The sequence below is a fragment of the Archocentrus centrarchus genome, chromosome 11, assembly GCF_007364275.1.
Source record: "Archocentrus centrarchus isolate MPI-CPG fArcCen1 chromosome 11, fArcCen1, whole genome shotgun sequence".
Lineage (NCBI taxonomy): Eukaryota > Metazoa > Chordata > Actinopteri > Cichliformes > Cichlidae > Archocentrus > Archocentrus centrarchus.
In genome coordinates, this window is record NC_044356.1 from 1,740,260 (window position 1) to 1,882,798 (window position 142,539).

The following is a 142,539-nucleotide window of genomic DNA, read 5'->3' on the forward strand; positions in this document are numbered from 1 at the left end:
TGAAAAACACAAACTCGGGTTTCATTTTCAGCACCTGAAACTTGAGGTCGGGCAAACTCTTTTCTTTTGTGGTGTAACGAGGAAATTATTGGGTTTTTTATTTGCTTGTTTGTTTTTCTCTCTGGCTGCAGCTCTGATGAAAAGTTTCTAGCTAACTACACTTTGCTTCCTCATCATGTGTCATCATTTTTTAATCTTTGCTGTATGTCTGTGCAGACAGCTATGAAGAAATCTTTGTGTTGAAACTACTGACATCTTTATTTAGTCTGAAACTCAGTGGCAGCTCTATTTTCTCTTATTTCTTCTTCTGTAACACTGGTCAGCTCACTTTCCGTTTGTACTGGTTGAGTTTATCTGTTACATGCTGTCAAGTAATTTATTGTGTTGTGCTACATTTCCCCCTTTTCCTTTATGCTTGTGTTTATTATCTAGCCTGACTTCCTTTAATTCATCTCCAATGCATGCAAACGCATCTGGTAGTTTTGAACTTTCATTTTCAGACAGGTCACAGTTAGCCTAAAGTATTAAGTTTCATTTTTTATTTTTATATTATTATAAAGACAACTTTGATTACCATTTGTTGTTGGGGTGGTGCAGTGGTTAGTACTGCTGCCTCACAGCAAGAAGGTCCTGAGGTCAAATCCAGTCTGGGGCCTTTCTGTGTGGAGTTATTCATGTTAGTTTAACTGACTGCAGGTCAGTTCTGTGTTGGCCCTGTGAAAGATCGACCTGTCTAGGGTTTTGCTGTTGTGTTTCTTTGTTGTTCCTGTCAGTGTGTGTGTAGCTGTGTGTGGTTTTACTCTGTTTCAGAGGCAGGATTCTCCTCTACTTGCTGGACTCTGTTGGTAATTAATTCACCCGTGTGTAACTGATTGTTTCCTGCCCTAAAGCTAAAGAAATCCCTCAGTTAGCCCTAGATTGTTGCACTGACTGTGGTAGTGTTGTTTGGTTCCTGTAGTCTGTGTGTTACTCAGTTTGTGTGGATTTGCTTACCTTGGCCTAACCGGGCTTTCCTCTGAGCAGTCTTTTCCTGTCTTGTGGAACTACAAGAGAGGTAATCTGAAGGTGAGAGAATTCAGTGGATGACCTACCCACCCCTCTGAAAATACTGCCTTCCCATATTACCTGTTTTTCCTCTGTGACTGTAATAAAACTGTTAAACTTTTTCTCCAGTGTCCTGCGTTTGAGTCCAGGTCTGAGTCTGAGCCTTGATTGTAACTTGCCTGCTGCCCTTTAACAGCTGGGATAGGTAGTTATCTGTGTTCACATGTCTTTTGTCCTGTCTTTGGAGTTTTAGAGCACTTCCACATGAGCTTCACTTTTCAGGCATCCATGGATCTGTGTCCATCTTTGATATACAGTCTCTGATTTGGGTCAAAAAAATGTTTGTTTTTTTGTTTTTTAAGGCCCTGGTTCATCGCTGTTTCCTCAAATATCTCATGGACAGAATACGAGGGCAGCAAAAAAATCATATTTCCCACCCATTTTTTTCTTTTTTGAAGGGGTTTGAAGGGGTTTTCTGAATTTAACTGACTGGTTTATAAACCATGTTGAGATGCCATAATGAGTGATAGACATTGGTCTCTCATTAAAACAATAATGTAACACTTTTATCCCCTCAATGAACTCTGAGCCACTGGAAGAAACGCAAACACTGACTAATTTGTGACCAAATATTTTCCACTTAATCAGCACCTCATTTGCTCATTTCCAGCTCTGTATTTTCATTCTTGAGCTCTACTGGAATAGCTTTGGGTGATTCACAGTTTAAAAGAATCCTAAATGAATCTATGTGTAAGCTCAGTAAGATGAACTCATGCTTCTGTATTCTTGATGCTGCACTACCCTTTTCATCACTTCTGCTTTCCCACGCTGGCACAGCCAGCTCTGTCTTCTTCATTCAGCAAACAGTCTCTGCTCCTGCCACCCTTAACCTTTAATTCTACTCTTCAGTCAATTTCTCCTTTTAAACCAACTTTCTTCTGATTGGCTGTCCTTTGCAAACAGTCATTTTGAGCTGTGGATAAGTGGGCAGCTCCACATCTCTGATTTTTAGTTTCTGATGCCCTTCCTGACACAACACTCTCGCCCACAAAGCGCATACAAAAAAAACCTTTGCATGCATACACAACGCCCATTCAATATTTAGAATGCTCCCCACCACAACTCCTGCACTTAGAGTGAGCTCACTTTCACCTGCTGTTGTCTTCCTCTGAGAAATGCACAGTACTATCTGATAATGTGAGAGCAAATATCTGACTGGGCCGTTTGGTTCTTGGTTTCCTTTGTAAGACCATCATTTTTAAAAGAACCTGGAAACAGAAACTGTCTTGTCCTCCTCCGTCTTTCACCTCCGATTAAATAATCTTATTGTATATGTGTGCATATGATTTCTAACAGCTGATAATATCATAACCATTTCAGAAGTTACAAATGCAATAATTGTTGAAACTGAAACATGTTCATACCCCAGACTGTAATACAAAAGAAAACAAAACCACAAAAAAGTTACTAATAGGAGGAAGAGCAGGCGTGTTCACAGAGACAGCTGAGTTCCTGTTCTCAGATCACACAGGAACCTTTCGCACACTCCCGCTGCTCAGGATGAAGGTGAACATCATCTGCTGCCTGTTAGCCTGTGTTCTGGGATGTAATGTCACTGCAGGTGAGAAACTTTAAGTTTAATCTCTGATTAACAATTTTTCTGTGGTGGCCACATACGCTTTCAAAAGACCATAAAATTTTAGTGCAAAGTCAAGTATGAGATCAAATCATGTGTCTGGCTGTTGGTGTGACTGCAGTGCAAATGTTTCATGATTTTTCTCAGTGACAGGAAATTTATATCATAAAATCTTCAGCCAGTTATTTTCCAGATTAAGTCATTTTTGATCATAAGAAAAGAAAAGAGTGGTTGCTTTGTGTGACCAACAGTCCAACCTTTGAGTTTCCAGCTGCGTGTAGATGTGACAAAGAAACCAGCATTTCCTGATTGAACCTCTGAGAAGCAGAGGTGGTAAAAGTACACACATTCTTTGGATACTCTGGAAAAAGCCGAAGTACTGGTTAAACGCAAGTAAAAGTGAAAAGTACAGGTTCAGAAATGTACACAGTAAGAAAGTAAAAGGTACCTCTTTGGATGAGCTATTTTTGTGCAAAGGACCTCATGCTATATTGATATAAGAAAATAATATTATTACATAGGAATAAAAACTATTTCAATCTAAATTCTAATGAATGTGCTCCACTTGAACACTCAATGTATGTAAAACAAAGAAAGAGATTTTTTTTAAAAAAGCTCTGTTTTCTGTGGGATTTGGCAGGTGTGTGAACCCTGAGATCAGTTGCAGGGGTGAAGTGTGGATACTGTGTGCCATAATAATTTCTGTTGTGAGCTCCAGTAGATTTTCTTTGTGTACAGGCTGGGATCAGCTGCTGCTGCTGCTCTGAGGTTTACTGCTCTCAGTGAAATGTTAGCAGATGTTTCATGAACGGTCTTGGCTGATTTCAGTTCCCTCACACTGACAGTACGCTGTTCTTACTGTCTTTATGCTGGACTGCATAGAGTTTGTAAAAAGGTGGAATTCAGTGGCTGAAGTTGAGCATCATCAGCTTAGATTCAAATTTATCCCTGCTGCCCTTTATGTCACCTAACTCTGACCAAGAACACCACAACACTTTAACCAGTGATGCATGAATTATATGGTTTTGGTTCTCTTTGTACGCTGTAAGCCCCGGTGATGGATACACCAACAGGATTGCCTTTTGTGTGTTACGTTTCCTTTCATTCAGGCATAAATTGGCTTGGTGTTTGAAGGCTCACAGTGACCTGAATTAATATCTTCCCTAACATGAAGCAGTGCTTCTCAAACTTTTTCCATCATGCTCCACTTCACAGGAAGAAATATTTTCACCTCACAACTCAAATCTGATCACTAAAACAGACATGTCTGTCAGATATCGGCTTGTTTTGTGATTTTTATTTCTATACAAAATCTTGGATGATTGTAAACATGGAAATTCTTTGAGACTTCACTGAGAATGATCATGTAGCAGCCAAAGTCTATGAAACACTGAGAAATAAAGTCATGTAATGTTAATGTGTGCTCGCTGCATCTGAATGTTTGTGGGATTCTGACTGAGATTTAATTTTGTTTTGCAGGTTTAACCCGTGAAGTATTTAAGGAGAAGGAAAATGCCATCCTGCCCTGTCCTCACTCTGTGAAGGGTAAAGTGCTGTGGAGCAGGGAGAGTGAAGGAAGGAAAGTTGACATACTTACAGCTGATGGTGACAGAAACGAAAAACACATTAATGATTCAGGCAAACGATACAATTCACAGGCGGACGGGTCACTGATCATCCTCAAAGCTTCTGTCTCAGACTCAGGAAGATACCTCTGTAACAATGAAGCAGCCGTGGAGCTGACAGTGATCCCATCAGGTAACATCAAACTTTATCAAAGTTAACCTGCTTTTCTCTCGCTTTAAAAATCGTGTCTTTCTGCTAAAATAAATAATACTGTTAAAAAATAATGTTTTTGACATTAATTACAATTGCTTTTGTCACATGAGCTTCCTGTTACTGTAGATTAGCTACTGTTTATCTACATACCACAGCAAATACTATAGTAGTAGCATACAACAGTATAAACAGCTCAATTACATTATTCATCAGTAGAACACTAAAAAAGCATCATCTGGATACAGTATTTATAAACTGTCCCAAGCTGTCTCAAAAATGATTCAGACTAAAGCCTTTTAGTGCTTTCCATGCAGCACATGTAATTTGGTTATTGCACAGTAATCGACTTTGTGTTTGTACGGTATGATTCTTATGTATAATAGCTGGTATCACAACCATGGTTAACAGATTTCTCTGTTAAGTCATGTAGCAGCTGTGTACTGTAACCAGGAGTGTCAAAAATATGTGGAACAAATGATAATGTTGGTACTCTTGACTGTGTTTGTGCTGTTGTTGATACCTTAGCTCTGCTATGCTTGAAACAGACGAATAGCAATAGATAGTGAAGTGAAATAGAGTGTCAGAAACAATCAAAACTGCCCGCTGCAGCACCCATCTGTTCTTCTCATTTTTTGATATTTCATGTTTTGTTTTGTTTTTATGTACTTCTTTTTTTGTGGTGAAACTCTGTCGCTTCCTTTCCTGTTGAAGCCCACTTTTAAACCAATAAGCATTTGAACTGCAAACAGCCACTGGGACACATGCTGTGAGGTTTTGAAGGATTTGATGCAAATGTGTTTCTGAAGCCTCTACATAGGATCAATACCCATAATCCATCTCTCCACATCGGCAAATAGCTTTGACACAAATCTGCTGACATAAAAAGTTTGACGCATCACCGACTTTTCCACACAAAATGATCAAGTGCAGCGTACTTCAGCCAGAGACAATATCAGACTGAAAGATTCTAAATATTCCAACAGCAACAGTGGCCTGAGCAAACAGCAGCACCAAAAATCATTCTTAACATGCCTGCCAGACATGAGTGATCCATCCATGCACCCATCTTTTTAACCACTTTGTTGCATTCAGAGAGCATTAGTTCAACAAACTGATCTAATCTTCTCTCTGTATTAGCTCCAGTACCTGCTGTGTAAAATGGACTTCCAGCAAATTAGGATCAAGAATAAAACTGTACTTGAGCATTCTCTGTATCACCAACGATGTTCAACATTATGCTTCAACATGAAATGTGACACATTTTTCCCTCAGCAGAGAATCTGTTTCTTACGTTTCATGTCAGGAAGCATCACTTTATATAATAAGTGTAATTTTTTTTATTCACAGGAACAATGATACACAGTGTTGAAGAGAGGAGCAACATCACTCTGAAATGTTCTCATGATGTTGGAGAATCAGGTGTTCGGAAATGGAGCAAAGACAATGCTGAAATACAACAAGAAAGTATTCGTGTTTCCACTGAGAACCAAACATTGATCATAAAAGCAGCTGAGCTTGCTGACACTGGCCTGTACTACTGTGATGGAAAACCAGCCGCTTATCTGAATGTGACCAAAGGAGGGAGATCTGACCAAGGTGAGAGATGCAAACCCAAAAAGCAATTCATAGGAAAACATTTCAGTGATGAAATGTTTTCCTATGAATTGTGTCCATTAAACATGAAGCATTAGTCAGCAGAGTGTAGCTTAGCATAGCTTAAAGACTGGAAACTGAGGGAACTGTTAGCCTGACTGTGACCACCAGCACGTCTTATGTCTCCAGTGTGGTTCACATAGAAAGACTGCCGCAGAAGAGGAATTGTGATTTTTCATCTATTTATTTTTGGGGGGCCTGCAAATTTTTTTTTTATCTTCAGCCTTTAATTAAAAACTGACTGGAACAGTGCTTTATGAAACAGCTTCATAAAAGAAAGGATTCAAAAACTAGTAGTTTGAAGTTTCTTCCTAGTTTAGCATTTAGTCACAAACCAGACTGCACCACTGGCTGTTTGATGGTCAAGTGCACACATTTGTGCACAAAAAAAGTATTTGGCTCACTGCATTTACTTCCATGTGACATGTTTTCTAGGGCATCCAACAAACAGAGTTGCAGAGGCCCCATTTTAATCTTTATTCAAAGAAACACTGCTTGCTGCCTTATACCTACCATGAGAGTGTTATCAGTGCTTCATTTAAAGGTGTACTCACATAAGCAACAGAGAGTATATTCCAAAATGTCAAAGTCCTCCTTAACAGATAAAAATATGATTAACTAACCAGAAGGTTTTGATACAAATTCTTTGTTTTTCTCTTTTTGTGTTAGTCTTCTCAAATGCAAAAGACTAAGTATCATCTCTTCCTTGTCTCAGCATTAGTGTGGAGGAGTCAGGCGTTTGTGTTCTCACACAGTTCAGTTCTATATGTGTAAAAAATATGTTAAAAAAAAGCTTATGAGGGGCGCTTGGGTGGCTTAGTGGTGAAGCCCGCGACCACATACACACGCCATGTTGCGGTGCGGGCAGTGCGGGTTTGCGTCCCGGCCCATTGCCAATTTGCCCGCATGCCTTCCCCAGTATCTTTCCCCCATTTCCTGTCTCTCTCCACTGTCGCAAAAAGCCGCTGTGGCCAAAAATGCAAAAAAAAAACAAAAACAATTTTTAGTTTAACCTTATATGATAAAATTTTACTTCTGTGCCATACTGATCCAATAGCAAGAAATACAACACGTCCCTCAAAGAAACAAAAGATAGGCCAAATAAGTCACCAACAAACTCCATTAAAAACAAATGCCCTCAAATTGTATTTACTGTACAAGAAAACTGCTGAAATTAAATTGTTTTATTGACAAAAATTCAAAACATAATCAGAAAATGCTTCAACCACAGGAAATGCTGTCCTTTTGTTTCAGTCAAAAAGGTGCAGCAGAGGAAACCAGGCCAGGTTTAACTCTGGGGTCATATGGCATCTGTTACTATAATAGAAGTTGTAGGCATGCAAGTGGTTTGAGGTTGTGAGTAAGCTACTGATGATTAATGGGGACAGATTCTGAATTTGGGTTATTGGTCATTTTTAGACATCCACAAAAAGTACACACAGTTATGGACATCTACAAAAAGAGAGATCATTCACTGCTCTGTAGAGAAACAGTTTGTGTGCAAGCAAATTTAACCTTCTGTCAGAATTTATGTCCATCAACATAACAAAGAGCTAAACAGGCTGAACACATGACAGCTGTGGTGTCTGTACTGCTCTGCTAAACTATATATGCATATATGGTCTCTTTGTCTTAGGCTTTATTAATTTGTGTAAAATAAGTAACATGAGCTTGAGCATGAAGGCTTGGCCTCAGCTCAAAGAAAGAAGAATGCAGAGGGCCTCTTGCAGATCTCTGGCCCTCCATAAAAGGGAATGACCTTACATACATGCAGGAAACAAGCTATACCTGGTTCTCCATAAAATGCTATATGTGGTACAAGGTCAAGGGTCAAGAATGTGGGTGCTGACTATATAACTCTTGCAAGTCCCTTTGTCTCATGAGCTAGGGCGATTAGAGACTTACCCTCTCCCAGGTCGCAAAGGAAAGCGCCTGTTTTGACACTGTCTGTTTCTTTGCAATAAACTTTTGTATATATGCATTAAGACATTTGTCAGCTAGGATTTTTTCCCAAGAACACATTACTGAATACACCTTACAGCAAAGGACAAAAGAGAGTCTGATTACAGTGGCACAGGAGGGTAACAAGACACAGCTGAACCTAATCTAAACAATGAGACAGGAGGAAGTAAAACTCAGAAGACAACACAAGAGAACCAAAATTAGAAAACCCAGTCGAACAGTCGAAACAACCCCCTATGAGCAAGCACTGTGGGACAGTGGGAAGGAAAATCCCCTTTTAACAGGAAGAAACCTCCAGCAGAACCAGGCTCAGGGAGGGGCAGTCATCTGCCGTAGAGGGCAGACTGGATGTTTTTAATTTTAGAAATATTGCACAAATGCAAAAAACACATTTCAAAACATTTCCTTAATATGTGCATTAAAGGACATATCCTGGTCAAAAATGACTCAGAGATTCCTCACAGTGTCACTGGAGGCCAAAGTAATGCCATCCAGAGAAAGTGTCTGGCTAGACACCATGTTTCTAAGATTTGTAGGGTAAAATAAAATAACTTCAGTTTTATCTGAATTTAGAACCAGGAAATTAGAGGTCATCCAGGCCTTTATGTCTTTAAGCTTAACATAAAAATATGTCTGTAAGATGGTTATAAATCATTTTTTCTCTCCATCCATCCATTTTTTCCCACTTATCCGGGGCCGGGTCACGCGGGCAGCAGCCTAAACAAAGAAGCCCAAACCTCCCTCTCCCCAGCCACCTCCACCAGCTCATTTAGGGGGACCCAAAGGCATTCCCGGGCCAGCCAAGAGATATAATCTCTCCAGCATGTCCTGGGTCTGCCCCAGCCTCCCAGTATAACATGCCTGGAACATCTCACCCAAGAGGCCCCCAGTATGCATCCTAGTTAGATGCCTGAACCACCTCAACTGGCTCCTTTTGATGTAGAGGAGCAGCAGCCAAATGACTTTGCTACTCACCCTATCTTTAAGAGAGAGGTCAGCCACCCTTTGCAGGAAACTCATTTCTACTAATTTCTTCTTCGCAATCTCATTCTTTTGGTTACTATCCAAAGTTAATGACCATAGGTGAGGGCAGGGACATAGATTGACCAGTAAATAAACAGCTTTGCTTTCACACTCAGCTCCCTCTTTAACATGGCAGGCTGATCCAGCGTCCACATCACTGCAGACGTAGCCCCAGCTCCAATCCGTCTGCTTAAACATCAATGCAATTTTAAACTAAAATCACGTTGTTCCTCTTGAATCTGGGGTTTGACTAAGGGACAGACCCTCTGTTCCAGCACCCTGGCATAGACCTTACAGGGGAGGCTGAGGAGTGTGTTCCCCTGGTAGTTGGAGCACATCCTCTGGTCTCCCTTCTTAAAGATGGGGAACACCACCCCGGTCTGCCAATCCAGTGGCACAGCCCCAGGTCTCCACGTGATATTGCAGAGGTGTGTCAACCAATACAACCCTACAACATCCAGAGCCTTCAAGAACTCAGGGTGAATCTCATTCACCCCAGGGGCCCTGCTACCACGGAGTTGTTTAACCACCTCACTGACCTCACCCCCAGTGAAGGGCGAGTCATCCCTCTCATCCCCAGACTCTGCTTCCACTACAGAAGGCGTGTCAGTGGGATTAAGGAGGTCCTTGAAGTATTCCTTCTGCTGCCTGACAATGGCCTCAGTTGAAGTCAGCAGCATCCCATCCGCACTATTGACTGTGTGAGTAGAGGACCACTTTCCTCTCCTGAGTCGGCTGAAGGTTTGCCAGAATCGCTTCGAGGCCATCTGAAAGTCTTTTTCCATGGCCCCATCGAACTCCTCCCACAGGCACCAACCACCTTGCAGCCACAGCCCTGAGCAGCATCCTCAACAATGGAGGTGCGGAACATGGTCCATTCGGACTCAGTATCCTCAGCCTCCCTTGGAATGCTGTTGAAGTTCTGCCGGAGATAGGAGTTGAAGATCTTTTGGGCTGGGGCCTCTGCCAGGCATTTCCAGTGCACCCTCACAATACATTTAGGTGCACCAGGTCTGTCCAGCATCCTCCCCCACCACTTGATCCAACTCACCACCAGGTGGTGATCAGTTATCAGCTGACAGCTCAGCTCCTCTCTTTACCAGAGTGTCCAGAACATACAGCCACAGATCTGATGATACGATTACAAAATCTATCATCAACCTGCAACCTAGGGTGTCCTGGTGCCACGTGCACTTATGGACATCCTTATGTTTGAACATTGTGTTATAGACAAACTGTGGTTTGCACAGAAGTCCAATAACAAAATACCATTTGGGTTCAGATCAGGCAGGCCGTTCCTCCCAATCATGCCCCTCCAGGTCTCACTGTCATTGGCCACGTGAGTGTTGTAGTCTCCCAGCAGGACGATGGAGTCACCGGATGGAGCACACCACCCAGTGACTCCAAGAAGGGTGGATACTCATTTGGCGCAAAAGCACAAGCAACAGTCAGGACCCATTCAAGGCCTGAAGGCGCAGGGAAACGACCATCTCATCTACTACAGTCACCTACTGTTGAAAACTCCAATGTACAGGCAGCAAGCTAGGAGGATTAAAGAATACCCACCTCAGCTCTCCAAGGGCAACTTCAGACTGGAACAGAGTCCAGCCCCTCTCCAAGAGACTGGTTCCAGAGCCCAGGCCATGCGTTGAGGTGAGCCCGACTACACTACGACACCTCCTGTGGGTGGTGCGCTTACAGGGAGACGGGCCCATGTCTTCTCTTTGGGTTGTGTCCAGCGGGACACCATGGGTTGGTGTCTAGGCATCAGATGCACTCACTTGAGCTCCCTCCCCAGGCATGGCTCCAGGGTGGGGCCCCGGTAACCCTATCCCGGGCAGGGTAAACAGTTCCCTTAGTGACACTTCCATAGGGGTGTTTGGAATAGTCCCTCACCCAGGAACAATTTTCCTTGGAAGATCCTACCAGGGGGACAAGCTCCCAGACAACATAGCTCCTGGGATCCCTGGGACACACAAACTCCTCCACCACAATAAAGTGGCAATTCACAGAGGAAACCAGGGCTCTATGTCTTTAAGCTCAACATGAACATATGTCTGTGAGATGGTTATAAATAAATTTTCTCTAATGGTTATAATTTTATTTATGAAGTAAATCACAAAGTCGTAAAAGAATACTTTGAGTTATACCAAGGAGATAGGTATTCCTGATTTGAGACGTTTTTTTTCAGAGTAGCAAAAGTATCCAGAGTTGTATGCAGTGAGAATGTAAAACTACTGATGAGATAATCAACCTCAATGGGTTCAGAGTTTAGGTAGCTGTGTTGGCACATGGCACTGAAAAGCATAATAATGAAGAAATTATATCCTTGAACTTAGTTACAACACTTTCAGAAAGGCTTCTACTGTAATAAAATTTATTCCCCACTGCTGTGTAATCTATTAAAGTAAATGTAAATGTTACTAAGAAATGATCAGACAGGAGGGGCCTTTCAGGGAATACTGTTAAGTCTTCAGTTTCTATGCCATAGGTCAGGACAAGATCCAGAGTATGATTAAAGTGGTGGGTGGGCTACATTACATTTTGAGAGATGCCAATTGAATCAAATAATAGATTAAATGCAGTGTTGAGGCTGTCATTTTAAATATCTACATGGATGTTAAAATCACCCACTATAATTATTTTATCTGAACTGAGCACTAAATCAGATAAAAAATCTGAGAAAGACAGAAATGCTGAGTAAAGACCAGGTGGGTGATAGATAACAACAAATAAAAGAGGTTTTTGAATTTTCCAATTAGGGTGGACAAGGCTAAGAGTCAGAGTCTTAAATTAATTAAAACTCTGTCTGGGTCTTTGATTAATTAATAAGCTGGAAGTGAAGATTGCTGCTACTCCTCCTCCTCGACCTGTGCTTCGAGCATTCTGACACTTACTGTGACTCAGGGGTGTTCCTTCATTTAAACTAACATATTCATCCTGCTGTAACCAGGTTTCTGTAAGGCAGAAAAAAATCAATATGTTGATCAATTATTAAATCATTTACTAACAGGGACTTGGAAGAGAGAGACCTAATGTTTAATAATCCAGATTTAATTGTTTTATTGTTTGGTGCTGTTGAGTTGTGTTTTCCTTTTGAATGTAATGCTTAAGTGTCATGGTCCTGGGCCGTCTGTCCAGCGTTTTATGTTTAGGTCTGTCTTCCCTGAGTTTTGTTATTTTTCAGTTGTTTTGATACGTCCCTGTCTCCCCTGCTCCATGGTCTTGTCATGATGTCTTAACCCTGACCTCCTGTGTTTTCATGTTGAGTTTATTCCTAGTGTTGTGACTAGTCTGTGTCTCTGCCCCGTGTCTGTGTGCCAGTCGCCTGTATGTAGTCTGCGTGCACCTTGGTTAGTGACTTCCTGTATTATTTTGACAGTCGTGTGTTCCCTGTGCTTTGTGTTTAGTTTTGCTTCCCGTTGTTAGTTTAATTTGCTTCACCTGTTGCTCCCTGCTGTTTCCTCTTGCCCTGATCAGCCCTTCTGTGTATTTAAGTCCTGCGTTTTCTCTGCCTGTTGTCGAGTCGTTGATGTTTCTGTTTCGGTGTTCCCTTGCGGTGTGTCTCTCTGCTCCTCCTCGGGTTTTGGTTTAGCTTTTCCCAATACAGGTTTGTTTTTGTCTTCTGTTACATCCCAATAAATCACTTTAAGTCCACCCTCTCCCGAGTCCTGCGTTTTGGGGGCTACCCGCTCCAGCCACACAGCTAACCATGACACTTAAGTAATTTTTTGATGGTTTTGGGTTTGTTTTTTGGTGGTCTGGGATCAGGCAGTGTTTTCATGAATATGGAGTTTTGGGGGGATGGCAGGAGGAGAGAAGCTGCAGAGAGGCATGTGAGACTGCACCTCTGTTGGCTGAAGCAGGGTGGCCTAGGTGCAGCTGTGCTGACTTCTTTTTATCATTGTGTGGAGGAGAGCGTCCTGACATCTTCTGTAATTGTCTGGTATGGCAGCTTCTCTGAGGCCACCAAGAAGGCACCGCAAAGAGTGGTTAATATGCCTAAAAATTCCAATTAGTCTGTCTATATAACACAGTGGACAGTTCTCATACCTGGCTATAAATGCAATATGTTTATGGATCAGTGAACTCATAAAGAGCCAGCCCTAAAGACAGTCTTTTACAGGAAAGCACTGGTGAGTTTATTCATCTGTGGCCATAATTTGTAATTTGACCAAATACAGTATCCAATCATGGTTTACAAATCCAAAAATATCATGCAAAATTCTTTATTTCTTTAGTCTTAAGTTTTAGATATTCTATTTTTTATGTGGAATTTATGGATATATTCATATATATAAACATTTAGTTCTGTCAGTCTTTTAAATGTTAATTTTTATGTAGCTATATTCTCTATTGTATACTCAAGGTGTGATGACAACCAGAACAACAACAACAACTACAACAACAACAACAACAACAAGACCATCAACTACTTCTACTCAACAATCAGCAGTAACCTCTACTTCAACAACTGATCCCTCATTAGGTATAAGTCCCACCAAGAATCTCAGGCACGAGTGCAGTTTAACTGATATACAGTGATCCCTCATCGCAGGGGTTACATTCCAGAGACCCCCAGTGATAGGTGAAAATCTGCGAATTAGCAGCATTATATTTATTATATACTTATTTGATTATTTATCTAGTTTTTAATGCTTTATAAGCCTTTCCCACACTCTTATAAACCTATCTCTTACTACACTTGAATGATGAAGATGATGAATTATGTAGCTGTGCAGTACTGATGGCGATGAAGGTGGTGCAATATCTTCAGCCTCGGCCGGTACTTCTATTTCCACTAAAGATGTAGGCATAACTTATCTCGTCATCCGAGCGATGAACATAGTTATGGGGTGTTACAGAAATACCTATATAAATACCTATCCTGAAATATAGTGAAAACTGCGTGAAACAGAACTAGTAATGCTTTTTTTTTTTTTTTTTAAATATGTGATACAGTGAAACCGCAATAAGTGAACCACAGTATATTGTGGGACGACTGTAAATAATTCTCATTCACATGTACACAAGATTAAAATATTATCCAACTCTAGATGACAGTTATGATTGAGGTATGTGTGATACCTCAAAACAAACTCAGCTGTCCTGAATTACATTTTAAAATATTTGTTAATTTAATAAATATTACACCCTGTTAATCATTCTTACTTTGTCCTGTGTTTTCAGAAAACAAACGTGATCTTCTGTTAGGAATTGGTGTCCTTGTTCTCATCCTCATCATCCTCATCATCATCATCTACATTACTTGGAGATGCAGGTCTAACAGGCGAGGTGAGTGAAGTAAAAGGTGAATCTGAACGAGACCGTGCTGTGGTTTAGGTTATTTGTTCATTTGTTTCGACACTTTGTTTCAGCTTCAGCGATGGTCCTGTTTAGTTTCAGTCAGAGGTTCTCTAAATTTGCCATCAAAGCAGGAATTATGTGAGTCTTACTAACAGTGATCTGTTCACAGGAAATGACAAACAGGGCCACGTCTATGAGGAGATAGCAGCTGCAGAACTTAAAGTTATAAATGGTGAGAAATGAGGAACAAAGCTCCTTCTTCCTGCTGTGGATGAGACTGATCTGCATACATTCATATGCCGTGTTACAGAGTTACACCACTGAACAGGTTCACTATAGCTGCTTGTAGTGTCCAGTGGGTAGATATTAGTGATCAATCCAATAACAGAGCAAGAGCAAAATCTGATGAGATTATTTCCTGCTAATAGTTTGAATTCATTCAGCGTTCTTTCTCAGGATCTGGACTCAGATCTGCAGACTGCGTGACAGACCTTCCAGGTAAATGAGAGTATCTGGGTGTTTTTTATGCTGACACACTGAATGAATGAGCCACCCTTGGTTGTTTAAGTACTTTAAATGAGGATAAGTCTTCAAACAGTGACCACAGTGAAATTCCATACAGTGAAGAAATTAAAACCTGGAGAAAATTAGCAGATCGTGAATGCTTTCAGAGATAATTTTACTAGATCGTCTTTTGTTTGTTTGGTAATTTAGCCTGGTGTATGGGTTGTTTATGACTACTCAGAGAGATAACCATCTTTGAGTTTTATATTAATCAAACTAAACTCACAATTCACAATACCCGACAACATCATTATTCACTTCTCAGTCTATAAGTGCTGGCATTGCAGTGGAGCATATCAGCCAAAGTTTAGCTTTCAAAATCCACTTTTCTTTGGTTGTGGGGAAGCAACCAGACAAACTACTGTCACCACAGCCGTGAGATGCTATCGTAGCATCTCACGGCTGTGGTGACAGAGTTTTAAAATATGAAAGAAACTCTGAAAAACAAAGTTGGCAGGTGTGATGTAAGCAGCTGAGCTCCAGGTGTGCCCACACTGATGTCTCTAGCTTTCTGAAGCAAGTTCAAAAAAATCTAACTGGGTGCTAAAATGTGCCATATCAAAATGATATAAAAAGCTTACTGAGACTTTTTTGTTGAATGTTTTGACAGGCACATCAGACCAAAATGATGTCACATACGCGACCATCCCTGATGTGCCTCAGACTGGAAATAAGAGCGGTAAAACCTGAGCTGCAGCAGACCTTCACAGTCACAGAATTTAACCCAAAGTTCTGCTGATATTGCCTCTGCATTAATACTCTATTGAATCAAAATATTTCTTTTACAGGTTCTCCCTATTCCTTGATTGTTTCCCCTTTTCATGCTGGAAATAATAAAGGTAACTTGAATTATTAACATTGTACTAAAAGTGCAACACAAGTTGTTTCTGGATAATATAAAACATGGTGTAAATATCTGTACCCTGTATGATGGAAAGAAAAAAGCAAAAATGTTGACTTGGTGTGTTCAGTAGCTTAAAAAAAACTGAAAGTTGGATCTGATGAAGACTGTATATTGAATGTTTTGACAGGTGTATCAAACCAAAATGATCCCACGTATGCGACCATCCCCGATCTGCCACTGACTGGAAACAAGAGCGGTAATGCTTCAGCTACCAGCTTCTCCTTTATTAAAATTAGTTGAAATACTGAAAATGGTCAGCTTCAGTGTGTCTGCAGAGGCAGTGCGGCCCCACCTTTGGTTTATGGAGGTTGGTTTTGAGTTATATTCACACTCCCCTCCAAAAGTATTGGAACCGTGAGGCCGGTCTCTTTATTTTTGCTGTAGACTTAAAACATGAATATGAGGAAAAAAGGTCAACATCTCAGCATTCATTTCCAGGTATTTACATCTGGATCTGAATCACAGTTCAGAAGAAGCCATCTGAAGCTTCCCATTTTTCTTGTACCAAGAAAATGTATACACAGTTTAAAGGAACATTTCAAAGAAAATGTAAATGAATATTTTATTTAATAGTTTGTTAAACTTTTCAAAATTGCAAATTAATGAGCTTAATTTTTTTTTTTATTTCTGTAGGCGTGAATCTGAGAGTATTTGGATAGTTTTAAGTTCATCTGAAGTGAATAATCAGACTCAGAATATTTAATGTTTTTGAAGTACTTGTTTAATGAACTTTTCTTGGTTTAAATAATGCAGGGCTCTTACCTGACACAGTGAGCACAGGTGGGCTGCAGTAATGTTAATGATGATGATCTGTTGCTCTCTTTCTAATGCATTATTTAATTGTTTATTATTTGGTTGATCCACTGTTTATTAATTGATTTACTGGAGTTTACCTTTAAACATTTGTCCTTTATTCACTGAGTAAAAATAATCCCTAACAATGAGCACGTAATTTTACATGATCTAATTCTACATACGCCAAAGTTTTTTTTTTACTCTTTACTCCTCCATTCACACAACTAGTTCAGATTTACGATAGTTGTAATTTTCACTTACATCACGCAGTAAATAATAAAAATTTGGTGATTCTGATCTTTGGGGGGATTTTTTTTTTCTTGATCCACAGGTTCATCCCAGCCGACTGACCACACGTATTTCTTACTGGAGAAACCCAAATTTACAAGAAGCAATCCCAGCCAGTAAAGTTTGATCTGAGCTTTTTGCTGCTGTTAGGCACCATCTCACTTTGGAAAAGGTGATTATTGGAAAATATTGTATATACTGTATATGTTGTCAGCTTTTTTGTGTCATTCTGAAAAGACAACAGCTCAAAAAGTTTTGAATGAAATCTGATCAGAATCTGTGGGGTGTAGAGGTCAAAGGTCATGTTTACAGTCTATTAAAATCTGGCTTACATCCACCAAGGTCTCCAAAGTCAACTTCAAGATTTATTTGTCCAAAATGGGGGGGGGGGGGGGGGGGGGCTTGTGATCAGGAATGTTTTCACTTCATGTTTGTTTCAAAACATTTCAATGAATTTTACTAAATAATGCAATGAATCACACACATTTACTCAAAATTATGTCATTATGTCAAAATGGATTTCAACAGGGAAAATAAATACAACCCTGCACTTTTACTGCACTACAAACTTCTTAAAGTACATTTAAAGAGAGCAAAGAGAACAAAATGAATATGTACAAAATGCAATATTAAAAAGGAAATATTGCCCAGAGGGGGCGCTGCCTTGGTGGAGGTGCTTAATAATAATGAAAATGAAGGAAATAAAAACTTGCCTTTTAAAGTTTTGGTAGAAAGTCTGTTTCCACAGTTTAGTCATGACATTTATAGTTTTATTGTCTGCAGGAGAATTATGCAACAGAGGTTTAACTTAAAGGTAGAAAACAGCTTTTTAAACCCAACAGATCAATTTCTAGATTTCTAGCTGATCGAAACTCAGCACGTTTTAGGATTTTCATATTGTGTTTTCCATTTTTACTTCACGTTTTGCTGACAGTAGTTTTATAATGTGAAACAAATTTAAATGTGAGCTGATTTAATGGATTCTAGACAAAATTTTAAATCAAAGGACAGACCAGAAAATCTTCTAAGAGCTGCTGAACACAGTGACTGTTTGAGCATAATTTACTCTCCCAGCAGCACCACCTAGTGGTGACTGTGACCAAGCCTCAAACTCCCAGGCTGCAGTTTCTTGAGGCTGTCTCCAAAATGAGATTCCATGTTAAAAAGATTATAAGCATGTTCCTGAAACACACTCATGGTGTCCGTTGCTTTCACCCTCTGCTTTCTCTCTCTCTCTCTCTCACACACACACACACACACACACACACACACACACACACACACACACACACACACACACACACACGCATCTCACTGAACCCTGCACCCTCAGCTTCACCGATGCATCTGAATCCATACTAGAATCTTTATCATTATTTAACATGTTTGTCCAAATAAATTGCTAATTGGCATTCAGAGCTGTCTCGTCTCCCTTTGTGTCACTGACCATGAGCAGGTGAGTTTTCATTTGATTTAAATGATTTTGAATGTGCATGTGGTGTCACAAAGATGCTTCATTTAGAACAAAACAAAAACAAAAGAATCAGAATCAGAATCAGAATCTTTATTGTCATTGTACACAGAAGTTGCACAACGAAATTTAAAATGCATTCCTTTTCTAGGTGCCTCAGACAATAAATAATAAAATAATAAAAATATGAGTGATAAAAATGATTACTAAAATACAGGGCACAATAGTAAGTTAAGATGAATCTAGCCCCAATACACACACCAACGCACGCACACAGTCAGCACTACCACCCCACATCACTGTCCAAACCACACAGAGTTCAGTTCAATGATAGCCCTGGCATAAAAGCTGTTCCTCAGTCTGTTTGTTCTGGCCTTCATTGTCCTGAAACGTCTGCCTGATGGCAGTAGCTGAAACAAGGAGTGTCCAGGGAGTGAGGGGTCCTGGAGGATGTTCTGTGCCCTCCTCTGGCAGCGGGCATTGAACAGTTCCTGGAGGGAGGGCAGGGGACAGCCTATGATCTTTTGAGCCGTGTTGATGATTCGCTGGAGTGTTTTCCTGTCTGCTGCTGTGCAGCTGTTGAACCACACGCACAGACAGTAGGTCAGGATGCTCTCTACACAGCAACGGTAGAAGGACACCAGCAGATTCTGGGTCAGATAGTTGCTCCTAAGAACCCTCAGGAAATGCAGTCTCTGTTGGGCCTTCCTGACAATGCTGGTCGTATTGATACTCCAGGTCAAATCATCCTGCAGATGTACTCCCAGGAACCTAAAATCTGAAACCAGCTCCACTTCATCCCCCTCGATGAACAGAGGTTGAATGACATGTGTTGTCCTCCTAAAGTCTACTACCATCTCCTTTGTCTTAGTGGTGTTCAGGATCAAGTTATTCTCACTGCACCACCTTGACAGCCGCTGCACCTCGTCCCGGTATGCTGACTCATCCCCGCCTGATATGAGCCCCACCACAGTGGTGTCATCCGCAAACTTAATGATGCAGTTACTGGCATGTATGGAGGTGCAGTCATGTGTGTAGAGGGTGAAGAGTAGGGGACTCAGCACACAGCCCTGTGGAGAGCCGGTGCTGAGGCTGATGGCTGAAGAGAGGTGGGGACCTACTCTTACCCTCTGGGAACGGTCTGTCAGGAAGTCCTTGATCCAAAGACAGGTGGAGCGTGGTATCCCCAGATCTGACAGTTTAGTCACCAGTCTGCCAGGAAGGATGGTGTTAAACGCCGAGCTGAAGTCCACAAAGAGCAGCCGAGCGTAGTTCCCCCCCTGCTCCAGGTGAGAGAAGGCAGAGTGGAGGGCCGTGGCAATGGCGTCCTCTGTGGACCGGTTGGCTCTGTAGGCAAACTGGTGGGGGTCTAGTCTGGGAGAGAGACTGGAGATGACGTGAGCCCGGACAAGCTTTTCAAAGCACTTCATAACAATTGGTGTTAGTGCTACTGGCCTGTAGTCATTCAAACCTCTGATAGTGTTCTTCTTGGGGATGGGGACGATAATGGAGGACTTCAGGCAGGAAGGGACAGCAGCCTGGCTCAGGGACTGGTTAAAAATGCTGGTAAAAATACCAGCCAGCTGAGCCGCACAGACCTTCAGTATCCGTCCAGAGACACCATCGGGCCCCACAGCTTTCCTGGGGTTCACAGTTTCCAGCATACGCCTCACCTCTTGCTCTTGCAGCCTGAGGATGCTGCTGCTGCCTGCTGAGGGATGTTGGATGGCTGTCTCTGATTGCTGTACCTCAAAGCGTGCAAAGAAGCTGTTCAGCTCCTCTGCCAGATTGATGTTACGCTGATCAACTAACAGGCTGGGTTTGTAGTTCAAAATATGCCGAACCCCTTGCCACACCTGCCTGAAGTCGTGGCTCTGGAAACAGTCCTCAATCCTCCTCTTATACACAGCCTTGGCCTCCCTGATGCCCCTCTTCAGGTTGGCTCTGGCAGCGCTGTAAAGCGCCCCATCACCAGCTCTGAAGGCGATGTTCCTTTCTCTGAGTAAGCTCTGCACCTTTCCATTCATCCATGGCTTTCTATTTGGAAAAACCTGGATATTCTTGTCCACAGTTACAGTGTCGGTGCAGAACTTGATGTAGTCCAGAACAGCCGAGGTATACTGCTCCAGGTCCTGGTGCTTGAATACGTCCCAGTCAGTTGTTTCAAAGCAGTCCTGCAGCTGTTGAGAGGCACCTTCAGGCCAGGTCTGAACAGTCTTAGATGTAGAAAGAGCAGTTTTGCTGAGGGGGGTGTATGCTGGAATCATAAGCAGGGACAGATGGTCTGACTGGCCCAGATGTGGCAGTGGCACAGCCCTGAAACCCAGCTTGATGTTAGAGTAGACTTTATCCAGTGTGCTGTTCCCTCTTGTAGGGCATTTAACATGCTGATGGAACTTGGGTAGAACAGTCTTTAAATCGACATGGTTAAAGTCTCCTGCAATGATGTGTACAGCCTCAGGATATCTGCTCTGTTGACTGCAAACCGTGTCATGTAAGAGACTAACAGCCGAGTTAGCATTAGCATCAGGGGGAAGATAAACAACAGTGATCAAAACAGCTGTAAACTCACGGGGCAGATAGATGGGCCTGCATTTAACAGTCATGTACTCCAGGTCCGGAGAGCAGTGGCTGTTCACAGTCATACTGTCTGTACACCAGCTGTTGTTTACATACAAGCACACACCCCCTCCTCTGCTCTTACCGGAGGTCCGCATTCTGTCATGCCGGTGCGTTGTCCTGCCGGCTAGCTCGATGGCTGCATCAGGAATGGATGAATGAAGCCAGGTCTCAGTGAAGAGCAAAACGCAGCAGTCCTTCACGGTCCTGTTTGTAGCCACCAGCAGTCTCAACTCATCCATTTTATTCGGGAGTGATCTTACATTGGCGAGGAAAACACTGGGTAACGGAGGTCTATGAGGCCGTTTACGTAGCCTCTCCAAAACGCCAGCTCTGCCGCCTCTTTTCTGCCTCCTTTCTCTGCGCCGTCTCCGTCTGCGACCCCCCCTCACAGGGATGATGAACCACAAAGAGCCAGGTGGTCTGGCGATGTCCACCGGGATGTTGTGAGAGTGGAGGAAGTCAGCCATAACCGCCTGCTCACTTTGTGCTCCTATATGTAGGAGTTCGTGCCGTCTGTATGTTATAATGTCCGCCCGACATAATGGTGATGTGTTGAGCCACAGTTGAAGCACACATAACAACATACACAATTTCACAGAGCACCGAAAAGGAGAGCACTGAGCCGCTGCGACTATGCGCGCCGCCATCTATAAACAATTAAAAGAGTAGTTGTAAACCAGCTAACTGATCATCTGCAGAGGAACGGTTTATCTGAAGAGTTTCAGTCAGGTTTCAGAATTCCTCACAGTACAGAAACAGCATTAGTGAAGGTTACAGATGATCTTCTCATGGCCTCTGACAGTGGACTCATCTCAGTGCAGTGACCATGACCTTTTATTACAGAGATTAGAGCATCCCATAGGTATTAAAATGTTCTGCACTACAGTGGTTTGAATCATTTATCTCATAGACTCCAATTTGTTCATGTAAGTGGGGAGCCTTCTTCACACACTAAAGGTTAATTATGGAGTTCCACAGGGTTCTGTGCTAGGACCAATTTTATTTACATTATACATGCTTCCCTTAGGCAGTATTATTAGAAAGCACTGCATCAATTTTCACTGTTGTGCAGATGATACTCAGCTTTATCTATCCATGAAGCCAAGATGACACACAATTAGTTAACCTGCAGGAATGGTGTGTAGCCAGATACTTACTCTGGATGGCATCACTTTGGCCTCCAGTAACACTGTGAGAAATCTTGGAGTCATTTTTGACCAGGATATGTCCTTCAATGCACATATTAAACAAATATGTAGGACCGTTTTTTTGCATTTGTGCAATATTTCTAAAATTAGAAACATCCTTTCTCAGAGTGATGCTGAAAAGCTAATTCATGCATTTATTACTTCTAGGGTGGACTATTGTAATTCATTATTATCAGGCTGTCCTAAAAGCTCCCTGAAAAGCCTTCAGCTGATCCAAAATGCTGCAGCTAGAGTACTGACAGGGACTAGAAAGAGAGAGCAGATTTCTCCCATATTGGCTTCTCTTCATTGGCTCCCTGTTAAATCTAGAATAGAATTTAAAATTCTTCTCCTCACATACAAGGTCTTGAATAATCAGGCCCCGTCTTATCTCAAAGACCTCATAGTCCCATATCACCCCAACAGAGCACTTCACTCTCAGACTGCTGGCTTACTTGTGGTTCCTAGGATACTTAAGAGTAGAATGGGAGGCAGAGCCTTCAGCTTTCAGGCCCCTCTTCTGTGGAACCAGCTCCCAGCTTGGATTCAGGAGACAGACACCCTCTCTATTTTTAAGATTAGCCTTAAAACTTTCCTTTATGATGAATCTTATAGTTAGGGTTAAATTCAGATCGCACTGCCGTTGTGTCTCTCACCACTCCTTGGAACCCGCTGGCACCTGGCTGAGGAGATCCAGCTTCCCTCCTTTCTCTCACCTGGTCTTCGCAGGGTGGTGTGAACCCACGGAGCCTCCGGCCATGGCTGACCTCCATTGCCCTGGTTAATAAGTCTTCATATTGAAGGATTTCTTCACCTCTCATAAGCTAGATTTCCTCTTTGTGACAGAAACCTGGCTGAGTGTCTCTGAGTTCAGCTCAGTGAATTTTCAAGTTATTGAATTATTTTTTTATTGAGTTTTTGGTTGAAATAATGCCAGAATGATGAGGTTTTCATTCTTGGCAATATTCAATTTCAATTCAATTCAATTCAATTCAATTCAATTTTATTTATATAGCGCCAAATCACAACAAACTGTCGCCTCAAGGCGCTTTGTATTGTGGGTAAAGACCCTACAATAATACAGAGAAAACCCAACAGTCAAAACAACCCCCTATGAGCAAGCACTTGGCGACAGTGGGAAGGAAAAACTCCCTTTTAACAGGAAGAAACCTCCAGCAGAACCAGGCTCAGGGAGGGGCAGTCATCTGCCGCGACCGGTTGGGCTGAGGGGAGAGAAAGACATGCTGTGGAAGAGAGCCAGAGATTAATAATTAATGATTAAATGCAGAGTGGAGTATAAACAAAGTAAATAAGTTGAATGAGAAACAGTGCATTATGTGAACCCCCCAGCAGACTAGGCCTATAGCAGCATAACTAAGGGATGGTTCAGGGTCACCTGATCCAGCCCTAACTATAAGCTTTATCATAAAGGAAAGTTTTAAGCCTAATCTTAAAAATAGAGAGGGTGTCTGTCTCCCGAATCCAAGCTGGAAGCTGGTTCCACAGAAGAGGCGCCTGAAAGCTGAAGGCTCTGCCTCCCATTCTACTCTTAAGTATCCTAGGAACCACAAGTAAGCCAGCAGTCTGAGAGCGAAGTGCTCTGTTGGGGTGATATGGGACTATGAGGTCTTTGAGATAAGATGGTGCCTGATTATTCAAGACTTTGTAGGTGAGGAGAAGAATTTTAAATTCTATTCTAGATTTAACAGGGAGCCAATGAAGAGAAGCCAATATGGGAGAAATATGCTCTCTTTCTAGTCCCTGTCAGTACTCTAGCTGCAGCATTTTGGATCAGCTGAAGGCTTTTCAGAAAGCTTTTAGGACAGCCTGATAATAATGAATTACAATAATCCAGCCTAGAAGTAATAAATGCATGAATTAGCTTTTCAGCATCACTCTGAGAAAGGATGTTTCTAATTTTAGAAATATTGCGCAAATGCAAAAAAGCGGTCCTACATATTTGTTTAATATGTGCATTGAAGGTCATATCCTGGTCAAAAATGACTCCAAGATTTCTCACAGTGTTACTGGAGGCCAAAGTAATGCCATCCAGAGTAAGTATCTGGTTAGACACCATGTTTCTAAGATTTGTGGGGCCGAGAACAAGAATTTCAGTTTGATCTGAATTTAGAAGCAGGAAATTAGAGGTCATCCAGGCCTTAATATCTTTAAGACATTCCTGCAGTTTAACTAATTGATGTGTGTCATCTGGCTTCATTGATAGGTAAAGCTCAGTATCATCTGCATAACAATGAAAATTGATGCAGTGCTTTCTAATAATACTGCCTAAGGGAAGCATGTATAATGTAAATAAAATTGGTCCTAGCACAGAACCCTGTGGAACTCCATAATTAACCTTTAGTGTGTGAAGAAGACTCCCCATTTACATGAACAAATTGGAGCCTATTAGATAAATATGATTCAAACCACTGCAGTGCAGTACCTTTAATACCTATAGCAAGCTCTAATCTCTGTAATAAAATGTTATGGTCAACAGTATCAAAAGCTGCACTGAGGTCCAACAGGACAAGAACAGAGATGAGTCCACTGTCAGAGGCTGTAAGAAGATCATTTGTAACCTTCACTAATGCTGTTTCTGTACTGTGATGAATTCTGAAACCTGACTGAAACTCTTCAAATAAACCGTTCCTCTGCAGATGATCAGTGAGCTGTTTTACAACTACTCTTTCAAGAGTCTTTGAGAGAAAAGGAAGGTTGGAGATTGGCCTATAATTAGCTAAGACAGCTGGGTCAGTGATGGCTTTTTAAGCAGAGGTTTAATTACAGCCACCTTGAAGGTCTGTGGTACATAGCCAACTAATAAAGACTGATTGATCATTTTTAAGATTGAAGCATCAATAATTGGAAAGACTTCTTTGAACAGTCTAGTAGGAATGGGATCTAATAAACATGTTGCTGGTTTGGAGGAAGTAACTATTGAAGTTAACTCTGAAAGATCAACTGGAGCAAAAGAGTCTAAACAAATACCAGCAGTGCTGAAAGCAGCCGAATATGAAGAATAATCTTTGAGATGGTTATGAATAATTTTTTCTCTAATGTCTAAAATTTTATTTGTAAAGAAATCCATGAAGTCACTACTAGTTAACGTGAAAGGAATACTTGGCTCTACAGAGCTCTGACTCTTTGTCAGCCTGGCTACAGTGCTGAAAAGAAACCTGGGGTTGTTCTTATTTTCTTCAATTAATGATGAATAGTAAGATGTCCTAGCTTTACGGAGGGCTTTTTTATAGAGCAACAAACTCTTTTTCCAGGCTAAATGAGCATCTTCTTATTTAGTGAGACTCCATTCCCTCTCCAGCTTTCGGGTTATCTGCTTTAAGCTGTGCGTTTGTGAATTATACCACGGAGTCAGGCACTTCTGATTTGAAGCTTTCCTTTTCAGAGGAGCCACAGTATCCAAAGTTATACGCAGTGAGGATGTAAAACTATTGACGAGATAATCGACCTCACTGGGAGCAGAGTTTAGGTAGCTGCTCTGCACTGTGTTGGCACTGAAGAGCATAACAATGAAGGAATTAGATCCTTAAACTTAGTTACAGCACTTTCAGAAAGACTTCTACTGTAATAAAACTTATTCCCCACTGCTGTGTAATCCATTAAAGTAAATGTAAATGTTACTAAGAAATGATCAGACAGGAGGGGGCTTTCAGGGAATACTGTTAGGTCTTCAGTTTCTATGCCATATGTTAGGACAAGATCCAGAGTATGATTAAAGTGGTGGGTGGGCTCCTTTACATTTTGAGTGAAGCCAATTGAATCTAACAATAGATTAAATGCAGTGTTGAGGCTGTCATTCTCAGCATCTACATGGATGTTAAAATATGAATATTCATGTGTGCTGTCTTACTAACCCACTGAGAAGGGACTATTTAAACCTACTCAATACTTTTAACCTTTTGCAGAGTGTCACGGGTCCCACACACGGACACTGTCAGTCTGGTTTTGTCATATGGTTTACCTGTTTTATCATTAAAATTTATGATGTTTATTCTGATCTGTTTTATTTTAAACTTATTCTCCTTCTCGCCCTCATCTAAACCCTCCACTGCTGCTCAGGTTTCTGTTGCCTTTGCGGTTGATTCAGAGCGCTCAGCTTGTGTTGACACCGAGGTGGTGACTCCTGAATTTCTCTCCATTTGTCAAAACATTTCATATGTAGGAAAACATTTGTCATTAGAGATATATTGAGAAAGAGAATTTATTTTAAGAAAGCTGAGTTTCCTCTTCTCAGCCCACACAGAGAATGAACTCTTTCCTGTGTGCAGAATCAATTCAGTGTGTCAGGATGAGGCTGAGCATCTAATGCTGCCTGTTAGCAGCTCTTCTGGGCACTAATGTCACAGCAGGTAATGAGATTTATTTCCTGACTCTCTCACCTGTTATGAAATGCCACACCTTTGTTTCTAGAATCATCCAACATTGATATGTTTATGTTCATATAGACCACAAAATAATTGATGGTTCTGGCTACGATGATGCAACAAAACAGTTTTTCTTCTGCAGATTTAATTTATGAAATTGCAGAGGAGAAGCAGACCATCACTCTGCCCTGTCCTCACTCTGTGGCGCTTATGGTGACGTGGAGCAGGGAGAGTGAAGGAAGGAAAGTTGACATACTTACAGTTGATGGTGACGGAGACAAAAAAACACATCAGTGATCCAGGCAGATGATACAGTTCACAGGCAGACGGGTCACTGATCATCCTCAAAGCTTCTGTCTCAGACTCAGGAAGATACTTCTGTAACAATCAGAATCAGAATCAGAATCAGAAGGTTTTATTGCCATATGGGTGAACAGGTTCACAGCATTAGGAAATTGCTGCGGTACTTCGTGCTTACAGAAAGAAACAAATAAGTATAAAAACTATAAGACAATATACAAGTATACAAATTGCAAATATACAGAGATATTAGAGCTATAACTATAGCACAATATTACAAAATTACAAAATATACAGTGCAGAGACTAATTAAAAGATAGAAGAATGTAGACTATATTCCACTAATATGTACATCAGTGCAGTCAGACAGGTGCATAGACATAGGGTCATCAGCGTTTGTGGAGGGTGGTGGTAGTAACAGTCTTAGGGTAATTGTTCATGAGTCCAACAGCAGAGGGGAAGAAACTGTTCTTATGGCGGGAGGTTCTGGTCCGTATGGACCGTAGCCTCCTGCCTGAGGGGAGAGGGTCAAAAAGTCTGTGCCCAGGGTGAGAGTGGTCGGCTGTGATCCGACCTGCACGCCCCAGTGTCCTGGAGGTGTACAGGTCCTGGAGAGATGGGAGGTTACAGCCAATCACCTTCTCAGCAGAGTGCACAACGCGCTGTAGTCTCTGTTTGTCCCTAGTGGTGGCTCCAGCGTACCACACAGTGATGGAGGAGGTGAGGATGGACTCAATGATGGCAGTATAGAACTGCACCATGGTCCTTGCTGGCAAGTTGAATTTCTTCAACTGCCGCAGGAAGTACATCCTCTGCTGGGCCTTTTTGATGACAGAGGTGATGGTGGGCTCCCACTTGAGGTCCTGGGTGATGGTAGTTCCCAGGAAGCGAGAAGAGTCCACTGTGGTGATGGGGGTGTCAGTCAGGATGATGGAGGGTAGAGGGGCTGTGTGCTTCCTAAAGTCCACTATAATCTCCACTGTCTTCTGGGCGTTCAGTACCAGGTTATTGTGGCTGCACCAGGACGCCAGACGTTTGACCTCCATCCTGTAGGCCGACTCGTCCCCGTCTGAGATGAGTCCGATGAGAGTCATGTCGTCTGCAAACTTAATAAGCTTGACAGACTGGTGGTCAGAGGTGCAGCAGTTGGTATACAGGGAGAAGAGCAGAGGAGAGAGGACACAGCCCTGAGGAGTGCCAGTGCTGATGGTCCGGGAGTCCGAGACATTCTTCCCCAGCCTCACGTGCTGCTTCCTGTTCATCAGGAAGTCAGTGATCCACCTGCAGATGGGATCAGGCACGTTCATCTGGGACAGCTTTTCTTGGAGGAGATCAGGGATGATGGTGTTGAAGGCAGAGCTGAAGTCCACAAACAGGAGGAGCTGTGGAGCTGTGGAGCGTACAGTGATCCCATCAGGTAACATCTTCATTCCCTGATGGTGATTTAATGCCCAGCAACACCTCCTAAACTATCTCCTTAATAAAGTCCACATAGATAGTAAAACTCTAAAGTCCTGACATTTCTTTCTGAGTAGTGGTTGAACAGAGGAGACATTCTCAGAAGGTTGTGCTGAACAGCTGATAATGATGATGTGAAACACTCACTATGTCACAATGGGCTGTTTGGTAGCCAGGAGATGCAAGACTCGAGAACAGGGTAAACTTCAGTTTTATTTGCTGACAGAACAGAACTTACAGAGCTGGATGGAACCAGCAGCACAAACTAGGAAAACCTACGTAACTAGAACACAGACCAACAGAGGAACACACAGAGAACAAGGAGCCATAGACAACAACACAACAAAGGACAGATACACAAGGGGTGACGAGAGGAGAGTGGAAACAGCTGGGCAGAACAGCTGAGCTCAGGGGAAGCAAAAGTAAACACACTGCACACGATACAAGACATTATCAAAATAAGTCAGGAAGCTGCAACACAGCGACAAAGACTAAGACACGTGAACCTGACATAATGATCAAACACACAAGAGAGACTGACATATGGAAATACAAAACACCACCTCAACTTGAAACACAAACAAATCCAAAAAACAATAATAACCAGGAATCTAAACAAAGAGACATGGCAGAAAAAACTTAAACAGAACTACACAAACAAACAAACAAAAAAAGCCCAGGACCATGACATACTTGCTGTCTTTAAATTTCTGCACACAGGAACTAAAATACTCAGCGCTGCAGTAAGAAGCAACATCACTCTGAAATGCCCTGCAGATGTTTCTGGGTCCCAAATTCCAACATGGATCAGAGGGAATGATGGAGAAAACGTGACCGTTTTCAGTCAGAGTCAGAAGGAGGAGCGCGCTCAGTATTCACCAGAGGAGAAAGAGCTGATTTTAACAGATGTTCACCTCAGTGACTCTGGACTGTACATCTGTGCTGGGAAACCAGCAGCTTATCTCAATGTGACCAAAGGCCCAGATGAGACATCAGAGAAAGGTGAGACACAAGCCAACACTCATCTTCATCAGCAGCAGCTGCAGCAGATGTATCAGCAGCAGATATTGTTTTTAAAGGACAGCTTATTATGGCTAATGCATTTGAAATGTCTCTAACAATGAAACTAAAGGCTTGTTGTGGAATGAACTATCACAGTGTGTCTGCAGAGCTTCAGATTAAAATGCATAAAAGATCATTTCAGTTTATTTTAGTATGGAGGGTTTCCCATTTCCAACTGGCTGCTGTGTAACACATGCCAGTTGTACAAAGAATAACTAAACATATTCTCATATAAATAAATGTTCTATTTTTAATATTTATATTTAAAAAATAATGAATTCGAGAAATCTAAAACTTAAAATAATGTTCAAGAAGAATTTCCCTCAAATATGGTGACAAAAATCATCCACATTGCTGACAAGCAGTGTGAGCTCAGTTTAATTATTCGGCTCACAGTAGTTAGTGCTTCTGCACAGTCGTGGTAACCAGCACAGCTGAGGAGGACCCTAAGCGGGCGGGCCTGTGCGGGTCAGACTAAGAGGTCATTTCAGCTTGTGTGGTTGTGCGCTCACAGTCAGCTCTCCTAATGTGTGGTGAGTTCACGGATCCAAATGTATCTCCTGCTTTGCCTCTGCAGTCTAACACAGATACTTTTAGCACTTTTATAACTGTGGCTACATTTCTCTGTGAGTGTTTTAGGTGCATATGGTAGTAATTATGCACAGTGTGTGTAAGTGAAAGCACTTTTTTTGGCCCTGTCAAAGATGGTTGCCCGTCTAGTCCACAAGGTTTCCTGCTGATCCAGCAGCCATGTGACTGGATTTAGTTCTTGGGTCTGAAGGATTGTTTCTGGTTATTTGGGAGATGTAACGTCATGTCTCTGTGAGCTGCATTACTTTTTAACTGTTTTTTCTTCCAGGTGCTCTGCAGCTCCTTTTGGTTCTTGGAGTTGTCATCCCCCTCCTCCTCATCATTTTCATCATCCTCTTCATCACCTGGGCGTGCAGATGTAAAAGAAGAGGTGAACGAAGAAACGGTCCAGTTTGTCACAGATCATCAAAACTAATGATGGTGTCTTTCAAAATGAGCGTTTCACTGCTGTGCACATCCTGACCTGTTCATTGGTAACTGAATCAATCGTTTTGATTTATCGTTTTGTTTGACAGAAAGAAGTGAACAAATTGTCTATGCTGAGATACCGGATCAATTGATAAATGAAGCTAAACAAGGTAATCTATTTCTCTTATAAATGGACACAGTTGCGTTCTGGCCGGCAGGCTAAACATGATTTTAGATCATTTTTAGCCTTGTTTAGACATGAAGATATGCTTTATACTTTATTTATACAGATAATCATGTATTAATTCCATTCAAATGTGCTGCAAAATTAGAATTTCCAGACAATTAGCAGCACTCTCACCAGTATTAGGATTCCCTGTGTTAAATACACAATTCACACAGTTATTTGTTATCATTTCAGCAGAAAACAATCGTTTACATGGAATATTACATGCATTATTCTTTTTATTGAGGCACCCAGCCAAAATTAACAAATAAAACGTTTCAAAGACTCCGTCCTGAGTTTCTTCTCACAGACACACAACACACTACACACCGAAGCCAGTGTGTCAAACCTCCGTTTTTTTCCAATGCCAGCAGGGGTCAAGTCATCTCACTGAAAATGAGTTACATTCACTGGACACTTTATTAGGTACACCGTGCTGGTACAGGGTCAGACCCCCTTTTGCACTCAGAGCTGCTTTAATTCTTCATGGCACAGATTCAATAAGGTGCTGGAAACATTCCTCAGAGATTTTGGTTCAAACCAGGAAACATTTCTCCAATCCTCTATTGTCTAGTTTTTGTATGCCTGTGTGAATTTTAGCCTCAGTTTCCTATTCTTCAATACCCGCCTACCATCTGTTTAACATCATGTGGAGATCTTGGGCCGTGCCAATGAATAAGCAGCAGAAAATGGAATGAGGGATGGATGGGAATTTACCAAAAAAGTGGGTTTGTCAGTTATAGCCTAAATTTCTTTCTGTTCTCAAACAAAAACACTAAACTCAAACTCAGGCTCTGACCTTCTGGTTTCTTTACCGGGACAAAAACATGTTTTACCTTTCAGGTAGATCATACCGAGATGATCTTACATACTCTGTCATTAACTAGCTCTGGGAAGCTAAATGGGGAGACCCTGAACTAGGTGGCTGTAGCTCAGGAGGTAGAGCAGGTCACTTACTGATTGGAAAGTCGGCGGTTCGATTCCTGCCAATGTATCCTTGGGCAAGATACTTAACCCCAAGTTGCTCTCCGATGCAACCGTTGGAGTGTGAATGTTAGGTAATAAAGCACTTAGCTTAGTTAATCATGGAAGTGAATGTGGTAAATGTAAACATGTTGTATAAGCACTTTGAGTGCTCAGACAGACAGCGCTATATGAGAACTAGTCTATTAACCATATCTGTCTTCGTTCTGCAGATGAATATTTGGAGATGTAAAATAAAACATTTTGTGTCTTCTTCAGCACCGTCTCAGACCCCCCATGTCCATTTATTTCATGATCCAACAGCACTGACAGGAAAATGAAGGTGATTTTTCACGTGTTGCTTTTATGTGGGTTTGTATTTGTAGAGCTTACTCAATGACATTTTTATAGAAAAACATTTTGACACAATATTTACAAAATTATTATATTCTGTAAGACTTTTACCTAATTTCACTCATTTGCTCTGTATAATGTCAGAAAATAGTGAAAGGTGCAATCTGATGTTTATTAATCACATCACTTTTTTTCTAATTGCAACTTTTTGCTTATTCATGTTACAGGAATTCTTTGGGATCAAATGAAAAACCTTCCTTCAACTCCAGCAAACACTTCAGCAGCCGAATGAGTCACATTTCAGTTTAACTTTAATTAAAAATTAGCTGCATGAGTTTTGTTTCACTGGTTGTTTGGATTCTTGGAAATCAGTCAAGTCAAATTATTATTTTAAAATGATTGTGGCATAAGGTTAATAAATAAAATATTGGTTTGGGCATAGTTAACTTTTATTTGAGGGAGAATTCAGCACAAATGCTTCTGTCAGATAAAAATTCAAAGGATGAATAAAGTTTATAACAAAACTGAGGATAAACAAGGAAAACAACATGAATTATAACGTCATTAAACGCATTATATGGAAAACAGAAAGTATTATATGCAAATGGTCAAATTAAAATTTCAGATATTCCTTTAAATTTGTTGTTCATCAACTACTTCATCTGAAAGAAGTCAACAGCTTCCATCTTTGGTCTTTGCCTCATCGATGTGAAACAGCAAGTCTGCAGCCAGTATGAGAACATGCATCCTCATTTTCCAGGCTAGTGATGCTCCGTCCTTCACTGAGTCACTGCAGGAGGAAGAGGAAGATTAGGATAGGGATGGAAGGGAAAAAGTGACAAACTGAAGTTCAAATTCCAGGCATATCGGCAGCAGCTCCGCAGTTCCACGTTTTTTGCTGAAGATGTTCAGTTTTGTGATCTCCTGTCATGTTTGGATCCTGCTCTCAGATCTGATCAGCAGCACAGAAAACTGCACAGGTACAAAGAAACCGTCACACTCGCCATAATTTTAGTCCTTGGCTTATTATACAGCTGCATTTGCACAACAGACAGGTTTGCACTATAATATTGTAATACTGTACAGTTATTTTCCTTTTTTGTGCTAAAGTTCATCTTACTTGCAAATCTGCAGTTGTCAGTTTACTTTAATATTGCATAATTGCTATTTTCTTTTAATTTTTTTTTGCAAAATGTATCTACTTCACAATTTATCATAACATATGCCTGCATTTTGTGTAAAATTTCCAGAAAAATCTGTTGATTCACAATTCTCATACTTACTATATTTAGTAAATAAAATATTTAGGTTTTACTATAACTGGGATATGTATTAATAAATATGAGCGTGCTCATATACATAAGAACTTTTTTTATAGGCTCAAAGGAACTGAAAGGTGCATCTATAAATTTCATTAATCCACATTTTTGATCTTTGACCTAAAAATATATGTTTAAAAAAAGAGAGTTAAGGCTTTCCTCTGACATTGTGTAATCTTTAAACTTAAAATAAAGGAAGAACTAGTTTCATTCTTTCAGCATTATGTTTGATAAAAACTTTTTTTCAGCAAACATTTCTGCACAGCTACTCAGAACATTTAAATGCTGTTACTTCTCTAGTGAACTTTGGCTCTATTTTTATTCTTTCCACTGTACCTTTAGACAGAGAGCATGTTTCCATGAGATAAAAGAGGAAACTGCAGATAAAACAGGAAATAAGGCTGAACACTGAGCATCAGCAGGATGTGAAGGGCTCAGTCATACAGTTACATGACATCATCTAAATATAGCGGATGCATAACTAAATATGTCAGGCTGGAAAAAATGGCAAGAGCTTAATACACAAGACTGTATATAAAAGATGAACGTAGCATTTGCTTTGTTGACTCAGATTAAAGTCGCAAGTTTAACGCTTTTAAAGTGTTCTGCCCATTCTCATCTTTATGTTTTTGAGCAGGACATGACTAGGATGGAGATACCAGGTAATGCTAGCTAGTGCTATTAGCAAACTACCACTATGAGAAAAAAATGGATAGTCTGTTGGTGCATATAACCACACAGCAACAACCATATTATTTCCCAGCATTAGAGGAGCATCAGTTTTTGGCACTGCAGCTGGCTCCATTTTCTTTTAATAAAATATCAGCCGTATTTAAGGTAGTATTTACTTTGTCAAAATAACACAAAACAAGATTCCTTTTTGTTGCTCGAGTTTGACAGCTTCAGATCTGTGAATGCTTCCTCTCCTCCAGCAGTGATCCGGTTTTCAGTTCCAAAGAATCACTCTGTCTGCCTGCCGTGTGGCAGCTCTGACAGTGCAGATGTGATCTGGACTCTTCAGGATAAGGAGGTCCTGGTGACCCGACGAGGCAGCTACATGACCAACAAGGACCGCCAGCACTACCTTCTCAAGCCTAATGGCCTCTGCATCCTACATCTGGATGAGTCACATAATGGAGGATACCGCTGTAACCAGCAGCTGGTGGCTGAGCTGCAGGTTCTGACAGGTATGCTGGAGGTGGAGCTACAAGGGGGGCATTATGGAAAAGAGAGCCAGATGAGCCAGAACATGACCACTCATAAATTAAGCAAATAACATGGATCATCTTATCACAACAGCATACGTCCACATCAGGGATATTTTCAATTCAGTTTTATTTATAAAGCCCAAATTACAACAAACAGTCACCTCAAAGCACTTTATGTTGCAAGTAAAGACCCTACAATAATTACAGAGAAAACACAACAGTCAAAACTACCCTCTATGAGCAGCACTTAGCAACCGTTGGAAGGAAAAACTCCCTTTAACAGGAAGAAACCTCCAGCAGAACCAGGCTCAGGGAGGGGCAGTCATCTGCCGCGACCGGTTGGGCTGAGGAGAGAGACAAGATAAAAGACATGCTGTGGAAGAGAACCAGAGATTAATAATAACTCATGACTAAATGCAGAGTGGGGTATAAACAGGCTGAAAAGAGATGAATGAGAAGAAACACTACTTTGAACATCATGTGCACTCTTAAGTATCCCAGGAACCACATGCCCACAGTCTGTGAGTGAAGTGCTGTATTGGAGTGATACGGTACTATGAGGTCTTTGAGATAAGATGGGGCCTGATTATTCAAGACCTTGTATGTGAGGAGAAGGATTTTAAATTCTATTCTACATTTAACAGGGAGCCAATGAAGAGAAGCCAATATGGGAGAAATCTGCTCTCTCTTTCTAGTCCCTGTCAGTACTCTAGCTGCAGCATTTTGGATCAGCTGAAGGCTTTTCAGGGAGCTTTTAGGACAGCCTGATAATAATGAATTACAATAGTCCACCCTAGAAGTAATAAATGCATGAATGAGCTTTTCAGCATCACTCTGAGAAAGGATGTTTCTAATTTTAGAAATATTGAAGATGAAGAAGATGAAGAAGACTTTATTTGTCATTATATGTAAACATATAATGAAATTTGCGTTCCAGAACACCCATCCAAGAGAAATACAAATACAAATGGTTCTACTCAACCATGCAGAACAGAGACTCCAACACTCCTCCAGATGTAATCCATTTCGATTCAGCTCTACTGGGTCTGATTGAGTTCGTACTGTTTCTGCATCCCTCATAGGCAGCCTTACTAGGGCCTGAACAGCTGCCCAGAAACCAGGTATCCCCAGGTCCAATTCGGGAAAAATCCTTCTATCAATGTATATGCCACGTCCACACAGTGCAGCCAGGAACGTTATCTTTCATCCCCACGGGAATCCATAACATAGCCAGCCGGGTGTGTAGTCGGACCAGAGGAAAGAGGGTTCCCCTTCTCCTCGTGATGAGAATTTGACCATCAGTAGTGTTGAGAGACCAGCTGACCAGATCCATAATTTAATTTCCAGTTTAGGGATGTGTAAAGGGACGCTCTAAGCAGCGAAGCAGCAAAAAGCAGGGGTAGATAGGAAAGGCTGGGGAGAAGAGAAAAATGCGTCCGTCTCCACCGAGAGCAGGAAGGAAAAAAAAAAAAGAAATATTGCACATATGTAAAAAAGCAGTCCTACATATTTGTTTAATATGTGCATTGAAGGACATATCCTGGTCAAAAATGACTCCAAGATTTCTCACAGTGCTACTGGAGGACAAAGTAATGCTTTCCAGAATAAGTATCTGGCTAGACACCACACCTCTAAAGCACGCGGGGCCGAGCACAATCGCCTCAGTATAATTTGAATTTAGAAGCAGGAAATTAGAGGTCACCCAGGCCTTAATGTCTTTAAGACATTCCTGCAGTTTAACTAAGTGATGTGTGTCATCTGGCTTCGTGGATAAATAAAGCTGAGTATCATCTGCATAACAATGAAAATGTATGCAATGCTTTCTAATAATTCTGCCTAAGGGAAGCATGTATAATGTAAATAAAATTGGTCCTAGCACAGATGTCTGTGGAACCTTAACCTTAATTATACATTTACATGAACAAATTGGAGTCTATTGGACATTCAGAGCGAAGTCCTAAATTGGTTTCAACTAAAACCACTGATTGAAATGACCCACGCCTCCTTTCACACCTGGGCACATGTGTTCACGCACATGAACAATAGAGGGTCATAACCACCTCCAAGGGACTACGCCCACAGGGGTTTAAATACCTGGGTCTCTCCACCATTTGGTTGAGAACCGAAGAAGACTTTCGGATGAGAGGTGAAACGTCTTCAAGAAACAAAAAGAAGTCCAGTCGCCTTTTTCAAGCTCCAGTAACAACAAGAGGAAGTACAAGTGAGGAAATATACAAGTAACCAATGTCTAAAAAATAAACCAGGAAATGATATGACTGGGATATCTGGCAGAAAGTAGAGCATCCACCACCAATACGATCATATTATAGGCTTCCTACAGTAGACACATTTACACACTCAGAGTTGGGATGCTTAAATTAACTGGCAGATATTAAATGTTCTTATCTACCATATATGCAGTTGTAAATCTTGGGAAATTTTGGCTGCAGCTCAGGGAAATTAATCCAAATCAAAATTATCTTTACTGTTAAGTTAACATAAAATTAAATAAAGATGCTGTTCTATGTTGCATACAGTAAGACTCCATAAATCAAATAAGGATAAACGCTAAAGACAGTGCCTTCAGGATTAAATATGTGCATCAATGTAGCTTAATATCAGTAACAGTGACTAAATATTTGGTATGAAGAATCAATGACGAGCACAAAGTGTCTGCACACTGATGCAGAGCTAAAAAAAAAAAACCCACAGAAAGCCCCAAAGGAAGTCAGAAGTGTTTAGAGAAATGTGTTGAAATAATCCATTTCTTCTTCTGTGTGTTATCTACATAAAAGAGAATTTGAAGGCAGCAGAGGAAAGGGTGGGACTGATACGAATACAAGAAAAGTTTCCCCAGTCTGAATTTGTCACATACATCACCTACGTCAAGATGGTGAGATGTTAAAATGGAAATGATAACAGTTTGTCACGCTCTTCCTTGAACTCTTATGAAATCTGTGACCTGAATATGTACATCAGAAAAAAAAGTGTTAAAGAACATGCAGCACCTGCATATAAAGGCTTAAGTAAAGTATTTGAAGAAAACTGAATCCACCTTGTCCGGGTGTGAGGAGTTTGCACGCGTGGGCTCACAGTCATGCAGTTAGTGGGGTTAGGTAAATTGCCCATAAGTATGAATGTGAGTGTGAATGGTTGTCTGTCTCTCTGTGTTGGCCCTGCAGCAGACTGGTAACCTGTACAGGATGTTATTTCATGCCACGAACGATGACCTAACCCTGACCTTTGTGTCCTGAGTAACGCTGTAATGATGCAATCGCAGGGTGGGGGTGGAGCTGCCCTCATGTAGGTTTTTATTTAATAAAAACAGTTTTTGCTACAGTTTACGACAGTTCAGTTTATGACCATTTAATTGTTTTAAATAATTATTCAGAAATATATATATTTTTAAATTATTCAGATATTTGATCTAAGATCTAGATGACAGCTCTCTGACAGCCACAGCAGAGGTCAAACATAGTTTCATATTTAGTTGAAAGCATATACGGCAGCTTTCCAAGTCTGTAATGAATGTAAAGTTTTACCAATAAAGGCAAATATGTTATAATGAATCTTATCTGGTCTGAATCCCTGATCCTGATCAGTTAAGATCCTCCTGCTGTGCAGGTGGACTCGGACACAGTCTGCGGATCCATTACAGAGCCAATGATCACCAATTTAGGTTATTATAAGTGGAAAATATGCTGAGATTCATACTCTGAATTTCAGACACCAGAACTTTCAAATTGTTGACATTTAAGCAACTTTAAATCCATGTAGTTCAATTTTAAAATGTTCAAATAATTTCAGCCTCATCTTCACTCAAACATTCACATCATCTCCAGGATCGAGACATTCATTGATCATTCATTGATCAGTGATCAGTGTGTTCTGTGTCTAAAGCTTCATCCAGATCAGTGTGATGTAACAGTGATGCTGCAGTAACTACAGTAAAGGTTTCAGAGGAACTGACTGACAGTCTGACAGCTGCAGCTGCCTCATTATAAATCTGTGACATCATCGCTGTCTCCGTCCTTACAGCCTGTTGATGAGTGAACGACTGTAAAAGCTTCATGTTACGCACAAAAATAACAAACTAACGTCCAACTGGGATTTCAGTGCTTGTAGAAACATACACATCTGCAGAAAATTTTGCTCCTCTGACGCTCTGACAGCCACTGACAAGGACCACCAGGTAGGACGCTTCACCAGGAAATGAATGGGAGTGTCAGACAGGTGGTTCAGATGCAGCAGCAACTATTTTGTTTTGTTTTATTTTGAACAAGTAGGGAAAGTCAATAGTGACAGAGCTGTGACAGTACGAGTAACCCAAATAGCTGCTTTACTCCTCAGGCCACGAATATGTGGTGTCTGCAGGCCGGACGCTGCTGCTCCCCTGCAGGGGCTCCTTCAAATCCAAGCAGAGGTGGTTCCAGCAGAGAGAGGATGAGAGGCGGGAGGCCATCCTCACCAAGTTCAAAAACGGTACGGTGAAACCTGAGAAGGATGGCGGCCGGCTGAGCTTTAGCAACAACGCCCTGCAGATCCAGGACCTACAGCTAGAGGACGCTGGAGAGTATCTGTGCAATGGAGTGCTGCAGGCTAGGGTCACCATCCTCCCAGGTGATCTCAGTATTTTGAAATACTTCAGTCTGGATTCAGAGATTCATCTGATGGTATGAGACGCAGAGAATTTAATGGAGAAAAAATGATGTGAATGAAACACAACAACAACATATAAACTGCTGTGTTTATCTTTCTGACAGAGTTTTTTCTTTATTTCACACATTTTTCCTGCCTTTAAATTCTTAAGAACACTGATAATAATTATTGTTAAGAAGACGTATTTTACCTTAAGTGCAGTAACTTGAAGTTTTATGTGTTTCCTATAAAATCTTACACACTTTATGCATTTTTTTGTGTTTACTGACCCTCTATTAAAAGCAGGATTTGAATGTTGGCTTTTAACACTCATTTATTTTTATATTTTTGTAACAAACAGAAAATGTTCAAATATTTTTTTGTACTAGTGCATCCAGAGACAACTGCCAGGACAACTCCATCGTCTGCAGTAATGACAACAGGTAGGATGCTTCCATCCTTCTTAAAATGGAGAAAGTCATTCATTTACTTTTTAAGAACTCATTTGACTTTATTCACAGTGGCTGTGATTATTTGGATGCATTTTCAAATGATCTTGAACAGCTATTGATTCATTTTTCTTTGCAAATATCAGAAAGTATAAAGTCTCTGACCCCAGTTTGTGTGTTCTGTGTTCTTTACTTATTAAAAGTGGCTGAAACAAAGAAGATCAACATGAAGCCTGAAATCGGTCAGCACAGATATATGGCATTAACTATAAATCACATCTGTAGTTTGCTTCCAGCTGTTTTCTATGTTCACTGACCAGATGTTGTGTCTGTGGTCCCTCGCAGTTCTGCTGCTGATTGCTGTTGTCAGTTTGGGGTTAATGATCATCTTCTTAGCTGCTGTCTGTGTTTTACTGACCAGCATGAAGTGCAGGAGGAAGAAGAAATACAGAGCTGCAGGTAACGGGAAACAAAAGGTGGCATTATTTTTTAGCTGGTAAAATTTTAATTTAAGGAAAAAGCTTGTGCTGGGAATGTTACCTGCTGTTTTCTGTTAGCCAGGGGCAACATTTTAGCAGGTTATGCTGAGAGGTTTTCAAATGTGTGCTTTTGTTTAACATGTAAGTAATAATGTGACAACCAGAATATAAACCGGTTCATGTTCAGAATAAACCGGTTTATATTTTCTGTGGCCTGTCTGGGTAAATAAATATTGCGCTGATGTTTTGCGCCATCTTCTGGTACAAACTTGTATTACACAAAGTGCAGCTGTTTTCCTCTCTTTCTGCTGACGGCTTTAGTGAATTCTGGAAGGTTTACGAATATGAATAAAAACTGGGGAGACGGATTTTAAAACTCATGATCAAAAACATTTGTAAAAAAAAAAAAGAAAATGGAAAATCTTCCACAGAATGCGTCATCACAGGAAGTTATTTATGTGTATGTGTTTATGGATACAGCATATTTTAGCATGTTTTGTATTTATATCGTTTATTTGTCATCTCTTTTTCACAGTTTTTTCATACTGTATTTTTTGTATCATTGTGATTATCGGCATCATCATTATTATGTATCATCCGTTGTAGATAAAGACATGTTTTTACCCCATCACCAAAAACATCTTCACTCGCTGAAAAACTGTCCAGCATAAATGCTGTTTCAACTCTGAACTTTGTTAATATTTTTAAATGTATTTTATCTTATCATATCTTACTTATAATGTAGGTTTAAGTATGTTGAACATACGTAATACAGATATGTTAAGAATTCATTCACCAGATGGAGCTGAATAATTTTTACAGTGTAAAATATCTTCCTTGTTTTTGCATGGATCATTATAAAGAAAGGCAGATGTTAAATTTTGGACTTTTCACAAATGCTGTTATTGTAATCAAAGGAAGTCCAGTATCAGGAAGCACCTGTTCACAGGCATCTTGTGGAGCATGTTTTCTGATGTTCCTGCCACTTTCATCATCACCTGTTTGCTTTGTCGTGTGCAGCGACACCGAGACGTGAGGACACGGAGCTGCAGCCGTGGAAGCCGTCCAGCAGACAAAAGGGTAATTTTATCAGCCGTTTGATAATCATCCTTACATCTGTCCACGCGTGAAATGATTAAAAAGCTTTGTGTCTCTGCAGAGTGTGAGGAGTGTGAGACGCCGTCCTTGCAGGGTGAGATGATCCACTATGCCTCTCTGGGCCGACAGAACTGGAGGGAGAGACCCAGCAGGAGTCCGCCGGATCAGAGTCACCACAGCGTCATCTATTCCTCCGTCATCACCAGACCTGCTGCCAGATAGAGTCCACGCAGACAGAGTCCAGCTTTCTCGTTCTTCAGCAGCGTGCACTCCTTTATCCGAGCAGAAACTCTAAAAGCTGTGAGTCTGTATGAAGTTAACAGAGTCTGAAGCTGCCACAAACACAAGAAGCTATGAAATCAGTTTCACTGATTACAACTCATTACTGTGTTAAACAATAGTTTAAGGCTGTGATTGGAAACGTTATTTCCCTTTTTTTTTTTAGTAAGCATTCACATTTGTACAAGTGTCATTGCCCACCTTTCTCCATACATTTGGCTCTAAAAAAAGGGAACCCAACAGCTCATTTCCAGTTCCAAAGTTTATTCTTGGACTTTAATGGAGCAGCTTTACATGATTTACAGTCCAAAATAAGCCTCAGTGCAGCCCCTCAGTTTGTCTTCTGTCTGAAAATGGGCTGTCTTACCTCCTCAAGACCACCCTACCTTTGAATTTCTTCTTCCCCCTTTCAATCAGGTTTAAACAGTGGGTGGGTGTGGCTTCTGTCTGCTCTCTGTGACATCATACAAATCCAAAAGTAGGAAAAACAGATTAAAGGTTCGTGTTTAAATGAGTCTGAAGCCTGAATTTACATGGCACTACTATCCAAAACTTTGTCGATGTTTAATATCAGTATCCAACATTGGGATGGATGGATGGATAGATAGATAGATAGATAGATAGATAGATAGATAGATAGATAGATAGATAGATAGATAGATAGATAGATAGATAGATAGATAGATAGATAGATAGATAGATAGATAGATAGATAGATAGATAGATAGATAGATAGATAGATAGATAGATAGATAGATAGATAATCTTTATTGTCATTCTACACAACATCAATGATGCACTGCAGAACGAAATTACGATGCATGTTAGGTCGCAACATAAAACAGCTGGATAAACCATGAAATATAAAGCATAAAATATAATAAAATAAAATAGAATAAAACCAGGTAAAAAAAAAGAGGGATGGCCATATAAATATAAGTGCAACTTCTGTAATTTGTGCAGAAATGTATGAGAAATAGAATGGCATGTACAGAATAATTGGAAACAGGCAGATATATTAACTTCTGACATTATCTGCAGTATTCAAGAGTCTGATGGCTAATGGGTAGAAGCTGTCACGAAACCTCACTGTTCTACATGACAGGCTGCGGTATCTTCAGGATATTTATGTATGTGGTGAGTGAACGTTTCCACTCTCATCTATCTGAAACTTGGAAAAAAACCAAAAAACGTGAGCAACATGTTCCATCTATCATTTGCTTTGTTTTCATTTGCTTTTAACTGATCCCTAAAATGTTAGACCAAGGACTCATTTACAGGTGTCTGTGAGTGCAGGCTCGCATACACATCACGCATGGACGAGCAGCGTTTGCTGGAACGACAACAGATTTGGCAATGAAGCTGTAACACGTGGATGTCTTTGTAAACAGAATCCAGAACATATTCTGATGTCAGAATCAGTTTATTGGTTAAAGAGAAGCAAACTGTGGACATGTACTCTGTGACTATGTGGGTTCAGCAGGCTGATAGAGACACATTACATTCTTCTGTGTGGTCACTGTCAGTGTATGCACATGACTGTTGGATTGAAACTGAAAGCAAAGCATAAAAGCACCAATTTTACAGCAGGAATGTGCAGAAATATGTTTAAACATATTAATAAAACGTATTCACAGAGGAGGCAGTGTTCTTTTCTCTAGCAAATGACACGGTATTAAAAAGCTTAAAAATGAACCCGAAGAAACTCCAATGAACGATTTTACCAAAAGCATCATGTAGAATATGTCTATATACACACATTTCATGGGTAAAAGTTCAATATTTTCTTTAGCTTATTAATTATTTAACAAAAGTGCCCCCTGCTGTGTGCAAGCATATACGGTTTGTTTATATGTGAAAAAAATGCTTATAAACCAAAAAAAAAAGAAAAAGAGAAAAACAATGATCACATTATTACCACTCACATGTAAAATTTATTGGTGTTACTTTGTTATTGATAGAAATATTTAGTAAATTATCTGGACATTTGAGATGATTGAAACACTTTAAACATTTCTAATCATCAAAAACAACCTTACAATCCAAAATAAAAAAATATATTAAAAACTAGTTTAATCGCATAGTTTTCCTCATAAACTTTTGTACTCCAAGTTATCGAGCACATGTTTATTGAAAGTAGTTTCCTCTTTTATTTATCAATATATATATATATATATATATATATACAGTAAATTTGTAACTACTTGCAATTGTTATTGAAAGGGATTCAGTTACTTTTAAAAACACAAATGTTTCACATTCAACCTTAATTTTTTACAAAGTCATTCTATCTCTGCGTTTGAGTTCTTGCAGCTGTTCACCGTTGAGTAAATGACATTATCTTCAACCAATCCGGCTCCTCTCCTGACGGCGGGGCGGGGCTTGTGTGGATGCTTCAGACTGGAATAATGCAAAGACTCTTCCTGCAGAGAGATACAGACAAAAATCTGATTAAACTGCAGGTTCAACCCTTGAAAACTAACATCATAATGTGATGTCAACACGGACCTGTGACGGACCCACGAATCGCAAACGACCTCATGTCTCGAGTAAGTTTGCCAAACAGACCTCAGGCTGTGGTGAAGAATAAAGGAAGTCATCCTGAATACTGCACACATTTCAATAAACTGCACCTACATTTTCCTAGTAATATATAAAGCACCCTGGTGGAGCAGTGGTTAGTCGTGCTGTCTCACAGCAAGAGGTCCTGGGTTTGAATCATTTCTGTGCACTCTGGCCTCCTCCCACAGTCCAAAGACATGCAGTTAGTGGGGTTAAGTTACCTGATGATTCTAAATTGCACATAGGTGTGAATGTGAGTGGAAATTGTTGTCTGTCTCTCTGTGTTAGCACTGTGACAGACTGGCGACCTGTCCAGGTGTACTCGCCTGTCAGCCTATGACAGGCTCCACCCCCCATGACCCTGAAGTGGATGGATGGATGGAGATATAAAGAAATGAGGGATGGTTTAAGGCTGTTGCACAATACCACATATGAAAGTTTTTAAGTTGTTTTTTTTTTTAATCCAGTGATAAAATTAGACAAATTAAAAGTTTAAAATCAGTCATATTCAAAACATGAAAACATACTATCTTCAAATTTTATAATCTTGTTTCCATAAAAGCTGGAACACAACAGATTTAAACTCTAAACACCACAAAAGTGTAACAGCAGCTGATAAAACTTGTATTTTTTTTATTCGATATGCTTATTTGTAATTTTGGGAAGTACGTTTATAATCAAAATCTTAGATTAATAAGTCTGGCAGCATTTACAAACATCACTGAGACTGCGTTTGATTGGCGAGGACTTTTCAGCATCATCCACATGATTTGTGTACTTCCTGAATCATGATCACTTCAGGGGAAACTTGGAGATCAGAAGGAAGGTTATAAAAGAACGAACTTGGTTTTTGAAATGAGTGATTTAGCTCAATTTAATTGTTGCAAAGTAAGAAAAATGAATTAATAAAGACTGCTTTGGCAGAAGTAATAGGGCCGTGTTTGTGTTTAAAGAGAATGAATGAGACATGTGACCAGCTACTGACCTCTGTGACCCCGTGACTGGTGTCTCGTCTGCCTGGGTTACAGGAGGAGCAAGCAGACGATTTACCTGAAGAGAAAACGAGACGGTGGGTGAGGTGAGGATGGCCTGAGCTCAGTCAGTGCTTGAAAATGAACAGAAAAAATTCAGAGTGAGAGATCCAACTGTGAGAAGCAGGCAGTACTGAGAAATCTGCTCATTCCCGGGAGCGGGGCAGCAGAGCCACATTAAAATGAAACATGTTTGTTCTTCACTGATGACAAACCTGTGTTAAACTCTCACATGTCTGACACCCGCCCCGCTCGTACCCACATTTAACTTGTAGATGTGCCAAATAATATATATATAACACTAAGACTGAACACAGGGTGGTGCCATAGGTCTCTTTATAGCATAGTAGCAAAGCATTACTGTATATTTAGTTTAATAATAATAATCAGTGTGACCAAAAAAAGTTTCGTGTTGTTTATCATTCAGTGAAAATGCCACTCGGACTGTAATGCAGTTAAAAGCTCAGACAGCCTGCCGCTCCTCCGCTGCAGGCTCGGACTCAGGAAAAGCCCTTCAAGTGAAAGTGAAAGCGTTCAAGGCGAGCTGTTTGTGCCGAAGCAGCAGGCTGACTCTGAGCTCTTCTTTTTCTGCTCTTTCTTCAACAAAACTCCGACTTCAAACACTCTAAAAGGATAGAAAGACTTTTAGAAAGAGTGTTTCTGAAAGAGGAGCAACTCAGCAGCACCATGCCGGACATTAGGCTGTGTCTGGAGGCGATCTCTGCTCTCCTGGGCTGCAAAGCCGAGTCGGCCAGCGGAACCTCCCAGTTCACCCCGCAGGATTTGGTCAACGTTGTGGCCCTCAAGGAGTTTTACAAGCAGGAGGGCTACAAAGAGCTGGAGTACCCCAGTTTAGGGACTCTGTCTCTGCACGACTTAGATGAACAGGACTTGTACAGCTCCCCGCCGGCAATAGAGGGGCCTCCAGAGAGCCTCCAGGTTACGGTCAAGATTAATCCAGAGGACTTCTTCCACCCTCAGTACGACTACGACTTCACCAACATAAAGGTGAGCGGAGAGAGCACGGGCCTGATTTCTGTGGGCAAAGCTCACGTCACATGACACAGCACTGACGTAACACAGCAGGCTTTAACCAATTCAGCTCGCGGTTACTCTGATTCTAACATGCAGGGGAAAAAAACGGACAATCAATTAATGGACTTAATAATATGGCGAACTTTATGCAGCATTTCTGCATTAACCAAAGGTCTGCAGGCAAACGCCTGCTGCTCTGTAGCTAACTGCAAAACAAGGAAGTGAGTCAACACCTGGATTGTGGGTCAGCACAAAAGCAAACTGTGGTGAAAAGAGTGAGACAATAAATGTAAATAAATACATGAGTGAGTGAGAGTTTATGGAAATCTGTAGGAGGACAAACCCATAAAAATATCTGAAAACAGGCCTCGTGAATTATTTTTAATTCAAGTTATGACTCCTATTTTAACTAAGTCAAATTATTTTAGTGCTGCAAACATGAATCAAACCTGACTGGCTGACCTGTGACGGTGGAGATGTGTGTTGTACTGATGTTGGGATTTCATTTTAAATACTGAAGTTAACTTGGCAGCCTGGCTGAAGGGCTCGTTTTGAAATAAGCACCTCATTCTGACATGATGCTGAGTCATCAGGAGGAAAACATCACACAGAGCATTCTGTGCAAATCAGTAAATTAAAAAAAAAAGACTGAAATATTCTCACAAATCTAGTGATTACATTTAAGGTTAGTATTTTTTTTAAATGCACCCTGGCTTTGAATTCAGCTAATTTTAAAGCAAAACCAGCAAAACAGTCATTATCTGAGAAGCTTTATCAGCACTTAAAACCTAATAACTTGAACTATTATATGTAAACAAATAAAGATAGTTAAAATATATAAAATACCAGCCTCTGTCCAAACAGAAACCCAGCCCTGATTCCAGCTCACGGTCTGACTTTCAGGAAATGTAAGTGAAAGAGAAAGTAAGAAAGTTAAAGGGGGTTGAGCAGCAGGCAAACACTGAGCTCATTATTCAACATTTCACTCAAGATAAATTTTAAAGACTTGGAGGGGAAAGATTTTAGAAAGAGGAGCAAAGAGTCTCCTGCCCCGTCCTCCAACAGCCGGACGCTCAGCTGTGGCCAACAAAGGTCACAGAGAAAGGTTATTGTATATAATTCCTTTGTGGTGTACTTCTACATCTCTAAATTGTACCTGCATCAACAATTCATAACAGTGAGGGACCAGAGTAGAAGGACATGGTTTCTGAGCCAGCCTGGCTCGCCGCTGTCCCACAGCCCAGTTTAAAGCTTTTTGTTTCAGACCTGTGCTGCTGGGGTGCATGCAGGATGTGCTTTAGCATCACTTTGGAGAAATAAGAAAACAAACAAACAAACATATAACACTTTATAACACTTTTTTAAAAAAGTGCCGCAGGCATCAAATTCAAAAAGTTTTTTTACTGTTTTCATTCAGATGGAGGGTTTAAAAGATTTATCAATAATTACTCCTGATCTTTAGTCACATTTTACATAAACTTGAACTGTGATTAGCATTTGGCCTTTAATATGTTCCTTAAAGTGACTCCGGCTCTGACTGTTAACCCCTCTATTGACCTCCAGGATGGAGACAGGAAGTTCATGCGTGGTAATGAGCTGTATGTCCGCCCCTGCGGGTGGAACCGTGTCGCCCTGCGGGTCATGCAGAAGTACGACGGCGGGGACCGCTGGCTCGGGACGGGGGCTGACGCCTGGCCCGTCTCCTACCAGGGCAAAAACATGGACGGCTCCCTCATCCTGACCCACAGCGGCAACCCGGACGACCAGCCAAAGTTTCTGGACGTGGCTGCTACTGCTTTGAGGAAAGTGGAGACGAGGGGCCGAGGGGTGTACTCCACACCAGACATCAGGATTGCAGCGACGTACTGCAAGAGGTTCAAGTCCAAAGTGGATGGGAAGACGTACCAAGTGGTCCTTCAGAACCGTATAAACCCAGAAAAAAGGCAAAATTGCCAGAGACCAGACGTCTGGTTGGTGTACATCCCTGAAGATTCCAACGATGTGAAGACAAGGGCCATCGTGCAGGAGTCCATCCGCCCATACGGGCTGCTGCTGAAGCAGGTGTGAAGCTAACCCCCAGAAGCCTCGTCACCCAGCAATACTCAGCTTTGTGATTTTCAGATTGTTAACAGAAAATTTGTTCACACTTATTCTGGGATTGTGTAATGAAAAGCTTTTTAAAAACTCTTTATTGGGGTGTAAAACAGTAAACCAGAGGTAACAGTAATGTCTCTCTATCCTCAGACTTTCTTACAAATAGGGCTGCGTCCCTGAATTATTCTGCATTTGATTCAACTCAGAGGTCAGAAAATGTAAAATTGTGAGCTTGAAGAGTTCCACAGGTCGCAGGCTTAAGTGCAAACAACTAATCAAACAGCAGAATAGAATAATCTACAAATCATATTAAACACAGCAGCTGAGTGAACAACAGGATTGTTTCAGATAATCTGCTTCAGGAATTTTTGAACTCTGCCTTGCATCAAATGCAGTGTTGTTAATGATGTCCTGCCACAGCTCCGGCTGCCTTTTCACTTCTCTTGGGGATTTTTTGCCACTCTGTGTCACAACACTGAAAATTTCAAGAAGTGCAAACGAGGTGGAAAGAGAAAAACGGGTATTTAAGCCACAAACACGGTCCTGCTGGAGGAGTTCAGAGCGCTCAGAAGTCCTCCTTTGAATTTAAACTTGAGAATTCAACCATCACCACCTTAGCTTTTTTACACCAGACATGATAAGTAAAGAGTGGATTAGAGTGAGAAACTCTACACCACTTTACACTCACACGCTAGAAACATGTCAGTCATAGTTTAGCTCACCTTTTATTGTGTCCATTTCTCTGATTATGACCATACTTTACAAAATAAATACTATGTTGTCTTTAATAAGACTTGAAACTAGCAAGTGAGATCATGAACCCACCAATAAAGTGCTTACTGAGGTCAGAGATGGGGCTCATTTTACAACCAGTGTTGCTGCCCCAGTGTTGTGCAGAGAGGTTGATTTATGATGTTGTTTATATATATTTAGTCATACTGTCTTCCTTATTGCACCAGAGTCAGAAAACTGAAAAACATGGCATTAAATTCTTTTTTTTTTAATTCCTATCTGAAGTGGCTTGATTGGAGGTTTTGGGTAAACCCTTTTCTTGTCAAACCTTTCATTTGTGGAGATCTGCAGGAACGTGGATTTGATTTTGTGTTGTGTTATTGTTAACTGAAAATGTTGCTATGAAGTATGATGCCCCTTGACTGATGTTTGTCATAGCATCATCTTTAAAGAATTTATTGGAAGAGTGTCATTTTAAAGACTCTTCTTCTTCAGTCCACACTGCCACATCACTTCTGTGAATAAATGTCTGTTTTCTTTGTATGTCTGAAGATTTGTTTGAATGTAATTAAACTACTAGCGTGTAGATCATTGTGTGAGGAGCCTCTTTTTTTATGTTAATGAAGTACTTGGGCATCACTTTTACTGTATCGTTTGAAATCATCATCGACATAAAAAAGTTCAAAAAAGTTTAACATTCATCAATTGGTGATCAGTTAAAGTTGAAGTCTGGTTTTGGAGTATCATCATGGTGAGTAGTGTAATTCCCACAGCCCACCAACAGAGGGCAATGCAGCTCCAGATGTTGTAGTCAAACTTCTACACACAGTAAGTAAAATGCTCAGTGTAACACTTTGACCTCTCTGAGCTGTTTTGCTCCATCAGCTTGAACTGATGCACAGAATGAAGTGACAGAGTATAGAAGCAGAAGAAGACACAACGATGAAACAGGCACACACACCTGACCACAGGTAGAATCCAGCCATGCAGATGAAACAGAGGGCGAGCAACACTGGAAGAACACAGAGGCCCAGCCCCAAGCACGGCTGCTTCACTCGGTCTGTGGACGACCCCCCAGCAGGGCCTGGAAATGCAAAACCACACAATAAAACAGCCATTTATTTCTTCATCTTCTTTTTAAATATTCGTGCCAAGTGAATTATGGTTTGGTATGACTGCACTGTGACAACACTTATTACAGTTAAGGTAAGGCATCTTCATAACTAGAAGGAAAAATGAGCAGCAGTAGTGCGCACAGGGGAGGAGACTAGGTCTCAAAAGGTCAACAGGAAAACCGGCTTTCTTGGTATTTCCGAAAAGAATGTTTGAGAGTGAATATTAAAGCACATGAGCTGAAGGCGGTCCTCTCTGTAATAAAGGTCAAAAGCACCCAAAAAGACAGCATACGCAGAGAGTAAATCAAATAAAACTAGAAAATAGATGAAATGAAATTGAACTAAACATATAGAAAAAGACAAATGCATCATAAAATAATTATAATCTGCAGACACAGGCCAGCTCATATATTGATCTTACTTGTTTTTCATTGCAGGCTGTGGAAACTGAGCTCAGATCAGTCTGCAGTCAGGGGTTATTACATGTCAACCCTGCACAACTAAACAACTCTGAAACCACCACTGCCTTCCAAAAAGTGTCATCACCACGTTTATCTCAGCTAAGCGTGCATTGTTTTTATTATTATCATTTGTATTATTTTTATTATTAGTAGTAGTAGCAGTAGTAATATGTGCATTTTTGAACTTCCACCCATGTCAAACAACACAATTTTCTCATATTAGTTCAGAGCTTTGTTCAAATTACACCAAATGCGTTGGGCTGAATTTTGCAGGCACGTGCAGAATGGAAATGTTCATATTTTCATATTTGGGTGTAGAGGTTGTGGTGTAGAAATGTGGAGTTTGACTCTATTTCAGAGTCGACGGAGAAACACGCTGATGTGCAAAGTATAAAGTATGCGGTGCAGACATTTCATGGAAAATTTAGGGGAAGTGACTCAACCCCTTTATATTGTCATGCCTCTTCGCCCCACTCTTTTTTCCAGAGGTGCACTTGTATGACTTGTAGCACTACATTTGGTACTGAAATGTCAGTTGTCTTTTTCTGTGATATCTCTTCCAAACTGAGATGTCACAAAAAATTGTACCTTCAAATCTTCATAAACATCAGCCTCAGGAGGCAGATGGGTAACACATTAAAGGAAAGCTTGAAGCCCTGACTGCTACACTCAGGGGGAAAGGCGGTGCTTTCCAGCACCACCAGCTGGTGGGCAGCACAAAACTTTCCTCAAATTAAAATCTCAAAATGAGAAATCCTGCTGTTCATTCCCACAAACTTTATTAACAGCATCAGGTTTCTCTTTTTTTTTTTTTTTTTGTCTGCAATCTGAAGTTGCTGCCATTTTCTATGATTTAGCTCTTAGCGCTGAACCACGCTTCAATAAGGTCATCCAGTTTTTTTGGTAACCCCGCCCCCAGGAGGTCATAAGTCTGTAAACACAAGAGCTCAAAAAGCTTTGAATGAAATCTGATAAAATTTTGTAGGAGTGTAGATGTCAGAGGTCATCCATTAAAATTTGCCTCACATTCACCTTCAAGGTCTCCAATGTTATTGGTCCAAAACTGACAAAAAGACTCATAACTTAGAAACTATGATTCTGACAGGTGTTTTCTGTATTTTTAACATATAGAAAGCACCATATAAAGATTTAGAATATGTCACATTTGACCTCTGACCTCTTCTTCAAAGTCAAATGGCTTTTAAAGGAAATCTTGCTTGGAGAGGGCTCTGCCTCGGTGGAGTGCTTCTTGTTTAGAATTGTTTTTTAAAACAGAGCTCAGCTGATATCATATTTTTGAGACCGATATTGAGATTTGGTGACTTAAAAATTTGATAGACTATTTTTTTCTTTTAGACGTAGAAAAACAGAACATTTGTTATGTTTTGTTTATGAGTTCTTACTAAATAATATGACCATGCAGTGTATTAAAGATAAATTTGTTTTACTGTCACAGCAAATCATGGAGGACTCATTTACACTCTGTCTGACCCAGCTCGGATCAGCTCATCGCATTTTTGTGGGTTCCAAACACATGCCAACAGGAAATTACAGACCAAGCTCTAGTGGAAAAACTATCAACTTCATCAACGCTCATAACATGTTTCAAGCGTGTTTCTCCCGTCTCCTCTTTGCTTTAGTCACTTTCATTTAGCGGCTGTTATAAATGCAGCTGATCTCATTCGTCCAAGTCTGATTCTACATGGCAGAAATGTTGATTCCATATGTGCCAGTTCACATCCTCAGATCCTAAATCCAGGTGTTCCAGTCACATCCCTGTCCAAAGGTGTATAAACTAAGCACCGAGGCATGCAGACTGCTGCTACAAACATCAAGAATGGGTCGCTCTCAGGAGCTCAGTGAATTCCAGTGTGGTACTGTGATAGGATGATACCTGTGCAACAAGTCCAGTCCTTTTATTTTTTTTTTTGCATTTTTGGCCACAGCAGCTTTTCTCAGCAGTGGAGAGAGACAGGAAATGGGGAAAAGATACAGGGGAAGACACGCGGGCAAATTGGCAACAGGTCGGGACTCAAACCTGCACCGCCCACACCACCATATGTATGTGGTCGCCAGCTTCACCACCCAGGTGCCAACAAGTCCAGTCCTGAAATTTCCTCTCTACTAAATATTCCACAGTCAGCTGTTAGTGGGATTATAACAAAGTGGAAGTGATTGGGAACGAGTGCCACGTAAAATCACAGAGTGGGGTCAGCAGATGCTGAGGGTCATAGTGCACAGAGGTCGCCAACTTTCTGCAGAGTCAATCACTACAGACCTCCAACCTTCATGTGACCTTCAGATCAGCTCAAGAACAGTGTGTAGAGAGCTTCATGGATGGGTTTTCCATGGCCAGGCAGCTGCATCCAAGCCTTCCATCACCAAGCTCAATGCAAAGCGTTGGCTGCAGTGGTGTAAAGCACGCCGCCACTGGACTCTAGAGCAGTGGAGACGTGTTCTCTGGAGGGATGAATCACACTTCTCCATCTGCCAATCTGAGGGAGGAGTCTGGGTTTGGTGGTTGCCAGGGGAACGGTACCTGTCTGCAAGTGTAAAGTTTGGTGGAGGGGGGTTATGGTGTGGGGGTGTTTTTCAGGAGTTTGGCTCGGCCCCTTAGTTCCAGTGAAAGGAACTCTTAATGCTTCAGCATACCAAGACATTTGGGACAATTTGATGCTCCCAACTTTGTGGGAACAGTTTGGGGATGGCCCCTTCCTGTTCCAACATGACTGCACACGAGTGCACAAAGCAGCTCCATAAAGACATGGATGAGCCAGTTTAGGGTGGAAGAACTTGACTGGCCTGCAAAATTGGGGTTGGGAGAAGGGTAGAGGAGAACAAACTTAATTTTTACCAGAACCAACTGTGAGCATTTGAATCCAATAGCTGCACATGCTGCAAACATAAACACTGACATAAAACTGAAGCCCAAAAATAGATCCAAGAAGAAGTCATGGTCCCCAGAGGATAAATCTTAATGACTTGTATCACCAACAGGTCTACCTTTTGGAAGTCTCTATAAATCTATATATTCAGAATATCTGATCCTCAATTGCAGCCTGTCTGAGCAAGAAGCCATACTTATGGTACCAGAGTATATACATATAAATACATATAAAAAATCATTTTCCAATACCTCACTTTGATAAATATAGCTATATTTTTCTATAAAACATATTAAACCCCAGTGCTCACTTTCATGTTCTCCTGATCTGTAATCATTTAAATTATGCTGTGAGTTTTCATAAAGTCCTCAAGTTAAAATTTATTTTATGATCAAATACTCAGAAAGCAATTCCTGTTAGCTGGTTTTAGAAAACCCAAAATGTTGTTCCCACAACTTTTAACCATCTGGATGAAATCAAATTCATCCACAAACAAACAAAATGAAATGTTTTAAGTCCATCCCGGGAGCCCGGACAATCGAGGTAAAGATTTTCTTATTATTTCCGACATCATCAGTTAATTTGCTTCACAGAAAAATAATGAATGATCCGACAGCTCGACTGAGCACACATACATTTCTAAAGGAAATATAAGTTCTTTATCACTTATCACGATATATTCTTGCTGTTTGAAAATCCTCATCTTTAATCCTCAAAGGGAAATCTGAAACAACAACCTGAAGGCAACTAAAACCAAATTCAAAATAGACAGAATAAAACGTCCTTCTTACCATCCACAGTCAGCTGAATTCCTCTGCTAACATGCACAGCAGCTGAATACCTCCCGATGCAGAAATACAGCCCAGCATCATCCTCCTCCACCTCCTTGATCTCCAGGCTGACCAGGCTGCTCTGCAGGTCCCCCTCATACTTTATGCGACTGTTGTTTGTGTGGAAGTCGGTTGTGTATACGTTTTTCCTTATCACTGATTTAAGAGTGAGCAGAGGCAGCAGTTGCTCTGAGCGCATCAGGTACCAGGTGAGGTCAACGCTGGACGTCAGGTTGCAGGGCAGAGAGACGTTCTGCCCCGCCTGGACCACCAGGGTGGAGCTGCGGACAGGAGAGGCTGAAGACAGATGACATCCTGCAGCACCTGTGGAGTGTGCACAGGTTAGGACAGTGTGCGCCTTCAGAATTATTCAAATTATAGTAAATAAAACACAATTAATATGCAGCTTGAAGAACAAGAAAAGATCAAAAGCAAAAAGTGGACATTCCAGCATGCAGAATTAGTTTGGCTCAGAAAGTGTGGAAACCAGTCCAGGATCCAGATTCTGAAACAGGACACAAAATTTTAGATAAACTGCAGGTGTAGATAAGTTTGGAAAGAGCTTTCCCATTGTTTTGCCATTTAAAATGCTCACTTATTAATAGATGTTACAATTCCAACTTTATGTGTTGTTGTTTTTCAAAGAGAATTAATTTTTTCATTAAGACTTTACTGCACATGCTCACAGTGAGTAAAACTGAGAAACTGCTCTGCCCTGATATTTTAGACCAGTGGTTCCTAACTTTAAGGTCAAGATCCTTTCATGCATATCTACAGGTTTATAAATCATTAAAAAAACAAACAAAAAAAAAACTTAGTATGCAATCGTATTTTTCGATAAAAGTTGTTTTGTTTTGTTAATCTTCATCTGGAACTATCAAAGAGAAGATTGTTCCACCAAAAGTTTGAAAAAAAAAATTGAAGTCTCAGCAGAAACCTTTATCTACCTAAATAAATAAATACAGTAATTATTTGTTGTTGTTGTCAGTGAACAAAGGCTGAAAAGCAGCCACGAAAGAACCGGATACAAACGGGTCTGAAAGTGACAAAATCCTGCCTGAAGTGTGGCGCGCTCTCACCAGAGAGGATCCAACACGCTCACCGACCTGTTCCCACCAGCAGCGGCGCAGACACACAAAAGCGAACAGGTTCTGCACCCCAAGCACCCCGCGCAGTGCGCAACCCCGCATCACATCAGAGACCAGACTGTGGTCCTGAGACTGCGTGCGGGGCGTGCCCCGCTTCACATCTGTTCACGCCTGGTATTTTCAGAGCGTGACTTTACCGCCAACACAAGATCACGAAGAGACAAACGCACCAACGACACCTGCAGGGAACCTGGAATGCATTGCAAGTCATTGACACCCTGGAATTCCATAACAAGTGAATAAGCCTGAACAAAAACAAAATTAACTCACAAAAAAAAGTCAGAATCCACGTGAGCCGCTCCATCATTTAACACAGCTCCGTTTGCTTCAGGTGAGGTGCGCGAACGGGCTGCAGCACCAGGACCGATCAGCTGCCGGAGCGCACAGACCGACGGGCTCAGACTCACACAGAGACTGGCTGACACAGAATAACGGACAAGCGGGGTTTGGCGTGAGAAGAGGAAGTGCGCGGGGACTTTATTGTACACCAGAACTTCTGCTGCAGAAGTGAGAAGCAGAGCCCACCAACATTTCTGCGCTGGCAGTTTTTTTCGCGAGCTCAGAGCTCAGAGCCTGAAGCGTCAACCACAGCTCCGCAGCCCCGATCCCCCCCCCCCCCCCCCCCCCCCCCCCCCCCCCCCCCCCCCCCCCCCCCCCCCCCCGGGAGCTCCGCCAAGTTTCGTTTCTGCGGAGATCCGCGCAAAAACCAGAAGCTTCATCCTTCAATCCGAGTTTATGTTTGACCTTCAAAATAAAGCTGGAAACTTTTTTTTAATCGTCACCGCACTTATTTTTCTTTAATTTGATTTTCAACATATGCACGAGAACTTATGAATGATAGCAAAAAGGGCAAAGAAGCAAAATACAGCTGATTAAACTGATTCAGTGCTGCATGGAAAAGAAATATGCTCAAACAGATGAAACAGTTACCTTTTCTACTCCGATGTACTTTATTTACCAAATAAATTAAATAAAAACAAAAGAAAACTGTTGTATTTTAAGCTTACATCGAAGATAATATCAGTGTAAGTTTTTGGTTAAAAAAGACAATGCTTAAGATTCAGACTCATGTTACTACAGGCAGCTAGCACTGTGAAAAAACGTAATAATAATAATATGCTTTTATTTTGACACGATCTGGGAGGAACTGGGGAGCGCTCGCGAAGACTGCTCGCGGAGGGCCGGTCAGCAGTAAGCAGAATAGACGAGCCGCGCGCGGAGGACGGAGAAGAAGACTGAACTGAACCTCCAGGTGCGAACATCATGGAAACGGTCAACCGGCGGCACTGGTACGACCTGAGGTACCTCCTCCTTCTCCTGCTGCGGCGCTTCATTTACCTCCGATTTATCTCATTTTCTCACGTTTTTCTGTTTTTGGTCTTTTTTCAGTTATGATGTCTCTTTATAATAACTCTGAACATGCTTTAGCCTTCAGATATGCGGGGGTCATTGAATTTGGGTTGCATTTACTGGGCATATTTGCAGGCGTGCAGGGAGACAGGTGTATTGTTGATGTGCCGTTTGAACACCTGCGTTGACCCTCAGGATGCTCCGCGCAGACGCAGTAGTGGCGGTTTCGTTATTGCGGAAACGTGTCCGTGCGCAGAAATGAAACTTTGGCGTGCACAGACACATCGCATGTTTGTCATGTGCAGCATTTGACGCGCCCCAAGTTTCGTTTCAGCTGTGCGGCGTAGACAGCTGCAAACAGCTGGAAACAGCTGGCTCAGTAAACTGAAACCACCTGTTTTCTGCACTCGGATTCCACATTTATGCGTTAATGCAGGGTGTTTGTTGGGATGGCAGTTTGTGTGGCCTTTTTGTGTCTTTAATGTGTTTCTGAGTGTTTAGGATGAATAAAGAGCTTCATCCTAAATGCTCAGTTATGGAATCTGCCCATCCAGTTTGATCTAATGACGTGTTTTCTTGTGTTTCTTTAAGGTTTTTCATATTCATACAATGTCTCCAGGCTGGAGCTTTAGTTGGTGAGTATCAGCCTTTTTCTCTCTGTTGGCTGAACAGCCTGTATTCCTCCCATGGCCACGTGAAGGGACCACCCTGATGTCACCCACTGAAACCATGTGAACTTGCATAATAATGAAAATGGTGATTACCATAAAGCTAGTTTAACTTTATGGTAATCACATTTTCGTTTCCTGGAGCCTGTTTAGACAGTATAGGTGTATCACACATACCTGCTAATTAGTGTTACCTAGCAGACTAATAAATACCAGATGAGAAGAAGCACAGACTTCTTTTCATCTGTAAGTTAAACGTTATTGATCAGATCATTAAAAATGCTCCAGAAGGCTCCAACAGCACAAAACACAGTCCAGAGGCCCAGTTCAGAGACTCCGGCTAGCTGAGGTGAAGCCTAGCAGACAGCTACAGTAGCAGCTACAGCCACCCATGTCGCCATCCACCTGTCAGTCAAGTAGCATCAATCATAGTTCAAACTTTAAGTCTTAATAAAGTTTAGGGTGAGATATATAAGAATGTATCCCCAGCAGGCTGACAGATGAGGTCAGGCAGAGTTTCTGTGGACTGTGATGTTTGCAGTGAGAGCAGGGAGCAGGTGGAGGTATGCTCTGGGGGCAAGAGCAATGAAAATTAGTAGAAGCCAGACAGAATACATGTGTGAATGAGAGGGAGGCAGGCAGAAAGATGAAGATGCAAGGAGCAGAGATAGTGAAGCTGGATGAGTTCAAATATCATCCAAAGCAATGGACAGTGCACAAGAGAGGTGAAAAACAGAGTGCAGGCAGAGTAAAGTGGGTGGAGATGAGAGTCAGGGGTGATTTGTTAAAGAAGGAGAGCAGCAAGAGTGGGTGGGAGACCAGTCATGTGAGGAAAAGATGAGCAATGGGCAGAAAACCAACAAATCCACCACCAAGAGCGAAAGGGAAAGTTTACTAAATCCAAGTGAGACCTGCTATGATGGATGGTTTGGAGATGGTGGCACTGACACAAAGAGGAGGTCGAGCTGGAGGTGGCAGAGCTGAAGATGTCCAGATCTTTATTGGGAGTGAGGATGGACAGGATTAGAAATAACTCCATCAGAGGGACAGCTCAGAGTCAGAGAGGTGAGACTGAGATGGTTTGGACATGTGCAGAGGAGGGAGAGTGGATATATTGGAGAAAGGATGATGAAGACGCAGAAGGAAAAGAGAAAGACCACAGAGGAGGTCCATGGATTTAGTGGAGGAGGACATGCAGAAGGGTGGGGTGACAGGAGGAAGCAGGGATAGGGTGAGATCAAAGCTCAACGCTCAAAGAACAGCCCTGTTTGTGAGGATGTTTTTACTCTATTACCTATAATTCCTTCCTTCCTCCAGACTCCTCTTCGCTTTCCTCCGCCACGCAGCAGCTGTCCATCACCTATATGGCAGGAGAGGAGGCGATCCTTCCCTGCAGCTGGAAGTCACGCCTGGGCGAGGTGGCGCTGCCAACCTGCCACATCCAGTGGGTGACCCCCATGGACACGGTTTTCGAACAGTGGGGGGAGAAGAAGTGGCAGGCGCCGGAGTTCAAGGGCCGGGTGAGGGTCCCCGAGGAGAAGCTGGGGTCGGGGAATTGTTCTCTGATCATCAGCGACGTTCAGATTGGAGACGCAGGGAGATACGACAGCTTCATGGTGGTGGAGGGAGCGAGGTCCAAAACCACGCGGGTCTTCATCCAGGGCGTCAGCCTGTTTGTGAACGGTCAGTGTGCGGTTTGCATGGATGTTTTATTTTTAGTTCTTTTTTTATTAACTGATTTTTATTTTCTCCAATTTCTTTTCATATTCTAGTTTTCCTGGTCTAGTCACGTTCCACTTTCTCATTCCACATGTTTGGATATCATTTAATAGTTTAAATTTTGTCATGTATACCCATCCACTACACTTCTCATCATTTGAGTGCTTCTGATCTTGACTCTTTTCTCATTTACACTCTTCATATCATGTCACAACTAGCTTCCCTAATTTTTCATTTCACTTTTCTTTCATCAAATATTTTTTCTGTTTTTATTGATGAATCTGACTTTTGTTTTCAGACCATAAATCCTATCAGTCACATCGGCCAGGTGAGGACATGGTTCTGCAGCTCCACACCCGTCACTCAGTGCGAGTGGTCTTCCAGGGCAGGTGAGCTGCTTACCTGCAAACAAGCATTTTGTTCTTCAGAACTTTGCACCCTCCTTACATTTAATTGGCATGTTTCTGCTGAGCGTGCGGCTGTCGCGTTCTGACACTATTTCAATTCTTCCCCACAGAAACAGCTCGGAATGGTCGGACATGTGGATGAGGGGGGACAACAACAGTCAGCGTCTGGAGAAACATCTGCTGCTTGAGCAGCTGACGGTGAAGAGATTAAAACCATCAGATGAAGGAATATACAAAGTCCTGGATGAAGAGGGCCTCTCCATCAGCACTGTGCAGCTCACTGTGGAAGGTGAGGTGGCACCAAATTTCTGTCACAAGGGCGATAAAACTGTTCTTGAGAAAACATGATTTCATGTCAGCAGGTACTCACATACAGTCTCACAGTGCAAGTCTGCACAAATTCAGCAGCCCTGAGTGTTAAGCAGCCACCAGACCTGCCTGAGATTCTGCTGGGCGAGCACAGGAGGACATACCTGCTCCTGCCGGGAACAGGCTGAATTTGGTTTATGATCCAACTTTAGACAATATGTGGTGGAAATTAACAAGGTATTGTTATACAAACGTATTAAAGCAATCCACCGATAGTTACAAAGGGTTAAAAATGGCCAATCATAAGAAGAATAGGTCCTCCTTGGTTTCAGCCCCCAAACTGCCAAAAGACCTGCAGCAGCGTGGGGAGCAGAGGACATGTGCTCAGGAGCACAGTGGCTGCTTTCTGCACGGTTGCATTTCAATATAAGGTCCTGGACTGTGTGAGCAGCAGTGAAAACATTCATGTGTGAAATAACATTTGCTCATGAGAACGTTGGCACTCATCACTTACAGCTCAAACGCTGTAACGGGAGTTCAGCTTGTCCTCGTAATTCTTTTGGTTTTGGGGCTTTTTATCTTAGCAAAAATAAAAACCAGCATTGTTCTCAGCATACATATGGCTGCTGTACACTATTACCAGCACAAAATGGCCAGTTGTGACAACCTCCTGATAATTTGTTGGCCAAGTTCTCCGATGAAATTTGATTTTCAGATTTCCATTTCTGAAAATTAAATCTGGAAACTTCTCACATAACTTTACTGTTAGGCACAAGTATTCACAGACAGCCCCTCAGTTTACGCTCTGCCTGTAACGATCCGTTTCAGCTCTTCCACTTTTAACTCCAGCCTTCTTCTGATTGGCAGCCCCTCACAAACACTGAACAACAAGTGGGTGGAGCTTCTGTGGTCAGAGTCAGAGGTGTATCATTTAAGCATGCCTGACACCGGCATGCCTGCTGTCTCTGCACAGTTTGCAGATACATGATTTTGTATGATACTTTACTGGATGCTGCAATAAACACACACGCACAAAAATACTTTTAGAAACAGCGTCTTCCACACATGTGCTCTAATAAACAGGGTGTACTCCTGAGATGCATACAATATGGACAAAAGTACTGGCCCACCTACAGGAGCTACTCGAGCGGTTGTCAGATATTGAAAATATCTGTATTCAGAGATTAAGAGGTGTGGCCCAGTGGTTTTGTCCATGTTGTGCATCTCAGCAGCAGCATTATCTCATGACAAAAAGTCAGTGACGGTGAAGCGTGGGAAAGCTCCGACTCACAGTAAACAGCGATTTAAAATACAGACTTAAACCAGGAAATCTATTTTGGGCTCAGCTGGTGTTTCTGCTGCCGAAACAGAAGAACAGAAAATATCAATTGAAGCAACAAGTAATTCCCAGCAGAGTCGTACCGGCAAAGACGTCTGCGGTTTGTCTTTTCTGATTTCAGCTCGTCCTGAAGCTGCATTTTTACTGGAATTGTAATCACATGTAACCGGTCTGTCCCACAGAACGATCCACATCTCACAGAGTCCAGGAGAGGCTGGAAAATGTTCCAACAGGTGAGAAAAGGACATTTTTGAGGCCCACTAAGAGCATGTTAACAGCAGAGGGTCTGCATCTGAAAAGGATACCATTGCTAAAGAGGAACTTAAGACCATTAAGATAAAAAAAAATAGTAACCTTTGTTTTCTCACTTTGATGTCTTTACAGGTGTTGCTGCCAAACGCAGCAGCTCAGCTCTTCACACAATGTTGGTTCTTCTCCTGAGTTTCCGAACACTTAATTTTCTCTGAGTTTCCTCTGTATGAACATTGCACACACATGAATCTTGCACATTATAGCCAGCAGATGGTGAAAGTTTGTGAGCTGTAAATTTAAACTGAGCCGCATGCGTGTGTGTGTGTGTGCGCACGCAGTGCAGGGGTTCTCAGACTGAGACCATGAGTGTGACAAGAAAAGGTGTGTGTTTGATGTGTGCGTTTTTCTTGTGGTCCTACGTCATGTGGTGCTTGTAACCTGGCACTGACTTTGGGAGCTCCTGTTCCAGCGTAAAGACGCACTCTCAGATCGGAGCGTGAAAAAGGACGTTTTTGGTCTTCTTCTCATAAAGTCATAGAGTAATAAAGTTTAGTGTTGATGACCACTACAAGTTCAGTTCTAAACCTCCTCTCTACATGTCCCATTCTTTTTAAAAAAAAATTATACATTTATGGTTAATAAATCATTTACTGACACTGTAATTAATGAGAACAACCTTTTGGGTTCCCCCATTTTGGGAAATGACTCCTTACTTCATTATGGACACCCCTACAATGGCCTGTTTGGTCACTTCTGCTCTGCAGAAGCGCTGCAGGACATCTGGACCAAACCCACACAACATGGACACGACTGCTGATACAGAGAGACACGAATCTTAACAGTTTGAACTCGTTTTTCAAGCAGAAGTGAAAAAATTCAGCAAATTTACTCTTTCTGCTCATCTCTGTCACTTCTTCAAAATAAAGATAATGATAAAAATAATGATAATGATAAAAATAATGATAATATCCTGCAGCTGCTTTGTGTGGTAGATTTAAATAGTCGAGCTTCTTTTGCCTCTTAGTTGAATGTAATCAAATAATGATGGAGTGCTGTTTTACTTTCTGATGTCACATGATGCTTTAAAATGACAGCTGGTGTTTTTTCATTCCTTGAACATTAGAGGGGATGAAACAGTGCCGCATACGTACAACACAGAACAGCGTTTGCTTCAACACTGAATAAAAACTATTAGAACTTCTGAAGTTATTTTGAGGTCAAAATGTGATCTTAGGTTCTCTGAAATTAATAATTCCCACTTTGGAAAACATATAAATCTGAAATCTATGACTGTTTTGCATATTGTTGTTATTTATATCTCTGAAAAAATCTCAGACAAAATGTATGTAATATTTAATTTTTCTCTTTTTTTCCCCCATTTCTGACCACATTTACAACTCAGTGAATCAAAGACTGAATGTTTGGGGAAATTTAAACTCATCTCTGTAATCTGCAGAAAACTTTTGCTGCTTTTTGTGGTGAAATTGATTGTTCGGGAATTCTTTACAGCTTTCCAGATTTAACTGTTCGCTTAAAAAATTATTTTTATGCTTTTGGTTCCAAGAGCTTTCGGACAAACTTCCTAAATCATGAGAATAATCAGTTCTAATACATAAAAATAAACCAAGCAAACAGACGGGTGTTGTATTCCCATTATTCATTGTTAAACTTCACAGACTGGAATGACTTCACATACAGATTCACACAAATAACACCAACACAATGACTGTACAGCTCGATTAAAGAGCAAAGGCACACAACAGCATGAACACACACTCCCTCCGTGGTGTTCACCAAACTGAAGGAGTGAGTCTTCAAAAAGGACCCTTTTATCATCAAATCCCATTAAAAAGACCAAAACCACCAATAAATGTATTAAAACACTCTCCTGCTCCCAAATGTGGATTCATCTGCAGCTGAAATTCGATGTCTGCTCATCAGCGGCCGTATTATTGGTCAAGTAGCATAAACACAGTCCACAGGTCCAATTCAGGGACTCCAGTTAGCTGAGTGAAGACTAGCAGAAAGCTAGCAGCTGTGTCACCATCCACCTGTCAAAGAGGCCACGCCCCTAATAATGCAAATTTAATCTAATTCAAACAGGTGAATCATAAAAACATCTTCCCCCATGCAGCTGTTATGAAGGGTGAAATTAGACCAAAGCAGTTTCTGTAAACAGGGACTGACTCACTGTTGGGAGTCACACTCAAGTGGACATTAGAGGTACTGCAGTTTTTGACTCTGTTGACTACATTTTTCAGGTGGAAACTTTGAACCAAACAGACCTGCTGAAGTCTAAACGCAGCTACTGTTCATATTTATAATGAAGCCGGTGGGCTGACAGAGGGGGAAGTGAGAACGTTTCGACTGATCGCCGATGGTTTCAGTCGAAATGTGGGATTTGTTGACACGAAGGAAAGTTTAATCCTTTAACCGTCAGTCTGAGTTGAGTGCTCAGTTTTTTCAAGTAACACGTTCCAAAGAATTCCTCCTGTGTGATCGGTACAGTGTTAGAAATCATAACAAACGTGTTTCCTTTCACTGAAGTTAAAAGCAAGACTGAGCACCCTTTGAAACAACTCAGACTCCTGCAAAGAGCTGAACTGAATCTGGGTGATTAAAGCTGTCACTGTTTACTGAAAGCTACACAGTCTCGCTTTAAATAACCAGCAGTGAAGGAAAAGCCTGTTCAGTGTTTCATGATAAAAGAATTTAGACCAAGAACCGTTGGTCCATTAAGGAGTGTTTTCTCGGCGCTTTACTGGAAACCTCTGGGAAACACTATTATTCCAGTTTTATTCTTCATTCAACTCGATTACTTAGACAGCAACAGAAGCCAAAGAACCCTGCACACACTGTTAGCGCAAGACTGATCAAATACTTCACCTGACAAAGGTCTGAGAGTCAAAATGTCAGCAACAAAGTGACCAAGTGTGTCCAAGATTTGTTGGTTTTGTTAAAGTTTATAAAGTCATGGAATTTAAAAAAAAAAAAAAACATTCAGTGAGGCAGTCCGCCCCTCTCTGATCTGTGATACGACTCCTTCATCTGGAGACAAAAGAAGTCTTTTTAATGCTTTCCAAACTTTGCAGAAAATGTTAGAAGTTGGGTTTGTGCTTCTTGACCTCAACCATGAGGTGGTGCAGGTTGATGAGCTCGGAGCGGACGGCCAGGCTGCGGAACGTTGGCTGGTTCAGGACCTTGTGGAAGCCGTGGTAGTACTGGATCAGCTGGGTCAGGGCCCCCTGCAGGAGGACGATGAAGAGTTTCTGCATGACTCACTTCCTCCTACATACATTTCTCTTAAATGTTTCCCACCTTTGAATGTCAGCCTTTGCTACTAACACAGAGACTCGTGGTGTCCTGTTCAGAATGAGTGAGAGCTCAGTGAGCGCCTGCACATGTTTATAAGTGACAGGCCAAAGCAGCAAAGTTTTATTAAGTGAATGATGTTCAGTTTGTTCACTTTATAATTAGGTTGAAATAATTTAATAGAATCCAAGAATAGTAAAACTTGAGAAAATATACCTGACATCAAAACACCAACCTCACAGAAACCTCATTCAAATGTTCCCCCTGCTTAAAGAGGACAGACCTGGCTCTCACCTGAGGGGTGAAGTCACTGAAGTATGGCAGGCCGTTTGAACATAAAATCCGATTCACCTCACTTACATTCCAGATATCTGAAATTGATTTATGACTAGACGTATTAGTAAATTAAGATATCTCTAATTATGTTTTGACTAGACAAAATACCTATTTGAGATATCTCTAATTACATTCTGACTAGTTGAAATGACGTCAGATTTACCATTCGTTTGTATGGCGGCTTCAATTCAAGATATCTTCAATGAATTACTGAAAGTCACATTTCAGATATCTACAATTAAATTATGACTAGTCATAAAGTTAACTCAAGATATCTTGTTTTTTATTCTGACTAGTCATAATTCTAATTAAAGATATCTTAAGTGTATTTTTAGATAGGCGATAAATAGTTTTGACTAGTGCAAATTAAATTCTAGATATCTTGAAAGCAAATAATGACTAGGCAAAACTAAATTAGAGATATCTAGAACTGTAATTTTGACTAGTCAAAATGCCTTTTAAGATATCTCCAAATGAATTACAGATATCTTGAATTAGACGGCTTTTCTATTTAAGATATCTTAAACGCCATTCTGACTAGTCAGAATGGCGTTTAAGATATCTTGAATTATGCAGCATTTTGGCAGAATGTTTATAAGGCAGTTTGTTAAAACGGCCATAAAATCAGAGATTCTGTGCAGATTTCTGAAGCAGTCTTTAAGTACACGATTCTCGCACTCTCCGCATATCCCATACTGAGGAGCTCTCTCTGTATTGTTGCATTTTATTACAATTTTGTCCGCACAGGCAATTGTTTGGACAGCTCAGTACAGCACAAGGGGGCTTACATGCAATGATTAAATTCAGATATCTAAAACATAATTTTGACTAGTCATAATTAGGTTTGAGATATCTTCAATTGTAATTACGGATGTGTGACCCGTCAAGTGACGAATCCGGTGACGTAATTTGAGATATCTCGAAAGGAATTTTGACTCGTCAAAATGTAGTTGAAGATATCTTGAATTATTATTCTTACTAGTCAGAATGTAATTGCAGATATCTTAAATTACCATTCTGGATAGTTAAAATGCAGTTTTAGATATCTGAAATGTAATTACGGATAGTCAGACAAACGTTTCTGTGCGCAGCCACGTCCTGTGAAAAGCCCCTTTTTTATGTGAGCATGAAGCAGAGGTTTAACAGAGGAGGGTCACAGAGACACAGAGAGAGCCTGGCTGTGATGTTCTCTGAAGTGTACCCCCCCCCCCTCCCCCCCTGTGGTATTCAAATTCAAACACAGTGACCTCACATGACCCACAAAACAAAAATCTGTGGTCTTCTTTATTATTCAAGATTAAAATTAACTGAAGCTTCTACACACAGTTAACTTTGGGATGAATTAATGCCATAATCATAACCAGATTCCTCCTCTCACTCTGCCCCTCAGGCTGAGACCTTCTGTCACATTGGTGTGAATATCCCATGAACAGTGAGTAACATCCATGCTTCCCACACCTGGCTCATTGACTGATACAAAAATGTGATTTATTTTCTTAATAAAGTTTTTAGTTTAACGATTTCTGCTCCTCAATTATGAAAATGGGCCCTTTCATGACTTTGTAGTCCTTTTGTAGTTTTTGCAGACATTTTGCACCTCTCTGTGTGTTGACTTTACATCTGTTTTGTCATCATTTTGCAACAACTTGTGGTAATTTTACATTATTTTATACTATTATTATATCTCACTCTGTAGTCATTTTATACCTTTTTCATTCATTTCATGTTTCTTCACTTTGCCATCATATTGCATCCCTTTGGAGTCTTTTTGTCTCTTTTTGGCTATTTTACATCCTTTTGTAGTAATTTCAAAATCTTTGCTTTGAATTTTGTGTCACTGAAGTCAATTTGCATATTCTGGAGGGAATTATTTTGTCCGTTTTTTAGTTCTTTTAAGTCAATTTGTAGCCGTTTCCTGTCTGTACAGATTCTTTTTTCTCGTATTGTGACCCTTTTGACAGATTTTGCAACTTTTTGTTGTCTGTCAGTGTTCGCTGTCACAGCTCAGCGTGTCGGTTACTCCACGGTGGCTGTGCCGTACTTGTCCTGTCTATTTGACCTGCCGCACAGCTCACCTGGATGATGCTGGTTCCATTCTTGAAGTTGGTGAAGGACCTCATGACATCCTGACTCATCGCCTCCACCGATTGTTTCCATGTACTGGAAAACCCCCGAACCAGCTGAGTGATTCGAGCTGCGTGCACACATGCACACACACACACACACACACACACACACACACACACACACACAGACACACATACACACATTATTTAAGTGAATTTAACTTGTGGTTCGCATACTGACTTCTTGCATGGAAGGAACACTTTGCTGACTCTCGTTTTTCTCTCCACGCTGGTGTGCGGTCAGTTTCCTGTGAAACATGTTGGTCAAACAAAACAAAGGAACAAATGTTCACAGACACAGTGCGGTGAACATGACAGAGAACAGAACAAAGGATGAGAAGACGGCAATAAAAAGGAAGTGGAAAGCTGCAACTTCAAACTGACAGAAATGAAACTGTAAAACTGCTCGTTACTCTGTAAATCAAAACCAAAGCATCAAGTCAAGACGCGCTCACACTGCGCCTTGTCGTTCAGCGTGTGACTGACTTCACAGAAGTAACAGAGGGATTCTGGCAGATGAAGTTTCTTTATGCTCACAGTGACTGTGAAACAAAGTTCAAGGTAAAATTCTATAGAAACCATCAAGTATGCTCAGGCTGGGATTTCCTCCAAATGTGTTGCATAGCTGGAGTGCGAGTGGAAAGCACCTACGTGCAGGTATCCAGAGGAAGCAAACAAAACACTTCATAAACATGAAGCTGTGACACCATCCGGATCCTCTGAGTGCTCTTTTAACAGTAACTTAACAAAAAGCTGCAATTTTTATGTTTGGTGACAGCAGCACATGGATGAAATAATACGGAAATGACAAAAGTGAGTCAAAAAATAAAGAACAGGCAATTATTACAAAGAAGTGGCTGCAAGGAAAAAATGACTCCATAAAACATTTATGTTTTTAAGCAGCATTTTGAGACGCCAGATATTCCTCAAGAAACCTGTCAAAAAGAGGACAGAGCAGCCATTTCTAACAGCTCCAATCAATGCAAGTCACTGTCACCTGCTGAGGTGAGCGGATCAGCGAGGACACACACACACCATCCACCTGTTCATGGTCTTGGGAGGGGGGCTATCCCAGCTGACATAGGGCGAGAGTACATAGGGCAGGGTACATCCTGTACAGGTCACCAGCCTGTCGCAGGGCCAACACAGAGAGACAGACAACATCCACACTCACATTCATGCTTTCATTCACACCTATGGCCAATTTAGAGTTTCCAATTAACCTAATCCCAGTAAGTGCATGTCTTTGGACTGTGGGAGGAAACCGGAGTACCCGGAGGAAACCCACGCAGACATGGGGAGAACATGCAAACTCCACACAGAGAGAGAGAGGGAGAGGCCTGGGCCAAGGTGGAATTGAACCCAGGCCTTCCAGATGGTATTCTAACTGTGAGGCAACATAGCTAACCACTGTGCCACCGTGCTGCCCCGTGCACCGTTCAAGTATATATCACACAAATACATATAAAGCAAATCAACCACTAGATGGGAACAACAACTCCAGGAAAAAGGAGACTTTCAGCTGAACATATAATGAGTCGACTCATTGAGAGACACATAAATAAAATTTGCTCTCCATGAAGACAGGAAGTCAGATTACTGAGGTCACTCCCGACACATAAAAATGTGCTGGGTCAGTTTTAGGGAGTTCACACAACAGCTCATCTGCAAACACACACAATCAACACACCTGCAAATCTGAAAGAGGTATTTTGCAGCTGGAAAAGCAGAAGGTCCTTTATTTCCACCTCAGCTTTTGAAACACCCCACCCAACAAGTCTCTTCTCACACATAATAACTGAACCTTTGGGGCTTCACACCAAGAGGAAACAATCTTTTTCTCACCTTCATCATTCTTCAGTCGCTCAAGCTGCCCTTTCTCCATTAGCGCTTCGGCCTCCTTCACAAAGGCGATCAGCCCCCCGAAGGGCGGTGAGAGAATCTCCTCGATAAACTCCTGCACAGAGGAGACGCAGGTGATTTCTGAACAAGATCAGAAACTAAACTTTTCAAAGTTACATTCAAATCTAGTAAAGCTACTGCAGAGAGTTATTAAAATTATTAACACACACACACACACACACACACACACACACACACACACACACACACACACACACACACACACACACACACACACAATGAAATGAAAAAATATGGATAAAATTTTAGGAAAAGCGGTTGTGAAATTAATATTAATTAAATGCCTGAATCCAAACTTTTAAATGTGGCAGAATAGAAATATTCAAACCTAAAGATGCTACAAAAATAATAAAATATCCTACAAAAATTATCTTAATTGTTAGAAATATCTCATGACAAAGTCAGAGAAATATGAATAAAGCAGCTGAATAAAGTGTTTTGAATGGTGGTGATTGTACTGACCTGCGTTCTCGCCAGCAGCAGCTGCTGAAAACCTTCCACCTCCTTACTGTCGTCTGCTGCCCTCTCCTGGACAGACGAGAGAACAACAATGGCACACAGCATCAGTGAGAGAAATCTTCTCTGTTTTTACTTTTTTCATTTACCAAAATTAAAATTAACAGATGACAGAAAGTCTCAGGACGAGATCTGCAACACTTCCTCCACATCAGAACAACAACTGAGAGAAGGACAGACTGAGAGGTGACTTCAGCCCATGTCATCGCGTTGGTTGTGGCACTCACCATGAGGACGCTGAGCATCATGTCGTAGTTGTTGATGAGGAAGATGAGCTGGTCTCTCCTCGAGGGGAATTCTGCCGCCATCTTAAGCACAAAGTTTTCGACCTCAATCTGGAAAACAAAACATTCATATTTTAGATGAAATCATTAAAGACAAATTCAGTTTGAGAGCCTGCACGAGTGTGTGTGTGTGTGTGTGTGTGTGTGTGTGTGTGTGTGTGTGTGTGTGTGTGTGTGTGCGCTACCTGCAGCTGTCCCAGCAGAGCGTTGGTCCTCTCGTTGGGGAATGTCTGGTTGATGCTGACGATGGCTGAAGAGAACTCTGCATAACGGCGAGTGATCTGAAATCAAACACAACCTCACCGCGCTGACCCACACACTGATGTATGAGCTGAGTGTGTAGGAAACACACACAGTGTTGTGTGACATGCAGTGTGTCTCTGCTTGTACATACGTAGTGCGGTCTGGTGTCCAGTACTCCCAGTTTCTGAGGGTCTGTGTTTCTGATGCTGCTGATGTTCATCTCCAGAATGAGCTCAAACCTCGGCCACAGCAGCTCCAGCACCGCCTCCCAGTACCTGACAGACAGCATCAAGAACGTGTTCCGCCTTAACCAATCAGGTTTCTTTGCACACTTTAAGAGCACCTGATAAAGCCTTCACTCATCCTCTGTGCACCACCTGCACAGCAGCAAACAGCTGACTGACACCAGCTTCTTCAGGAGAAGGTGGAGACTAAAAGTGGAGCTGATATAGAGTCTGTATTAGACACAAGCACCACTCTGCTGGTTGTTTGCTAATGAGTGCAACATACTGACCAAAATCACTGCTGATATTTTTTTTACTGCATACAGGATTAACATAAAACTGAAAACTTCCTGTAATTTTTTTCTCTTTTAAGTCGCCTTTTTAGGGATGCGCTCAGCTGATGTTTGGATCAGGAATCGCTTCAGAAACTGGATATTTTGAAAAAGTCAGATTATACTCATACAGCAGCTTTTATGAGATGAATGAAAACTGTAAATAACTTTGAGGCTCCAGTGCTGCAGTTTGAGAAACAATAACAGGAAGCATCAGCAGAAGTGGAGGAGGACACACTGACTTGTCGAGAGCGGGGATGTTCCTCTTGGCCGTGATGGCTCTAAACCTGAGGATGATGTGGATGCACAGGAAGATGGCGATGCTGTCGTAGCAGTCGGACACGTAGGTGGACATGCTCTTCTGCAGGAGGAGACAGAGAGCCCGGCTGACTGATGCCATGTGACATGTTGTACGACCATCGCTGAATTCTTTGACGGAATGTAAAGCATTAAATTTTTGGTGCATTTGTTTTTGTAACAGCTTTTATGGATTCAAGTCTGAGTTCAAACTTAAACCTATGGTGTAAACTGATGCATTTTTCTTGCAACCAAAGCATTAGTATGAAACCCAAAGCTTTTTTTAAGCATGCAGGAGCCTTTGAATCCTGGTAGGTGCACACCACCTTCAGTAACATGATTCAAAAGGCCCACAACTTTGTGGAGCATCTTAGAGAACAGCACTATATACCCCTGTTTTTTTTTTTAATCTGATTTTTCAAGCAGTTTCCAGGACTGAAATGTGTCCAGGGTTCTCCTGACCCACCAGAGCTCTGAGTGACACTCAGCAGCAACCCACAGTGGCTGAACTTCAGATTTTTACCAACATTTCTCTCCTCTCTGCTGAACTTCACCAGTTTAGCACAAAAGGAGTCTGTTTCATAAGAGAAGCCTTAAAAGTGAAGCAGAGAAAAACAGCCGTGTAGATGTACGTCAAATAAACAGTTCTTCCTGTTTCATCATTGCTTTGCATCCCTGTAACAGTAAAAAAGAAACTATAACACAGCTACAGATTAATAAATCAGTTTTTGTTGTGATGCTTTTAACAGAAATCTGAGTATATGCCAGATGAATAAATGTGGTTTGTACTGACTGAACAAATTTTTAAAAAGTTTCTGTTGAAGGAGAGAAAAAAAAAACTGCACTCTGCAGGTCTGAGAGGAGGCGGCGTTCTTACCAGGAACATGCTGAGAGTTTTTCCCATGATGCTGTTGAAAAGGTCGAGGGCAGAGTTTCCTGCCACCATGAAGAAGTCGGACAGGAAGAGGTATTCTCTGCAACCGTTGTCCAGCAGAGCATAGTGCTGGCTGCGAAACAACGTCTCATAGGGATACTGTGGGAGAGAGAAGAATAATGACGGATTATTACTGGCCAGTGATCAGCTCTACAGACTGTAAAAAATGATGGACTATAAAAATAACGACTTTGTTTATGAAGTCTTGCGTTCAGCAGTTGGATCGTCGCCATCCTGAAGTTTGAAACCAGATGTCAGTGATGTGTGAGTGAAACCAAAGATCCTGCACACGGCAACAGCTTATCAGTCTTAAGGGGGACCCGCCTTAGAGGACGCCCTGCTTTCATTAAGTAAGACTTGAAACCACTGACTGAGACCATACACCCATCAGGAAAGTGTTTACAGAGGTCTCAGCCGAGCAGCAGGACTCACAGAGTTAGGAGTCGCTCCCTCCAGACAATCAGACAGAATACAGATTTAAGGCACTTCAGCACTGGCTTCACTTTTCAGACCTGGAAGCCGCATCCATCTTTTACATACAATCTGCTTCCAAACCATTTTCTCCAAGTTAAAAAAAAAAAATAAAGCTGCCACAAGATGTCAGCGGTGAGTAACGAGTCTTCAGCGCTCACCTGAGCTCATTAAACTGCTGTCACTGTGCGTCTGTTTTAGATTCAACTGCCCACTGGGAATAAACATAAACTGCTTCATCCTAAAAAAAATGTAAAAACTGATCACAATTAAACTGAGGGAGTAAATCTGTTTTTCCTAAAGGTGAGCAAACATCTATTAATGGGCAACAGTAATTTTCTTTAAGAAAGCCCCCGCACAGTGTTACAGAGATTTATCATGCTCTGTGTGGTTGACTTTTAAGTACAAAGCCAACCTCAGTCTGTTTACACACATGCAGCTGCTTTTTCTGAGGTCTTTTAAATATGACAGCTCTCTCCAACAGAAGGAGTTTGGGTTGAATGGATTGTTTCAACATGTTTTTGCATCCGAACTGGATATTTTAACGATTCAAGAACACAAATCATTTGTGTTTCTGTCAGTCAGCGAGGTCTCTCTCACCCTGCTGTCTCCTCTCTGAGCCGTGTGTGGAACTAGGATGGGCCCCTCCAGCTCGGCCGGACTCAGTATGGCCCCCCTCTGGCCCAGAGTGAATATAGTGTTCCTGCTCTTCAAAGATGGTTTAGAGAAGAAGCCTGCAGTGGTGAGTCAAGGAGCTTCAAACAGTCTGCATAGCAAGGTGTCACATGATCTGACTGCTGCCAGGAGTCATAAATCAGCAGGTATCTGAGTCGTGTAGGTATTGTTTGTCCAGTCTATGACATAGACACAACTAAACTAAATAAACACTCGTGTGTAAACTCGTACTATAAATAAGATGCAGCAGTCTTTGGTCTTTCATTCGTTAGTTTCCATTTTTTTAGAGAAAATCTCATTTCAAACAGGTAAGGAAGGGTTAAAAAAGTCCCACGGACCTAGAATGGCTTCAGAGTGCACGTGAGACTTGCACACAGTGTGCAAGTCTCGTAAATACAAACGCACAAAGACACTATAAAGGATATCTTTCTTGGCTGTGTCCTCCACTCCCATCAGGTCATCTTTGTCTGCCACCTCTTCATACTGCAGGACACGCAAACATCAGATCACATGTGTTAGCTAGACAAACACACCCTACAGGTGCTGTGACACAAACAGCGAGCTGCTGCAGCCATAGGCCTGATTTAGACTTCCACGTCGGGTCTTTGTGGGGCCGACGTATGTAACCAGAAACCGCTCTGAGCCCTACGCAGTAACATACAGCGTAATCTGACGTGCATCTCTCGAGAAATGTAACTACAAGTCGGGTTGATGCAGCCTGCAATGATTCTGATTGGATTGTTCATCGATGCTTTTCCTGCTACTTTTTTTGGTTTCTGTCAGCTGGCATCGCATATAAAACACTGGGACGCGACCACGACGCGACCACAATTAACAAACACACAGCTAACCTCGTACAGGCATAAATAATGGCACTGACATCGGCCATCTATGTAGGTTACATATGTAGCACCCACAAAGATCCAGCTCATAAGTCTAAATCAGGCCTTACAGACTGTAGCTTTCAGAATTTCACACATGGAGGGAGAGGTTCATGGAGGTGATGACTTCGCCGCAAACCCACTGACCTGCACTTTTAGCAGCCTGCCGCTGTACGACTTAAAGTAACTGTAGTAAATCTTGCTCATCGTGTCCACGTACTCGTCTCTGATCTCCTTTGCGACCGTTCTCTCATTAGCCAGAAGGAACTGGTAAAAAAACCTGCAGTAAAAAGAGCAAAAAGGACTGCTGTCAATCAGGATATTCATCATTAACTGATCAGACTCAAAATGACAAGAAATCCATGTATAGACTTAAATTGTTGTACGTGAAATGCACAACAGTTATTCTAGTTATTTCTTTCACAAAATTATTTTTAGCATCCCTCACAAAACAAAATAATACATAGACTTTATTTATCCCAAAGTTGGGTGACCCTTTTTTTCCTTCAACACAACAACTCAAACAGAAAACTCAAAAAAGGTGGACGGCGCTTCAGAAAAATGAAGCCAATCAGGAACTGCCTGAAAACCTGCATTCTATAATACAGACACCAGATGGCGAAAGCCGGGGCTGCAATAAGACTCAGAACATTTTAATTTGTCATTATACAGAATGTACGATGAGACTGGAAGGCCAATCCTGTTTCAGTGCCACACTCTAGAAAGTCCACACATAAATATATAAAATAAAATAGAATTTATAAAAAACAAACTAAATCGATAGATAAGTCCACTTGGTGAATAAATGGTGCACAGTATAGGAGTGATAGATATTGCTCAGTATGACTAATATAAATATTACACAGGGATGCGGGTATTGCGCAGTTAGACTGGGACTTATAGAAGCCTGTGGGGGTGCCGGCTTTCTTTCTCCACCTAGGTAAACACTTTGCTGAGTTTCTGGGCTCAGTTACTCATTTTGGGTCATACTGAAGAAAAAGTCAATTTTGTAAATCTTCGTCATACCATGTTTTAAAAAAAAAAAAAAAAAAAGAGGATTAGCCGTGGTATTTTCCACTCACACACTGGCTAACGATTTGTCAGTTACAAGTCGTGAGCCAGTGAGCAAGCGGTTTCAGACCCTCCCCATCCGATGGCTTCAAAACAGGAGTTCAGAAACCAGCGGGTGATGTCACAGTCACTACATCCATCTTTTCTACCAACTATGATAAGAAACAGCTGAGATAAGTTAAATGCCATGTAGCTCAAACAGAATACAATGTGACAAATGATGAAAAAAATAATATGAAATCATAAAGAAATAATAGAAAAATGCAAAGACCTTTATAAGTAAAGTAACAGTCAGTTTCTTAACTGTAAGTGGACCAATTAAATGAGGTGACCCCCCCAAAGCCCATTTTGAGGCAGAAGAAACCTGAACATCAGCAGTGCTCACCTGTATTTCAGCAGAGTGTTCTGTGGGATCTGATAGTTGGTCATCGGTTTCCTGAAGGAGTAAATCTTCTGAAGAATGAACTCTCTGATCTTTGACACCGCCTGACGGGAAGAAAATGTGTGAATGTGATTCAAAAGATATAAAACAAAAACATGCAATTCAGCAGTTTATTGACCTAAAAGAATTTCCCCCACTTCTTGTCATAAACCTTAAACAATAAATATATTCAAAAATGAAAACATGATTCTAGAAAGTGAAATTAAGATCTTTGAAGTCCCCTCCTTAGACACGTCCCGCCTCTCTCTCACCTTGAGTTTGAGGCGGTCGACGATGTCCTGGATGTCGGCGCAGGCCAGCGTCTCTCTGAAGCTTAGCTCTTTGGCAAAGTTGATCTTAGTGTTGAGCTCGTGGAGCTGCTCCAGAAACTCCTGCTCGGTCACGGGACTCTCCAGGATGGTGCTGCAAACACACAGCAGGAGACCATAACCCTTCACTTCTTCTATAGTAACTTCACCAGAGAACAGCAATGATTTATAATGAACTTCCTTCTTAACAGTGTCTGAAGGAGTCCTGCTTATAGAAATTTTCTGGTTCATAGACTTCTTTTAGTTTTGTTGGCAGTAATGCAATCAACACAAACCACTTAATGAAGCAGGAACATGTCATAACTCTCTGCAGACTGCAAAATCCACATCTGTCCAACTGATGAATGAAAACTGACACAAGGTACAGAAAATGTTGTCATTTGAGAAGAAGAGGCCATTACATAACTAGTGTTTTGTCCTGTCAGATGGCTGCTATATAACTAATCACTCATTATAATATTTCTAGGCACTTTTACGCACTAACTTACGAGATCATGGCACCGGGCACCACCAGCTCATCCACCAGCTGGCTGAGGTGGCTGCGGACGGCCTGCCTGTTCTTCAGCCGGACGTTCATGCTGACTGACTGCTGCTGCAGGGTCTGGATCTCGCTGCTGATTGAGGACAGGTCACTCTGGAAGCCGCTCAGCATGCCCTCCATACGCTGAAGGCAGCACACAACCATGAGGTTAGAGAGACTGAGGACAGACTTCTGAGCCCTTCTTTAGTAAATGTTGGTTTGAAAATACAGCGTAACAAATGCACCAAGTTTCATAATTGAAATTTTGGACTGAACTCAGTTAATTCAATACTGGTCTTGATTTTGAAATGAAAAACTTCAAATTAATGTCCATGTGGACAAAAAAGCAATGGTTAATGGACTAATTCTTATATAGCGCTTTTCTACTCTGAGCACTCAAAGCGCTTATACAACACGTTTACATTTACCCATTCACACAAACACTTCCATGTGTATCTAAGCCAAGTGCTTTTATTATCTAACATTGACACACATTCATACTCCAATGCTTGCATTGGAGAGCAACTTGGGGTTCTTGCCCAAGGACACTTTGGCATGCAGCCCAGAACAGCCAGGAATCGAACCGCCAACCTTCCAACCAGTAGGTGACCTGCTCTACTTCCTGATCTCCAGCCACCCCATCAATAACGATGCAAAAAGACAACATTTAAAACATTTGATTATAACAGTCATTTTGGTTTAGTGAGCAGTGTTCAATGAATGTGACATTCATAACGTGTCAGTGGGAGTTTTAAACACTTCAATCGTGTGTAGAGAAAACTGAACTAGGGGTGCAAAAGAAAGTTTTCTTCATGTCTCAGGTATATCCATCCCACCTTCTTCACAGAAAACAACACAAGCACTGGTGGAGCCATTTTATTCAGCTGGTTGATGTTTGAGCTCAGAAAATACTAAATGGCACCAAAAAACATCTGATCTCATGATTCATAGGGATTTTAAATCGATTTTAAATGTCCAGAAGAGTCCATCCCATTCTCTGGAGCTTCAAAAAGAGTCTGGACTTCTTTAAGTTTCTTGAAGACATTTCATCTCCCCACCCCCACCCACAGGTGCTCGAGTGGACTGAGATCTGGGGAATTTGGAGGCCAAGTCAGCACCTCAAACTCATTGTTGTGCTCCTCAAACCATTCCTGAACAGTTTTTGCTTTGTGGCAGGGAGCATTATCCTGCTGAAAGAGGCTACAGTCATCAGGGAATACAGTTTCCATGAACGGATGTACATGGTCTGCAGCAGCTCTTAGGTAGGTGGTACGTGTCAAAGTAACATCCAAATGGTTGGCAGGACCCAAAGTTTCCCAGCAGAACATTGCCCAAAGCATCACACTGCCTCCGCTGGCAGGTGCCGTGATGGACAGTCGGTGGTCATAATGTTATTATTGATCAGTGAATGCTCGAGCTTGTCTGCATCTCTAAAAGTTACATTAAAACCTGTTTAAATAAGGGCTACTTAAATGCAATGGACTGTGGACACTTGAATGCATCTCATCTTACCTCCAGTATGGAGTCACAGGCAGTGATCTGGTTGTGCAGGAGAGCGATGTTCTGACTCTCCTTGATGTCTGAAGGACGAGCGCTCAGGAAAACGTAACACCAAAATCAAAGAGACAGAAGCACTTCTAATCCTCACTTAAGTTTCATGAAGCACCACAACAACTGTTTTTGAGTCAGCATTAGTAATGAGTTAATTAGTAATTAGTTACAGTGTGCGTTTTAAGACTCACTGATTGTGATATTCAAACTGTGAGCTGTGAAAGATACAGTCTTTGATGGAGGCCTGTTCAATCCTCTGCAGTTCTGCCTCCACCTGTTTGGAGTACTGACGGAGGTCGACACCCTGAAAACAGACGAGAGGAGAAACAGCGCTGTCAATAAAACAACAGAGAACTCCACCACAGGAAACATGCTTACTACTGGCTTCAGTCAACACAACTTCACTTGAATTGTTTACTTTGAAAGAGGAAGTGTGTAGGCAAAACTTATGTTATGGCACCTTTCAAAACAAAAGTACCAGATTCCTTCATATTAAAAAAAATCTAACAAGCAATAAAAGGGACAAAAAAAAAAAAGAAGGTAAAAACTACATTTTTTTAACTCTTTGTTCCCTTTGAGTAGCTCTAAGGTTGTTTAGTCATCTTCTTTCTCACAGCTTGCTCAAGATCTTCAATCTAACATCATAACTAACTAGCTGTGAGGCTAAAAAGTGACCAAAAGTAAGCTTTCAGCAGAATTGGAAAAAAACTGCAAAATCCCAGAATTCAAGCTCTGGACTGATGTGCTCCCGTCTGCACTGGTCAAGCAGCAAACATAGAAGAATAGAATAGAACAGAATGCCTTTGTCTTTATACAGAATGTACAACGAAACTGGACGTGTCTTAACATTGCTGCTGCAAAGAAACACGACTGAGGGAGCCCAAGAACAAGAAGATGATGACTGCAGGAACCAGGAAACACAAGGGCAGGACATCAGAGCAAAGGATATCCGATCTGACTGCGGTGCTAAATAATTTGTTATTTTACTTAAACAATTAATCAACACACATGGCCATGATGTTCTGAAAGCAAAATAATAAAAGATCTTCGGCAGTAAATTTTAGCCAGACCCACTACAAGAAGGGCTCAGCCTCTTCTTCAGCTATAGATCAACATTTACACCTGAGGGTGCTGGAACTCCATTTGCAGAACAGGAAGGGATGATTTGGATGTAGATTTAGTTCAAAACAAGGAAAAAATATATATTTATGGCAGATCACCACATGAGTCCAGATTCTACAAAAAAAAAAAAATGGAGCTGAGTCCAAAGAGCAGAGTGAAGTCGTACTTTTGTACAAATGATCTAATCAGTCTGTTAACGTGTTTTGGTGATCTCACCGTTTTGAGCGCTTCCTTCACGAGGTCGTCTTCCAGGTTGGCCTGAATGTGAACTGCAGAAGATGAAAGGGAGCAAAACTTAAACAAAACATCAGAGAAAGGCAGCAGCTTCTCTCCAGCACCGAGGAGCTCTGGTAGGGAAGCTCTGCAGGAAGATGTGACACACACCACCTCAGCAGAGCTTTAATATTAACGTTTCCTTACTGTCCACTTCATCCAGGATAAACTCATCTGTGGTGATATCCAGCTCTCCCAAATTCAGGCTAGCCATGTCTGCATCAGTCTTCTGAGGAAAAAACACAAAGTGACACATAACAAATGTGCATCAGTGCTGGGTCCATGTTGTGTAGGGTTACAGCAAGTGATAATTATCGGATTAAACTGACCAACCACGTTTAGTCTGATTAAATCACTGCTAGAAAAGACTTTTTGGTTCTCATTTACTGATTTCTTTCAGCCAACATACACTCACTGGCCATTTTTTTAGTTACACCTGTTCAAACGCTCCTTAATTTAACTGTCTAAGCAGCCAATCACATGGCAGTAGCGCAGTGCATTTAAATATGCAGACAAGATCAATATGACCTCCTGAAGTTCAAACTGAGCACCAGAATAAAGAAGACAGGTGATTTGAGTAACTTTGAAGACTGAAAGGTTGTTGGGGACAGACTGCTTCTGATCTGCTGGGATTTTCCCACACAGTATAAACGTAGGCAAAATATAAAAAATTATAATAAGACTCTGAGGCGCTTTCAGGTACTTAACCTGTATCATTTTCATACAGGTCACATATTTTTATGTTGCTCCACACATCAACTCATCTGGCATTTATATAAATGACAGAGTTAAACCAATTACTAACTGATCCAACAAATATTCATATTTGTGCAGCTTGAACCGGATAATAATCAATAATAATCAACAATCTGGATTCCTGATGCACGACCAGGGCGACAAACTGATAACCCTGATTTCAGTTTTCGCATTACAGACGGTGACTTTTCACTTCCTAATGTGTGTTTCAGTTTTCGCAGCATCAGCGCAGCCTGGAAGGGTTCCTGCGCTTTCTGTGGCTAAAGCCGGGGTCCCGGACGGCTCCCCGACCGCTTCACACAAAAATCCTCACCTCGTCCTGTAAATATGCCATAGCGACTTCTGTCGGGTTTCCAGCTGTGTTTGCGTCGGCCCCAGCTCCGGCAGCGGCTGCGACTCCCTCCGCCATTGCGGAATTTACGCTAACGTAAAAAATTAATATACAAATCTTAAGTTCCACCTCGTAGTTACCGAAAATATGCTTTTATTAACCGAGCGCGATATTACCGCGAACATGCGTCGTGAGGGGAAAATAAACGGGAATCAATAAACATTAATCCCGCGTGGGTAAAATAGTTTAAAATAGGGTTAAACCCGCGTTTGTTCGTTTCTGAGAAAAGATTTTTATTTTCCAGTCGGATGGTTCCATAGTGGCGGACCAACTTCCGTTCACAAACGGGGTCAAACTCTCGCGAGAGCGACGTCGCTTCCTCTTCGCACGGAACCTACTTCCAAGATGGTGAGTTATTTTCTGTTGGACCGAAATGTCTTAGAAATCCGCCGTCATCCTCGTTTAATTGCGCTTCTTTTTAACATTTATACATCCGATATATCTCTCACAGCTCGTGTGAGCCGGGCGATGTGGAATTGTGTTTATTTTTTTTGCGGGAATGTGACATTTTAGCGAGCAGTGTGGACGAGCGCCCGGTTGTAAGATCAGCACTACTCTTATTTTTTCTCCCGGTGATTTCGGTGGAATGCTCCGCTCCTCCTGGCGAAAACGTAGACATGTTCTGCTTCTCCCAGTCTGAGCTGTGAACGGAGGCTGCGCCGCTTATAACCCGGAGAAGGAGGTATGAACTCGGGCTGCCCCTGAGAGCTAACAGGCTCTAGCCGTCCCTGAGCGTGTGGTGTAGCCGGGCAAGGAGGTGAAAGCGCTCCGACGTAAACACACAACACTGAAGTCCTGTGGTTGTAGGTCCTTCTCTTTTCTGGTCATTTTTGGCGTGTTTGGACGAACCTGAAGCCGCTCGGAGTAGGAGCAGTTGGAACTGAGTGGGGCTAATGGGGAGAATGCTGCGTTTATTTAAACTCCCGCTCACCACAACAGCAGTACTGCTTACCGTGCAGCAAACTGTTTGTGTGTGTGTGTGTACGGACCAACAAACTTTACTGTGTGAGGCCTGCCGATATGCCTTGGGACCGCTGCGTGATTCTGGGCTCTAGCTTAGAGCTGCAGGGTTTGAGGGGCAAATGGGCGCTGCAGGGCGTCAGTGTGAGACTCATTCCAGATGTTTTCTTTGTCTTTCAGTCTCTGGTCATCCCTGAGAAGTTCCAGCACATTCTTCGTGTTCTGAACACGAACATCGATGGCAGGAGGAAGATCGCCTTCGCCATCACTGCCATCAAGGTAAGTCGTCTCTGAGGACATGCAGCTTGTTTCAGTTGCTTGTTTTTCCTTCTTCAGGTCACTTGTTTCCCCTGATTGTTGGTCTACTGTTAACACTCTGTCTCATCGCAGGGTGTTGGCAGACGTTACGCCCATGTTGTCCTGAGGAAGGCCGACATCGACCTGAACAAGAGGGCTGGAGAGCTGACCGAGGAGGAGGTGAGGACAGCTGGCGTTTCACAGACTGATGGTCCAAAGTCAGAAATTGCGTGTTAACCTGTTAACTGGCAAGGGCCCGCCCCCGGGCCCTCTGTAGCGATTTCCGACTTTGAAGCCTCATAGCGTCACAGTAACGCTGCCGTTCGCCCTCACGATGCTTTTATATGACAGACTAGACCCTCAGAATTCGATTGACACCTCATTTAGCCAATCATGTTATGAAATGGATTTTCCAGAGCCAATAATATCCAGAGAGCGTCATGTGACATTTAAGGACATGCCCCCAAATGTTCTCCAATCGTTCTTATTGGTCAACTCTAACCTGAAATCTAAAACCACAGATGGATAGCCAATAAAATTCCCGACACGTGGGTATATGGCACTATGGGGTGTGTTTTCACATGAAGGCATAAACTCCCTGCGTATTCAGTGCGTATTTGCTGCGTCCTCCATGCGTAAACCAAACAGGAAGTAGGAGTCTATGCGCTGACGTGCATAAACAGTATTTACAATGTTTTCTCTCGGCAATGGATTGTCAGAATGCATCAAAAACAGACTACATTTATTATACGAAGTGACTAAATGACTCACGAGAGTGGATTATTTTGTATTAGAGAATGTCGTCGCTGATTTGACCAGTTTTATCGCTGCAAATGAACACCTGTTACTCAGAAGGCAGAAGGTAAGTTTTTATTCTCAGCTCGTCCTCGTATTATATGCCGTTCTGATGTAAATATGTATGTAATGCTGAGCTTGGCATGCACCATTACACAGAAAATATAACCGTGCGCCGCTGTGGCGCCACTTATATTGTGTGTTTGCGTGGGCGCTGTATAGTGGTGTGATTTACGTATTGAAATGTGCCAGGTGTTTGGGGGTAGGGAAAGGTGTACTGTAAGTATCGATTGGGGGTTTCGTGGGCTTCTCTATTACGTCAGCATCACCCGATAAAAGGGCAAGGTGAGGTGGACAACGTCTCAGAGCTTCATTTGAGATTCGTCGTGATCGCATCGTTGTTTTGGAGTTTTGCGAAATGGCACAGCGGGCCGCCGGCAAGACCAAGTTCAGCGCTCAGGAGGTTGTGGAATTGCTCACACGGAGAGAGAGCGACGTTTCAGCATCAGACTTTTCGGGTTCAACTGATGATCCAACATCAGAAGAAGATTTGTTTTCCGATGGAGATGACCAGTAAGTGTCTAAAGTTTTACAAGTTGGGGGTGGGGGTTATTGTATGGGAGGAGGTTGTACATTTTGTATCAGACAAGGACTACTGGGAGGATTGTGTGGTTTTTATTTTATGTGTGTATGCACTGTCTGCATTTACTGTAACTTTTTTTGATATACAATGTATTTATTTGTGTGTGTAAGGGAATCACTGAAAAATGACTGGGTTTTTGGTGCATGAAGGCCTGACATTTTCCTTCTTTTACAAATTAGGGGAACCTCTGATCATGAGTGGCAGCCAGCCAAAGAGAAGATGGTGGAAGAGGCTTCTTCATCTGATGAAGAGGATCTAATGCCTGTTACAGCACAGGCCAGAAGGGCCAGTGCACCACATGTGACAAGCCATTGTGCTTTGTCCCAAACAGAGACTGCTATAACCAGTGGCACATTGAAAATTCCATGTGAGGGGGGGTGGGGGTAGAGCAGAATAATTGTAAATAGTTGCAGTTTGCTGTGCTGTGTTTTTTTTTTTACATTACTCTGAAAAATAAAATAGCATTTACAGAAATGGTGATTTGTTTTGTGACTATTTTTTTTTTACAATGTACAATAGTGTCATTCATATTTTATTGGATTAATATGGCTTTATTTATGATTTATTCAGTAATTTTGTGTGTAGTACAGGATTCCTCAGGACAGTATCTTTGATTAGAGCCCTCATTGATGACTGTATGTTGAAGCATTGAGGAGTTACAGCCCTTTAAAATTTGCATGTCAAAGGGGGCTTAGATGCGGCACTTGGACTATCCAAATGGCACATGAGAGAGCACGCCAGGGCATCAATGCACAAAAACCTTTACAAAACAATAGGCTTTTGTGCTATCTTGATGAAATTCGAAATGCACGACAAAAAGACTTCATTCTACAGCTCCAATGTATTTTCCAGTCGTTACCTTCTATATTCAGTGTGTAGTTACATGATAACAATCAGGAAAAATCTAGGCGAGGCAAAAATTGTCTACTTTTTCTGTGTTCCAAACTTAATAGCTACAAACTCATTACAGTTACAGTGCTTTTGACTACATAAATGAAAAATATAGGTTGTCTGCTTCGCAAAGACACTAAACTTTTGTGTGTACTCCAAAGAGTTCAGGAACAGCAGCTGATTTAATTTGGGTATGCTTTTTCAGGCGTTTTTTGTTTTTTTTAGCCGCCAGTTAAGTGGTTAAACAGTTTGAATGGAGAAAATGAGTTCTGGTGCTGTTATGTTATCAGGAGATTCAGTCACTCAGGCTGATAACAGCAACAGAAAGAGCCGTGATGTGAGTGATTGTTGCCTTGTGTGTGAAAGACTTGTTGAATCTGTGCAACAAGCATCAGTGTGAAGCATCAACATTTGGAGGTTTAGTGGTCTGCAGGCTGGTGTGTGTGTATTGCTGCCTATACTCTGAGGCCCAGAGCTGACTTTAGAAGTTCCTTTTAACCTTCCTCTAAGAGAATTATTTTTTTAATCATGCATAAAGCAAAGTGATAGAGATCGTTGAAATGTGTGACATAACTGTGTTCCGTGTGTAACATCACTCACATAAGTCAGATTAGACGTGTGGCTAACAGCAGCAGGTTAACACTGACACACTGTGCAGAATGTGGTCAGACATCACTCCAGCTGAGTGTTTATCTGCCAGTACACCCGTCCAGTAATGCAGTATTAATGGGGTCAGTGGCAGAGAGGGCTGCTACCTGCTGTGTAGCAGTGACATACTGAGTGCACCTTATAGTCATGCAGCCATCGCAGTTACCTCAAGGAGAACGTTTCTGCTCATTTGACTTTTTAGCCTCTTCAAATTTCACGTTTCACTTTGTATTTTCTGCCTTACGGTGAAAAGCCTGCATTGCATTTCTAAGAATTTTGCAGCACGTATACCTGAAATTGTCATGACTTTGGTACAGCAGCAGTTTCCTCAGATGTCACTTGAGGAGAGATCAGTCCCAGACTTGAAGGAGGCTTCATTAAATTAATTTTTCCTGTTAGGGGTGACATTCTGTTTCCATGGGTGAAATAACTGAAGCCGTGTTTGGTTGTCAGGTTGAGCGGGTGGTGACCATCATGCAGAATCCTCGCCAGTACAAAATCCCAGACTGGTTCCTCAACAGGCAGAAGGACGTCAAGGACGGCAAATACAGCCAGGTAGGTGACCAGCAGCGGCTGCTCCGTGTTTGTCCTACGTTATTCTTCTCATGAAGAATCACACAAAAGAAGCAACACAAGAATAACAAACCTCCTTTGAACATTTCAGGTCCTCGCCAACAGTCTGGACAACAAACTGAGAGAAGATCTGGAGAGACTGAAGAAGATCAGGGCTCACCGTGGTCTCAGGCACTTCTGGGGGTAAGAGATCTGATCCAGTCCTCAGTGTGTTTATTCACTCTTGTGGGAGAAGCTCTGCATTGAGACGTCCTCTGCTTACCAGAGGCTGCACAGATCAGACCTGTTCTGTGATTAGGAGAAATCCTGAGTCTTAGTGCGAGCTACCTTGTTAACCTTTGAAATTAAAAGCTTCATGGATGTTTGTGTCATACAAGAATCTGTGACTGGAGTCTGGAGATGCAGCATCTCCACAATAACAGGTTAAATTCATAAATGCAGTCATGTGAGATACAGGCAGTTCTCAAATAATCATAATCTGTGTGAAGTTTCTTCCTAACACCAAAAAAATGGGTCCCTTCACATAGTTTGGTTGCTAAGCAGTGCTGATGCACAATTTTCCAGAGCCTTCACACTGACGCTCAGACTGGGAGCAGATGTGAGTGCTGGAGTGAACCTGGGCCTGAAAACTGAGCTTTGTGGAAGCATATTGATAACACAGAGAGCATGAGTTGACCCAGACTCTTAAGTTCAATTATAAGCAGTAAATCCTCACACCCTGAAGCACCCCAGTATGAAGGTCTGTTATAATAATTGTTAAAGGGCGGACAGAGTCAGCAGTTTGACATCCTTTGGGCTCTGGAAAAGTTAAGTTTTCCTGGAGTTTTCCAGAATCTCCACTCCTGTCCTGCTTGTGTTCCTGGTTTTGTAACAAAGCAGCAGCTTTGAAGTAAACAGGAGCTGCTGCAGAAACAGTTTTCTGACAGTGGAGACGAGTCGCCCATGTTTTGCCTTTTAATGTGACAGACAACAACTGCAGCACATGTTCCTGTGGATGTTTTACATGAAAGTGTAAAATATATCAGATGTAATGCAGTCAGTCTGATAAGAGAAATTACAGCTGCATTTCTTTAAAGTTGTGTTCAGTTGTTTTTACAGGCATTGTTCTAACTATGTTTCTCTCCCTGCAGCCTGCGTGTGCGCGGTCAGCACACCAAGACCACCGGCCGTCGCGGTCGCACTGTCGGTGTGTCCAAGAAGAAGTAAAGCCCCCTGCTTCCCTTTGTTTCAATAAAACACCGTAGTTCACAAATCTGCTCGTCCCATGTGCTGCTTTAATTTTCATCTCAAAACACTTCTGAGCTTTTCGGGTTTCTTTGGTATTTTATTTTGAAGTGTTCTCCCATTAGTGCCACCAGACTAGAGTGGTGCTGATCCTCCAACACTGAATGCCTTTAGATGAGAGCATGGGTAGGCTCACTGGTGCAAAATAACCTAATATTTTTCACATAGTTGACCCAAGTAATTCAGTGTTATTTATATAGCACCACGTCACAGCAGTTGTCTCATGGTGCTTTATACTGTATGGTAAAGATCCTACAATAATAGTTACTGTGATGCAGCAGTTTTAATGTACTTGCTGTTACGCTGCATCATAGTTCAGAAGCAGATTTTGTACTGCACGCCACTTTTGTGTTATCACAGATGGAGGTGCCCATTTAATCAAAGTGAAATACACAATTCACTAATTATGATCCAGTAATATGGATATGATTCTGTGTAATGAGTACTTTTGCCCAGATAACCCTACAGGATTACCTTCTCCCTCTAATAGTTGTGTTGGATTTCGGGGATGTGAAATATTTTCTTTGTGTGTGCTGAAGGAAACCAAACCCATTTAAACCTGTGCAGGTGTTAGCTGAGCTTTAGCCCTCGTCTCACTGATGCACAGAGAGACGCGCTGGTATAAGAAATAGTTCTGTTGAGCTCAGTGAGATTTTTAACAGCAAACTCACAAAAATGAGACCAATCTGATGTTGAGTTCAATAGTTTATTGAGCTGCATTGCTGACAGAAGAAGGGAAAACGGTATAATCATACATCAGAAGAAAGGAAATATTGCTTTATTCTAATATACAAATATCCCACAAAAACTGAGGTAAGTGGGAAAATGATATGGCTGCAGGAAATATAAAGTGCGTGAGAACAGAAGTGGAGCAAAGACAGCAGGTTAGACCTTAACAGAGGCTTATGGCTTCAAGAAGAGAAGAACTTCGATGTGAATGATTAAACAAATATGAGCTTTGTCTCTGGGTTAAAGGGGAAAATAATGACTTATGTACAGCTACATCTTTATAGGCTCAAAATAAACATCTTTAACTAGTAAAATATTTTTAAACATCTGCACAATTTTATTAAGGAGATGTTTATGAAAACAACTAACCACCTTATCTTTGTATTCAAAAATATTGCTCCCATAATGAGCAGGATGAGGAATAAAGAGTTAATTGAATGAAAAATGATGAACAAAACTGGAACAGTGAAATCTGTTGAACTGCACTGAATAATGTGGTTATGAAATTGAGCAGGTAAATCAGCATTAGGTTCAATGAGCTCAGGTAATGCTTGTTTTTAGTGCCACGCTGACACAAAGAAAGCAGAGCTTCAGTCGCACCTCGAAGACTGAAAATATACCAAAATTTCATAAATAAATTCAGATCAAAGACAAAACCTTTTAAGCACGAAACTGACCGACAACTGTTGCTGTGATTTTTAATCAGTTTGCTATTTTGTGGGGAAAAAAAGATTTCTCAAGTCAAACATCAAATTTACCACTAAAGCTTTTTACATCAAATCCATGCCTGGTCACATGAAGCCTATTCCCATCAGAAAATGTGAGGGAATATCTAAATTTAAAGTCAATATAAAACAGTAAATAAAGATTGTAGATCGAAATTTTAAATCATGACGGTATGACCAAAAACTTTTGAGAACAGGTCCATAAAGATCAAAAACCTCTTCCATTCTCCCGCTCTCGAGCGTGTCCAAACAGCTTTTGGTGCAGCCGGAGCGCTGCAATTCCAGAGAGCAACCATCAGCCGACCTGAATCCCACGTGGACATCGTCACAGGTGATGGCAGCTGGGTCTCTGGCTGCGACCTGAGGCTGAAGGAAGTGGCATCAGGAACTCACCATTATTTATCAGCAGTCACCGTGAGCTTGTCTGTCAGTGCAAGACCATCAATGCAGATCTGTGCTGTACTGTCTGAGGGAGATCTTTGAGAAGAAATGATCTGAATGGTGGTGTGAAAACAGATGTTCGGCCACAGCCTGTCCCGTTCACCTGATCTGGTTTGAAAATCAAGCTGAATGATGGTTTTTTTCGACACACTGAAGCAGACTCGGCCCAACACGACGAGACTTCTGCTAAAAGAGCTAAAAACCAGCAGCTGCAATGAAAATGGTCCAGAGGTGCACGAGAAGATGATCTTGACTTAGAGGTCTAAGATTTGGGAATTTTATTGATTTGTTCTCAGAAACATCGTTTCAAAAAAAAAAAAAAAGGCAGGTTGAGAATAAGTGCACTGAATTAATAATTTAAAAAAAAAAAAAGAGGAAAAGCTGAAGATTATTTACTGGTCTAATTAAGAGTTTGTGAAGAACACTGCAAAAAAGTTTGATCCCAGAATCAGCTCTATAAAAAACTGAACTTAAACTTAAGATAAACTCTGAGCATTTCTACCTAGAAAATCTTTGTGAAAACTGCGACTTGAGTCAAAGATTATTTAGGACTTAACTTTCCTGCTGAAAATGGCTATCCATAAATACAGCTCTCTTTTAAACTATTTTATGATCTTTTATATTTTTGCAAAGTCCTTATTTGGTCATTTGTGCAAAAAGAAAATAAAATGCATTTATTTTTACAGAAAGTCGCATTTCGAATTGGTGCTTTTATTTTGGCACCTCCAATGCAGGGAAAACAAATCATCCAGTTTGGTATCAGTACGCAGTGAAGCTGCTGCAGCAGGTTACTCTTGGAGACTACTCTGCTTCATTTTCAGCTTTTAAAGGAGGAATGGTGAAACATTTGTGTTTGTCCAGGCAGGCAGGAACCAGCGTACGTACCAGCTGTTAATCACTGTTTTTGTTCCCCTCTGTTAACCTTCCAGCTTCTGATCAGTTTGTTTTCCTTTGCTGATAAATCAGCTCAATAAACCCAGTTCAGTGTAGAGATTAAATAACCCAAGTTAATGCCAGTGAACGAAGAAAAGAAAGATGCAGATTTCCCACGAAACTGTGGCAGCTGAACTTAAAAACAGCGCAGGCTTGGAGAGAAAAGCAGCCCTTCACTCCTCCTCATGCCTCCCTCTGTGGGGTAGGAGACTTCTGCTGCTGTGGCTGCTGGTCCATGGTGGGAGCGTAGTAAAGCTCCAGAGGCTTCCTGACCTTCCAGTACTTCTCGTTGACCAACTCCAGAGTCAGAGAGCCGTTGAGAGTCTGAGAAGGAGGATGCAGGGAAACAAACGGAAGTGGATGAGCATAAAAAGTGACTAAAAGGTAAGATCTTCCTGCGGGCTACAACAGAAAAGCCTTTTTTTTTTTTTTTAACTTGCAGTGGAATCAGTCAGTCCAGCTTTCTTCCCCCACATACCAGAAAACCAACTCCTTTTGCACACATGCAAAAATATGCCCACTTCGTACCCCTACTTTCCACAATAAAAGCCCTAAACATATTCACTGTAACAGCTTACCAGAAGGAAGCAACTTAATAAACTTGTTTATTAAGTTGTAAACTTGTTTATTAAGCAATTAACTGATGTTAATTGCTTCAACATCAGTTTCTGGGATAAAAATTTAAAATAACAACATTTAAAATTTCCTCCTGATTTTTTCATCCAAAGAAAGAAAAAGGTCTTAAGATCATTTTTCAAGGACCTGAAACAATCGTCTGTATTTCCAGACAAACAAAATACTCACAGTCATATTTGTACACAGGATTTTGTAAAAGCATCCACATACACATCTCCCTGGTTTTGTAAAGAATGTCTAATATATTAGATAGATTATTGTTTAAAAGAGTTTTTGAAAAGAGTATTTAAATAAACATTTTTTCCAGTTTTGACAAAATACCAAATCTATTGAAGTCCAATAAAAAAAAAAAAAAGGGTTGAAGGCTGCTTGGACTTACGAGTTATAAAAACTTGTAACCATTTTAAATTCATGATGTGACCCACTAGATATTTAGATTGTGAAAGCATATTTGTAATACTAAAATTAGGTTCAAATTATTAGATTCAAAAAATGAAGTTTTTTGAGCAACTTCATGGATTTAAGAACACAAACACTGGCCTCAGACAGCTGAAATCGCAGCTAACAGTTTCATTAGTCGGCTAAAGTGATGGTTCAATGGTTCAATCGCTACATTAATGTTTGGCATGTGGAACTCAGAAGTTATTAATAAACTGGAGAAGTACTAAAAGCATTAATCTGCATTAGCTGAAGGACGCACGGGAGAAATGTGAGTTAAAGTCTTAGTTAAATGGTTGTTTTTATAAAATAAAATTAAAAACAGGCAAATTTAAAATGACAAACTTCTGCAATAAAATGTGCACTGCAGCTTACAAAAGAACAACTTAAAAAAATAATGTTAGTAAAACTTCAGTTTTAAATGTGAGGTAGTTGCTCCTGTGATACAGTCGCACTTTTTGGCCAAACCTCTGAAAAGCCTCAAATGCAGGTCAGTCGTTACTCACAGAGAACTGGCCTCCCCGCGTCATGATGTAGATGGTGTACTGCTTCTCACTGATGTTGCTCAGACTCGTCCCCTCTCCACTTCCTGCTGTTCCTCCATTTTCACCTCCTCCTCCTTCAGCTCGTCGCTCCTCTCCTCCTGCCTCCTCTCGTCCTCTCTCCTCTGGTTCCCTCTCCGTGCGTCTGTCCTCCAGGGCGATGCGCAGCGCCAGGTATTTCGACAGGTGGTCCACTGTGGCGTTAGCTGTTGTCTTCACATATCTGGGAAAGGAAGAAAATTATGGAAAATGAAGGCAGAAGATGGCAATGATTCTTCAGCCGTGCAATACATCTAAATCATAAATTTACTGTTTAGCCCATTTGAATTTGCTCTGACCTGTAACAGCTGAATTTTTTGGCCACTTGGGGACACACTCATCACTTCACACTCATAACTTACATTTTTATTGATTTATTGATTTTTTTTATTGATTTCTAGACCCAGTTTTAGCTCTGTGTTTGGTCTCTACCAGCTCCTGAAAATAATTTTTGGTTGCTAAATTTAGAGTAAAGTTTTAGCTGAAAAGCTGAATATTGAGCTTACCTGGTCTGGTTGTAATCCTGGGCCCGGACCAGCTGTGGGTGTGGTCTGAACACCAGCTCGATCTCAGAGGACGGCCCTTCTTTGTGGCGTCTCAGAGGGGGAGTCGGGCTCCCGCTATCCATCTCAGGGCCGGAGCCATCATCTGATGGACGCGGCCGCTTGCGACTCGGCCCGGCCTCTGGAGGGGTCTGACCGCGTGGGTGGGGTGTGTGTGAGGGGGCAGAGTCATGGGAGAGGTGTGAGCGGGAGTCACCATTGTCCTCCCCGCCACTGTAGGTGGTGTTGTCACTCTCTTGAGTGGGCTTCTTCACCCGGTGGTTCCTGCAGGGCCAAGGTACACACACACACACACACACACACACACGCACACGACATCATGATGCTCCTCATATTTCAGTAAACTTGCTGGATGTGGTGAGTGGACAACAACAGCAGCTGTGTCATTAAGTTAGAAACAGCAAGAAAAGAAGGCTCTGGGGTAAATGTGGGCTGCAAAGTGGCTTGCAGGTGCAGGCTAAAGCAGCTTAAGAAGCAATGAACCATATATGAGGATAATAGCTACATGGCCTACCTGAACCAGCACTACACTTTTATTGTTCTATCAGTTTAATCAGGAAAATTAATGACATATTTCCTCGAGTGGCTGAAGTGTTAAACCTGCACATCCTCACATCTATGTAGGGCAGAGCCGAAAAAAATACAAATCCATAAAAAAAGAATTAATGGTTTTATATTTTTGCAGAATTCCAGTATTCTGGTTTTGATCAAACCTGCTCTTCATCAGACATAGGGCGGCGCCATCTTAAGTCATCTGTGATAGGTCACATGACCAATGGCAATAATATATCAGAACCACATCTAATAAAGGCAAACTGCTAATAAAAAATTAATAAAAGCTGTAGAAATCATATATATGGCCTTGGTATGAGTCAGAAAAATCAGTGCCTGAAAAGACTCAAAAATAAATAAATAAAGATTAGATGATTAGAAGAGTGAAGTTATAAAACTAATCTGCGTCACCTCTCGGACCTGTAGCGGGCCTGCTGCCGGAGCCCCTCCTCAATGCTGGAGCTCAGCGCCTCCTTGTTGTGCAGCCTGTTGAGCCGTTCGAGGACACGGCGCTGGTGGGCCTCGTACTCGTCGCGACTTGGGTAGATCTTGGAGATCAGCGCGTCAAAGTTTGAGTCTCTGCGCAGAGAACGTCTGGAGACCAGCTTCTTCCTGCAGGTCGGACACTCCTTGTTCCTGCAGAGGGAGAAACTGCTCTCAGCCTGAAGCTTTTCAACAATGACGTGGCTGATTTTTTAAAAAGCTGCTGGCATTTAAATTAGTCACTGAACAGATTTAACTAGACTAACTTTACCTTAACAAATTTAACACCATTTTGTTCTTGTTAGGGTCGGTCAGGGGTTTGATGGCAAAATTTCCCTCAGCGTACAACTAATCAAAAGTCAATTTAAAATTTAAAGCGGAATTACTGATTATATTACTGACTCAGTTGATTGGACAAATCAAGCTAGCATGAATAACATCTAGTGGCTGCTGCGGTCTCACCCGGATCGCAGGGCGGTGACGATGCAGTCTGAGCAGAAGCGGTGCAGACACTCTTTGGTGGTCATGGTGTTCTTCAGCATGTCCAGACAGATAGGACACATGAGCTCGCTGTGCAGAGAGCGAGGAGACACAGCCACCTCCGTCCCATCCATGATGGCCTCCTGAACACACACAAAAACGTTTACGTGCTCAAATGTGACGACATGAATGAAAGCTTTTCCACCCACACTCCATCTGCTATTAACTCAGTGCGTCTCAAATATTTCTGCAGATATTTAAGTATATCTTTCATGGGACAACACTGACAAAATGACACTTTGACACAATGAAAAGTAGTCTGTGTGCAGCTTATATAACAGTGTAAATTTATTCTTCCCTCAAAATAACTCAATATACAGCCATTAATGTCTAAACCAGTGGCAACAAAAGTGAGTACACCCCTAAGAGACTACACCCGTAAATGTCCAAATTGAGCACTGCTTGTCATTTCCCCTCCAAAATGTCATGTGACTCGTTAGTGTTACTAGGTCTCAGGTGTGCATAGGGAGCAGGTGTGTTCAGTTTTGTAGTACAGCTCTCACACTCTCTCATACTGGTCACTGAAAGTTCCAACATGGCATAGAACTCTCTGAAGATCTTAAAAGACGAATTGTTGCTCTACATGAAGACTGTAATATAAGCTGCACACAGACTACTGCTCATTGTGCCAAAGTGTCATTTTGTCAGTGTTGTCCCATGAAAAGATATACTTAAATATATGCAGACATGTGAGAGGTGTACTCACTTTTGTGATACACTGTACATAGGTGCAGAAGCTGGTTTGTAGAAGCCACCATATTCCCCCATCATACATGAATACAGTGGCTGCGCAGGACATCTCCCCTCTCACTAATGACATTTTACGTATGTGGGTAGAGACTGGCCAGATATGTAGTATATGTAGTATGCCAAAGGCTGAAGAGAAGTCACAGGCATTTGGCTGCTGTGGAGGGACATTTTAATTTGTGTCTGCACCTTCAAACTCAAGAGAAGAAGAATCCCTTGATACCCTTGTTTTACAGTTTAGGTCTGCTTCACCAAAGAAGTGAAAATGCGAAGGAAAGACACAATGCGACTGGCATCTTAATAAAATGGCATCCCTTTCCTCCTGACCAAAGAGACTAAGCGAGACTGACCTCACATTTCAACGGGTCCCCGGCAAATCACGGGACTTCAGAGGCTGCCATTTGTATTTGTCTGTGGCCTTTAGGCTCAGTGTGTGTTGCACTGACTGTCCAAAGGTTTCCTGAATGTCCGCGAGAATGATCACCAAAGGTGCTCGATTTTGCTGCGCCATCAACTGCAGCAATAACAAGACTTCCACTGACCCAGGACGGGTCAGAAGTACAGTCCATCGATTTCCTACTGACAAAGAATGAGCGATCAATGCTGTGAGTCACTGGGTCAGTGAGTGTGAGGAGTGAGAAGTAAAATTCAATCTGATAATGAATAGATTGAGATAAGCATCAGTGGAACAGAATGAGTGTTTGCTGATTTCAGACATGTTTGTGAAACATGATTAAAATCCTGTAGCTAGCCACACCCCTGCAGTCACTGCAGACCGAGGGTAGTTTAGCCACCATTAGCTCTCCCCCAGCTGACTGTCCCCGGCTCAGAAAGAAGAGCTTAATTAATCTCTTCTCTCTGAGCCGGCACAGTAACGGTGAGAAAGCAAAGCCCTAAACAGAAGCCCCGGGTACACCACCGACCCGTCACATATCTAATCATTTTTCCCCACTCTGTGACACACCCACCGAGGAACAAACTCTGGTTATTGGTGGCTGTTTTGATAAATGTGACGCTAGTGACACCAGCAACCATAATCTATTGTCTTCCTGGGGCCAGAGCAGGTGACACAGAAGGAAATCTGAAACTGCTGGCTAAGGCTAACTGTAGATTTGGGACATTGATAACTCATGTCAGCAGTAACGACACTTATTCTATAATTGCTTGTACATTGATATAGTTGATCCTCATAATTAGTTTTTATGTTCAAAATATATAATGTTTTGATGCACGGTCAATAATATTGGTGGTCTTATGAACACATGATGATGGGAATTGTAACTGACACTCCCCTCTACAGGATGGTGTCACTGCTCTTTAAACATTACCACATGCGCTTCTTCAGTTGTCGGTTTCAGATCTTTTTCTCCCCTTTATTTTAGCTTTATTTTCTTCGAGGCATCTCTTGAGTCTTTTCGATTCCCACTGACAGAGAAAAGGAATAAATATGACCCAAATTAATCGTTTACGTCAGGGGTGTCCAAACTATGGCCAACGGGCCAAAGATGGCCCGAACTTGGATTTTATATGGTCCGCACGTCTTGTCCATTTTGGCCTGCAGGCTCAAGCAATGAATACAACTCAGCATGCAATTCCACTTTTTAACTCATGGAGGCAGTGTTGTGTAACAGATGTCTGCCAACTGCTTCAAAAATCTCAAAAAGAAGAAGATTGAATGATTAACCAACCACAGCCCATGCTGTGTGATGTCGTGCTCCTTGGGTGGGAGTCACAGGTGACACACAGTTTTGCCAACTTAGCAAATTTTTCAGAACCTGTAACATCCGAAAAACAAATAAATTGCAACTTAAAAGTGTGGCGCATTGTGCCGCGCATTATTAACAAAGCTCGTTCTACAATTCATGACATGCATCTCAATAAAAGTTCTGAGCAGTGGAGCCCAGACCTCCCTCTCCCCAGGTGCTTGGTCTTTGAATCGCTATGACATAACCTACTTAAGGGACCAATGCTGTTGCCAGCGTTTATCCCTGTGCAGGTGCATTGCATGTATTAATTACATTTTGTCATGTCACGGTGTCTTACGTGCCGTGTCGGCCGACAGAAACGTAAAATGCTGGGACTTTTTCCCCTCCTGGGTCCTACTCTTTGCTGTGGTCAGCTTTTATTTTAAGGTGCAGTTTTTTCACTTGTTTGTTCAAACTTGGGAGAAGTAGTTGGAAATGCATGCAAGGAAATGACAGTGCTTCTCAGGAGGTGCACTTGACATTACGTTGTAAAACTTCAAAAATAACTAACAATATTAGACCTAATAAAAGTATAAGGCCAAGATTAACAGAGTTAAGGCATTTTTCTATAACAATGTCAGAGCTGCAGCTTCATCTGGTGGCAGATGGCTGCGTAACATTTACAGCACCGGGCATTAATTAAAATCTTAATTAGGCTAACCGACTAGCAGGTCTGGTACCGACTAGTGTCACAACGATTAGTCGTCTAGTTGACTAGTCGTGGACAATCAGTGGTTTCGGTTGAAACCAATGTGGGACTTTACCCCATCTATCAAGTGACCTATTGAGGTCACCTGAAGGATGGTGTGAGGGGAGGCTGAGGTGCCCGGGAAGGGATTCTCTATCAACACTGCTTCAATACGGTTGAGGTCCGGGCTCTGGGGAGTCCAATCCAAGACTGATAGTGTTCCACTTTGTGTTTTTCTATCCAGGTATGCTTTTACTGCATTGGAAATGTGTTTGAGATCATGGTGAAAAATGATGCTGTTGCCATTCATCTGTTTTCGAGATGGCATTGCATTGTAGATCAAAATCTGATGGTACTTCAAACAATTTTGAGAAGATCTCCAACATCACTCGCTGAAATGCAGCCCAAGCCATGACAGAGCCTCCACTGTGTTTTACAGTTGGCTATAGACACTCACTGTTGTACCTCTCTCCTGAACTCTGTACATACTGATGATGGTCTGAACCAAAAATTTCCAGTTTTGATCCATCACACCATCAGACCTGTTGCCACTGATTTTCAGTCCAGTCCTTGAGTAACGTGGAGGGAAATGTCCCCTTTCCCTTCCTTAGCCACTTTTGCATCGACGGGGTTCTGGTGCCAGTATTTGAACCATTCAGCAGTTTTTCCACCACGAACGCACTCGGTGCTCAGTCGAAAAAAAGGTTCAACTCCGGCCCCGCAAGCTAACTGGCCTGGAACCAAGAACGTGATGAAAACAGCAGAAGGGCGTGACTTTGCTGTCTCAACATAAACTTTTCTACCATATTACATGTGCATTACATGAGAAAAGCAAAGCGATTTTTAACGGCTGTGAATTAGTTTGGGTCTTAAGCCTGAACTTGCTGCTTTGTATCAGTTCATATCACAGATAAAAGGACATAAAGTGCGTACTTGTCGTCTTGCTTGTATTTTCTGTCTGTGTTTACCTCTGTGCTGCACACAGATTCTGCAGTAGTTTTGTTTGGACAGTAAAATGTGTTCGCAGCACAAGAAAGGGGAACGTGTTCTCCCACGTTTGCGCTCTTCTGCTTCTGTGTCCAGACGAGGAAACGGCCACACTCACATATAAAGGAGCGGTTCACAAGCGCAGCAAAAACGTGGGCCCATTACTAAGCTTTTCGCTGGTTCTTTTGGGAACAGCACTGGCACCGGAACCCCAGCGGTGGAAAAGGGGTACTTAAGAACAGCTTCCTGACAACCATCCTTCCACTGAGACCATTTGTGATGAGGCTTCAGTGAACAGTAGAAGGATCAGATGATGGTCCAGATGCATAGTCAGGTCCTGTGTCAGGTCTTTTTACTATTTCTTAAGGACATCACTTTCAGATATTGTTAATCTGTTGTAGATAGTTATCTTTGGCATTTTTCATAGATTCAACCAAAGAAATGGAATCAAATGTGTCTTTGTGACAGGCTGCTAGTAACAAAGTACCTAAATATATAATTTAAAATGAGTTATTTGCTAAATTGTGTAGACAACACTATTTCATTTCTTGAGTTAGGTGGGTTTTTTAATGCTTGAATGAGTCATAGGTCAGTGTTAAGTGTCGTGTAACAAAAATACAAACAAATTCTCCAGAAAATGGTCAGGTACAAGAACTGGACTGAAAATAAGTGAAAAAGCAGCCAATGTCCAAAAAGAACTTTGAAAGACCTTCAGGAATCTCTGGAGAACTGTTGCTTAAGTCCACTTTAAAGAAGAAAGTCTGGCTCCTTCAAACTCTCTGAAATCGATCAGAATCCTTGATGACCGATCATTCTGTTTGTCTATTTTAAAATCTATTTAGGAAGGGTTGATGCTAAAGAATAAACACTAGAATAAGATGTCTAATCCCATGCTAACCTTAACCTCATTCTAAAACCTTATCTAAACCATCACACAGCATCTGTTCTTATGTAACAAACAGCCACAAATTCCCCACTTTCCTAAACATCCTCACTCGCAGGTTGTAGATCTCAAATTGCTCCTCACGCTGATGGATATACAGATAGCACACAGACAGACATAGAGATTTACCTGAGGGCTCCTGTGCAGCTCGTACAGACTCAGCTCCCAGGTCTTACTCGGAGCCTGGATGTTTACAGGAGCTGCCATGACTGCAGCTCACCAAAAATCCTCACTGGTCTGAGAGAGACAGGAGACGAAACACAATTAAACTGTAAATATTCATATAAAAACCAACTAATCAATTATTCTTTATTACAGACTTTTTTTTTAATAAAGTCTTTTATAAAGTTTTTTATAAACTTGCTTTTCTATAGTTGTTACTATTTATAGAGAACTTTGGCAGCACTGCCGTGTTATAAAGCGTACACACACACACACACACACACACACAGTATCTGTGAGGGCCTTTACACCATATGACACATGGAGATGATGCCAGATTTAAACAAATCCAGACAAAATGTTACATTTTAATACGAGATTAAAATCTGAGTTATTTAAAGCTCTCTAGTGTGAGGTTTTAGTGTTTTTCCTTTATCACAATAAAACCATGCAAAAACTGAACAGTACAGATTACAGCTTACTAAGCCTTAGCTCTGGTACTGATAGGCACTCGATGTTGACAGATACCCGAAGCATTTGTCTTATCTTACTGGAAATGGAAAATACTAGTTTGATGTTTTCCTTCTAAATCCAGATGAGACAGTTTCTCCCCACTCCAACATGTTTCCTGCTGTTTGTCAAGGCAGTTTCTGCAAAATGTTGCAAAACTTGGTGGAGATGTGAACTGGTCTCGGTTCTCTTTTAGTTATTCACACTTGCATAAGCATTATTTAAACAGTTCTGCTTTCATCACATTTTCTCATCTCTTTGTGAAGAGTTTTACGTTTTTAAATCCTGTAAACTGAACTGACTGAATTCATTTTGAAAACAAAATTCACGCTTGAACCGTGTTACAGCAGCCCCACAGGCTGCACTGATGTTCTACGGACAGACCCGGCAACGGGAGTCCCGGTCCCGGCGGCGGGGTACCCGTCGCAGCCACTAGCCTGCGAACTTCCCGCGTGACCGAACATCTTCGCCGCGGTCATTTCCACAAGTTTACAGAAGTGTGACTCGGGCCGAGTTTTACGAATTTAAGGGCTAAACATTGTCACCGACGCACGCTCAAAGCCGGAAAGGGGAGACAGGAGAAACTCACCTGGCGGATGGGTGACGGGCAGCTGACACCACCGACCCCCTCCCGCTACACAAACACGGACCCACGCAGACTCAGTAAACCCGCTGCAAACAGCGCGCAGCGGGGCTCACGTTCCTGACGCAGTCTTTACAACGTCGGCGGGGGAGAGGCTGAGTTGTCACAGTGCCTCTTCGAGACTAAAACGACTAAAAACACAAAGAACGACACATTTTCCGAGACTCATCAGCTAGCTAGCATTAGCGGCGGCCATCGCTCCTCTTCTTCTACGGCTCCACGGAATAACTTGCCTCCACCTCGTGTGCTGCTCACCGCTTCTCAGCGACACTGCCCCTAACGGCACGTTAGTGTATTGCATCACAAAATGCACACTGATAACAGAAAAAGTCAATAAGCAGACAATAAACGTAACTGAAAATCGCCAGAAAAAATATAATAATTTGAGAAGGCAATACTAAACAAAATTAGTTATGTTTTTATTTCATAATGTCAGGGCACAAACTATATGTAGTTTCAGTACCTTTCTTTTTACTTTATGTGTGCTATTTAAATACATTAACGTAGGAAACGCTTTTGCTATGATTTTAGAAAAATTTGTGAATAATTGTGTGCAGAGGTATTCAGTTACTAAGGAGTATAAGGGCCAAATTAAGAAAAAAACATTAATTGCGCATTTTAAGAATAAAGTGAAAATTTTGAGAAAAAAAGTGGAAATACTATTTTGAAATTAAAGTTGTCATTTCAGGTCAAATCACTGCCACAGCTGCTCCTCTACAAAATGCCTTGGGTAGATGAAACAACTTGATCAGCTGTCTTACTGTGTCTTGTGATTCAACATATCCCCTCTGTACTGCACGAAGGGTGGTTGTGCCTCCACCTAAACACAAAAAAGAGGATATTCAGGGGTTACAGTGGGATTCAGAAGGTGGAGGAACCCTAAGATCAGCTGTAGTGGTTCTGCATGGGGAGAAGAATCACAACTTTCTTTTGTGAGCTGAAGTAAATGATGTTGGTGTGCAGGCTGTGATCAGCTGACCTGCTGCTGCTGCTCTGAGGTTTATTGCTCTGTGTGGATGAAGTGAATTCACAAAGATGTAACCCAGTATTTCACAGCTATCTGAGCTGATCCCCATCCCCTACACTGACAGCATACAGGCTGCAGAAATGTTGGATTCAGTGAATGAATCTCAGCATCAGCAGCTTTGATTCAAACTCATCTCTGCTGCACTGATGTAACCTGTAACCCTGACCATGAACACAGCCTCTGTGCACCAACACAGAGCTTTACTGTAAATACACTACAACAAGCTGACCTGTTTATTACACACTAAACTGCAGTATTTTCGTACAATCTTTGAATTGCACAAAGTCAGCATACTTCAGTTTGTTTTCCAGTCCTTACCTTTAAATATAACCTCTCTTCTTCCTCTTTTGTCCTCTTTCTCCATCTCTGAGTGAACTTCTCTCTCTTTGCTCTCCCTGGAAAGCAGCTCTTTAGCTAAAAGACACACTGCGTGACAAACTGCAGACACTTTGTGTGTTTGTTGATATTTATTCAGCATTTAGAAACGTTGCATTTACCTGCCACACGTTACTCCCTTTATGCTCGCTCCTCTTCAGTATCGCTAGCTAAGCTGTTTATGTCCCGCGAGCGCAACTTAAGGACTCAGTCCGGCCCGCTGTAACCCCTGATTATAGTGCTATAAATAATACATTAATTATATGGGTTTGCGCATTTAATCCCTTTGTACGCAATAAGCCCCGGTGATGGAGGATACACCAGAATGATTGTCTCTTATGTGTTATTATTAGGGGTGGGACTTTAACGCGTTAATTACGATCAATTAATTACAGGGAAAATAACGAATTAAAAAATTTAACACATTTTAATCGCACTTTGCACCGTGGAACGTTTCTCACTGCAGGAGTCCAGGCATACAGATTATATTGACACACAATGTGATAAGCGTGATGAGCTGTGTCCAAATTCATATCGCTTATTTGCAAAAAGTGCTCCGCCGTTTTCTGAGCTGTTCTACCAGCAGCTCGCCTCGCTAGCTGTCAGCTGACGAGACTATCGAGGTTCGCTTTAGCCGGAGAGAACGTCCAACTGCTGTCACATCATTTTCAACCTCCCGCTGGTTTTCGCCGCTGAGTGGAAGTTAAACACAGATGTAACTCATTCAGACAGGGGCGTGGTGGCCATCGGGATGTTCGGGAGGTTTCTCGAACGGCCAGTGATCAGAATTTTTTTTAATTTTTTTTTTTTTAGTATTTGTACTTTTTTACTACACACCTCTGCATCCTGCATAGTGGTTCTGACACTCACTAGTCCTTCCTTTCGCTTAGCATACAGTCTCAGGGTGGATTTGGGGTGAAACCCTCCATCCATGGTAAGAAGCTTTCTTGTCTTAACATCAATGACTTCCATCTCCTCCTTTGGCCAGCTTATTATCCCAGCAGGGTATCTGACAACTGGCAGGGCATAGGTGTTGATAGGCTGGATCTTGTTCTTCCCATTCAGCTGACTCTTCAGGACTTGCCTTACTTTCTGCAGGTACTTGGAGGTTGCAGCTTTCCTAGTGGCCTCTTCATGGTTCCCATTTGCCTGTGGGATTCCAAGGTTCTTGTAGTTGTCCTCAATGTCTGCAATGTTGCCTTCTGGTAGTGTAATCCCCTCAGTTCTGACTACTTTTCCTCTCTTAGTTCCCATCCGACTACACTTCTCCAGTCCAAATGACATGCCGATATCATTGCTGTAGATCCTGGTGGTGTGGATCATTGAATCGATATCTTGTTCACTCTTAGCATACAGCTTGATGTCATCCATGTACAGGAGGTGTCTGATGTTTGCTCCATTCTGTAGTCGGTATCCGTAGCCCGTCTTGTTGATGACCTGGCTGAGGGGATTCAGGCCTATGCAGAACAGCAGTGGGGACAGGGCATCTCCTTGGTAAATCCCGCACTTGATGTTGACTTGTGCAATGGGCTTGGAGTTGGCCTCTAATGTTGTTCTCCACATACCCATTGAGTTTTTGATGAAGGTTCTTAGGATCCTGTTGATCTTATACAGTTCTCAGCATTCCAGGATCCACGTGTGCAGCATTGAGTCATAGGCTTTCTTGTAGTCAATCCAGGCGGTGCACAGGTTGGTCAGCCGGGTCTTACAGTCTCGAGTGACTGCTCTATCTACTAGTAGCTGGTGTTTTGCTCTCCTGGTCTCTCTGCCTATCCCTTTCTTGGCATCGATCATGTATTGTGCCACATGCCTACTCATCTTAGCTGCTATGATGCCTGACAGGAGTTTCCATGTTTTACTGAGGAAGGTTATGGGCCGGTAGTTGGATGGGACTGGTCCCTTCTGGGGGTCCTTGGGGATCAGGACCGTCCGTCCCTTAGTCAGCCATTCTGGGTGTGTCTTAGCCTCTAGCAGCTGGTTCATTTGTGCTGCCAGGCACTCGTGGAGTGCAGTTAGCTTCTTTAGCCAGTAGGTGTGAATCATATCAGGGCCTGGTGCCGTCCAACTCTTCATGTTTGAGACTCTTTCTTGGATGTCTGCCACTGTGATGGTTACTGGAGCCTGTTCAGGGAGGTTGCTGTGGTCTGCTCTTAGATCCACTATCCACTGAGCACTGGTGTTGTGTGATGCACCCTACTCCCAGCCTTGGTGGGGGTGCTATTCTCATATTGTTCCCCTGCCACTGAGAGCATACCTTGGATGGTTTGGTGGAGAACATCCGATTTATTTTCCTGGCTTCTATTTCTCTGGTATACCTCTTCAGGTGGCTAGCCAAGGCTGTGAGTCTTTGCTTGTCAGTCTCTAAGGCCTCAGGTATGGACAGCCTTTTGTACTTCTTAAGCTGTACAACAGTTTTTTTAGGCTTCTTAATTCTTCTTCATCCCACCCTTCTGCAACTCTGAGAGCTGGCTAACTTCCCTCTGTGCTGCCTGGATCTTAGCCTCTAGTCGTTGTTTCCATGGAGGGTACTGCTCCTTATTGCTGTTCATCTTATAGCCAAGCATCACAAGGATCACTGCTGCCGTGTTATACATCAACTGATTGGTTTCAGTGATGGTAGTGGTTGTCCGTAGTGCTGCATTCGCATCTTCTAGTAGGTCTTCAGAGAGTACTTCACATAGTCTTGGTAGTCGGCGACAAGGGGGCCAGTTCGCCTTATTAGCCATGATCTTACCAGCTGCTCTGGTATTCAGTGTACTTGTTGTTATTACTGGGGCTTGGTACCCAATCTCGGAGTGTGGGGATGATGAAATCTCCCCCCATGACCTGTTGTCCTGGCTCTCATAGCATTTGCTTTCCTGTAGCTTCAACTTTCAGGCCCCTCTTCTGTTGAACCGGCTTCTAGCTTGGATTCGGGAGACAGACACCCTCTCTATTTTTAAGATTAGGCTTAAAACTTTCCTTTTTGATCAAGCTTATAGTTAGGTGACCCTGAACCACCCCTTAGTTATGCTGCTATAGGCCTAGTCTGCTGGGGGGATCCCATAATGCACTATTTCTTTTATTCACCTTATTTACTTTGTTATTTACTCTACATTTAATCATTAATTGTTATTAATCTCTGGCTCTCTTCCACAGCATGTCTTTTCTCTCCCCTCAGCCTCAGCAGATGACTGCCCCTCCCTGAGCCTGGTTCTGCTGGAGGTTTCTTCCTGTTAAAAGGGAGTTTTTCCTTCCCACTGTCACCAAGTGCTGCTCATAGGGGGACTGTTGGGTTTTCTCTGTATTACTGTAGGGTCTTTACCCACAATACAAAGCGCCTTGGAGCGACTGTTTGTTGTGATTGTGTTTGGTGTTCCAGCTGCATGGCCAGGGTGCTTGTCAAGATTTTTTTTTTCTAAGGCCCTTAAAAAAAAAAAATAATAAAACAAAAAAAACAAAAGGAGGAGCTCAGTGTTAGAGGGACCAATCTGGCATGTGAAAAGGACCAAACCAGCACTTGACACGGCAGCACACATTGTGAAAATTTGCTCTTCTCTGACCGGTACATTTATGGCTCTTTTAAATGATATTTCCACCCTGCCAACATGGTTTGGCCAGGTTAAATCCTGCCTCATCCACATAAATTAGTTCATATGGGTTCTGATCAGTTTTCCAAATTCATGACTCTCTGAAAGAAAATGCAGTATATGAACACACTTTGAATCTGTCCTACTGTATGTACTGTAACTCATGTTTCCATGAAGGGTGGCATAGTGTAAAAGCAACTGTGTTATAGGATATAACAGGTATATAGGATAGACATATTGGAGCCAGAGTTCCTTAACCCTCTCACTGTTCTTTTCAAAAGAAACTGTACAACTGTTTGATGCAAACTCTGTATTTAGTCAGAGTTCAGGCAATAGTTGTCAGGCTAATGCGATCCACATTATGAAAAATCTGGTTATTTTTAATTATTTTGGAATGAATTCCTTTTAGTTTTATTCCATTGTCAGTAATGACCATGTCTACACCTGGTGTTCACTCAGGAGTTTTCCCCTTCCCCCAGAGGGAGGAGGATGCATCATCGCTCAGCAAGCAAGTGGACTCAAAATGCGGGACTTGTGACTAAAAGTTCAAAAGGTTTATTTACAAGTCAGATAATCAATAATTGAACAGGATGTATCCTCCAGAGGACAAGGTCCAAAACCACACAACGGGAAGTCCATAAACATCCACTCTCTCTCACACAAAGGCAGAAGTCCAAGCCACACAGTACAGGTAGGTCCAAACAAACATCTCACTCTCAGCTCCTCTCTAGGAATGGCTGTGAAACCTGCACAGGTGAAACACACGGGTAAGAATACAGGTATTGCATTAAAGAACAATTTAGACAGGTATGTGAAACGAACATGAGTAGCACAACAATCCAGGATCGACTGAAGGTCACGCCTCTGTTTAGGTAGCAGGTAAATGAGCTGATTGCAAACAGGTGTGCTCATCAGGAGTGCGGGAAGCCAGGAAGACCCACTGAAACGCAAAGGTGTGGTTAACATGCACACATGGACAGAGGAGAGAAAGAGAGAGCAACAAGAACAGAAAAAAATACATCAGCCAGGCTGGCTGGCGGACCATGACGTACAACCAGTGATGTGCAGTCAGGGGAGGCAGGTCAGTGCCTCACCTGTCATCATGACAAGTAATATTCAAACACATGGAAGAAATGCGGGATGAGGCAGTGCAGTGCTGTTGCACAGATAGGGGGCAGTGCGCGGCGACTGTAGAACCAAGAAAATTCAGATGATTGAATTTTTTTTTGCCACTGAGAGGTGCCAGCAAGACTGTAAGGCTGTCAGCAAATTTCAGTTATTACCAGTTATGTACCAAAACAATTGTAGTATCTGAAATTTGGCTCCCTGACCGGCCTTGGATAGCCGCGTGATCTCATTTTTCTCCTGGATGTTGTGTAAACAGATGCTGTACGACCCCACTGTCCCGTTTTCTGACCTGTGTGAACTGATATCCCTAGACCAAACTGCTAATGAACATTCCACCTCTTATCAGGAACTGTTAGCTGAGGGGGGATTTTGGGTCAGCCTCACAGTAACCTGAACCCACTCACCTCCGCTGGCCCCATTCCATTCCTGTCCCTCCCCACCCTAGCGCTCCCATGCTATTTGTGCTTACACTATGCTATGCTATGCTATGCAGAGGTTTTTTGAACCTCATATATTGCCCTGGTATAGGGCAAAGCATGAGATGTTTTTTTTCTCCTCACTTACCCTATTGTATTCACTATGTTTCCATCTTCTTTTCACAGTTTTTCTCAATTATTTACACACAGATACTGGTACTTGAGACACAATGACCACAACATGTAGCTCATGCACCAACCTCCTGAACCAATTCGGCTAAACTACAAGCACAATTCCTGCTTTACACTGAAATTGCAGTTCTAAAACACACTTTTTTTTCATACAATTTTCTGCATTTGGCACAATTTCCATGAAGAAAATCTCTTGTTTTCATAAAGAACACACTGTCATTCAAAATTCTAAGTTAATTGTCCTACTATGCACACTGACTTTTCACATGGGCAAACACCTGTCACACTGTCTTACAATAAGCAATCGGCGCTTTAGTATAAAAGGGCAACGGGTTCTGTTTTGGATCAATGGATGCCAACATTGGAAACAGAGGCAGAGCCAGACCCAGAGGAGTGAGAGTAAGAGGAGGAGGATGGGGGGGACGAGGATGAGGAAGGATCTCTGATGAGATCCGAGCCCCTTAGTTTAACCATGTGGTCAACCATGGTCTAACAATGAGGGAAGCTGGGCAAAGAGTACAGCCAAATTTGAGTAGGTACACTGTAGCATCCATCATCTGGACTTTCTGAAATGAGAATAGAAAACTGCAGTACTGCATATCAATACAGTACTCAATGCGTACAGTAGTACACTATTGCCTGTGGACTGTTCTGTAAGACTGTAAAAATAAAGTATGTTCCAAGTATTTGGGAAATGTTTACCTACTTTGTGTTCCTAAACAGTATTTACAGTAGTTTACTATTTGTATCGCAGAACTGAAACATTACCAACACAAGGTGGACGGGAACGTCTCCTGAACAGGAAACTGAAATCATGAACATGGTCCTAGAAAATAACACCATAACAATTCGGCATATACAAAGAAGAATCATAGAGAACAATGAGATATTTCAAAAATATTGATCAGGTAAACTTATCAATGCTGGACCATGTCTTGTGCAGAAATAATCTGGTAACCTCAGGTTACATACATGGTAACCTCAGGTTACCATGTATGTGTGTGTTCTGAGTATAAAAACAATATTCTAAAATATTTTACGACACACTTATGTATGTACTGTCTGTATTAAGTGAACAAAAAAGGCCAGAGTCATTGTGATGAACGAAGCAGAAGTGTTTTCCATTCATCATAGTGTTATCCATGTCTATTAATATGATGGTTTGTGTGTGTCATCTGAAAAAATACAATTTTACGAAGAGATTACATTGTTTTGAATGTAAAGTTTCATTTTGCAGGAGAATTGAAGGGTTTTGCCCATTGTGTGTGTGTTTTGATTTGTGTGAGTTCTGAGGGTATGAGGCATGCTTTCAGAAAATATATGTAAACAATCGAGAAAAACTGTTAATATTTGTCCTTTGGACTTTATACATCTTTAATTTTTTTTTTTTTTTTAGCCTGTCATGTCTGGTAGATCTTGCAAGCAGAACTGTGATCTGAATGCGTTGTTGTGCCAAACATATTTGCTATTTCAAGATGAGCTCTATAGGTTCTCAATAGGCTCTTCTTGTTGTTGTTTTAACCCTTTATTTTATTTATCTGAGTTATTTTTCCACATACTATGTAACAGCCAGAGCTGACAGGCTGAAGAAGAGGAAAATAAAGAGAAGAAAAAGGGAGAGAGAAAGGGAGCAAAAAAAAAAAAAAAAAAAAAGGGGAAAGAGCACAAGTCTATTAATCAGATACTTCATCACTTTAACATATAAAAAAATACTATCAATACTTGCAAAAATAAATTTGTGTGTGAAAAACAAAACTAACAAAGCATGTTACGCACACCAACAATTTTGTTGAGTTGTGATTGAGTGGGCGTTTGTGTCTGTGTCATGTTTGTGTCTGTGTCATGGAACGTACTTACCAATGAGGGCAAAACGCTGCAGCTCCACCCATCAGAAGCCAGAGGCAGGTATGGAAAGCCCCCGGAACCCCAGGCCACCAGCAGCCCACCAAGAGCCAGGAAGACCCCCGGCCACTCAGTCCAAAGACAACCGCACACCTACCCCAGCAGACGGGAGAGGGTGGTCTCAGACGGAGCCCCCCCAGTCGAGGAGCGAGGGCTCCAGGGAACCCAAGGCGATGAGAAGCCAGCCCCCCCCCAGCGGCCAGCCCCCTGCACTGGCCGGCGGCAGGGCTCCCGGGCCCACGGCACCCAAGGACCGCCCGACCCTCCACAGAGCCCCCCCCACGCCGAAGAAGCCAACGCAGCCCCGCACCGCACCCCCAAGGGGGGCAGGCCAGTACCCACGCCAGAACACCCAGCCCCACCCAGGAACCCCGAGGCACCCCCATCCCAGGGGGGTAGGGGGGAGGAGGCAACCAGCAAGGAGTGGCCAGGAGGCAAGGCACAAGGCCCAGACCCAGGTCCAGCCATACATACAAACACACCCAGACACCCGTGTACACATTTATACACAGATACTCATACATGCCCATACATACTTACCCACACACAGATATGCCATACATACACATTCACTCACCCACCCATACTCACGGAGACGGTGACAAATACACAAAGACACACATTCATCCATAGCTACCCACCCTCTGAAGGCGGGGCAAGTGGAAACCACCCCAGGGCCAACAGCGACCCCAGGACGCCACCAGCCCGGTCCCCAAGGAACCACCCGACCCCTACCCCGGGCGAGACGCAAGAAATCGGGGTGTAAGATGACCCATCCACCCCTCCTCCTCCCCAACTTGTAGGTCTATGTGTTAATGTTTGTGAGTGAATGAGGTGTATAGGGTGCAGTTAAAATTGAGGGGACAGTTATGCCACAAGCGCCAACTGTTGGTCGTCAGCGCTTGCCCACACTGCCCCCCCAAAACCCTCCATGTCTAAAGTGCAAATAAAATTTGGAGACAGACAGTGACGAGGATCCGAGTGGGGCCACCTCAGCGGCCCATCTCATCAACCTCTGAGTAACATGCCTGCCCCAAAGGTCCTATGTGTATCAGGGTGTAAGTGTGTATGTGTTGTGAGTTATAATGACTAAAGTGCAATTAAAACGGAGAGGCAAGTGGTGGTGCAGCTCTCCACGTGGCCTCTCCATCCTACATCTGTGAGTGATGTGTATTCTGTGTGTGTGTGTGTGTGTGTTTGTGTATGGGGAGGGGGAGGGGGGGGGGGGGGGCATATGACCAGGAAAAATCCTGGAAGAAGAGAGCCAGCTGGCCGCTGGCTCAATAGGCACCCCGACCTCCCACACCCCAGCACAGGGCAGGGGGAGGTGAGCCCGGGGCCGCGGTGACAGCATCCCGGAGCACTGTAGCACCCGAGGTTGGCGCCCTCGCCCCCACCGCAGAGGGCGGCCCGCTCCTCCTAGATGCCCATTCACTCAACAATAGACACAAACAGGCGACAGGACATACTGGCCTGGGCATGGAAATGCAGTGCCCAGTCCCCCCCAACCACCCCACCGCGGCCCCATCCCCCACCCCACCCCCCTGCAATGCAGGCACCCCAGGGCCCCAAAAGCGTAGACCGGACATCCCGACGTCAGGCCAACCCACCCCACCCGGCGGCGCGGCCGGGACAGCAGAGGCCCCCCCCGCGCCAGGGGGGGCCCACCGGGAGCCGGCGCGGCCCCAGTGCCGGGGCCCCAGACCCCAGCCCCCAAGCCACACAGGGAAGACCAGCCAACCGACCGAGGGCCGGCACCACCCCCCCAAGCACCCCGCCCACACCCCAGGACCGAAGGCAGCACCATCCAAGCCCCCACCACCATCAACCAGGACAGGCACACAGACATCACCAGAAGGTCGCCCCAGGACCCCAGCCTCAGGAGGCTACCAGCTACCCAGGCCCCCGGAGTCCCCCCCACCCCCCCACAAAGCACATCAGGAGCAGAGCCCGCAGCCCACCACCCCCACTAAGTAATGGAGCTGAGCAGTGGGAACCAAAGAGAGTCAAATTCCTCCAATTTGTTTTTAGAAGAAGCAGACATTCTCTCTAAACTAACATGATCTACTAATAAATTTCTGTACTGAGTAATACATAGTTTATTTTTTGTCTTCCAGTTCATGAGGATCATCTTCTTAGCGATGCACAAGGCAGTAAGAACTATGTGTGATATATTTAACTCCATAATTAATTCACTGACATCACCTAAGATGCATAGTCTGGGGGAAGTTGGGATACGACAGCTAAACCATGTGGATAGATCTTCACAAATCCTCTGCCAAAATCTCTGAACTGGTACACAAGACCACAGAGCGTGTAGATGATTATCCTCTGAATTGCTTGTACAGTGGGTGCATATGTTTGAGTGTGTAAGGCCCATTTGGAACATCCTTTGTCCAGTGTAGTATGTTCTATGGAGAATCTTATATTGTACAAGTTGTATTTGGGGTCTTTTAGTCATTTTGAAGATATTTAAACATATTTCTGTCCATAAATTTTGATCCAGGTTGACAGAAAGATCACGCTCCCATTTTGTAATTGGGAGGGAAACTGAATCATCAGTTTTTATTAATAATTTATATAATTTTGATAACAATTTTGGGGTACAGAGGTTAAGAAATTCTGTTACCCAAGTAGGCATTTCTAGATTCAATTGATTAAGGTTAAATCTTCCCTGTAGGACGGACTTAACTTGTTGATATTCCAGAAATCTACCGTTGCCAATTCTATATTTTGATATAAGTTCTTGGAACGTGATAAAATTTCCATCTTGGATAATATGTTCTAAGTTATTTATACCCTTATCACGCCATAACGGAAAATTCAGCATTTTCTTTTTCTGACAAATATCTGGATTGTTCCAAATGGGTGTTAGTTTACAGTTAGTTACAGTTTAATTTTGTTTTACCAGTTTCTTTGAGGAGTTCTTCCTCTTTTCATTCAGTTCAGAATCAGACACACACACACTCACACATGAATTAGAGGTGCCAGCAACCTAACACTCAAGGACAACACTTAATCCACCACTCAACTTAAAGCATTCAAAGGCCACATTCATACTTTTAGTTGCAACATTTACTACATGTCATGGCCGGGGAGGAAATGGACGAGGAATGGCTGACACGAAGGACTCCAGAAGTCAGCGTAACATAAAAGGGATTTATTTCAACGGGGAAAAAACAAATACAAAAACCGTGGAAGGGAGACGACGGGCAGACCCAGGGAACACAGGAACACAAGAACACAGGAATACAGGAACACACGGACACACAACGTCAACGACGCAACAGAGAACAAAACAAAACTGAGGGCTTAAGTACACACTGGGTAATCAGGGCAAGAGGAAACAGCAGGGAACAACAGGTGAGGCAAATGAAACTAATTACACAGGGGAAGCAAAGCTGAACACAAAGCACAGAAAAACCAGACTGTCAAAATAAACAGGAAGTGACAAACCAAGGAACATACTGACTAAACACGGGGAACAGGCACAGACTCAGGACAGAGACGCAGACATATCACAACACTAGGAAATAAACTAACAAAACGCTGGGCCAACGGCCCAGGACATGACAGTACCCCCCCCTCAAAGGCCGGCTCCCGACGGCCAAAACCAGAAAACAAAACCAGACAAGGGCGGGAGGCGGGGGACCAGGAGGGAGGGCCCGAAACAAAAACAAAGACAGGGAGCAAAACAGAAATCACAGGGCGTGAACAAAACAAATCAAACCCGTACAGGAAGAAAACAAAAACACAGGACCAGAACAAAAGGCGACGGCACAAGGCCGGAGACAGTCCAAAACAGGGGGTCGAAACAAGGAACAGTCCAGGAGCTATGACAAAACAAAAAACAGCAGGGGAAAAAACAGTCCACAGTTCAGGGGAGTCAGTGGGAAATCCAAAAACAAAAAACACACAGTTCAGGAGGCCGCAGAGGCCAAGGGGCCACAAAGCAAAATCCCAACGAGGGAGGCCGACCGCGCTCCCAGCGGCGGCGGCGACGAGGACGAGAAGGAATCACTGGAGGCCGACCGCGCTCCCAGCGGCGGCGGCGACGACGAGGGGGAGTCACTGGAGGCCGACCGCGCTCCCAGCGGCGGCGGCGACGACGAGGGGGAGTCACTGGAGGCCGACCGCGCTCCCAGCGGCGGCGGCGACGACGAGGAGGAGTCACTGGAGGCCGACCGCGCTCCCAGCGGCGGCGGCGACGACGAGGAGGAGTCACTGGAGGCCGACCGCGCTCCCAGCGGCGGCGGCGACGGGGAGCAGGCACCGGAGGCTGACCGTGCTTCCAGCGGCGGCGGCGGAGACGCGGAGAAGACACTGGAGGCCGACCGCGCGGCATGCGGCGGCGACGAGGAGGGGTCACTGGAGGCCGACCGCGCTCCCAGCGGTGGCGGCGACGAGGAGGGGTCACTGGAGGCCGACCGCGGGGCGTGCGGCGGCGGCGACGGGGAGCAGACACTGGAGGCCGACCGCGGGGCATGCGGCGGCGGAGAAGGGCGACCCCGGGCTCTGGTGGGGAACCCTCGGGTGACGTGGAGCGCTCGGACTGAGGGGGACCCCCTGGCTCGGAGTGCTCGGACTGAGCGGGACCCCCTGGCTCGGACTGAGCGGAGACCCCCATCGGCTCGGACTGAGCGGGACCCTCTGGCGCGGAGCGCTCGGACTGAGCGGAGACCCCCATCGGCTCGGACTGAGCGGGACCCTCTGGCGCGGAGCGCTCGGACTGAGCGGAGACCCCCATCGGCTCGGACTGAGCGGGACCCTCTGGCGCGGAGCGCTCGGACTGAGCGGGACCCTCTGGCGCGGAGCGCTCGGACTGAGCGGAGACCCCCATCGGCTCGGACTGAGCGGGACCCTCTGGCGCGGAGCGCTCGGACCGAGCGGGACCCCCTGGCTCGGACTGAGCGGGGCCCCCCATCGGCTCGGACTGAGCGGGGCCCTCTGGCGCGGGGCGCTCGGACTGAGCGGAGACCCCCACCGGCTCGGACTGAGCGGGGCCCATGGGCTGAACGGGGCCTACATAGTGAGGCACCGGATGCGTAGGCTGGGACCGCGGAACAGGGCACACTGCTACTTTATTGAGCAGCAGGGGCTGCTCGGGGACTAGCCGAGGTGCAGGGGACTGCGTGGAAGCAGGCCGGGAGACGACTGGCTGCGTGGAGGCAGGCCGGGAGATGACTGGCTGCGTGGAGGCAGGCCGGGAGACGACTGGCTGCGTGGAGGCAGGCCGGGAGACGACTGGCTGCGTGGAGGCAGGCCGGGAGACGACTGGCTGCGTGGAGGCAGGCCGGGAGACGACTGGCTGCGTGGAGGCAGGCCGGGAGACGACTGGCTGCGTGGAGGCAGGCCGGGAGACGACTGGCTGCGTGGAAGCAGGCCGGGAGACGACTGGCTGCGTGGAGGCAGGCCGGGAGACGACGGGCTGCGTGGAGGCAGGCGGGAGACGACTGGCTGCGGGGAGGCAGGCCGGGAGACGACTGGCTGCGTGGAAGCAGGCCAGGAACTAGCTGACACTGGGGACCGAGGAAGAGCTACTGGAACTGACTGAGAGTGGAGTGGACAGGGAGCGACAGGGGCTGGGGCTGACTGAGTGCTAGGGGGAGCGACAGGAGCTGGGGCTGACTGAGTGCGAGGGGGAGCGACAGGGGCTGGGGCAGACTGAGTGCGAGGGAGAGCGACAGGGGCTGGAGCAGACTGAGTGCGAGGGAGAGCGACAGGGGCTGGAGCAGACTGAGTGCGAGGGAGAGCTACCGGGGCTGGAGCAGACTGAGTGCGAGGGAGAGCTACAGGGGCTGGAGCAGACTGAGTGCGAGGGAGAGCGACAGGCGCTGGAGCAGACTGAGTGCGAGGGAGAGCGACAGGGGCTGGAGCAGACTGAGTGCGAGGGAGAGCTACCGGGGCTGGAGCAGACTGAGTGCGAGGGAGAGCGACAGGGGCTGGAGCAGACTGAGTGCGAGGGAGAGCTACAGGGGCTGGAGCAGACTGAGTGCGAGGGAGAGCTACAGGGGCTGGAGCAGACTGAGTGCGAGACAGCGCTGCTGGCTGCGTGGGAGCAGCCTGAGGGCTAGGGAGATCTGGCTGCGTGGAAACAGAGAGGTGAGAGCTAGCTGACACTGGGGCCTGAGAGAGAGCTGACTGAGAGGGCACTAAAACAGCTGACACGGGGAACCGAGGGAGAGCGACTGGAGCTAGAGCTGACTGAAGGCGAGAGAGAGCGACTGGAGCTAGAGCTGACTGAAGGTGAGAGAGAGCGACTGGAGCTAGAGCTGACTGAAGGCGAGAGAGAGCGACTGGAGCTAGAGCTGACTGAGACCCTGCTGCTGCAGCTAACACAGAAGACCGATGCGAAGGCTTGGACCTGGCTGCCCCCACCCGCGGAACAGGTACGGGTGCAGAGGTCAGCCCGTCCGTGGCTGCCCCCACCCGCGGAACAGGTACGGGTGCAGAGGTCAGCCCGTCCGTGGCTGCCCCCACCCGCGGAACAGGTACGGGTGCAGGGGAAGCTGGAGCTAAGGGAGCTGGAGCAGGGTGAGCAGAGGGAGCTGGAGCTAACTGAGGGGTCTGGGACTGCGACTGAGGGGGAGCTGGAGCTACAGCTGACTGGGAACACTGCGACTGAGGGGGAGCTGGAGCTACAGCTGACTGGGAACACTGCGACTGACTGGAGCTACAGCTGACTGGGAACACTGCGCCTGAGGGGGCGCTGGAGCTACAGCTGACTGGGAACACTGCGACTGAGGGGGAGCTGGAGCTACTGCTGACTGGGAACACTGCGACTGAGGGGGAGCTGGAGCTACAGCTGACTGGGAACACTGCGACTGAGGGGGAGCTGGAGCTACAGCTGACTGGGAACACTGCGACTGAGGGGGAGCTGGAGCTACAGCTGACTGGGAACACTGCGACTGAGGGGGAGCTGGAGCTACAGCTGACTGGGAACACTGGGAAGAAGCTAAGGGAACTGACAGGAGTGGCTGAGAGGCTGCAGCAGTGGTCTGTGGTGCGGGCTGTAGGTGAAGGGTGGTGATTACAAAGTCTTTCACTAACCCGTGCAAGGAGTCCAACAGCCAAGGGAAACTGGCAATCAGGTCTTGAAGCCTGGTGGTGATGGCTTCCTGTTCCTCCTTACACGGGTCAGATAACAAGTCCAAGCATAATCGGTCCACTCTTCGGATCAGAATTTTCCTGCTCTCCTCTGAGAGGGAGGAAGCAGCAGAGTACATGACGGGCTGAAGTTGCTCTTTCTGCTCCCGCGGCGATTCTCTCTGATGCTGCCGGGAGCTTGGTCTTCCTCCGTCAGCAGCAGGCAGTGGTGACGCGGAAGTGGTGGGAGGCCAAGGACCCCTGTGACCCAGGAATCGGAAAAATGACTCCTCTGGAGTCATTCCGGGCGCCGGCTCCAGGAAAACGTCTCTCCGCTTCCTCCGGTATCTCGTCCTCCGTGGCTGCGGTGACTGCTGAGAAAAGGAGGGACCAGCAAGCGGAGTGACAGGTGAGGGAGCGGCCGGCGCCAAAAACAGTCCGCCCACGCGGCAGACCTGCGGTTTAGGCGGGGGCGGTGAGCGGCGTCGCCGGGGACCGTTCAAAAAAGCTGGTCCCCCCAGCGCCAGGCGAGTGCCGTTGTAGCAGCCGGAGCTTGCAGGGTCTTTAGTTTGGTTGCGTCGTTCTGTCATGGCCGGGGAGGAAATGGACGAGGAATGGCTGACACGAAGGACTCCAGAAGTCAGCGTAACATAAAAGGGATTTATTTCAACAGGGAAAAAACAAATACAAAAACCGTGGAAGGGAGACGACGGGCAGACCCAGGGAACACAGGAACACAAGAACACAGGAATACAGGAACACACGGACACACAACGTCAACGACGCAACAGAGAACAAAACAAAACTGAGGGCTTAAGTACACACTGGGTAATCAGGGCAAGAGGAAACAGCAGGGAACAACAGGTGAGGCAAATGAAACTAATTACACAGGGGAAGCAAAGCTGAACACAAAGCACAGAAAAACCAGACTGTCAAAATAAACAGGAAGTGACAAACCAAGGAACATACTGACTAAACACGGGGAACAGGCACAGACTCAGGACAGAGACGCAGACATATCACAACACTAGGAAATAAACTAACACAAAACGCTGGGCCAACGGCCCAGGACATGACACTACACTGATTTCTAACAATTTCATGTCAATACTTTAGTCTCTACTTTGTTCATACAACACCTTTTGAAGTTGGCCAAACCTTCAAGACAATATAAACTGAGACTGGGAAGTTAGTCAGGCACTTTCTAATGTCTAATGTATTTATTTATTTATTAAATTATCTGTTGTTTGCTTCAGCCACTGTTTACAAATTAATTTCCTGGAGTTTACTTTTAAACATTTGTCATTTAATTTTTTGGGTAAAAAATAAACCCAAACACTTTTTATTGTGTTCACTTTGTTTCCCTCTTATCTTTGTAAAATAGCAGCGCCTCTAATGGCTGCAAGGCCGCAGACACTTATCGCCCCTGTTTGTTTGATTTGTCTTTTTGAATAGAATAGAATAGAACAGAACATTTTTGTCATTATACATACAATGAAATTCCGTTCAGAACAACCATTGAAGAGGAGGACAGAGAAGACAAACATTGGGGAGATGGGTGTCTACAGCTGCTGCTACTAGGTCGCTGCAGGTACAATCAATCCCCAGAAAAAGGAAACAGACACACACAGGGTAGCTAGCTCTACATTTAACCCTCCTCCTTATCTGGGCCACTCTTGCCAAAAAATCTTCTGGTACGGTGCTCATGTTGAGCACCGTACGAGAGTCGAAAAAAAAACCCACTTTAAGCAAATCATATCCGCACATTTAAAGCTGAGATAGCAATATGGTAGGGTAGGGAGGGCGGTGGGGGGATGCAGACGGAGACGAGAGGGTCAGGGCATTGTGGAGCCAGATGCCAACTCCCAGCCAAAACAATCGCTGATAGTGATGGATGTTCATCAGCAGCCGTTTTACGCCAGATCCAGCTCACACAAATCACAGAGAGGGCTGTGGGGAAGAGCATCTGTCACACATTGTCCCGGAGAGATATGATTACCAGCATCAAGGCCGGCTAGGGAGCCAAATTCCTCTTAATGCAGTTGTTGTTTTGGAACAGGCTGCTTGTTATTTTCCAACAGCCTTCAGTTTCACTGGGGAACCCACTCAGTAAATCCAATAATCCAAATTGATTCAGTTACCATCGTCGCCATGCAGAACCGGGTGGATGTTCTGGAATGCTTTTTGTTACATGTCTTACATGTAATGACAATAAATTGATTGTGATTCTGATTTAACAGTTAAACTTTATGAAATACCTTCATGGCTTTAATGATTTGTCTAGACCCACATTACATAATCAATTTCGTCCCGTATTGTTTAATGTTAGAATATCAAATTTAATGAAAACACTGTTATGTTGGGTGTGATTGTTAGCTCTACATTCAACCCTCCTCCTTTATCTGGGCTACTTAAAGAGTTATCTTCAGCTATACATTTTATTTTATTTCATTAATGTGAAAAAAGTGACTATATTCACACTGAACAAATGCAATTAACATATGATGTACAAGGGTGGAGATAATGGTGACACAAAGACAAGAAGATAAAAGAAGAGAAAGAGGGGAAAACCGCAGAATATGAAGAAAAACTGACAAGACCACTGAGGATGCACATGTTGACATATAATTTGAAAAAAATAATAATTTGGATGAATGGATGGATGGATGCATGTTTAATGGTATATGTGTGCTAGCATTCATTTGTTAGCAGGGGAATGCTAGACGTCCCCAGTAAGCAAGTCACAGCAGAAGATGCTGCAGGGCCCAGAGCATACCCAGCAACTCTACCCTCATTGGAAGACCCCATTCCAAACAAGCTCCCAACCGCACCTCATTCTTACCATTTTCTAGTCATTTTTTCTTTATGTTTACTCGTATTTCTTTGCAGCAATGTTGTCATTAGGAGAAACAAGAAAAATGTAGGAGGGAAGAAAGTGTGAATGAATGTTACTAATTTAAACAAATCCTCTTATTTCTAAACTTAATGGGGATTCAAAGTAATATTGAACTGATTTGTAATATGTGACGTGTAAGATTTCGAGTGTGCTGATGTGCAGTAGAAGAAAACATTGTGTGGGAGTCGATCTTTGAGAGAGACTACATGAGACTAGAAGTCTCATGTAGTCTCTCTGTGGCTTTTTAGAACAGGTGAAGGTTTTTCAAGGAGACAACACAGATAGATGAGAAATTCCACAAAAGCAAACACAAAACAAAAACTGCTCATTCAGTGTACAGTAATCCCTCACTTATCGTGGGTGTTACGTTCCAGGACCGCCCACGATAAGTGAAAACCGGCGAAGTAGGGACGCTATATTTATTTTAATACTTATACATTATTTTAGTAGTTATACACTATTTTAAGTTTTTATAAACCCTCCCCACACACTTATACACCAAATATATACATTACTGTACAACACGTACTACGCATGTGAAGAACGAGTACCGCAAAAACCCGCGAAACAGCGAAAATACTGGAATAAATATTTTACACTAATTGAAAACCTGATTGAAAACCTGCAAAACAGCGAGTCCGCGAAAAGCGAACTGCGAAGTAGCGAGGGATTACTGTACTATTATATACATCTTTGTACACAATGAAATTTTGTTTACTAGGCCTCATCTCACTGCTTCTGCATCTCCATGTAGTTTCACCCTAAAGTCAAATAATAGAAGGGGTGCTGGTGAAAAATATGGAGGCTGCAGTTGATGGTAAAACAGTGCAGGGTTTAACAGCACTGTTTTACCAAAGTGACAGCACTGTCGGTTGTCACTTTGCATAGAGACAGGTCTGTGTGGTTGTCAACCACATAATCTGCATCTTTTTCAAATGTAAATTCTGATATCCATCATGTGAAAAAGGAAGTCTTCCCTGGACTGTGGGAAAAAAAAAATAATGTGGCAGCGTGGTCAGGGAAATAAATATGTTTATTTTGACACCGTCACCTGGAGGAATTCCACCCCATGAAATTTAAGACTATAAGAATAATCCAAGAGTATAATAGTAAAAGAAAGGCTTCAGGACTTTTAAAGTAAACCTGGCAAAGAGACATGGTGTCAAATATAAACATGAAATGATTAAAAATTGTCAATATTAAAAGAGCAAAAGAGAAAAAACTGTTTAATTAAAGTTTTAAGGATTATTTTTTACTCAATGAATAAAGGACAAATGTTTAAAATTAAACTCCAGCAAGTTAATTAATAAACAGTAGCTCAACCAAATAATAAACAATTAAACAATATATTAGACAGAGAGCAATAGACAGAAAGCGCTGACTAACTTCTGTGTCTCAGTGCATCTTATCTTGGAGGTTCGGCCACAAGTATATACAATTAATACATTCATCATCATGTTCTGTCATTAATCTGGACAAGATTGCTCTGTATTTATTAAACTGAAACATCAGGAGAGCAGATGTGCTGACTCCACTGCTGTGAGAGAAATCTGGGTCATGAAAAACCAGCTCGAACAAGACTGAAGACAAGGCCAACTGAAAGCATTTAGATTGTTTACATATAGATAAGTGGCAGTATAAAGAGGTTATGGTTAAAGAGCTACACGGGCTCAGAGAGAGAGAGAGCAGACACACAAACCTGTCTCTTCTGTCTGTCCCCACATGCATATGTGATTTTTCTGATTCTTAACATATTAAATGTCTTACTTTTTTAATTAAAGTGTTTCAGGTGTCCTTCTTCACAAACAAACCTATTACCTGTCAATTGGTGACCCTGACGTGATTTGAACATGCAACCTTCTATCAGCTGGAGGAATTCCACCCCATGAAATTTAAGAATAATCCAAGATTATAATGGTAAAAGAAAGGCTTCAGAAATTTAAAAGTAAACCTGGGAAAGAGACATGGTGTCAAATATAAACATAAAATGATTAAAAATTGTCAATATTAAAAGAACAAATGAGAAAAAACTGTTTAATTAAAGCCTTGAATAAAATAAATTACTGTGGCACACACCATCTATAGGCTTAAATGGTGCTCTTTAACACTCAATGTACAATAAGGAGGATTCTGAAGTAGAGCCACCACCAAGAGGGTCACACTGGCTGTCCACTCCAATCCAACAGCAGGGAAGAGAGAAACACAATTGATAAAATCACCATTAGCTGTATTCAGCTTGGCCTAAGATTCCAGATGTGTAATGGTAACAGTTAGACATTCCAGATAAAATTAAAAGTTTATTCAAGGCAAAATAAAGAAACAAATAACTTTCACAGAGCTGCAGTGAGGGGACGGAGGTACAGCTGTGGTCAGAAGGATACATCCACTCATCGTGGACATAAATTCTTGCTACTTTTGGGCTTTTAATTGTTTGTTTTAACTGCTCTTTTTCTAGGCTGGAGTGATCATACAGCATCTTTAATTACTTTTTTTGGCATCCATCACTTTGGTATTGCTAGTCAGTTGGTTGCCAACAAAAGTTGGCAAGAGTAGCCCAGATAAAGGAGGAGGGTTGAATGTAGAGCTAACAATCACACCCAACATAACAGTGTTTTCATTAAATTTGATATTCTAACATTAAACAATACGGGACAAAATTGATTATGTAATGTGGGTCTAGACAAATCATTAAAGCCATGAAGGTATTTCATAAAGTCTATTTGTAGTTCTAAACATATTCAGATGTTATTCCTCTTTCCTACAGTATCGATTACAACTACATGCAAAAGACCAATTATGAAAATTATGTGATGACGTCACACAGCAACTTGTAGCAACTTTTAGGCCAGCCAATAGCGACTTTCCTTACTGAGGAGTTGGCAACAGTGGGTTTGGTTAACATGCACACACAAGGACAAAGGAGAGAAAGCAACAAGAACAGAGAAAGAATACATCAGCCAGGCTGGCTGGTGCACCGTGAAGTACAACATATGTACTGTATTAGCAGTGGGACTGGTGGCCTACAGTTACTGTATGATATAGTATCACTAGGAATATACTTTTAGACTGTATTGTTTACCTGTTAGTTTGCTGAAAAGTCCAGATAATGAAGCAACACTAGACTGTCCGAGGTTAGGCTGCACTCTTTCACCAGCCTCTCTCAGTGACAGACCGTGGTTTATCACATGGTCAATGATGGTGTCTCTAATTTCATCAGTGAGTAGTTCTTACCCTTTGTTGAACACCATGCATTCTTACCCCTCTCCTTTGCCCAAATATTCCTCTTCCCGGTCCAGATATGATTTTTCTTTTCTCTCTCACTCTGCTCCTGTGCCAACGTTGACAGAAATCCCTTCCAAATAAGCTCGACCTTTATGTGTCACTGACAGCGCCTGGCTGTGTCTCTAGAATTGGAATCAGCTGTGGTTGATTTATTTCTGCATTTTATTCCATCCATCCATCCATCCATCCATCCATCCATCCATCCATCCATTCTCGTCTACAGCCTTATTCAAAGTAGTACAGCCTTAGTCACGGTAATTACAGCCTTAGTCAAAATAATACAGCCTTATTCAAAGTAATATTAAAAATAGTACAGCCTTATTAAAAATAGTACAGCCTAATTACACATAACTTAAATTTACTTACAGGGTAAATTATGCGTAGTTACGGCCTAAGGGCATTCCGTAAAAGAAAGCATTACTTCTTTTCCCCCAGAACTGTGTTTTATACTATACTTAAAGTTCTGAACATTAGGTTTTCAGTTTTGACATGCTGTGTGCAAGCATTCAAAAAGAAGACAAGAAAGATCTAGAAAGCTGTTATTTGGTAAACTTGTATGAACAGAAAATGTAAGCCTTTTAGAAAAATGTTAATTGACTTCATTTTGTGCAAAAACAACTTGGATTGCATTACTGATATAGTCCACAACAGACTGAAGTTGCATTAACTGTATTTCGAGTTATAGAAATGTGACTACAGATGAGAAAAAAGGATTTTTGAGATTGTAAAAATCTCAGAGAAGAAAACAGAAGACAAAAACGCAGTTCTCTCATTTATTGATTAGGAAGGAACAATGTTCTCATCATAAATCTGGATTTCACACTGTCACCACACAGACTCTAGTCACAATAAGGTACAGAATGTGGTGTTTATATAACTGAACATGTTTCATTCAATATTAAACATTTAATATAAACGCTGACCTTCTTCATTGTGAAAAGTCATGTGAAAGCACACAATAACAAAAACGAGAACTCATTTACACCTATTTAAAAGATACAAGAATATAAGATACATTTACCACTGTTACGGATTAGTCAAAGGAGTTTAGATCACTTAGTTTACTGTTCCTTTCCTTTTTTTTCAGCACTTTCTTACTTTAATTGTATTTGAAAATTATAGAGACAATATACGATAAGATTGGCAAATGAAACAATAACAGAACTGTAAATATATCCACCATCTGTCACAGGGATCAATGAATCAGGACGCACTGATGAAGCTCTTTATAGAAGTGCAACGGCTATAACATTCATTATGACAGAAATCACACTGATTTTATTCATGATGGCACCCACTGCTCTGCTTTTTGTAGTAGTTGTCTTTGTTGATGTTGATGTCGAAGCAGCTGTGGTTGATGTTGAAGCAGCTGTGGTTGATGTTGAAGCAGCTGCGGTTGATGTTGAAGCAGTTGTGGTTGATGTTGAAGGAGCTGTGGTTGAGGTTGAAGCAGCTGCGGTTGATGTTGAAGCAGTTGTGGTTGAGGTTGAAGCAGTTGTGGTTGATGTTGAAGGAGCTGCGGTTGATGTTGAAGCAGCTGTGGTTGATGTTGAAGCAGCTGTGGTTGATGGGGAAGCAGCTGTGGTTGAGGTTGAAGCAGTTGTGGTTGATGTTGAAGGAGCTGCGGTTGATGTTGAAGGAGCTGCGGTTGATGTTGAAGCAGTTGTGTTTGTCTGTGTGCTGACTGAGGCTGTTAAAGATTGTCAATGATAGATTCATTTTACATTCAGAATCCTGCATCCAGTATAATTTTTAGTTATTTGCTAAAACTTACCCACAAACAGCAGTAGGATGGTGCAGATCTTGATTGTCATTGTGCAAAGGTGCTTTAATATTTTAAAGATAAAAATGACTGATTATTGTTTGATTTCACATTCAGAACTGTGATACACAAAATCTGTTTCATTCCTACCCATACATAATATTTTAAAGTAATGAAGAAAAGGAAAGATATTTATTTATCCTGACATTTGGGATAAAAATAAAATAATAAAAAAAACATTAAACACAGTTTAGTTTGATTAATAAAAGTAATACAATATGAAGACAAAAAAAAAAAAACAGCTCACAAAGGTTAAACATCTGCAAGAGAAAGAACAGATCTTCAAAGAAAATGACTGTAAAATCTGGTTAAATATTCAGGAAAAGCAACTTACAGGTTTTTCCCTGGGTTGTCTTCACTGCAGTGATGGAGCTTTGTCATTCACTGACTGGTTCTCCAGGACAGGTAGCTTTTATATCCAACCAAAATCAGCACAATGACATCAGCGCTGACCAAAACACAGGCAAAACTGGTTGAGCAATTCTTTGTGCTGAGGTGAAATTCATTTTTTTTCCTAGGAAGGGAGATGTTATGTTTTATATATATATATATATATATATATATATATATATATATATATATATATATATATATATTCTATGTTACCGTAAACATTTTTTTAATTTCTATGCAGAGCTTTTAATTTAACAATTAGTTATAATTAAATAGTTCTCTTCACTTATAAATTTTATGTGTCTTCACACTTTATTATCATGGTGACATGGAGATAAAGAGATCAAAGAAGGTAAAGAGGGGAAAAACCACATTATATGAAGAAAAACTGACAAGACCCCTGAGGATGCACGTGTTGACATATAATTTGAAAAAAATAATAATTTGGATGGAAGGATGGATGGATGCATGTTTCCTGGTATATGTGTGCTAGCATTCATTTGTTAGCAGGGGAATGCTACATGTCCCCAGTAAGCAAGTCACAGCAGAAGATGCTGCAGGGCTCAGAGCATACCCAGCAACTCTACCCTCATTGGAAGACCCCATTCCAAACAAGCTCCCAACTGCTGCTCATGCTCACCCTGTTTCAGTCATTTTTTCTCTATCTTTACTCGTATTTCTGTGCAGCAATGTTGTCATTAGGAGAAACAAGTAAAATATAGGAGGGAAAAAAAATGTGAATGAATGTTACTAATTTAAACAAATCCTCTTAGGCTACGTTCACACTGCAGCCTGAAGTGACCCAATTCTGATTTTTTGTTCACATTTCCAAATATATGCAACTTGGATGGGATCTGTGTGTGAACAGCAGACAAACCTAAAAGTGTCCTGCATGCGCAGTAGAGGACACGATAACGTCTCATGTAGCGAGGGTGGTCAGTGTTTGTGGAAGTCACATGTTTTTTCCTTCCCGTGTCCGCGTAATGGGACGCAGAATAGTGACGTTTGTCGAGTATCAATGACGTGGAGGTTGGATAAATGTGACCTGGCAGTACACACACAGGTTGCATTTGAAAAGATTGGATACCTATCGGATTTAGGACCACATATCCAAGTGGCCTGGGTCACATTTGAAAAAAAACCAGGTCTTTATTGTTCAGACTGGCATGAAAAGATTGGATACAGGTCGCTGTCATGGTCCTGGGCCGTCTGCCCAGCATTTTGTGTTTAGTTCTGTCTTCCCTGAGTTTTGTTGTTTTTCAGTTGTTTTGATACGTTTGTTCCCCTCGTCCCTGTCTCCCCTGCTCCATGGTCTTGTCATGATGTCTTGTCCCTGACCTCCTGTGTTTTCATGTTGAGTTTATTCCTAGTGTTGTGACTAGTCTGTGTCTCTGCCCCGTGTCTGTGTGCCAGTCCCCCGTATGTAGTCTGCGTGCGCCTTGGTTAGTCACTTCCTGTATTATTTTGACAGTCGTATGTTCCCTGTGCTTTGTGTTTAGTTTTGCTTCCCATGTTGTTAGTTTCATTTGCTTCACCTGTTGTTCCCTGCTGTTTCCTCTTGCCCTGATTACCCAGTGTGTACTTAAGCCCTCAGTTTTGTTTTGTTCTCTGTCGCGTCGTCTTCAGTGTTCCCTCGCTGTGTGTCTCCCTGCTCCTCCTCAGGTTTTTGTTTAGTTCCTTCCCAGTATAGGTTTGTTTTGTATTTTTCCAATAAATCCTGTTTGTTTGAGTCTGCATCCTGGGGTCCAATTCTGCCTGCCACACACACACGCCATGACAGAACGACGCGACCATTTCAAAGACCCCGCGGACTCAGACCTGTGTGAACGGCAGCTAGCTGTGCAAGCTCACCTGCAGGAAGTGGTGAGGAGGAAGCCGTGGCTGGCTCCCGAGTATGAGGGACAGCTCCGCCGCTCTCACCGCGCTTGGGGAGACTCCAGCTGGGTTAAAGGGTCTCCGCGTCAGAGCTTGCCGCTCTCTCCACCTCCGCCGCCACAGCCCTGTTCTTCAGCCGCACTGCAGCAACCGCTCGATACCACTGCCCCACCTCTACCCCAGCCTTTAGGGATTAAGCTGGGCGGGTTCTCCCTGGCATCAGATTCGCCTCCACCGGCCTCGTCATGCCCCAGCACACCTCCTTCACGACCCGCTACGCCGGCACGTAAGCGGAATTCTCGGCGCCACAGGAGTAAAGCGAAGCTACCAGATTCTGACTCGTCTCCTGCATCGGCCACTGTGAGTTCTCGGCAGCCTTCTATGGATGAAGGCTGTGTTGACATGAACAGTAATAACTTTGTTTTGACACCGGTCCCCGAAACCTCCACCTTGCACACAGCCACACCTCACCACACAGAATCCATTCTTTCTCCGATTGATCCGGCAGACACCGCTATTTTCATGGACAAGGAGCTCAGACCGGAGGTTCACAGATTTTTCAGAATCTCCTCCCGGATTTACAACTGCTCTGACTCTAAGGCTTTTTCCGTTGGTTTTTCTGCTGTGCTTGGTCTTTTGAATGCTCACCCACGCTTGCTGCTGTCGCCCACTATCGCAGGATGGATGAACTCAGCTGTTCGTGTGGAAGCCCACATCAGAGCACTGAACTCACAATCTTCGCCCGCTACAGCAACCACCAAGCCTCACTCTGCACCCGCTCCTGTTCCGCGGGTGGGAGCACCTCAGCCTCAGCAACCCACGCCGCCTGCAGCAGCTCCTCCCCAGTCACTCCCGTCTCAGTCAGCTGTAGCTCCAGCCACCTCCCAGTCTCAGTTAGCTGTAGTTCCGGCCTCCGCTCAGTCTCAGTCAGCCTCTGCAGCTCTCCCCGCTTCAGCTCCCTCAGCCTCAGCTCTCCCTAGCTCTCAGTCAGTTTCCACGCAGTCAGCTCGCCCTAGCTCTCAGTCAGTCTCCACGCAGCCGGCTCTCCCTAGCTCCCGGCCTGCTTCCACGCAGCCAGTCGTCTCCCGGCCTGCTTCCACGCAGCCAGTCGTCTCCCGGCCTGCTTCCACGCAGCCAGTCGTCTCCCGGCCTGCTTCCACGCGGCCCCTAGTGCTAGTTCCCTTAGCTTCAGTCCCTTCAGTTTTGGTCCCCTTAGTCTCCCCGGTCCCTCAGGTTCCCTTTGTTCCCTCCTCTGGTCCCTCAGCTCCTTTAGTTGTGGTTCCCCCTGCAGCCTCAGTCCCAGCCTCCTCTGCTCCTGCTCCCCCGACTCCGGTTTCCCCGCAGTTAGCTTCAGTCCCCTTACCTCTTCCGCAGTCAGCTTCCCCAGTGTCAGCTTCCCCGTCCTCAGCTTCCACGCTCTTAGCGCCCTCCGTGTCAGCTCCCCCAGTGTCAGCCTTAGTTCCCCCAGCTCCCTTAGTCTCTCAGGTCCCCTTAGTCTCCTTAATTCCCTCCTGTGCTTCCATTCCTGGTCCCTCGTTCCCCCTAGTTCCCTCAGCCTCCCTGCAGTCAGAGTCCATAGCGTCAGCTCCCTCGCCCTCCATAGCGTCAGCTCCCTCGCCCTCCATAGCGTCAGCTCCCTCGCCCTCCATAGCGTCAGCTCCCTCACCCTCCATAGCGTCAGCTTCCACGCACCCCCCATCACATGCACCTGGTCCATCCCCCAAGCAGCCCCAGCTGCTCAGTGAAGTAGCTGTGTGCCCTACACCGCAGACCCAGCCTGCACATTCGGAGCCTCACCTTGTAGGCCCCGTTCAGCCCAAGGGTCCGGCTCAGGCGGAGCCGTGTTTGAAGCCCAAGGGTTACGCTCAGTTGGAGCGTTGGGCTCAGTTCGAGCCTCCTGCCTCGTCTCGCCGCCGCCGCCGCCTGGAGCGCGGTCGGCCCTCAGTCTCGTCTCGCCGCCGCCGCCGCCTGGAGCGCGGTCGGCCCTCAGTCTCGTCTCGCCGCCGCCGCCGCCTGGAGCGCGGTCGGCCCTCAGTCTCGTCTCGCCGCCGCCTGGAGCGCGGTCGGCCCCCAGTCTCGTCTCCTCGCCGCCGCCGCTGGAGCCGCGGTCGGCCCCCAGTCCCGTCTCCTCGCCGCCGCCGCTGGAGCCGCGGTCGGCCCCCAGTCCCGTCTCCTCGCCGCCGCCGCTGGAGCCGCGGTCGGCCCCCAGTCTCGTCTCCTCGCCGCCGCCGCTGGAGCCGCGGTCGGCCCCCAGTCTCGTCTCCTCGCCGCCGCCGCTGGTGCCGCGGTCGGCCCCCTGCCTCGACTCCTCGCCGCCGCCGCTGGAGCCGCGGTCGGCCCCCTGCCTCGACTCCTCGCCGCCGCCGCTGGTGCCGCGGTCGGCCCCCTGCCTCGACTCCTCGCCGCCGCCGCTGGTGCCGCGGTCGGCCCCCTGCCTCGACTCCTCGCCGCCGCCGCTGGTGCCGCGGTCGGCCCCCTGCCTCGACTCCTCGCCGCCGCCGCTGGTGCCGCGGTCGGCCCCCTGCCTCGACTCCTCGCCGCCGCCGCGGGCGCCGCGGTCGGCCCCCTGCCTCGACCCCTCGCCGCCGCCGCTGGTGCCGCGGTCGGCCCCCTGCCTCGACTCCTCGCCGCCGCCGCTGGTGCCGCGGTCGGCCCCCTGCCACGACTCCTCGTCGCCGCCGCTGGAGCCGCGGTCGCCCGCCTGAGAGGTTTGGACTCTGCTTTTTGGCCCCTTGGCCTGGACGGCCCCCTGAACTATGGACTGTTTGTTCCCCCTGGCCGTTGCTCTTTTTGTTTCTGTTTTTGTCATTGCTCCTGAACTGTTTCTTGTTTTGACCCCCTGTTTTTGACATTGGAGCTCTCCGGCCTTGTGCCGTCGCTTTTTGTTTCATCCAGTTGTTTTTTTTTCTCATCCCTGTGTTTTGTCCCTGTTTTTGGACTTTGTCCCGGCCTTGTGCCCCTGCTGTTTTTGTTCTAACCTTGTGATTTTGATGTTTTGCTCCCTGCCTTTGTTGCTCCCTGCCTGGTTTTGTTTTTGTTCCGGTCCCTCCGTCCTGGTCCCCCGCCTCCCTCCCTGGTCTGGTTTTGTTTCCTGTTTTGGCCGTCGGGTGCCGGCCTTTGAGGGGGGGGTGCTGTCATGGTCCTGGGCCGTCTGCCCAGCATTTTGTGTTTAGTTCTGTCTTCCCTGAGTTTTGTTGTTTTTCAGTTGTTTTGATACGTTTGTTCCCCTCGTCCCTGTCTCCCCTGCTCCATGGTCTTGTCATGATGTCTTGTCCCTGACCTCCTGTGTTTTCATGTTGAGTTTATTCCTAGTGTTGTGACTAGTCTGTGTCTCTGCCCCGTGTCTGTGTGCCAGTCCCCCGTATGTAGTCTGCGTGCGCCTTGGTTAGTCACTTCCTGTATTATTTTGACAGTCGTATGTTCCCTGTGCTTTGTGTTTAGTTTTGCTTCCCATGTTGTTAGTTTCATTTGCTTCACCTGTTGTTCCCTGCTGTTTCCTCTTGCCCTGATTACCCAGTGTGTACTTAAGCCCTCAGTTTTGTTTTGTTCTCTGTCGCGTCGTCTTCAGTGTTCCCTCGCTGTGTGTCTCCCTGCTCCTCCTCAGGTTTTTGTTTAGTTCCTTCCCAGTATAGGTTTGTTTTGTATTTTTCCAATAAATCCTGTTTGTTTGAGTCTGCATCCTGGGGTCCAATTCTGCCTGCCACACACACACGCCATGACAGGTCGCATGAGGGCAAAAAAATCGGATTTGGGTCACTTCAGGCTGCAGTGTGAACATAGCCTTATTTCTAATTTAAATGGGGTTTCAAAGTCATATTGAACTGATTTGTAATACATGACATGTAAGATTTCGGGTGTGCTGGTGTCCAGTAGAAGAAAACATTGTGTGGGAGTCGGTCTTTGTTAGAAGTCTCATGTAGTCTCTCTCTCTGTGGCTTTTAAGAACAGGTGAAGGTTTTTCAAGGAGACAACACAGATAGATGAGAAACTCCACAAAAGCAAACACAAAACAAAAACTGCTCATTCAGTGTACTATTATATACATCTTTGTACACAATGAAATTTTGTTTACTAGACCTCATCTCACTGCTCCTGCATCTCCATGTAGTTTCACCCTAAAGTCAAATAGTAGAAGGGGTGCTGGTGAAAAATATGGAGGCTGCAGTTGATGGTAAAACAGTGCAGGGTTTAACAGCAAATGCAGATTGGTTGCATTTCATGTTTCGGTTGTCACTTTGCATAGACACAAGTCTGTGTGGTCGTCAACCACACAATCTGCATCTTTTTCAAATCTAAATTCTGATGCACATCATGTGAAAAAGGAAGTCTTCCTGGGACTGTGGGAAAATCTACTGTGGCAGAGTGGTCAGGGAAATAAATAAGTTTGTTTTGACACCGTCACCTGGAGGAATTCCACCCCATGAAATTTAAGACTATAAGAATAAACCAAGATTATAGAAAGGCTTCTATAGGAAAGTCTAAAAGAAAGGTTTCAGAAATTTAAAGTAAACCTGGAAAAGAGACATGGTGTCAAATATAAACATAAAATGATTAAAAACTGTCAATAATAAAAGAACAAATGAGAAAAAACTGTTTAATTAAAGCCTTGAATAAAATAAATTACGGTGGCACACACCATCTACAGGCTTAAATAGTCCTCTTTAACACTCAAAGTGCTGTACAATAAGGGGTATTCTGAAGGAGAGCCATCACCAAATGGGTCACACTGACTGTCCACTCTTAGTCCTGTCCAACAGCAGGGAAGAGAGAAACACAACTGGAAAAAATCACCATTAGCTGGATTCAGCTTGGCCTAAGATTCCAGATGTGTAATGGTAACAGTTAGACATTCCAGATAAAATTACAACAAGTTTATTCAAGACAAAATAAAGAAACAAATAACTTTCACAGAGCTGCAGTGAGGAGATGGAGATATCTCATAACCATACCTAAAATCACGAAAGTTATGGCACCCAAAGACGTACAGACCAGAGACATCTATCCTTTGCAAATGCATTGAGCGGGTGGTGTGTGACTTGTTAACATTATCTATTGTAGACAAAATCGACCCGTTCCAGCTGCTTCCAGAGCTAAATGTGGTGTTGAAGATGCTTGTTTCCTAGACACTGTGACTACAAATCTGGGCCACGCTCACTCATGTACCGTATTTTTCGGACTATACGTCGCTCCGGAGTATAGGTCGCACCAGCCAAAAAATGCATAATAAAGAAGAAAAAAACATATATAGGTCGCACTGTACTATAAGTCGCACTTTTTTTTTGGGGGGGGGGGGGGGGGGGGGGGGGGGGGGTTGATAGAATCCGAGACCCAGAGCAGAAATTCCATCTTGAACGGCAATTTAAAATAATAATGGATTAAAGAACAGGACGAACACGGTTACGCCTACGTTACGCTAACGTAACACATTCAGCTACATGACGCACAACGAACACGTGTTCGGTATGTTAACGTAACATTAAGTTATTCAGATAACCATAGCATAAAGAACATACTAACAAGTTAACCAAACCATCAATCCATTGAATTCTTCATCCTCGGTGTCACTTCTAAACAATTCCGTACACTCCGTAGACGAAGCGCCGCTTCCTCTTCTGTGTCGAGTTAGTCAGACTCGTCGTCAGCTGCAGTTCCAATTATTCCAGCCTTTCTGAATCCCAACAGGATGGTTTGTCACTGAAGCCCATGTTTTCTTGATCCATCCAATGACTTCCAGGAAAGTTGGGTGGCGCATTCTCCCAGTTGCCGTTAAGCTGTGCTCTCCATCCATCATCCACTGCGCCCACAGGTTACGCAAGACTGCCTTAAAGCTGCAGTTCACGGAGATGTCAAGTGGCTGGAGTATTTTGGTTCATGTGTTATAAATGTCACATATACGTCGCTCCGGAGTATAGGTCGCACCCCCAGCCAAACTATGAAAAAAAGTGCGACTTATACTCGGGAAAATACGGTACTAGGATTTTATTTATGTTCTGATCTTATGTTATTTAAATATAACACCCTGAATCAAAGACTATCAACTTAAAATCTACACACTATAATTTGCCAAGACCCCTATTTGACAGCACAAGTGTATATTTGAAAGATCTATTATTCAGTGTCTTCATATTACAGATCTCTTGATTAGTTTAACCAAGTCTAAATATTTGCACTAAAGATGAACCTATTTTTATGCACCTGAAAAGTTATTTGCAGCAGTTGTCTATATTCATCTAGTTACTTGCATTTGCATTTTAAATCAACAAAAGGGCAAGGAAAAAACATATGCTAAGCACATACAAGTCTATACGAGTCTTGTGTAAGCGCTTTGAGTGCTCATATCTGAGTAGAAAAGAGCTATATAAGAACTAGTCCATTTACCATTTACCATTTATGATTAGCCATCCTAGAATCCTACAATTTAAAATTGCACGTGTGTACATGTGTTTTACCTATGGAATAAAATAAAAACAAAAAACAGTAAAGACAAAAAGATAGAAACAAACATAAATAAAAAACAAACATATATAAAAATTGTGATTCCACGATCCATTGCCTATGGCAATTCAGCCAGTTAAAACTGCCTTAAGAAATGAATGAATCCAAAAGAAAACATTCATCATATATGTGTGTGTACATGATATATATGACATATGACTAAAATTGCAAATATTATTGATCTCTCAATTTGAAAGGAAAGAAAAGCTAATTGGACTTAGTCTGGTGTTAGTAAGAGAAACCTTGACTATTTTACTTTTATGACTTCATCTATTTATTTTGTATTTTGTGTATCTTTATTGGTCTCGTTCTGAATATAACACCATGTAGTGTAGTCGGTCAAAACCAAAGTCAAGTGAGTCTGAAATATTGTGGTAAATTCTTGAGTCAGAGGTCTTACTCATACATCCATCCTTTGTTGACCTTTTACACAGAGCTCACAGGAAAATTGTTATCTGTGATCATCTAACTGAAATCAGGACGTGTCCCTTCTTAGACCCCATGTCAAGAAAAAACACTAATTAGTCTTACAAGAAACAAATGCAGATTATATTCCTGTGGCCTCCCAATGATAAAATATCAAAACAAATTATGAGTCAGACTACTGAAAATGCTAAGACTGGAATTGAAACATTGCAATCAGTTATTATTTTTCTTTGGTGAATTCCTTGACCCTTGACCACTAATGTGTTTTGGTTCTTCACAGAGACCTGTAACTGAGTGGGCTTAAGGCCTACCGCTCCCCACATCGAAGAGGTCTCCTGTTGATGACCCTCCTCCTGGGCTCAGACTTTACACAGAGGTCATGGGTCCAGGATCTTACAGTTCACCTGTTTGTCAGATGTTTGGCCTTCTTATTAAGCGATATGCTCATAATGAGCACAGTACAAGATGAATTTTTTTAACCTAACTTTCCTATTGTTTGTATTTTTCTTTCTTTCCCTGTCTGTTACAGTAGCGCCTATCAATTCACCCCCAAAAATACACAACTCTGTTTACCCCGACACTACGCTTGTATTTATACTTATTTACACATTCCGGTTTCCAAAGGTTTATTGTTCAGAAGCCAAATAGCCCAAGGAAAGAAAGTATCTGTATGCCGATTCGTCCAGCTCTTCAGGGCCCTGCATCTTCTGCCAGCGGGCAGGAGATTGAAGAAAACTTGACTGGGGAGAGATGGATCACCCAGGATCTTCCTACCCCTATTTAACCGACAGGAGTTCACCATGTCCTCTAGGAAGGGCAGGGGCAGCCAGTTATTTTATCTGCAGTTTTAACAACACTCCGCAGGGCCTTTCTGTCCCTTATTGAACAGCCAGCATATTGTGTCTTGATAGTGATGCCGAGCAGATATATTGAAGAAATTCTGACTGTATTTGTAATTCTTCCCTCGAATTACAGTAAGTAACAGTTTACACAGTGGCTTGCAAAAGTATTCATACCCCTTGAACTTTTCCATATTTTGTCACATTACAACCACAAACATAAATATATTTCACTGGAATTTAATGTGAAAGGCCAACACAAAGTGGTATATAATTGTGAAGTGGAAAGAAAATTATACATGATTCAAAAGATTTTTTACAAATAAAAAACTGAAAAGTGCGGTGTGCAAAAGTATTGAGCCCCCTGAGTCAATACTTTGTGGAACCACCTTTTGCTGCAATTCCAGCTGCAAGTCTTTTAGGGTATGTCTCCACCAGCTTTGCACATCTAGTGACTGAATTTTTTGCCCATTCTTCTTTGCAAAACAGCTCAAGCTCAGTCAGATTAGATGGAGAGTTTGTGAACAGCAGTTTTCAGATCTTGCCACAAATTCTGGATTGGGTTCAGGTCTGGACTTTGACTGGGCCATTCTAACACATGAATATGTTTTGTTTGTGAAATATATTTATGTTTGTGGTTGTAATGTGACAAAATATGGTAAAGTTCAAGGGGTATGAATACTTTTTCAAGCCACTGTAGATTACTTTCTGTAGCTTGAGTTGGTGCCCTCGTGCAAGTGCTGTGCATCACCAACTCAGGTTAGCAACCTCATGCACCCAGTCTTTTCCTGGAGGACATCTGTCTCTCCAGCGTCACTGACCTTCCTCGGTTGCTACCCAGACTTTCCTGGAAGTCACTGGTGACTTCCAGGAACTCTACAGCGCTCAGGTGATTCCATGTAAGCAGAGCATTTCACCCTCATTAAGCAGCATTAAAGTTCTCCATTGCTGCGATGGATTTACATCATTTGGGAAAAAAAGACCCTTTAACACTCACTGGATCATTGCTGACACGTTTTCCCAAATCTCCTCTGCTCTCTACACCTGTGTGTGTGTGTTTCTGTGTTTTGTACTTGCTGTGCTGAGAATTTCAACTGGTAGTTACTGGAACTGATTGCTATGACCACAGTTTGCTAGCGTGCATCACTATTAGGACTAGCAATCATTTGGTAACTACGGGACCACACACACACACACACACACACACACACACACACACACACACACACACACACACACACCACATGTTACACACCACCACCAACCCCCATTCCTTACCGAGGGGCTCCATCAAAACATTTTTTATGCTTTAATCCCTAATTAGTGACTAAAATAGACCTGCAATAGAAACGTATTAAGGAGGATGCATGTGAATACAATGCATTACAACATTAAGCTCATACAGCCCCCAGTTTTTCAACAATACCACTGATAACACAACAGCAGGAGTTGTGTAGTTTGTTTTCACACACCCGGCAAGTGCAAAGAGTCGGAGCCGTTACTGAGACGACTTTGGATCCCAGCGTTTTTTCCTGTAACTACCATTAAACCTTTACTGGGAAACGGCTGGAGGTCCTTCATCAACTACCTGATCAGCAAGTGTTAACATGAAGAAAAGAGAATGTTTCATCTGCTCCATCCACCACTGTTTGCTTCAATTAAAAATATGCAGATGAAGTATTAATAAGACGAAAGTAGTTCTTATGTGATTACTTGATTAATCGATGGAATAATCGATAGAATACTTGATTACTAAAATAATCAATAGTCGAAGCCCTATTGCTGACAGAGAATCAAACACAGGTGAAAACATCTATTACCTATCAGTGGGTGAGGTAACAACAAACCTTACACAAAAATCACACATATGTACGATTAACATCTAGAATAGAATAAAATAGAATAGAACTTTATTGTCATTATACATACAACAAAATTAATCATTATACAATGAATTATATAATGACATTCTGTAATAATACAACAAAATTTCGTTCAGAACAACCATCCAGAGAAGAACAAACAAGACTAACATAGGGAGATGGGTGTCCGCAGCCACAGCCACACTGGCGCCGCCGGTGCAATCAGTCCCCAGAAAAAGGAAACAAACACACATCATGGGATAGTTAGGTTAAAACAAAAGTCATCTGTTTGTCCAAAAGTTTGTTTTTTTCTTTTTTTTTCTCCATTTAGTTTTTTAGAGGATGCTATTAGTGTACATAAACTGAATAAAATATATCAAGACTATTTACCATTATCTGTTCATGTGGATCTCATTTTTAGATTAAAAATATAAAATCATATTTGACAGTTTATCAAAGCCAATAAAATAAATTTCTAGTGTTTCTGATCTAGTAATTTATGATGGAGCATGACAACATTGGGTGTTATCACTTGCAAATTTGGATTTGCAAGTGATTCAAATTTTGTGATGATTATCACACAAACTGATGTGCAAAGTGACAAGGAAATGATCATGCAAAACCTTTTCCTGTACCCCTTCCTCTACACTGGATGATGCAAAATAAGGTCTAGTTAGCAAAATGTTTGTTGTAGATAAAGATTCATATATTATGCATTGATATATAACTAATAAACAAATATCTTTTGTGCATTTTATGTTTGCATTCAGTTGAGTTTCTTTTCTATGAGTACTGTCTTCCACAGTATTGCTTAAATTAGAAACATCCTGTCTCAGAGTCATGCTAAAAGACTAGCATGAATATTAACAGGGACTAGGAAGAGAGATCATGTCAATTTCCCCAGATCTCAGTCCAACTGAGCATCTGTGATGTGTGCTGGACATTCATTGAGGCCCCACCTCACAGCTTAACTTAAAGGATCTGTTGCTAACATCGTGGTAGGCTGTTTTAGCAGCGAAAGTAGGACCAACACAATATTAGGCTGGTGGTCATAATGTTATGCTTGACCAATGTATGAGTCAACTGAAACAATTAACCAAGAACTGGAGGCAGCTCTTCACTGCAGGCCTTCTGCTAACCCCCCCATCCTGGAGAACTCAGTTAACTTGGACAGAGTATGACCACAATACCATGACCTCCTCTGCTAATGACTTATTCTATTTTGAGTCTTTCCTGAGCAACCACCCCTGTTTCTCTCATTCTGAAAGCATAGTTCCTTTTGTGCAGCAACACTTTCAGTTCTGCTGCCAGTTTTGGAAAAAAAAAACAGGAAAGCTGATCTCAGGACTGCAGATCAGAACAAGCATCTGGGAGACTGCTATTGATCTTGGACATGAATTAACCATATAAGAAGGTATGGTTAATTCATGTCCTGCAATCTGCAGTCCTGATCTCAGGACTGCAGATCAGAACAAGCACTCTCCCAGATGCTTGTTCTGATCTGCAGTCCTGAGATCAGAACAAGTCTCCCAGATGCTTGTTCTGATCTCAGGACTGCAGATCAGAACAAGCATCTGGGAGACTGCTATTGATCTTGGACATGAATTAACCATATAAGAAGGTATGGTTGTCCTCCAGAGACATGCCATTTGAATCAAAGAAACAAGTCTACTAAATTTAATGGACCTGAAGTATGAGAATTTAGCTTATTTTGGTTAGTAGATTGCTCACTGCCCTATCAAGTCATTTTTGACACATTAATTTGTGCTGGTCTTGGCATAATGATGGACATTCTTGAAATTAACTGGCTGCATTTTTGTTTCTAAATTAACTCACTGATAGCAGATCAACTGTAGAATTTGCCACCCCCACTGATGCATTTTTCCAAATACAGCCTCAAGCTTATTTGTCCAGCTTAGTAAATATAGGCTTTAGGGTGGTATTGCTACTCTGACTCACTCTAGTTTTGCTTTAATAATTGCTTACTTAGTCTAATTCCCCTTGCCTTTTCTAACTACTGCCTGTCCTCAGCCCTCATAGAAACCTTTTCCATCAAAAAGCTGGGATTCAGCCCTTGATCCCCTTACTCCCCTGCATGCCCACGCTCCCTCTCAATCTACCTTAGACCCGTCCCTTTACCTGTATCCCTCATTGGATTCACTAATTCCTTGTGTATTTCCCTGGATCTGTCCCTATTTCCCAGATGCTCTTGACTGGATTGTCTTGTATTATTTGTCATAAAGGCAGTAAACTTGTTTCCTTGAACCTTATTCCTTGCACTTCAACACAAACAGAGTGAATTAATTTAAAAGTGAAAAAAGTATGCAAAAGCTTTGCTAATGCTTCCTGGCAATAGATCTTATACAATTGGAATGCCTGTTTATTTCCCTGGTGCCAAATTTGTAAGGAAAATGCATTTGTGGGCTGAGCAACAGGGTTCAGTATGTAGTTTGCACAAATGAAAACTTTGCCAAATCTTCTCTGCTAATGTCAAACAGCTTATTCTTCTATTGAATTGTGTTTTGAGCTTCTGGTACTCCAGTTACATCATTGTAGAGAGATATTGAGATGAGATTCTGCAACCAGGGCAATCCCATATCTTCACTGCCTGAGACTGAACGCTATCCTCCAAGATGACAATGCTACAGTCTTCACCTCAACCCCACTGAACACTTGTGGGATCAGCTTGGGCATGCTGTTTATTCCAGAGTGACTAAGACAACCACATTGGCTGACTTGAAACAAATGGTGATTGAAGACTGGGATACCATCCCACAGCAGTGTGTGACCAACATGAGGAGGAGGTGCAGGGCTGTTGTGGTTGTGTATGGTTCTTCCACATGCTACTGAGGCCCCTGTTTGGTAAATGAATAAACTGTTAATTTGCCAATATGTCTTGTTTCTCCAGACTTCACTCATCTGATCCAATAAAGGACCCCAAACAAGAGTCAGTAACAGAATAAGTTAAACCACTTATTCAGTGGTTTAACTTGGCAAAGAAGATTTTGCAAGCCTTTCATGAGTGCAAGCCACATACCTAAATCTGCTGCTCAACCCATAAATGCATTTTTCTTCAGCTCATTGAAGTTTGCTGGCATTCTTAAATGCACAGCTCTCTGAAGGCCCCACCGTAGCATTTCGGTCAGGTTGAGGTCTGGACTTTGACCTTGATTCTTTTTTCTTTTTTCAGCCATTCTATTGGAGACGCTCTGTTTTTAGGTTTTTAGGTGATGTCAATATGGTCACATGATAAGAAGCCTCCTGGATAAGAGGTGAAATGTCTTCAAAAAAAGTTTAAAGAAGTCCAATCACCTTCTTTCAAGCTCTTGAAACTACCATCACCCAGATACTAAGACTCTACACAGACATTCTGTTGAAGATTTGCTGCTGTGCTTGGAATCATTGTCCTGACTCAGATTGGGCAAAGCTTTAGGTTTCAGACAGATGGCCTCACATGTGACTGCAAATCAACCCCAAATCACCAGCCCTCCACCACCGTGCTGGCAGGTGGTCAGTGTTTCATTTTCTCTAAACCTGGTGCTGTGCATTATAGAGAAACATCTTCACTTTGGTCTCATCTCATCTGTGCTGCCATGTTCTTTTTAGAGAGACAAAGCTTTCTCCCACAACCCCTACAAACAAGCCATACTTGTTCAGTCCTGAAATTGTAGAGTCTGTAGAGTCTGAGAGGGAGCTCTTGGGATTTTTGCATTGCACAGTCCAACATTGATGTGAATTTGCTGTGACGTCCACTTCCAGGAAGAGGAAGTGGACATTAAGGGACATTCAACCAAATAGTTTCAAATTCAAACTTGTGCACCCAATTCTTGTTTTTTTAAAGTCATTCAAGTCAGGTCTGGGTCACCTGTTGCCATGTAATCCAGTAATACCTGCTCCATGGTTGTGTTCTCAGCAACTAAACAGGCACCCCCAACTCACTCTGGTAGAGGTAAGGAGAGTGGTTAGCAATCCTGTAGGACTAAAAACAAAACCTACTAAAGGGCAGATGAACTCAAAGAGTTAATAAAACACCGTGGAGAAGAAAACAGGAAATGGGAAAGCACTCTACTATAACCAAAACCCAGCTGCCTAGCAGTTACATCTTTAAGAGGAAAGGGTCAACCTTGAGGAAAAATCCAGACCTGGGGCCTATTCCAGGAAGCAGGTTTAGCTACAACTCTGGGTTTGTTAACCCTAAAATGAGAGAAACTCAGGTTTTCAGTTTCAGAAAGAGAGCTATCTCCAACTCTGAGTCAGTTACCGGGGTAACAGACTCTGTGAACCTAACCTGCTCGCTGGCAGGTTTTATCCAACAAACTCTGAATATCTCTCTGACTCCTCCCCTCCTGCTGCACCTGAACCACCTGTCCGACATTCCAGTTCAATTCCTCATTCTTAACCTGAGACCTGAGCCTCTGCTAGCGATTCATTTTTAATTTCTCTTAGATATTTGTGATCAGATGGACCTAACTAAGCTTCCTCTTTGAACAGGAAGTTGTATTTTGTCACATGGTGTTACATACTTTTGTGAAAAAAAAAGTGTCCTCAGATGTGGACAGTGGGATTATTTTATAGCAAAACACAACAAAAACAGCATGACTTAACAAAGTATGAAACACTATTGAGCAGAGTGAAGTATAAGGTGCAGCAAAGCCAAGATGTAATGTCCCCATATGTGAACACAGGGTCTCGGGAGGATAAAGTTGCTGCCAATCAATCAGAGGAGAGAATTCATCTGCAAGCACTGAAATCCCAGTTAGACGTTAGTTCATTATTTTTGTCCGTAACATGAAGCTTTTAGTTGTTCACTCGTCAACAGGCTCTAAGGACAGAGACAGCGATGATGTCACGGATTTCTAATGATTACAGCTGCAGCTGTCAGTCAGTTCCTCTGAAACATTTACTGTAGTTACTGTAGCATCACTGTTACATCACTGATCTGGATGAAGCTTTAGACACAAAACTTACTTTGAACGGAAAAATGTCTGAACCCTGGAGATGTGAATGAAAACTGAACTAAACAGATTTAAAGTGACTTAAATCAACATCTTGAAAGTTATTCAGAGTAATTCAGAGTATGTATCTCGACATATTTTCCATTGAAATTCACCTAAATCGGTGATCATAGTCTCTATAATGGATCCGCAAACTGTGTCTGAGTCCACCTGAATTCTCCATTAGAAGAAGAAGAAGAAGAAGAAACATCCTTTATTGTCCCACAGAGGGGAAATTTGGGTGTAACAGCAGCCGCAGTTATTATAAATATAAATATAATAATTTACACTAATGAGAATATATATATATATATATATATATATATATATATATATATATATATATATATATATATATATATATATTAGGGGTGGGACTCGATTAAAAAAATTAATCGAATTAATTACAAGCTTTGTAATTAATTAATCGAAATTAATCGCATTTTAATCGCATTTCAATATTTAACATGATAAATATTAATTTAAGTTTGGTTGATGAATAAATCAATATACATAAGCTTAAACTTCAAAATCTTGTTTATTTTCCCACCAGTCTGCTACACAGACCAACGAAGGGTGGAAGTGCTCCTGTGATAAACTCCTGAAATTAAAGTTAAGCATCATAACTGGATAGTTTTATTCAACATTAATGTCTCACTTGTTATAGTTGGAAATTAATCATTCTCTCAGCTGTATTCCTTGATGTTGAAATGTGTTACGCTTGTTTTAACAGCTTATTTTGAATTAAACATTTAAAATTAAACCACAAAAAGGAGAAAAAGTTCGTTCTCCGTTTAACAGCTGTTTTTACACAGCTGTGCTTCGCACTCACGGTTGCTAGGCGACATGAGCTACACAGAGGTGACGGCAGGTGATATGAAGGCTAGCCGCTCACTTCCGGCCTTTGTGGTGTTCGTGGGCTGCGAAAGACGTGGGCCGGGTCCTTCGCAGGATGCGGCCCCTAATTTGGACATTGTGCGTCGATATAATCTGTATGCCGGGAACTCGCGCACTGAGAAACGTTCCACGGTGCAAAGTGCGATTAAAATGCGTTAAAATTTTTAACACGTTAATTTCCCCGTAATTAATTAATCGAAATTAACACGTTAAAGTCCCACCCCTAATATATATATATATACATATATATATACATATATATATACATATATATATACATATATATATACATATATATATATATATATATATATATATATATATATATATATATATATATATAAAATTAACAAACAAGATTAACCTTAATAATACTAATAATAACACTATATACAATGTACATTAAAGAATGAATAAAGTGAGGGCGCTATTCCATCAATAGTCCATTTTTTACTGTATGATTATTTAAACAATTAAATGGCCATAAAATGAACTGTTATAAACTGCAGCTCTGCCCCGGGGGTTTGCTCCTGTCTCAGTCTCGAACACACAGGTCGGTCAGTAAACTCAGTCTGAGCTGTTGCTCCACATCTTTATCTTCACTTTCTGACTCCTGCAGTTTGTCCGTCAGCTGAAGAATTAGATTTGATAAATCAAATGCAAAAAATATGATTCAGCTTCCTCTGATGGAGATTCAAGCTATGTAAATGATGACAGCAGACATTATAAAAAACAAGACATTTCATAAAAAAAGTTTTATTTCCCCTGCTTTGAGACAGGGAGGTCAACACATCAGGAGTGATGAGCAAGGCTCAGCAGAGGCTATAATTCTTAAGACTATTTAAAAAAATGCCACCTGGAAGTAAATTTCCTGCAGACCTTCTTCTCTCCACATTAGAAAGCATGCTGGGATACTGCATCATGGTGTGGTATTGAAATATCTGATGCGCTGCATGTTGGAAATTCCATGTATGGTTTTTACTGAGGGACATTGTGTGATGTGATGCCTTTTTCTGTTTTGAGAGGCCGCTCAGGTTCAGCCAGATAAGAAAAAGTATACACACACCAAGGTTATCTCATTTCTCTGGGACTGGCTGGTCATATAAATGACATCATATGGGAAAGAAAACAGATGTTCTATGCCATACAGTGGCTTGCAAAAGTATTCATACCCCTTGAACTTTTCCATATTTTGTCACATTACAACCACAAACATAAATATATTTCACTGGAATTTAATGTGAAAGACCAACACAAAGTGGTATACAATTGTGAAGTGGAAAGAAAATTATACATGATTCAAAACACTTTTTACAAATAAAAAACTGAAGTGCAGTGTGCAAAAGTATTCAGCCTCATTTTCTCTGAGCGGAACCACCTTTTGTTGTAAATGAATACTTTTTTGCAAGCCACTGTAGATCATACTCCCAGAGTCTCCCAAGAGAGGATGAGAGACTCAATAGGACGGACACAGCAGAAATGGCCAGGACACAGAGACGGCTCATCCAAACAACATTAACTGAGGAAGCATTGGAAGTTAAGTGTTATATTG

At 42.7% G+C, this 142,539-nt stretch overlaps 8 protein-coding genes across 13 annotated transcripts; 5 read left to right on the plus strand and 3 right to left on the minus strand.

Moving 5' to 3' along the window:
- Positions 1-2,594: 2,594 nt before the first annotated feature.
- LOC115788727 (uncharacterized) lies at positions 2,595-17,288 on the plus strand. Its single transcript, XM_030741878.1, has 10 exons — positions 2,595-2,665; positions 4,160-4,438; positions 5,807-6,055; positions 14,288-14,392; positions 14,574-14,636; positions 14,848-14,902; positions 15,579-15,647; positions 15,757-15,807; positions 16,000-16,068; positions 16,999-17,288. The coding sequence occupies exons 1-7, from the start codon at positions 2,605-2,607 to the stop codon at positions 15,595-15,597; spliced, it is 831 nt and encodes a 276-aa protein (XP_030597738.1). The 5' UTR covers positions 2,595-2,604; the 3' UTR covers positions 15,598-15,647; positions 15,757-15,807; positions 16,000-16,068; positions 16,999-17,288.
- Positions 17,289-33,947: 16,659 nt separating this feature from the next.
- On the plus strand, positions 33,948-42,890 carry LOC115788157 (uncharacterized). Its single transcript, XM_030741096.1, has 8 exons — positions 33,948-33,960; positions 34,231-34,485; positions 38,857-39,126; positions 39,534-39,587; positions 39,797-39,835; positions 39,939-40,052; positions 41,093-41,152; positions 41,232-42,890. Exons 1-8 carry the CDS (start codon positions 33,948-33,950, stop codon positions 41,390-41,392), a joined length of 966 nt encoding a protein of 321 aa, XP_030596956.1. The 3' UTR covers positions 41,393-42,890.
- A 179-nt stretch (positions 42,891-43,069) lies between these two features.
- On the minus strand, positions 43,070-55,916 carry LOC115788735 (uncharacterized). 3 transcript variants are annotated; one of them, XM_030741892.1, is made up of 6 exons: positions 55,613-55,916; positions 54,156-54,518; positions 49,865-49,987; positions 44,997-45,061; positions 43,958-44,023; positions 43,070-43,872 (listed from the first exon to the last, which is right to left on the minus strand). In XM_030741892.1, exons 1-5 carry the CDS (start codon positions 55,647-55,649, stop codon positions 43,988-43,990), a joined length of 624 nt encoding a protein of 207 aa, XP_030597752.1. In that variant the 5' UTR covers positions 55,650-55,916; the 3' UTR covers positions 43,070-43,872; positions 43,958-43,987. The 3 variants fall into 3 exon arrangements, with proteins under 3 accessions (XP_030597752.1, XP_030597751.1, XP_030597753.1); XM_030741891.1 differs by lacking the exon at positions 43,958-44,023; XM_030741893.1 differs by lacking the exons at positions 43,958-44,023; positions 55,613-55,916 and adding an exon at positions 55,274-55,376.
- On the plus strand, positions 45,581-49,481 carry LOC115788734 (uncharacterized). Its single transcript, XM_030741890.1, has 2 exons — positions 45,581-46,050; positions 47,641-49,481. Exons 1-2 carry the CDS (start codon positions 45,730-45,732, stop codon positions 48,142-48,144), a joined length of 825 nt encoding a protein of 274 aa, XP_030597750.1. The 5' UTR covers positions 45,581-45,729; the 3' UTR covers positions 48,145-49,481.
- A 599-nt stretch (positions 55,917-56,515) lies between the features above and the next one.
- igldcp (Ig-like domain-containing protein) lies at positions 56,516-63,020 on the plus strand. 2 transcript variants are annotated; one of them, XM_030740513.1, is made up of 7 exons: positions 56,516-56,631; positions 57,284-57,327; positions 58,678-59,043; positions 59,378-59,468; positions 59,597-59,775; positions 61,317-61,367; positions 61,519-63,020. In XM_030740513.1, the coding sequence occupies exons 1-7, from the start codon at positions 56,606-56,608 to the stop codon at positions 61,599-61,601; spliced, it is 840 nt and encodes a 279-aa protein (XP_030596373.1). In that variant the 5' UTR covers positions 56,516-56,605; the 3' UTR covers positions 61,602-63,020. The 2 variants fall into 2 exon arrangements, with proteins under 2 accessions (XP_030596373.1, XP_030596372.1); XM_030740512.1 differs by having other exon boundaries at positions 56,522-56,643.
- Positions 63,021-63,072: 52 nt separating this feature from the next.
- Positions 63,073-80,620, minus strand: vps52 (VPS52 subunit of GARP complex). Of its 2 annotated transcripts, none has more exons than XM_030740511.1 (20): positions 80,297-80,620; positions 79,375-79,456; positions 79,171-79,223; positions 78,061-78,136; positions 77,794-77,861; positions 76,250-76,425; positions 75,705-75,855; positions 75,397-75,497; positions 74,088-74,220; positions 73,485-73,542; positions 72,985-73,118; positions 71,857-72,012; positions 70,925-71,043; positions 70,278-70,401; positions 70,069-70,164; positions 69,827-69,934; positions 69,546-69,611; positions 69,006-69,117; positions 67,110-67,228; positions 63,073-64,631 (listed from the first exon to the last, which is right to left on the minus strand). In XM_030740511.1, the coding sequence occupies exons 1-20, from the start codon at positions 80,390-80,392 to the stop codon at positions 64,485-64,487; spliced, it is 2,175 nt and encodes a 724-aa protein (XP_030596371.1). In that variant the 5' UTR covers positions 80,393-80,620; the 3' UTR covers positions 63,073-64,484. The 2 variants fall into 2 exon arrangements, with proteins under 2 accessions (XP_030596371.1, XP_030596370.1); XM_030740510.1 differs by having other exon boundaries at positions 79,375-79,453; positions 80,297-80,405.
- rps18 (ribosomal protein S18) lies at positions 80,603-86,433 on the plus strand. Its single transcript, XM_030740514.1, has 6 exons — positions 80,603-80,722; positions 81,515-81,613; positions 81,725-81,811; positions 85,062-85,163; positions 85,273-85,364; positions 86,312-86,433. The coding sequence occupies exons 1-6, from the start codon at positions 80,720-80,722 to the stop codon at positions 86,385-86,387; spliced, it is 459 nt and encodes a 152-aa protein (XP_030596374.1). The 5' UTR covers positions 80,603-80,719; the 3' UTR covers positions 86,388-86,433.
- Positions 86,434-87,157: 724 nt separating this feature from the next.
- LOC115788653 (E3 ubiquitin-protein ligase RING2-A) lies at positions 87,158-99,718 on the minus strand. 2 transcript variants are annotated; one of them, XM_030741780.1, is made up of 7 exons: positions 99,458-99,718; positions 98,326-98,433; positions 93,009-93,169; positions 92,484-92,699; positions 91,455-91,775; positions 90,874-91,132; positions 87,158-89,617 (listed from the first exon to the last, which is right to left on the minus strand). In XM_030741780.1, the coding sequence occupies exons 2-7, from the start codon at positions 98,401-98,403 to the stop codon at positions 89,477-89,479; spliced, it is 1,176 nt and encodes a 391-aa protein (XP_030597640.1). In that variant the 5' UTR covers positions 98,404-98,433; positions 99,458-99,718; the 3' UTR covers positions 87,158-89,476. The 2 variants fall into 2 exon arrangements, with proteins under 2 accessions (XP_030597640.1, XP_030597639.1); XM_030741779.1 differs by having other exon boundaries at positions 92,475-92,699.
- Positions 99,719-142,539: the final 42,821 nt, after the last annotated feature.

Excerpts from the sequence above, each read along its gene's own strand:
- LOC115788157 (XM_030741096.1), top strand. Across the intron at positions 34,486-38,856 it reads TGAGCTGCAGGTTCTGACAG|GCCACGAATATGTGGTGTCT; the intron begins GTATGCTGGAGG and ends TTTACTCCTCAG. Across the intron at positions 39,588-39,796 it reads GTCTGCAGTAATGACAACAG|TGGCTGAAACAAAGAAGATC; the intron begins GTAGGATGCTTC and ends ACTTATTAAAAG.
- LOC115788735 (XM_030741891.1), bottom strand. The coding sequence starts at position 55,649 with ATGATGGAGCGGCTCACGTGGATTCTGACTTTTTTTT. Across the intron at positions 45,062-49,864 it reads TGGATTCTACCTGTGGTCAG|GTAAATCGTCTGCTTGCTCC; the intron begins GTGTGTGTGCCT and ends TTTTCTCTTCAG. Across the intron at positions 43,873-44,996 it reads CCAGTCACGGGGTCACAGAG|GAAGAGTCTTTGCATTATTC; the intron begins GTCAGTAGCTGG and ends ATCTCTCTGCAG.
- vps52 (XM_030740511.1), bottom strand. The coding sequence starts at position 80,392 with ATGGCGGAGGGAGTCGCAGCCGCTGCCGGAGCTGGGGCCGACGCAAAC. Across the intron at positions 75,856-76,249 it reads GTGCCCGGTGCCATGATCTC|CACCATCCTGGAGAGTCCCG; the intron begins GTAAGTTAGTGC and ends GTGTGTTTGCAG. Across the intron at positions 70,402-70,924 it reads AACATCCCCGCTCTCGACAA|GTACTGGGAGGCGGTGCTGG; the intron begins GTCAGTGTGTCC and ends GCTGTCTGTCAG.
- LOC115788727 (XM_030741878.1), top strand. The coding sequence starts at position 2,605 with ATGAAGGTGAACATCATCTGCTGCCTGTTAGCCTGTGTTCTGGGATGT. Across the intron at positions 4,439-5,806 it reads GCTGACAGTGATCCCATCAG|GAACAATGATACACAGTGTT; the intron begins GTAACATCAAAC and ends TTTTATTCACAG. Across the intron at positions 6,056-14,287 it reads AGGAGGGAGATCTGACCAAG|AAAACAAACGTGATCTTCTG; the intron begins GTGAGAGATGCA and ends CTGTGTTTTCAG.
- LOC115788653 (XM_030741779.1), bottom strand. The coding sequence starts at position 98,403 with ATGGCAGCTCCTGTAAACATCCAGGCTCCGAGTAAGACCTGGGAGCTG. Across the intron at positions 93,170-98,325 it reads AGCTGCACAGGAGCCCTCAG|GAGGCCATCATGGATGGGAC; the intron begins GTAAATCTCTAT and ends GTGTGTGTTCAG. Across the intron at positions 91,776-92,474 it reads GCCCGCTACAGGTCCGAGAG|GAACCACCGGGTGAAGAAGC; the intron begins GTGACGCAGATT and ends TTGGCCCTGCAG.
- igldcp (XM_030740512.1), top strand. The coding sequence starts at position 56,606 with ATGGAAACGGTCAACCGGCGGCACTGGTACGACCTGAG. Across the intron at positions 57,328-58,677 it reads CCAGGCTGGAGCTTTAGTTG|ACTCCTCTTCGCTTTCCTCC; the intron begins GTGAGTATCAGC and ends TCCTTCCTCCAG. Across the intron at positions 59,469-59,596 it reads CGAGTGGTCTTCCAGGGCAG|AAACAGCTCGGAATGGTCGG; the intron begins GTGAGCTGCTTA and ends TCTTCCCCACAG.
- LOC115788734 (XM_030741890.1), top strand. The coding sequence starts at position 45,730 with ATGCCGGACATTAGGCTGTGTCTGGAGGCGATCTCTGCTCTCCTGGGC. Across the intron at positions 46,051-47,640 it reads ACGACTTCACCAACATAAAG|GATGGAGACAGGAAGTTCAT; the intron begins GTGAGCGGAGAG and ends ATTGACCTCCAG.
- rps18 (XM_030740514.1), top strand. Across the intron at positions 85,164-85,272 it reads AGGACGGCAAATACAGCCAG|GTCCTCGCCAACAGTCTGGA; the intron begins GTAGGTGACCAG and ends TGAACATTTCAG. Across the intron at positions 85,365-86,311 it reads GGTCTCAGGCACTTCTGGGG|CCTGCGTGTGCGCGGTCAGC; the intron begins GTAAGAGATCTG and ends CTCTCCCTGCAG.